The sequence below is a fragment of the Grampus griseus genome (assembly GCF_964374135.1).
Source record: "Grampus griseus genome assembly, chromosome: 15".
In the NCBI taxonomy this organism is placed as follows: domain Eukaryota; kingdom Metazoa; phylum Chordata; class Mammalia; order Artiodactyla; family Delphinidae; genus Grampus; species Grampus griseus.
Genome location: NC_139009.1, coordinates 34,854,803 through 34,975,214, shown reverse-complemented (window position 1 = coordinate 34,975,214; position 120,412 = coordinate 34,854,803). Strand labels below are relative to the sequence as shown.

The 120,412-nt window shown below is 37.8% G+C and overlaps 2 protein-coding genes across 2 annotated transcripts; one reads left to right on the top strand and one right to left on the bottom strand.

Moving 5' to 3' along the window:
• Positions 1 to 3,817: 3,817 nt before the first annotated feature.
• On the bottom strand, positions 3,818 to 114,417 carry PLEKHH2 (pleckstrin homology, MyTH4 and FERM domain containing H2). Its single transcript, XM_082672362.1, has 30 exons — positions 114,321 to 114,417; positions 107,415 to 107,544; positions 82,557 to 82,619; positions 69,943 to 70,092; positions 68,751 to 68,834; positions 68,063 to 68,144; positions 64,578 to 64,763; positions 61,923 to 62,872; positions 59,100 to 59,175; positions 57,679 to 57,773; positions 56,915 to 57,059; positions 54,563 to 54,699; positions 54,354 to 54,464; positions 54,107 to 54,193; positions 52,360 to 52,518; positions 44,280 to 44,360; positions 40,145 to 40,324; positions 35,968 to 36,076; positions 34,906 to 35,018; positions 28,586 to 28,765; positions 26,591 to 26,688; positions 24,794 to 24,971; positions 23,758 to 23,913; positions 21,805 to 21,902; positions 15,454 to 15,595; positions 10,221 to 10,366; positions 9,045 to 9,174; positions 8,181 to 8,267; positions 5,977 to 6,114; positions 3,818 to 4,708 (listed from the first exon to the last, which is right to left on the bottom strand). The coding sequence occupies exons 2-30, from the start codon at positions 107,535 to 107,537 to the stop codon at positions 4,529 to 4,531; spliced, it is 4,464 nt and encodes a 1,487-aa protein (XP_082528488.1). The 5' UTR covers positions 107,538 to 107,544; positions 114,321 to 114,417; the 3' UTR covers positions 3,818 to 4,528.
• Positions 84,790 to 86,272, top strand: C1GALT1C1L (C1GALT1 specific chaperone 1 like; the record flags this gene model as incomplete). Its single annotated transcript, XM_082672149.1, is given in 7 exon segments — positions 84,790 to 84,805; positions 85,284 to 85,389; positions 85,391 to 85,556; positions 85,560 to 85,735; positions 85,737 to 85,849; positions 85,852 to 86,019; positions 86,022 to 86,272. Coding segments are annotated over 7 exon segments (996 nt in total).
• Positions 114,418 to 120,412: the final 5,995 nt, after the last annotated feature.

The following is a 120,412-nucleotide window of genomic DNA, read 5'->3' as shown; positions in this document are numbered from 1 at the left end:
CTTTGGAATAAGACAAACTTAGATCGAAGTCGGGACTCAGTCAAACTAGCTAAGTTGCCACATTGCCACAATGGAAAATAAGTCAATTTCTCTGAGCCTTAGTGTCCGATCCTGTAAAGCAGGGGAAAATTATGAGTTTTAAATGCGATAAATACATGTAAAACATAACTTATGTGTGTCTGAAACATTATAAGTGCTTAATACTTGTTATTATGGTGACGTAAGCTGCTGATCAGCAACTTTGAAGAAAGAAACACAAGGAAATGAAGCAGATGGTTCATAGGAAATAAAAGGCATTCACTTCAGATAAAATGTTTGGGGACAAAATTCTCCCAACATGTAGGTGCATTTTGGAGACATAGGAGACTACAGTTGCACATAGGAAGGGAAGTAATGGACTTCAATGGAGAAAGGATGGTAGCAAGTGAGGCTGATACATCCATCATTGAATCAGCATTGCCTATAAACTCACAAACTGATGTGGGACAAATTGTAATGAATTGCAATGATTTGGGTTCTGGAACTTTAGAATCCCTTTGCATGTTAGTTGGGAAGCCATATTGATATGGACAATAATGGCAGCTAACATTTTGCCAGGTGTTTTCTGTGGACTAGGCACAGTACTAGCATTTTAAAGTATAATGATTTGGGTAACTGGGATATGTGGTTGAAGGAGGGAGCCTGGTAACCAGGAAGGTGAAGGTTATCTGCCTGGGCCCTAATCACCAGCACTAATTCAGGAGTGATTCAGTTGATTCACCTTGATCTGATTAAGCAGGTGAGTTCTCTTTTCTACCCTTATGCCTCCTGAGGCTTCAAACTTGGACGAAGAAAGTGACTTTCCTGGGTAGATGAAAATTGTTCTCAAGGTAAAATATACAAAGATTTGAGCTCGTCTTCTGAATCAGCCCAAGAAGACTCACAGATTTCAATGGTGGTGATGGAGGAGGAGACAGTTTTATGCTGCTTCCTGGATGAAACGAACAACAGTGCAAAAGGATAAAGGTGTGTGCAGAGTATATTTGGGGATCTGTGAATAGTTTGGGGTGGAAGCATATAAAGTGCCTGGTGGGGCTAAGGTGGGAGAGCAAACTGGACAGGTAGATTGAGCTACAGTGAAGGATCTTGCAGTCTGGATTTAACTGTGTTGGCGATGAGAAACCAAATAAGATTTCAAATAGGGGTGTGCCATGACTAGACCTAAGTTTCAATGAGATAATTTTCTGCAGCTATGTGAGGGATGCTTTGGAGTCTAGAAGTCCATACGGAGGCTATTAACAATAGCCCAGAAAGTGAGAGTTTTTATATTTTTTCCTTGTTTTCAAAGTTACATGAGCTTATTGTAGAAAAAAATAGTATACAGAAAAAACTAAGAGGGTATAATAAGCAAATACCAGGAGTAACAACTATTAAACATTTTGATGTATTTTATTCCAATCTTTTTTCTCACAGAATTGAGATTTTACTGTAAAGTTTGTTAACATTCTGATTGTAACATGTATTTTCCCATATCAATTTTTTAAAAACCCATAATAAACATAGCTTTGATGGCTACATAAGGTTCCACTATATAGATTTTTAATAATTTACTTAAGCATTCTCCTAATATGAGTGTTTGAGGTTAAACACCTAACATGAGTTAGGCCAGTCAGAGTCCTTTTCTGGAAATTTTCAAACAAGAATTAGGAGAATCAAGTCATTCCTTCTCTGGAGGAAACTGGCATATTTCCTGCTAAATGAAGTACTCTTGTGGCAATAAAATCCCTTTTTTCCTTTAGGAAAAAGAGAATGGGGGAAATGTGAGAGGAGATGCGGTCCCTGCATGAACCAGTTAGCAGAAAAGCTTCTCCACCTTATTAGTCCTGCTACTCACTTTTGCTTCCTCACGCTCCATATTCCCAAAGCCTTTGCTCCCCTGGAATCAGCCCAGAGACTCTGCAGTGACGTCCAAATTCCATGACAGCTAGGAGGTGGGTGGATGGGTGAAATGTGTTCTCGGCATCTCAGGACTACTTAAAGCCTTTTTCTAGAGAAATATGGTTATCCATGGTGGTTAATTCTTCAGGATTATACTTCAGTACAATTATGGGTTACAAGTGTTGTTACAGGAACCTGACTACCATGTATTTTTTTCCTATGGAAAAAATGTCCAAACAACCACTGATAAACACATTTTTCAAGCAAATACTTTATAAGTTGTGACTAACTTTTCTTGTAAATTGAGAGTTAAATTCATTTCTAAGCTATGGCAGTATTTGACTTTAAGGACACACACAGAAATCTAGAGCATTCAAAATAAAATTTTAGACACAGTCCAATCAACTTACCTATAAGGAGCTTATTATGAAATCATGGGAGAACCCCATGACTTATACATATTGTATATGTGTCAATATGCGTACATACATATGAAACTTACAATTTGCCAAAACAGCTTCCTTTTATAAGGATAAAACAAAGCAACACAGAAGACAAAGCATGAGTGCAAGAGAAGGAGGTAATAACTACCATTTTCACTAGTAGTACACCTCAGCTTTGACAATGAAAACATTAGGTATTTCTTGAAGATTATTCAAAAGATAATGCTTGAAATGGGTTTTGTAAATCATTTATTATGATTGAAAGGGAAGAAAATGATAGGAGACAAATATTACAATTAAACATGTAACATTATTCTCTTGTAACCAATCATAATAACATACTTTGAATTTTTTAAATGGCTATATAAAAGTAATTTCCCAGAAAATAAAATTTTCACATCATCAGTTACAGAAAATTGATTTCTTTCCATCAAAATATTTTATCTCTGCTCTATCAAAAATAAATGCCAAGTCTAGGGTACTACCATTTAAGCTAAGTCTTCACTACTTGTTTAAATTAGATTTTCGGGGGGCTTACCAGATGGTGAACTAACTATTGCCTGAGAATAAAGTCCTCACACATATGTAACAGCTCTGCCAAGCCTGTGGTTCACCGACTAATGATTATTAAATGGTTTTCTGGGAACTCAGAAACTACTGTATCCCAGCCAAAAGGCTCCTGAGAGTCATCTCAAACTGGTAACCCATTTATTCTCAGAAATTAATTTGCTTACCCAGTGAGTGGTTGTGGTTCAAAAGATTTAGGAGAAATAGTAAATGGCAATCTATTTCTATGGTTTTTTTTTTTTTTTACCTTTGTCATTACCAATAAAGCAAAATCTTACTTGATCAGTATGCTTCTTGGCTCTGTCCTTTCGAAGGACGCTAACATGGGATGGAGCATTTTTAAAAGGCTTATAGTGAGAACAGTACATTGCCATAGGGAGAAAGCAGCAAAAAAGAAAACATGAAGGCTCTGCCAACAAATTAATTCAGCAGCTAACTTTTTTTTTTCCAATTGGTTAAAAAAAATACCATACAGAGTGATAAATATACGTCCAAAATATAAAATATTCTACACATAAATAAAATTAAGTATACTCATGATTACTATTTCAATTAAACATTTTTGCAATATAATTTTCATGTCTTATCACAGTTTCATTTTTATCATGAATAATAAGTATTTTGACACAAACCGGAATGTACTGATCACTTACGTAACCTAGTAAAGTAATACGTTTCTAGACTCTTTCACCTAAAAATTTACCTCCTTTGACAGAAGAGTTACTTTCTCTTTCCTTTTAAAAAATATTTTTGGGAATTTATTTTTAAACTATAATTAAAAAGGACTGTATGAGGAAAAGCTTTAAGAATGGTCTTTGTTTTCATAGATATTATTATTTAACAAAGCAAGGTCAAGAGGACCCAGCACTAATGCAATGAAATGTGGGCAATATTCCAGTGAACTTGGGTTATGTTGACAGCCAAAGAATGTCAGAAATCACTGTCTCATTTTAAGTTTTACACTCCAGTGATCTGAAAAAGTGACAGGGTACACTTTCTAAAACCACATAGGAGGTTCTGGTTACCTAGCTCCTGTTTTCTCACACAATGATTCATAGGGCCAGAAGACTTACTGCACTTGCTCTAAAATTTACCCTTCAACACCACCCTGCAGCTGTTTCTTAAACTGTATACTCTACTTCTTTCTAAACACCATATCATTAATTAAAAGCACATTTAATTACAGTACTTAATTTTTTGGCAATGAGCATTGCCAAATAATCAACTGGTTTGCCAAATGAGAGTTTGGAAAAACTCCCTTGAATCTCACTTTCTGAAGATTGTTAGAATATTTTTTTTAAAAAGAGAAAAAAGCCTTGATGTGTCTGATGGCAAAGGAGAAGGTGATGGAAAAAAATGACAAATTCTAACCCAGTTAAGCTAAGAGAAAATCAGCACGTGGGAAAATCTGTGTTTAGGTCTTATTACTAGCATTCATTTGCATATTTATGAATCAAATGAAAGAGAGTAACCCTCATTATTTTTAAAGAATGGACCACTACTGTGTGTGTGCCATGCTGCCAGGATGTAAATGAACTTATTTGGAGCCGAGGCAGCCATTGGTTAGAGAACAGGGAGTGAATGTTCAGGTCCCTGAGCTTTCAGAGTAAAGTGGGGCCTTTGGTTGGTCTGCTTGACAGAAGGGGCTGGCTTCCCATCACCCTGGCTTGAGGACCCTGGGTCCGAGCTGAGAGCAGCGCTGGAGCAGAGAGGTGGTGAACCACCTTCTGCTGATAGAAGTTGTTCATGTAGCTGGCGATCAAAAGAGTGATTTCAAGAATCTAAAACAAGAAAAATGGAATTGTTATTCTCCTGAGAAGTTCTCATCACTTCCAAAAGAGAGTGAAGGGTTGGCCATGGGTGGTCTCCATCTGCAAGTACCCAGGCTACCAGACCTCCCTTTTAACCAGATCAAGCAGTGCAGTACAGTTGATCCTTGAACAACACAGGGGTTAGGGGCCCCAACACTCTAAGCAGTCAAAAATCCATGCATAACTTTACAGTGCCCCTCTGTAGCCATGGTTCCTCTGTATCTGCAGTTCTACATCCATGGATTCAACCAACCATGGATCGTGTAGTAATGTAGTATTTACTACTGAAAAAAAATCCATGTGTAAGTGGACCCATGCAGTTCATACCCATGTTGTTCAAGAGTCAACTGTACTTACATGTTCAGCACCATCAAGGCACTGACCTATTTTCCCATTACTTAAACCAGCAGAAAGTGATACTTTAAAAAAAAAAATCAAATTTAGTGGCAACATTAGAAACTGTGACAGTAGTACAATTCTACCAGTTATCCTAAAGCCACATTTGTGAATACATGAATAAGAAATTCAGTGTATTATGTCAACTCTTTAAACTAAAGCACTGAGTGTACCATGATCTTCTACACTTACAGACTTCACTTAAGTATAGATTTAATTAAGAAACATATATGTCATTTTTTAAAGTTTCAAATTCTAAAACAGTAGTCTCTTTTAGTTGAGAATTTTAAGACAAAGTCTTCGAAAAATTAAATTCTCATTCTTTTTCCTAAAATCAGAGTTACATGTTAGAATGCAGCCCTTTTATTTACTGCTTTTATTTAGAGACATTAAAACTACATAGTTTGCTAAAAAATAGTAAAGAAACAAGTATGCCTTAATTTTAAAACCTCACTCTTCTCAATAATGAGTCTATAAAGTGAATTACTACAAGTACGTAAGGTAATGTACTACAAGTACATAAAGTACCTGACAATAACAACTTATGCCAGGACCACTTATTTTGAACTTTCTGTATACCAGGCACTGGGCTATAAATACTTTACAATTCCTTCATTTTATTCTTAATCCAGGAAAAAAAAAAGGTAGCATCATAGCATCATACCATTTTTTAGATGAAGAAACCAAGGTTTAGAAAGATAAGGTAAGCCAGAATTTGGACCTATGGTTGTTTGATTGTAAGTAGAGTCTGTTTTCCCATGAGGAACTTATTCTTTGTACAATATATGTTTTAGTATGAAAAAAACTAGCATAAAAAAGTTAGCATAAAGCCTTCTACTCACCTTGGGTTTTGCCATGGCAAAAAGTAATTTCTCTGTTGGTTTGTCCTTTGAATGTGCATTGTTAATGACTATCATAAAATCATCTTGATAACCTCCAAAGGTCATTAGACTCTTGTACACATAGCTGATTATTAACCTCTTCAAAGAGAAATAAAAGTAAGTATGTTATACAATCTTTATTTTCAAAGAAAGATGAGAGATGATTAATAACATGTACCTCCATTAAAATGATGATGTGGTCAACCACTGCAGATGGAAAATATGTTTTAAAAATTCCATAAAGTTCCAAAAAGCAAAACTTGAACTTGCTGTGCACCAGCAACTATTTACATAGCATTTACACTGTATTTGTCCTTAAGATTTCTATCTGTCTATCTATCTATCTATCTATCTATCTGGTTGAACCATATGAAACTGATTCTTTTTAAGGTTAAAAAAAGGTCAAATATTGGCAAATCCACATAGTTCACCCTGATATATAAACTTTGATATGTGTAAACATAAACAGTATCACGCATACTACTTTTTTTTTAACATTCTGCTTCTTTTAACTTAACATGTTATGAACATCCTTCCATGACAACAAATGTACTTGTATAACATTTTAAATGATTTTATAGACATTTATTTGGATTTTATAGACACATAGACATTATTTAACTAATCTCCTATTGAAGAATATTTAAGTTTTTTTATTTGTTACTATCTTAAACAATATTCCAATGAATATTTTGGGACATATTTCATAATACACATAGCCTAATTATTTCTTTGGTTATAAACCTCAACAGCTAAAATTACTATCTCAAAAAAGTAAATCTTTCCAAACTCAAAAAGGTTATACACATTTACATTCCCAGCATTACAGTCTTGCTAACACAGGATATCATTATTCTTTTGAAGCTCTGCCAATCTGATTGGTGAAAAGTAGAATCTCACTGTATTAAACTGAATTTATTTGCTTGATGGTGAGATTAACATTTAAAAATACATTTATTGAACATTAGTATTTCTTCTGTGAATTGCCTCAGCCCATTTGTCTATTGGTGTGTTCATCATTTCCTTACTGTTTGAAAAAACATCCACATTCATAAAGGATACCAACCCTTCATCATACATGCAGCAAATATTTTTTCCCAATGTGTTACTAAAACAATTTAAATAATATAAGTCAAAGATGTACAGCCTAAAAGGAAAGGAATCTGCGTATCTAATGATCAGCTTGCAAGATTCTGAGCAGACCATCCCAGCAGTGAACACCTCTAGTGCTGCAGGCTGGCAATGTCTACTTCCTGACCTGTATGTCCATCTCCCGGGACCTAGGAACTGGTTTACTTAGCTAAGGTAACTCAATACTTGTGTACTACTTCTGTTGACTTTAAGTCACTGACTTTATAATCTATCTTCAGATTATCTATTCAAGAACTAAAAGGCATTCAGGAAACATAAATGCCTTCAAAAAAGTTTTTTCAGCAATTATAAGGCGAAACAGTTAACTATAACACTAAAGGATAACCTCGTTTACGAGAAATTCTCAGTGATCCTGACTATAGCCACAAGTAGGAGAGCCCACTACACCTACCAGGTGAATTTAGCAATCCTTGCCTACCAGGTTAAAAAAAAAAAAAGAACAAAAATTTTAAAAGTACTCTGATACATATAAAATATGATAGAAAATAAAGTAAATTTCAGATAAATAAATGAGTAAATAGAAATCACAGTCTGATTTTATATTTAATCATGTAAAAAGCTCTAAGATACTGTCTACGTACAAATGAACTGGTAATTGATATTATGGGATAGTATAGAAATTGTTATAGAAGGCTTCGTGAAACTGAACTTAAAACTTTGGTAACTGAAGCTTCTACCTAAATGTTATCTTCAACAGTTGCATTTTACACAGGAAGCAATCTTCCGAACACAATAAATGAACAGTCATTTTACAAATACAACCATGATTGCAATTTAGTCATGGTATCTTAATATTTTTCTCATATACAATATATAACCTGTCTAATCTTGATTTAAAAGATTAAATTGTAACCATAGTTATATTTGTAAAATGACTATTCATTATATAGTATTAGGCAGAGTGTTTTCTGTGTATGAGAAAAGTCAGATAAAGATATCATTACCTTCTGTTTACAGTACACTGAGCAATGGAAATAGTTGACTCAATGCAGAACTTAAGGATTTAATCTTACCATGGAGTTGTATTCTAAGATGCTTAAACCATCCTCATGTATAGCCAGCCACATGAAAGTACTTCCAAGTGATGATGGGGTTATGGGCTAAAGAGGTGAAAATACACTACATAATAAATGCTAAGCAAAATTACAGAAATAATTTTCAGTGTAAATGCAATGCAGCATTTGCAATAACACAACAACATCTTGTTATTAAAAATCTCACCTGGGGAGCAGGCAGTGTGGTATAATGGAAAGAGGAGTGAATTAGCAGACCTGGGTTTGAGACTCAGATCTGCCATTTATTAACGTGTGCATTTGGACAGGCCTCTTAAGCTAACCCCCAGCAGGTTTCATCTCTCCTTCTTCAGTGTTCCTCCATCACTCTGTTCATGTCACCCTTAACCATATTCTCCACACAGTAGTTGTTTCCAGGCCTATTGCAATACTGGTTGTGAGTTCCTGGAAGTGTGAGTACAACCTATCTGAAACCATGGGCTGATGTATCCCTAGAGCTTAGCTCAATGTTTGGCAAACAGAATTCATAAATACTAAATGAATGAGCAAATGAGTGAGAGAGTAAATGAGTGAATGGATGAATGAATAAAAAGAAGAAAGCAGAGTTCAGCTGTTGTCTTCAGTCTAATGATTAAGCCTACTGAGTGTAAGAAATGATTTACGGTATGGGGAAGTGGAACGGAAGAGAAAAGACAGAGACGCTAATGGCTTTCCTTCCCTTTCCTTAGTGTCCCTTCATGGTTTTCTTTAAATTGTTAGAAATTTCCTTATTTTCTTTTAAAAAGCCAAATGTACTAAACCTGGGGTTACTCAGGTTATCACTTTATATTTTACTGAACTGAATAACCCCCCATTCTTTCTTACTTTTGCAAGAAACAATTTGGCACCAAAGAATGGCCACTTCCTGGCTACTGTCAGATAGATTCGCACACAATCAGCAGCACTGTGTCCCCGGAGGGCCATCCATCTGGTTGACAGTCGCTGGCAAAGCTGCCTAAAAAAAGAAAAGAACAAACACAAAAGAAAAACACATAAATAGTGTATGATCCTCCCAAGATAAAGCTCTCCTTGAGCCGATCCTAAGCACCCCCGGGAGACATACTCACAACCTAGGTGAAGCTGTTGTTTTGTGAGTCCCATCTCACCACTGTCTACCCCTTGTCCTTTTTGTAGCATTCCTTCCACCAAATTCTCGTACGGTTAGTGCTCTCAGTATGTATGACCTAAGTTCCCCGCTCCCCACCCCCTTTAGGTAAAATTTTAAAATCTGATAAGCTAACATCAAACCGCATAAATTAGTTTAAAAGGGAATAACTTTCATTTTTAAAGAAAAGTACAAGAAGTCAAGACTGAAGAATGAATCCCCAACAGTGGAATTTTAGGTGCTACCACTCCTGGTTTGGAGACATGCTAGCTGCAGGGGAAACCTCTTAAACAAAAGTACAAAGGCAGACACTTATTCTACACAGACAACAGACTGATCTCAAATGTTTCTGTTTTGGAAAAATTCATGGTGAATTGGATTTGCCTCTATTTTTGAATCTACAGCTTTTCTTTATATGGTCTCAAAAATCAAAACTTCAAATTAGTTCAGTTTAATTAAAATTTTATATTATAATAAAACATCTTGTGTAAAAAGATAGTTTATTTTTATTCCAATTTGTTTATAATGGAATACCCTAAGAGATAAAAATTTTTTGGTAAACACTTAATATAATTAAACATCTTATTAGCCAATTTTTTCCTTTTCTTTATTAGCACGATTAATTTGGACAAGAATGAATAAGGTCAAATGAAAAGTAGATCTTCTAAATTAAGGTAGATTTTTTTCTCATTAAAAAAAGTTTAAATCTAGATACTACAGTTTCTAGGCACATCTTAAATAAAAAGAACTATAACCTCCTGGTATTCAACAGTACTTAAAAAATCCTGAGAAAATTGTTATGTACAATTTTTTTCATCTTTAAAATTTGAACAGAAAAATGTCACTGAAAAACTAGTGTGCATCTGCCTTTTCAAGAGTTACAAATAGTTCTTTACCTTAACTGTTCTTCAGAAGAGTCATCTCTATACCTTTTAGGATAAAATTTCTCTATGAGTTGTTTTATAGTTTGATTTGCTTTGCACTGACTAGTAACATGCCCTGCTGGAGTAGAAAAAGGTCTTTCAAAATCTCCAATCTCCACCTAAGTGGAAACCCAAAAAAGAGAAAATACAGGATATTAAAAAAGAATTTTAAGATAGAAAATTAGTTTCTTTTTTCTAAACATTCTTTATAACATACAATATATAAATCTATTTGTCATGATTGTGTGATTATGGAATTTATAATCATATATAAATACTATTATTCAAATTTAAATTTCATTTGAAGTCTAATTATGAAAATAATCTATAATTTAAACATTCCAGTTTCATTTCTACATTAATCACTCTAGGTTAATATCTGGTAGTATTTGCTAAAGGTCACTTACTCTACCATTCCTGTTAACAGCACCAGATAATTTTTCATTTTTAAGGTACCATTTTGGTTGATAATAGTAAGGCAAAATAGAACTTAGAAGTGAAAAATTAAAAACTTATAAAGCTATGAAAAATCTTTAAATAGTATTACTTGGACTTTTTCAGGATCTCTACCAAACATCCTGGGAGCAAGTACTATTTTCTCATTACTTTCTTCCTAGATTTTCTCCATAAATGTTACTGTATTCATCCCCTCAATCTATTATTCTGTCATTTCTGGAAATAAAGCCCTTCATTCCCCCTTTTGCCTGAATGAAACAATGTTCAATCCTTACTTCCATTAACAGGCTACACAGATGCCATCCTCTACCAACCCATCGAACCACTCACCCATCCATCTCTCCATCTACTCTCCCACTCATTCATTCACCCAAACCTATACTGAGTCTCTGTTATATGCCAGGCACTGTGCTAATTTATATGAGAAAGAAAAAAGCTGAACATAGTTCCTATCCTCAAAGAGTTTACTGTCTAGTAGGGGAGACTGAAGAATAAATAAATACTTGTGATAATCTGTGTTAAATGCTTTGTATAGGGTACCAAAGAGGGCTCAACAAGTGAGATGGGGTGGGGGACATACTGAACATCCACATCCTTACCTAGAGTACTCCCCAGCAAGCAGATGGAGGGTTCCATCAAGACTGGGATGGTCTTACAGAAAGCCCTGGGTCTCCATCTCAAAAGGGCCCTCTGCCTTCAAGTAAGCTGTTAGCACCACCAGCCTCTGAGATTCTGACCCCTGTGACCTCCCTTATCTAGTTCTTAATCTGACCAGCTACTGTCTAAATTCCTCAGCTGAGCTTTGCCCTTACCGTCTATTCTTATGACTTTCTAGTTTCCTTGACCTGGTCCCTTACTTGATGGTTTCTTGGCTTGGCTTTGCTGTTCAGTTTTTTCACCCTCATCTCCTATCTAGTCAGGTATCATCTTAATTTCCTCACACCAAATAAAAGTTGTCCACCTGCTCTTCAAATACATCGAAATCCTTCCCCCAGAGCAAGCTTTTCATTGTCCCCACCTATCACCAGGCAGTACTCAGCACATCTAGCTGTGAACCCTTAGACCAGGATTTAACCTCTAAGGATATGGCAGTTGGACAAACAATAGTTACCAACATAGAGGCCACTTAAGGCAAGCTTGGCTGTTAGGGAACCCTGTAGTGGGATATTCAAACTCAGGGTGTCCCTCTCTGGCTCCTGGCATACTGTGTGGCACAGAATGAGCACAATTAATGTTTGGAGAATCAACTCCAAATGTTTGGAGAATCAACTCAGATAATCCCCAATATGCCTCACATCAACATGACCCCTTACCAGACACCATGTACAGCAATCAGAACATCAGCTCCAAGAATTTCCTGATTAAGACAGAGAATATCAACAAGGCCCTATAGATATGCAAATCTACAACAGAAATAACTATTTTCTTCTACAGACCTCAGATTTCCTTAGCATATTTCATTTATCTTCACAAAAACTGCTCTGAGGAAGAGACCAGAGGTATTATTTAATTTTCCTTTTGTAGATGGAGAAATTATACTTTTTAGTTAGTAATATGCTCAGAATTTTCTAGGTATATGGTTTTACCTTTCTACCCCTTCCGAAAATTCATCTAAAAAATATTAGAAGTGTGTATCTCCAAAGGATATGATAATTTTTCTTGGAGAAGCTTTCCCCAGAAAATTAAAAAGTAAGAAGATGAACTTATTAAATTTTAACAGAGCATCTGTGCCTTTAGAGAACCAAAGCATCTGTGCCTTTAGAGAACCAAAGCCTAGAATGGCATGTGATAGGAAATCATTCCTAATTCTATCACCAAGAAAAAATGTGACCTAGTTCTCATTTCTTCAGCTTTTTATCACTTGCAAAAAGGGAACACTCAGTGTAGCACTGAACGCTTTAAAGTCTGGATGACCATAAAATTGTTATGAAAGTAAACTAAATTATCAACTAGTCATTCATCCAAGAACATTTATGGAGAATGGACCGTGTATAAGGCACTGTGCTAGATACAAACATGAACAGAGAGAGCCCTTGCTCTCAGGAAGGCCGCAGTCAGTGGTGCAAAGCAGAAACAAATAACTAATAATAAACCACTGGGGTCAGGACAGTAATAGATACATGCAGGGCATTACAGAAACCCCAAGAGGAACATTTAACCCAACCAGGCAGAATTCAAGAAGGTTTTCCTGGAATGAGTGACCCCTAAGATGAAAATTAAAGGATAAGCTGAAGTTCACAGGTAGAGGCATGGGAGTAGAGGTGTTCCAAGCCGAGGAGACAAGTAAAGTTTAAGAGGTGAGAATAAGTGAATCATATACAACTCAGGACCATAAAGTTCAAGGTAGAGAGTATTAAAAGATAAGGCTGGAGAGGCAGGCAGAGTTTAGATCATGACAGTCCCTCCATGTAAGGAGAATGACACAGCTAGATCCACATTTTTGCTGTATCTCCATTCCAGTTACTGTATATTACTGCTGCCTGACAAACCACCACGGCAGTTTCTAGGCCCAGACCTTAGAAAATGGCAGCTTCCACATCTTGTCTCTTCCGGGACAGCTCTTGCCACCCCACCACCATTCTGTGAGGAAGCACAAGCAACCACTTTAAGAGGCCACGAGTAGGTCTTCTGGCTGACATTCCCCAGCAGAAGATCCAAGTAAGAGCTGGCATCAGCCCCAAGACATGTGAGTGAATGAGCCTTCAGATGATTCCAGCCCTCAGCTGTAGAGTCACAACCAGTCTACAAGCTATGCCAGCTGATGCCATATGAAGCAGAGACAAGCTGCCCTTATACATCCCTGCCCAAACTGTCCTTTTGAGCCGAGTCTTGGAATCATTTGCCATGCAGCAATAGGTAATTGGAACAATCTCTCTAGATTCTGCATGGAGGATAGAAGTATGTGTGGGACCAGACCAGAGAAAAACACATTACTTAGAAGCCTGATGCAGGAGAGCAGGCAGGATGTGATGATGGTCTGAACCATAGCAATGGTGGTCAGTATGGAGAGGAGGGAACAGAGTTAAAATGGGCAGGGCACATTTTAACTGGGGGAAAGGGAGAGAGGGAGGGCAGAGTCAATGATGATTCCTGGATTTGAAGCTTGCTTGGCGGACTGAATGGAGGCAGTGAATACGCAAAATATGAAGGAAAAGAAGGGAAGATGATTAGTTCCCGATATGTTGAATTTAAGGAGCCCATGAAAGAAATATGAGCTGGAGAGAAAAGATTTGGGAATCATCAGCACAGGTGGTAGATAAAATTAAGAGAATGAGTAAGATGTCCTGGGATGGTACATAGAGTGAGAAGACTGAAAACCCTGGGGAATCTAAGCCAACGACACATCATTTTCCCTTAAGTAACCTGTGAAAAGACCCAGATGGGGTAGAGACTGTGGGTTGTCTCTTATGACCATTCTCTCCTTCTTTCTGAATAATAAAAACCTTGAATTTAGCTGGGCTCACTGCTGCCCAGCTAAGACCACATTCTCCAGTCTCTCTTGTAGGTTGGCAAGGTTGTGTGACTTAAGTTTTGACAGAGAAACATAAATAGAAGCGTTCTGTGTAACTGCTGGGAAGTTTCTCAAAAGCAGGAGGGCATGCCCTTCTTCAGTCCTTCCTCCATTATGATGCCTGGAACATTGATGTAATGGCTGGAGCTCTGGCAGACCTCCAGGACCGTGAAGATGACAGCAGAATGGAGGGCAGGACAAAGCCTATGCCCCTAATGCCTGTAGAGGTGCCAGCATGCCTATCTCTCGCTGGGGAGGGGCAGATTCCCCCCCCCCCACATACCTCTAGAGTTCTCTTAGCTGGTCTAATAATGAAACTGACACAAGACAGATTAACAGGAGAAAAAAAACCAATTGAACGCACAGAGGTCTCATAGAAATGGGACCCCTGAAATGACCAAAGCAGGCTGTTTATACATCATTTTTAGACAAAGAAACAATTATTTATGAAGATTTAACAAAACAAAGGGGTTTGTGCTTGGGATAGCAGATTAGTGAAGAAGCAACGAAGTTTGTTTATACAGCTTTCTTAGCCTTGAATTCCCTAACTCTGTTGACAAGGATGCTTTTTATCCTCCTGGTAGAGGGAGGATACATTCACATGGGAAGATTTATTTCCTGCTTTTAAGGGAAAAGAGGGAGGTCAGAGTGCTTTTTAAATATATATCATTTTTTTTCACCAGCTGTTTCTCAAGTAACTTTAATTAAAAATAATCAATATGCCACTGAGGCATATTTGGGGGCACACTGCCCTGGGCCCCAACACTCTCCATATGAGAGACAAGTAACACTTCCATTTTAACTGTCATTATTAATTTGCATGCGTGTGTAGTTTACAGCCAACTGAACTTAATTGATACAATAGGTAAATAAAAGAAAGTGCTTTAGCTTTTTAGAAGACTGATCCTATTTGACTACTGAATGATTTTAGCATGGCAACCGCAACCCCACAGTTCAACACTCAAACTCCTTTATTAAACGCAAAGCCTAGTGGGATATTTTCAAGAGATTAAGAAACTAGGTTCCCTTTATGGAATATTGTCTCATTCTACATCACCGCAATTGTCAGCAATGGGAGTCAGGCTGCAATTATAATGCCTGTAATTTTTAAGGTGTTAATCACAGCAAATTGAATTTAAAGAATTACGAAAGGTATATTGTTTTACTACATTTAATTCAGTGGAGAAATTAGTATTTTATCATTACAAAACATCGCTCTATATAACACATGGAAGTTACCTGAGCTAAAAGAGCTGCCATTTCTAACGCCAGGTCTCTGTTCAGAGGAAAAAGTCCATTTACTATTTGATCATTTGTCTGATACATTAACAGCAGCTTTTCTCTATCAGTCTCTCCACGAGCTTGCATTGAGAAATACAGTCTGTAAAAAAAGAGGAAATTTTTCATTAAATGATCTACTTACAAAGGAAAAAAGTAAAGAGAAATCCAGAGGACTGATATGGGGTTGCTCTAACAATAGTTCTCTCAATGATGCAAACTTAGACCATTACTATCGGTTAATGACCTCTATTTCTATTCTTTATAACGTTTATCAGCAAACTGAGGAAAAACTGCTTTGAAGTTGAGGCTGATGGATGCTTCTATGCTACCTTTATGCCCTGAAATACCTTAATACCTTAGATGTTACTGAGGAAGGACCTCAGACACCAGTGGGCTGTATAAACCCAGTTTTCAAAACACCCATGATCTTTCCTAAACACCTTGGACACACCAGGGAATAGAAAATGAAGGTTTCAATTCAAAATCAACATCGAATGGTCAAGTGGGGCAGTTTTCTCTGGGAATCTAAAAGATAATATTTGCACATTTAAATGTTTTGACTTTTTTATGCCACATTCTGATAAACAGCCTTAGGATCTCAAAAATAGTTTACATGTTATCATTATTATTTGTTGAAACATGACATGACTTTTGTTCGCCTAGGTTTTCCTCAATTCAGTGACCCTCTGTGTTTAATCACTGTGCTGTTTCTTTGTATGTGAGGCTTCTGGGGCTCTGATTCCAGGCTGCAGGGCAGGCACAGAGCACTGTAAACACTGTAAATGCCGTGACAGTGGGGTGGGTAAGCAGCCCCGTGACATACCTTAATATTGTCATGACAACACAGTGGCAGGAAAACAGAGATTTAGATCTGGCATTTGTTAAGTGTGTGCTCAATTAGCTATAACCGGATTTCCAGCCTTTTTTCCCCTATCCACTTGATGATAGGGAGAGGACACCCTATCATCAGTTACGGAATCTTTCGTGGTAATTACCTCAAATAGCAAGGAATGAGAGGGCAGCAGGTCAGAATCTTGGGGGAAGCACGGGGGATGTACTTTGAAAAGCTATTCCTCCCCATCGTTCTGATTATTCTTTCCGTTCACGCCAGCTTAAGAATCACTGGCCTGGGACATCATTCAGAGTGGTTTCTTTTTCTTTTTTTTTTTTTTTGTGGTACGCAGGCCTCTCACTGCTGTGGCCTCTCCCGCTGTGGAGCACAGGCTCCGGACGCACAGGCTCAGCGGCCATGGCTCACGGGCCCAGCCGCTCCGCGGCATGTGGGATCTTCCCGGACCAGGGCACGAACCCGCATCCCCTGCATTGGCAGGCGGACTCTCAACCACTGCGTCACCAGGGAAGCCCCAGAGTGGTTTCTTGATAAAATAATTATCTGTGACTGCATGATGGCAAATTGTTAACTGGTAGGAGAATATGGCTGGGCAACAGAAATAGTTTCTAAATTCAAAATGGTGTTAGCAAAGGGATATAAAATAAAGAGAATAAAGTTTAAGATGAAAGCCCTCCCTTTCTGGCATGTGAATGTTTTTGTACTTAGCTTATTTTCTCCACTTGAAGTTAAGAACTATGTCTTATTCATCACTATAATGCACTAGGGTTTTTTTAGCTAAGTGTTAACCATTGGAAGGTTCTTAGTAAAAGTTTGAATTGGTAATACAGCTAGGAGGGAAAAAAGAACCTGTAGTTCAAATGGCTACAGGCAAGAAGAGCTAAAGTGCATTTTCTATCATTTCTGGCATGCCAATAAGACTGCACCTGGGAAGGGAAAATGAAGCACTATAGGCACAAAGGAGAAACACAATTCCAGACACACATATAGGAACACAACCTGTAGGAATCATAGGCTCAAGCCCCTAATGGAACAGTTTGGGCTCCAACAGCTATACAGGGATTTGGAGAGAATGTGAAGAGGAACTAAAGAGTCACAAAAATGATCCGAAAGTCAGAAAACCAAATCCATGGATCTTGAATAGGAAAGGTGCCGGGGTTACATGATCTGAGTCTCTCCCAATATGACCAGCTTCCAGCTGCTCTCCAATCCTAAAGGGGCCTGAAACAGAGAAAGGGGCTTCTGTCACAGCAGGGAGGGCACACGTTGGAAGGCTGGGGCATTCCCAAATGCCCACCTCCTCACTTGACATCCAGGAAGCTGAACACTGTGGGATGGAAATCATGTCACTATGTGGACCAGTATCAGCAAACACACTGCTCCAAGTTCAGCAGAGCTCTCGGCACTGCTGGGTAATCCTTTTGCTCGCCTCCAACCGGCTCCATATTTCAGTCCTCAGAGCATTTATTTCCTACTGTTGCCTTTCTCATCATCATGTAAACTTACTGAGGAAGCAGCCTGCCTTCACTCTCCATTTACCTTCCTTCCTTCCTCTGTCCACCATGGTCTGCTAATAACACTACGAAATCTGCAATTGTGACGCCCCTTCCCTGTTCTCCTCCGGCCTCTATGGCTACCACAAGTCCTGTGCTCAGAAGTCACCACTGTGAGAAGCCTCTCTGTTCACACAACAGACATGCTATATTCACAACAAGAGGGGTATCTACTATGTGTTAGGCTCTGATCCAAGTGCTTTACATTTGCCAACATTTAGTCCCTCAGGCAACCCTAAAGGTAGGTACTGTTTTCATCTCCACTTCACGTAGAGGGGACTTGAGGCACAGAGATGGTGAGTGACTTGTTCAAGGTCACAGAGTGAGTGGGGGAGCCAGGATTCTAACCCGGCAGTTTCTCTCCAGAGCCCATGTTCTTCACTACTCTGCTATACTGTCACTGTTACAGCATTAATCACATTGCTAAGAATTCATGTCTGTCTCTCCCTATAAACTGTAAGATTTCTAGAGGGTAGGAAAATTCTATTCACCTTTGAATCTCTAGGGCTTCAACAAGGCCTGGCACTGGCAGACACTGGATAGATGTTTACGGCATGAATGGATAAATGAATGGTGGTGAGAATTGTTACACATGGAAACTATTTGCCAAAAAACCCCTGAAAAATCCCTTCTGTAGCCTGGGGTAAATGAGTTAACTCTCTAAAGCTTCAGTTTCCTCATCTATAAGATGGAGATTAATGATAACACCTACCTAGAGGTGTTGTTAGGATTAAATGAGATGACGCATATAAACAGCTCAGCATAGGGCCTGGCATGTGGTAAGTGCTCAATAAATATTGGTGGCAGTTATTATTATTACTATTATGATGATGATGAGCCTTCTCTAGAGGTCTTTAGAATCATAAGAGTCTCTTCATACCAGAATTTTTTTTTTTTTTTTGGTGTGAACACAGCTGGAAGAAATGGCATATACTAGGTGACCTATGAAGAGGCTTCTTGGCTTAGGATCCAATGGATATCGGCGCTCTTACAGTCAGCTAAAGGTGGCAGAGATGGGAATGTTAAACTATGTTCCAGAAAACAATAACAAAGAATTATTGAAAATAGTCTTTCGTTTCAAAGAGGGGAGAAGGAAGAGTTGTTCTCTGTAGAGAAAGACCCTTGCCAGTTTTGTTTTGTTAAAAACATGCTTTGATTTTGCAATTTCAAATAGACAGTAAGAAACCAAATTAAATAAGTGGCTTAAATATGAATAGAATTTAAACGTTAGTTACCAAATGGTTTTCTATGAGAACAAGTTCAAAACCTATTAATTAGATCATTAACCCCTAAATCTAAATAATTAAAATTCCATAACTTACTAAATATAAGCAAAAATTCCATGATAAAGAGAGCTGGTGCTTTAGTTTTGCTTATTACAGTGCTGCCTGACAGATGAAGAATCAAGTCCGCAGCTGCATGGTAGGTCACAGCCAGCTCCCCTCCTAACTGTGTCCCTGGAAATTAGGGCTTATTGTCTAAGCCATTTTACACATGTGCAAATCACGACCGCATTTAGAAACAGTACTTTCTCATAGATGTGGCTATCCAGCCATTTCAGATTTCTGTTAAAAATTAAACGTTATGATCGAGTTGCTTTTTCTCTGATGTCAAAGATACTGTCATAAAGCTTTGTTGTTGTTAACAAGGCATTGTGTTATTCATGACTGTCTTTGTCCTCCCTGGTGGTGTTTGCTAGACTTGGCACAGTAATTCTTACGTCTTTCAGACCACTTTTCTCCATTTCATCCATTTAATTTTGGTTCCAACTGTGGCCATCACAGTCAAAATCAGTATGTATTCAGCATTCATAAGCTATGCAGTGTTAGGAATAGTCTTAGACATGGACGTAATTCCACTTAGTGCCAACAAAACCAAATGAAAATTCCTGAACCTCTTCTACATAAAGATATATGGCAGGTCAGGTCCAGGAGCTGGCTTTCTTCCACAAAAGACACAGGCAGCAACACGGACCTCTGGATCAGTGCTTCTCAAAACTTAGCATGAGTAAGAATCACCTGGAGAGTTGTTAAAACAGACTCCTGGGCCTTATCCCCGGACATTCTGACTTAGTAGGCCTGACATGGGGCCAAATAATTTGCATTTCAACGTGTTTCCATGTGATACTGAAGCTGCAGATCCAGGACCCACACTTTGAGAACCACTGCTCCAGCGATCACAAAACTAAAACAATCATCTGGAAGGTCCACGTCTTCCAGCTGCTGTTCTTGCCAGTCACCAAAGGGCCACAGATGAAGACTGCCATCAGTGGAGACAGGTTCCTCTGGGAGTACAGCCTATTAGATTTCTAGTATCTAAATAATCCTGCTTATCTCTACGAATAGGAGATTTTAAAACCTTAGATACCAAAGCTTGACAGTTACCTTCTCGTTACCCAGAACTCCTGCGAATCACCTCAGCTCATGAACCCCTGAACAGAGAAGCTCTCGTGGCTCAAAACCACCATTCAGATCAAAGGAGTCTGTTCAAACAGTGGTGACCCTTCAATGTCTGAGTGTGTAAGAGAAATCCACAATATGAATGCACAATATTTATTTAACTGTTCCCCTATTGATAAACTTAAGTGCCCCCTACAACACTTATTTTTCACTGTTATAAAGCATACTGGAATATTCTTGCCCATTTGTGCGGGTATTTCTGTGGAATAAAGTGTCAGAAAAAGAGATCCTGAACTGGATCAAAGGCTGTTACATTCTTTATGTTACATAGTACCCTTACTTCTCATATCCCAATTTCAGATCTATGAACATATTCCAAAAGTAGCCTTCTGAAAGAAGTCAACACTTCACCAATAATTCTACCAGGCTCTTGGTCTGATATTTTAGATTTCTTACTTTATGGGATATGAGTCAAATAAAACAAGAAAATACTTTTTTTAGTTTTTTTGCTGTTGTTGTACAGTTAATATGACCTGGTCAGTGAACACTCTTTATTAAATACCACCTTCTACTAATACATGGAAGAAAAGAAGATATTAAAAAAGAAAGAAAGAAAACCTGATTTCTGATCATTTGCCAAAGTCTTTTAAAATTGTATCAGTTGAGAAAGTGAGTGCTCCAGCCCTACCAGCTTTTTCCCAGTTCCTGAAACACTGCACAGCCTCCTTATATAGGCTTTGAACATCCTTTTCCATCCATTTCCACTCTCAGCGCCCTTCTGACGTGGGCATAAGCATCATTTCCTTAAAGAAGCCTCCCAAAGTCTCCAGGCTAGGTCAGGATTTTTGCCATGTGCTCTCACAGAGCCATGCTCTTTTCTTTCAGAGAACTTAATATGTTATTATATACTCATTAGAGTCATTGTAAAATTAGCAACCGTCTTCCTCACTAGCCTGTAAATTCCAAAAGATGTGTCTGTTTTTATTATCATTTTATCCAGAGCATCTAGCTAAGTGCCAGGCTTATAGTTGAAGCTCAATAAATACAGAGGAAGAGAGAATATGAAAGAATAAGAATGAATGGATATGAATATATCACTTCTGAAAGACTTGGGTAAACAAATACTTCTTACTACAGATCTACAGTAGGGTATTTGATTATTCAGTCTTATGAAAAAATGTAAAATAGTGTTAAAGGAAATTTTGAAAGTGAAAAATTATATCAACTACCCTAAGAGAGCAGCTATATTTTCCTATAGTTTTTTTCTAATCTTTGTCCAAGTGCATATTTTTATAAAATATAATTATTCATGACATTAACAAACTAGAATTAGAGAAAAAAATTTATATGACAGTTTCTTCTTCCTATAGAAACAGTTACCATTTATAAGAAAACATATAAATGAATATAACTTTTAAGGCTATTCAATAGGAAACTAAATTGTAGGTGCATGATTTGAACATAGACGCATACTCCCACTTTGGCACTTGGCAACGGCATTACACACCTGTTTTTATAAGTGAGACGAACGGTTCTCGTACCTTCCCATTTCCCGGGCTGCTGTTCTTTGGAAGCCTGTTCCCATTTAGAGATAATGTCACAAATCTAGAAGGGAAGTGGAAAATGGAGATTCATAATATTTTTCACATTGGGTATTTTTTGAAGACAAGCATGTCTATAGACTGAAATTTTTCAATTAATGTGATCAAACCAAATGGACTGGTGCTTTCTGTTTTAAGCTTCTGCAGCTCTGAGTTTAGAATTTAATTATAAATCACTCTTTGGTCCTCTTATCCTTTTGGACACACATTAACTTTGGACTATGGCCATGAATTTTTTACTCAAAAAGGAATCTTAATGAAGGACTGCATGAGACTGGAAACAAGAAGATTCCAGGAATTTTTTCATGATTTAGTCACTGAAGAAGCAACTTCCCACCTTCTGAGTTTATAAAGATGGGAATAACTGATGTTATACCAAAGAAATCTGAAATATAATGTTAAGATTTTTGATTGGGAAAGAACAAAAATTCTTCAGGAACCAAATAAATGTTTGTTTGTTTTTTTTAGACTGGTCATTTGAGAATTATAAATAACAGTTTTCAGAATTATGGGGTAAGCAGTTATTCACCAAAGCCCCTGATATTTACTCAGTTCAAGCCAACCAAAAATACTAGCTTATCTTATTGACTAATTATTAACAGTGCTCAAGGAATGTCTGTCTCAAAAATTTACATTTGGAATTGTTGATCTAAACAGGATATACTTGGAGCTGAGAAGAAAAAGACATTCATTTATCTAGATGTCTCAAAATGCAGCTGAAGAAATAAGGCAGGGGTGGGGTGGAGTGAGGTGGAAATCCTATATTCTGACCAGTACTCCTTAAGGAACTAAGTATGAGCTTTAACATAGTCTGCGGAACCCCATGGACACCCAACAGATCGTTCTGCAAGTGGAGCTGGGCTTCTGGCAGTTAGATGAAAGTACTGATATTTCACATGTTCTAAACTCATGGGTGTGTCCCTTGCTTTGCCCCAATTCTTTAATCTCCAAATCATAGAAATACCTTTACTCCGTAACAAGGTACTTATTCCCAAGAGCAATCAAGGGCCACATCAAGTAAGAGGGTCCAGACCTGGTTCTAGCTGTTTGATTTGCCATAAATCATTTTTCACTCTGGGCTTCAGTTTCCTCATTTGCAAAATAAGTGGGTTATTTCTCTAAGGTTCCTTATGGTTCTATATTCTATATTTTTAATTGTTGCCATTGCTAGATGGAAACTTTATTACAGTTATTTTACTATGACCTAGAAAACATTTTTAAAGAATCTTCCAATTCTCTGTCTTTGCTCATGATTTTCCTTATATCTGGAATCTCTTCTTTATTTCCACAGGTCCATATTCTACCAATCCCTCAAAGACCAGTTGAGCTCTTCCCTAATTTCCAATCTGAACTTAATCTCTCCCTTTGTAGAATGTTCACCTCGCTCTTTATATATTTATCACTTTCAGATTGAAGGTTATCAGTGTATAAGGCTACTCTTTCCTAAGCAAATTAGAAGTTCACTGTGTGCAGGGACAATTTCTCGACCTTCTTTATACTACCCACAGGGTCTGGACCAGCTCCTGGGACACAATAAACAGTTCCATGAATATTGCTGAGTGAATGAATAAAATGGAAAGCCATTTTATTAGACCTTCCACACCTCCACTCTTTTTACCCTAATATTTAGGGTATTATTACTATTATTAATCCTCTTCTTCTCTTTAACATGGAGTATGTGTGTGTGCAGATTGTATTAAGAATTCTACGGCTTCAACAAAGTCCTGCAATATTATTTTTATTATGAAAATTAGATTGCTTAAATTTTTGGAAAATTCTTGAGCTAAACTTTTTGCAAATAGCAGAGTAGCTTCTTTGCTGTTTTCTGGGTCTGCCTCCTTAAAAGGAGTTGGTTTTACCTTGATGTTTCCTTGAAGACAATGCTCTAAATCCCTGCCAGAAGGATCATCTGTGAACAATGCAAATCCAGACTGTGCTGGCCTCCTCATCCCTGTATCCTGGTTCAAAGTATTCAAAAATTCTTCCACTGTGGTGGATGCATCAAATCCAACTACCTAAACAGAAATAACAAAGTCGTTCTCTTAATAAAAAGGTACAAACATTTCAAACTTAGATTTCAGGGGGGAAACAGGGCATTCTTGATGCATGATTAATGATAGCATATTTATCTAGGTGTTTTAACTTTTTTTCCAAAGCTCCGCTGGAGAAATTTAATGTCATCTTAGTCATTAGCTTGATGTAAGAATTCAGAAATCTTGGCTTCAGCCAACAGACATGAATTCAAAATAGAAAGATCATTTGACAGCTGCAAACATCTTGCAGAGATATTATGCCTGCCCATTAGAAGCAAACCAAGAACTACAGTACAATATGTAATCTTTAAGCAAAGGAAAAAAAATAAGCACATTTAATTTTTGTTTCTTTAATATGCAGTTAAGTATCTGAATTCCATGATAAAAGGCTTAGAGCTACAAAGACTAATTGTTAGCTTTGGAACATGTTTGCTTGAGTTAATAAGCAAGCAGTTAGATCTGAGTTGGGAGGGCTTGGACAGTTTTCCCAGATAATTCCTGAGATCTGGAGATTTTAAAGAGACTAAACCTGTACACATCCCACACATTAGTAATTATTTTCTCACCTAGCCGGTACCCAGGTGGGGAAAGGCCTCAACCTTTTTGTTTTTCTCCATCAGAATTATAATGGTAGTGAAACTCCTCCCTTATTTGGTTCAATTATGGATTTTTTTAGTGTGAATCCTTTTTAGCAAAACTATTTCACAACTCAGCTGTCCTGACAGAAGGTCTAATACATTTGCATATTTATCACTGCCAGGAGCTGACAGAAATAGGGAAACAGTCTCACTTCCCAGTTCCACAGAGTGCACTTAGAATTCTAGACTAAGCATGTTTTCACTGGGTAGAAAGTCTAATCTACCTGATATATCCCATTCATGAAGTGTACGGGGATACTGAAGGGCAAAGAATGATGATATGGGTTTCGAAGAAGGGTGGAAAGAATTTCCATTCTTGAGGGTCTTGCTTCTCGATCTCCATTCTGTTGCGTTCTTTCTACACATCGTTGGCAGTAAATGGCATATTTTCCAAATTCTGTCCTATAATACAAAACTTAAGATAAAGCCTAAGAACAAATTTAATTAAGACAACCTTTTACATATATGAAACCATTAAGAAAGCTTTCCTTGGTATACAAATATTACAATGTATTATGCTAATGTTGACAGTAATTTTTCTTTTCTTTTTTTTTTTTTTTTTTTTTTGCTGTACGCGGGCCTCTCACTGTTGTGGCCTCTCCCGTTGTGGAGCACAGGCTCCGGACGCACAGGCTCAGCGGCCATGGCTCACGGGCCCAGCCGCTCCGCGGCATGTGGGATCTTCCCCGACCGGGGCACGAACCCGCGTCCCCTGCATCGGCAGGCGGACTCTCAACCACTGCGCCACCAGGGAAGCCCAATTTTTCTTTTTGAGTGATATTAACTGCTGTTACTTTTCTCAAATTCTAGTGTCTTTACTTTTGCTACTGACTAAACCAGACTTCCCCACAAAACAATCTTTATTGTTATTGTATTATTACAGTCACAAAATAAATTTAAAATTACCAGACATTTTATGGTCAATATATAATGATTATATTAACAAATATAAAGAAAATAACTGTATAAAGACTAGTACAGGATAACTTAAGAAGTGCATGATGAGGAGAGTTCTCTTTTGAAGAACATAGAAGTTAATGCCATTCCTGCTAAGCAAGGTAAGAAAATATCTTCAAACAAAAATAAAAATATATTTTCCTTTTTTGCAAAACATGCACTTCTTTAAAAATGTTAAATGTTAAACAAAACCAGTGGAGTAAATAAATCCAGTAAAAGCTGGATAGAGATCTTATTTGCCCTCATTTGTTATATATAATTTTTATTCTGTTTATAAAAGCAGGTTGATAATATCTCTAAATATATTTTTATTCCAGTGCCTTCTAGGTAGACTTTAAAATGTCACCTTTGTCTGGAGAGGTAGGGGGTCCTCAGTGACGGCTATTGGAATCACATGACCTTGATGACAGAGTCTCCAAAATATATTATGAGCTGGAGTATATTTTCCTACTGCTTTCAAGTTGTTTTTTGATTCATCATTTGTTTGTTTGTTTGAATCCCAGAGTCTGTTTAAACAACCTAATATGAACCTCTTGGACAAAATGATCCTGATAACCCTTGGCTGGGTGCCCTGGGTCTCACTGTAAGAAAGCCCCTCTGACAGCTGAATTTTATGAGTCTTTTTCAAAGGAGTAAAAATTCTGAAGTAATTCAAATACATACAATTATAAAAGGTGGGAAGACCATCAGAGAAGTCTTCTACATAAAAGAATTCAATGTGAAGAAAATGGTAATAGGAAAAATAAGGAAACAAAATAGTTGCTTTTATTGAATGAACACCCACTAATGATAACACATTCATACTTGAAATGTACATAGACTTTTCACTTAAAATATTCTTTGTCAGTTTTTCAAGCTTTTACTGTAATCTTCCATAAGAGATTTAACATAACAAAGGAAATATTTTCCCAGCTCCCCATAAATGATAACCAAAGGCTTCCTGTACCAACATTTGTTTCACACATTCTTCCACAAATGTACCTGGCAGGTTACTGAATACCTTTGACTTATTGTAGACACTCAGAGGCCACATAAATGGTTTAGCTGGCTAGAATTCTGCGTACCTGGAATCTGCATTCCTCTTTAGGTGGAGTCTGAGGAGCCACAGGAAAGGATGATGGGGAAGGAAGAGCCCAACACAGAGCGCTAAGAGCTGCCAGCCCTGGGCAAAGAGAAGCATCACAGGTCAGACACCATGTGGTCGTCAGAGATCCAAGTCAGGGCAAGTATGACTGACAGAGGCTGTGAGAGCAAGGGGATGATGACAGTCTTACTTGACCCCACATGTTTTTGCTTTTTCCATATATGCATTATCTGCTTAGAGCGTTTATAATACATAAAAACATAAAAGCTTCCTATTGGGTCAGAACCATAATCCATCTAGTTGTATATATTGTTGTCTACAACTGAGGTACCAGAAGACATGATATGGTAGTCCTTTCTGATATCACACCCAAAGATCAGGGAAATTGTTGCTTTTTGTTCATTTATGTATTAACTCATTCGTTGAAATATAAGTAATGGCACTGAGAAAGGGCAGATTGAAAAATAGTAAAAAAAATTATTTATACAAAAAGCAAAACCTATCTACCCATATATAGATACATACCTAAATAAGGGGCAAGTACAAAAATATTAACAGAGGTATGTCTAGGTAATAGAATTGTATGTGATTTTTATTCTTCTCTTGCTCTGGACTATATTCTATTTTCTATCTTAATTTTTTTAATTAAGCAAGTATAACTTCAATAATTTTTTAAATGTCATATAAAAAAGGAGAAGGGGGAAAGGCCCTGCCCTTGAAGAACCTACAGTCCAGGAGAAGACATTATATATTGAAACAGTAATTTATAATATAATATCGCTAATACATTGTAATAATATTTTTTAAGTATAACCAATGGAGGGAATGACTTACTGTTGCGGAAGTCAGGAAGGAATATATGGGAGAGATGTTGCTTGGGCTGGACGGTGAAGTCACAGGTAGGAAGAAAGCAGAGGGATCCAGGTAACAGGAATAATGCCAGGTGCAAGGTGAAGGATAATGCAAAGGCAGGGTATGTTTGAAGAATGGGGAGAGTTTATTCATTCACTGTACACTGGAGGCAGGAAGTATAAAATGAAGTGGAGAAAGAGGAGGCCACTGGAGCCAGACTATGAAGGGCCCTTGATTCACATAAAGATTAAGCTTCAGAACCCCTCTATGCACAGGTCCCCTCCAAGTCCCTGGGACAGGCCCGACGAGCTGTCCTAGTCATATGACATGGTCATACGTTCTTTTAAAATGTGTAAAAGTAATGTATTTTGTACTCTTTTTCTTGGAGAGTATTCGCTGCATAAGCTTCAAGTCCCACAAAACCTGGATCCACCCCTGAGAGTCTTACAGGCTAGGGTAAGAAATTTCTATTTTATCCTGTAGTTGACAGGGAGTCAGTAAGCAAAGATTAAAAGAGGTATTCACTGAAGAGTAAACACAAGTGACCAAAAACCCCCTGAAAATAAATTCAACTGCACTAATAATTAAGGAAATGCATCCAAAATCAATAGTGAAATACTACTTTTTACCTGGAAAGGAATTAAAAGAAGAATTACACTGAACATTGTTGAAGATATAGGAAAATTCTAGAAGTGGACTCAATGAAATTCACTGGACTTGCACACAAAATTTAGGTTCAAAGATGTCTAATGTAGTGGTATTTATTATAGGAAAAATAACTGGAAAAACCTAAATGTATAGTAATTGATATTAATGCAACTAGTATTAATGTTTTGTAGACTATTGAAGGCTATAGGGGAAATGATTATGTTCTATAGTTTTTAAAAAGTAGTATGTACACTGTAGCTCTAGTAATGTGAAAAACTGTGAGTGCATAAAGATATACACATATACATTTATATATAAATATAGAAACTGAAAAGATATACATAAAAATATTAATAGCTGTTTTTCCATTTCATACTTTTTGTAATTTTCCAAATGTCTGTATTGAATATGTATTTTTCTTACAATCAGGAACACAACATCATTTAAAATTGCATGTATATGTATCAACAGATACCTGCAGTGGTCCTGGTTGATTCTGTGGCTGTCTCCGTCTTGTCTGTTTAATGAGCTGACAGCAAATTTCATTCTGTAGCTCAGGATGTGTCAAACAGATTTGCAAAGCACTCTGGGCTAGAGATATGTGGTAATCAATTGCAGGAGAGTCAACTGCTGCATTTATAAAAAGTTGGCAGGTCTGAATTAAATGAAAAAATAGATATACTCAGGGTGAGAAATGATCAGATTTATTCTGCATGAAATATTGATCCTCTTCTTAGCAATAGCTTTTGTTTAAAAGGATGGAAAAGGATATATTGTGATAACACTAATCAAAAGAAATCCAGAGTGGCTGCATTAATATCAGACAGAGTAGATTTCAGGGCAAGGAATTCTGCCAGAGATAAAGAGGGTCATTTTATAATGATAAAGGGGTCAGTTCATCTAGAGGACATAACAATCCTAAATGTTTTAATAACATAGCTTCAAAATACATGGTGCAACAACCTATAGGACTATAAGGAGAAACAGACAAAGTTCACAATTAAAGTTAGAGATTTCAATATCCCCTGTCAATATTTGAGAGAACAAGTAGGCAGAAAAATCAGTATGGATTTAGAAAATCTGAATAACACTATCAACCAACTTGAACTCATTTGTAGAATACTCCACCTCAGAGCAGAATATGCATTCATTTTAAGGGCATATGGAACAGTAATAGTCCCTGGTCTACCAGACTATAAACTTCATAAAGACAAGGACTCTTTCTTATTTATCTTTGTATTCTCTACACAGCACAGAATTTCTAAACTTATTTGACTACAATCCCTTCCCATCTTTATTTTTTTCTAGTAATACCAATTGGCATCTTTAAAAACTAGTTTACTGAGGAAAATATTTTGGGAAATAGTAGAATAAATAACTTAAAATGAATGCAAATAAATACTTTTTTCCCCCAAAGAGATTAAATTTTGGAGTAGGTTACTAGTAAAAGGTTATAGCATAATCTTTCCTAGACATTTTCCAAAGTAGGATATTAATACTTATCATTCTTCATTTTAACAGTTCATTGTAATAAAACTGTGAAAATTTGTTTTGTTCCTGACTAGAGGAGTAGGTACACTTGCCTGAGAAAGTTTAGGATGGATTGCCTAAAGGCAGGGGAAGCAACTTCAATACTCATAAAGTGTTCTATCTATGAATTCTTAAAAATACTTGCATGCTAATTGAACCCCAAATTATTGTAATAATGTATTAAATAAATTTGTAGTTATAGTGTAATATATATTTGTTTCAATGAATTAAATATATTGGGCTTATTAATGACATTGATATTTGGGAGTAAAATGAAGTTCTGAGAGTGAAATCAGTTTCTTTTGAGCAGGCTATTTTAAAATGTCAGTCTTTTTTTCTTACAACAAATGTCAGAAAACAAAAGAAGTACTGCTTGTGACAGCATATAGTTGGATCGTGTTTTTTTATACAATCTGACAATCTCAACCTTGTAATTGGAGTGTTTAGACCATTTAAATTTAATGTAATTATTAGTATGATCAGGAATAAATCTTCTATCTTGCTATTTGTTTTATATTTGTCTCATATGTTCTTTTTGGTTTTCCTCTTTTTCGGCCTTTTAAAAAATTACTAGAGTATATTTTATGATTCTGTTTTATGTCCTTTATTGGCTTATCAGCTAAACCTCTTTGACTTTTGTTAAGTGGTTGCTTTAGGGTTTTAGCATATATTTTAATCTTATCACAGTCTACCTTTAAGGAATATTATACCACTTCTTGTAGTATAGGAACCTTACAACAGTATACTTACATTTCCCCTCTCTCAGTCTTTGTGCTATTATTGTCATATATTTTATTTCTACATATAATTTTAAACTCCACAATACAATGTTATTATCTTTCCTTTAAACAGTCAATTATCTTTTAGAGAGATTGAAATAATAAGGAAAAATTCTTATATATTTACCCACATATTTGCCATTTCTAGTGCTCTTCATTCCTCTGAATAAATCCAGATTTCCATCTGGCATCATTTTCTGACTGCCTAAAGGACATCACTAAACATTTCTTGTAGTATTGGTCTTCTGGGGAGTAATTCTTTCAGGTTTTATGTATCTGAAAAAGCCTTTATGTCACCTTTGTTTTTGAAAAATATTTTCACTGGATATTGAATTCTAGGTTGATAGATTTTTTTTCCTTGCAGTACTTTAAAGATGTTACTCTACTATCTTATGACTTGTATAGTTTTCAATAAGAAGTCTGCTGTCATTCTTATCTATGTTCTCTATGTGTTAGGTTATTCCTCCCAAACCACCACCCTCTTTATAACTTGTCTAAAGCAACTGATTATGATGTATATTAGAGTAGTTTTTGTCACATTTCTTCCGTTTGAGATTCACTGAGCTTCTTAAATTTGAGAGTTTTATAGTTTTCATTAAATTTGGGAAAAGAAAATTTAAGCCATTATTTCCTTGAATATTTTTCTGTTGCCTTTCTTCCTTTTGTGGAACTCCAATTCCATATATATTAGGCTGATTGAAAATATACCATTGCTCACTGTACTGTATTCAATTTTTTTCAGTTTTTTTTAAACTCTGTGTTTCATTTTGGATAATTTTTCTTGCTATGTCTTTAAGTTCACTAGTCTTGCCTACTGCATTACCTTACCTGTTGTTAATCTCATCCAGGGTATTTTTTTCATTTTAGCCACTACATTTTTCATCTCTGAAAGTTCAATTTGGATCTTTTAAATATCTTCCATTACTCTTCTTAAAATGCTTATGCTGTCCTCTACTTTCTTGAATATATGAAGTATGGCTGCTAGTCTCCAAGATGGCCCCCAATGATCTCCATCTCTTGATATTCAGACAATATCTGAGGCAATCCCCTTCCATATTGTACTAGAGTTAGTCTGTGTGACCAGTAGAATATGGCAGAAATGATGATATGCCATTTCTGAGGTTAGGTTATTAAAAATCAATGTGACTTCTATCTTGAGTACTCTACTTGATGCTTAGTGCATTAGGAGGTCTTTCCATTCTGGATGATAGGAATACAAACTATTTTCAGCTATGTGTAAGCTCCAGGAATTTTTTTTTTTTTTGTCTATTCTTTTCTGGTAATTCTTTCCCTAGCCTCAGGTAGTTTCCTCACACACATATGATTATCAGTTCTCAGCTAAAAACTCAAAAGGAACCCTCTATGAATCTGTGGAGCACTTTCCCACTCTCTTTTGCTCACTCCTCTCAGTTTTGTGAATTCTAACCATCTTGGCCTCCTCAAATTCTAAACTCTGTCTTGGTAACTCAGGAAGACTGCCAAGCACCATCTGGGTGTCCCTCCATGCACTGTGGTCATGAAACTCTCTCCAAGATATTAAGCTGCAACGATTGTAAAGCTTACTTCATTTGTTTTCCTGAGGATCACTGTCCTGCACAGCCTGTTATTCAAGTCTGAAAACCATTGGTAGGGTAAATCCAGTTCCTGTTGCTCCATCACAGCCAAAAAGCAGAAGTTCTTCCTTTTATCTTCTAACTGGTTGTTGTTTGTACGTGTAAAAAGTTTTGATTTCTGCTTATTAATTTTGTACCTCACTATCTGATTGAATTATCTTTTTTTTTTTTGAATTATCTTTTTTGTTTGTAGTAGTTTTTTAAGTTTTTTTCCCCAGGTATACAATTACATAATCTGTAAATATTTGCATTTCCAATTTGTTCCCTTCTAATTTGTTTTCACTGCCTAATTGCAACTGGTTAGTACCACTAATAGAATGCTAAATAATAATAATATTAAAAATAATGGGGATACACTCTATACAGATTATGCTTTAATAAGAAGTTTTTAAAATATTAATGGGAGTGAGTATCATTGTCTTGTTCTTCACTTTAATGAAAATGTTTAAAGCATTTCCCCATAAAGCATGACATTTGTTTTTACTAAGCAGGAATATTTTATCATGTTAAGGAAATATCTATCAGTATTTTATGAATGCCTTTTCACCATCTATAGAGATGACTGTCAACTTAATAATAAATAATATTAATAGACATCCTAATATTTAGCCATCCTTGATTTCCTGGAACAAATCCCTCTTAGTCATGATTAGTATTCTTTTAGTATGATGTTGGATTCTGTTTACTAATACTTTATTAGTTTTTGTATGAAATGCTCTGTTTTCTACAATATTTTCTGGGGTTTGGTAACAAAGGAATACTCACTTCACAAAAAGAATCTGGTGACATGATGACTGAGAATTGCTTCAAAATAATCCAATCTTGGGGAGCAGTGGGGTTGGGGAGAATAAAACAAAATTGGTCATATGTTGACAACTGTGGAGCTGGATGATGAGTATCTTATACTTCATAATATTCTCTCTACTCTTATATATGTTTGAGATTTACCCCCAAAAAAGTAAAAGAAAAAAATTTTGCAAAATTTCCTTCTTTCCTATGCTTTGGGACAGTTTAAACAGCACTGAAATTAACCACACTTACAAAGTTTAGTAAATTTCCCTGTTTAAATTTTCATTCACCTGTGTAACTGGTTTTCACTACTTATATTTTGTTATAAAGTTGATCACTTCATCCAGATATTCAAATATATTTGTATAAAGTCTTTCTTGCTTTGGATATTTGTGTATTCTACAGGTGGATTTTTAAAAACGTTAAAATTATGGTAATTTTAAAACATGAACAAAAGTAGAGAGAACAGTATAATGTACCCATCATCTGGTGTCAACAATTGTCAACAAGCATTTTGCCACACTTGTTTCGTTCAACCCCTGCATCCACTTTTTTTCTGTAGTATTCTAATGTATATAATGTTATTTTACCAATACTTCAGTAGGGCTCTCCAACTGATAAAGATTTTTTTCCCATAACCATCATGTCATCATTATCCCCTTCCCAAATTAACAACAATTCCTTAGTATTATCTAGTAAATATATAATTTTTTGAGATGGGTGAAATGTAGGCAAGAAAAAGCCAAAAGAGAGACAAAAATTGAGACTTTAAGAGACTATGGGAAAATGAAGTACCAAGGTCCCAGTGCAGAGTCAAGACATGAATCCATAGAAGGTACATTATATTCTGAGACTGGAGTAATGGAGGAAAAAATAGATGAAAGAATGTCTGTTGAGAAGGGAGATTCGAGGTGATCAATTCTGATGCCCTCTAATTTTCCCAATGAACTAGAAGGTAACTTTGTTGTGAGGAGCATTACTAAGTAGGGAATTTGAGGGGATGTGACCAAAGACAAGCAAAAGGAGAGACAGTTGACCCTAAGGAATGAAGACCACAGATTTACATTGGCTCCAGTCCATACGGCTGTTTGATGCTCTCTAGCAGTATGTATGCGATTAATAGGGAAGCAGGCAAGACAGCAGCATTGATCTCGGTTGGGGTTCAGCTGAAGATTGCATGGAACTACAGGTCCCAAGGAACTATGAGTATTAATGAAAGTCATCCAGACTAGATAAAGAAGGAAGAAAAGCCAAGAGGCAGTTATTGTGCTCTCTCTTGATCTCAAAGAAAATAAATGGCTCAAAAAAATGTCTTAGTGAGGATGAGAAATGGAAGAAAGAAAATTAGAGAGCTCATGGGCTAAGAGATTATGGTTAATGAAAGACACATTAGAATTTAAGCTTTTAGAAGTGGTGTACTTATGAGGAATGTTGAGGTCAGGGTGTGGACATGGAGAATTGGAAGGTGAAGCAGGGTAGAGAGGAAGCTTACTGACATTGAGAAGGTCAGGAATCTTAAGGCCGTGGCATTGGTGAGTGAAGTGATAGCAAAGTAATTCAGGTAATGGCAAGATTTGAGGCAGAGAGAAAGATGTGAGTTGGGAGCCAAAATCCTTAATGAAATTTGAGGAGTTACCAGAAGGTGACTGATGACAGAGATGATGGGGGTGGAGGATTAAGAGTGATATAGTTGAATAGTAAGCTTCAAGTCACCACGGATTTCTAATAGAGGTTGAGTAATAAGAATGTGAGAGTAGCACTGGAGAAGAAGAAGGATATTGATCCCTCTCCCAACACTGAGGTACAAGTGATGTCAGGAAGTCTCTCCATTTGAGAGGTTGAAGAGGAAATGATTCTTCTGATATTAAGTGTTTCACATGGCCCAAACCATAGATAGTTTACTGCAGTAAATCTCAAATCCTCACTCAGAAAGCATATTAAATTCACCTAATTTTATTTCAGTAGATTTTCTTAATCATCATCACACTTTGAATTTTCTTGAAAAGAGTGAAACTTTATAATCTGAAGTTTTATTTTTTCCTATTAAATTTTTTAACAATATATAACTCCATATAAAATCTTACCTTAAATAATTTAATTGCTTCTGTCTGTAGAGCTTCCGAAGGTAGTGTTGTCAAAGGAGAAATGAGTCCTTCTTTGCTGTGACACAAAGTAGGGTGTCTCCATATCTGAGAGGCTAAACACAGAATGAAATATGAACAGGAAATAGAAAGAATCACTTATTTTGGCCTCACATTAAATCAGTCCTTTAGAAATTACCTCATTCTGGCTTGGCTCACAATTTAAGTCATAAAAGTCATGACAAACCTCTGATAACATTATTTTATTTCAGTTTCCAGGCCATTGGGATTCTCCTATTTCTGTTTTGGATAAATTAAAGCTAGAAGAGTTTGGTAGAAATATTCTAGGCCAAAACAAGTCTACCAGGGCGTTGTCATGTTGCTTAAATGTGCTAAAGATTGGTGACCTAGGTGGGGAGATGACTGTACATGAGAGGGAGCTGGGGGAAGATACAGAGAGGAGAAGCCAGAGCAGCAGGAGACAGAAAGATAAAGAGGAACTTGAAGTCATTCCTAAAATCAACATTTATTAAATTCCTATGCTAGACACTGCAAATAAAATGTGATCTCTATTATTAAGTAAAGCAGAGCTTAGAATCTAGGCTCTCAATGGGGAAACCTTAGCCATAAAAAAAACTTCAGTGCAAAGCAACAAATGCTATAAAAGTTTTAAATGGTAAAGTGCATTGGGATATAATTTTAATATTTATTAGGCACCTTTTATGACCCAGATGCTGAGTTGGGATGGGTTGGCTGGGGGAGCTCCTAAGGTAGGTAGGATTTCATCAAGTTGGTGGGGAATGTGAAGGAAGAAGGGTGTTCCAGGCAGAGGGAGTAATGTGAGCAAAGGCAGAGAGGTGTGACAGGATATGGACATGTCAAGGAATGACTGTGTCCTTAGAGCCGAAGAACCACAATGAGAATCCTGGCCCATGACAAGCAAAGCCTGTGAGAAGATGGGTACATCTCAGGGAAACAGGAACCCGCAAAGTGAAAACTCTATTAGGCTAAGGGAGTTAGGGGCCCATTTCATAAACCATAAAGCCTTGTACGTTATAAACTTACAAGGTTCCCCTTCTATATTTAGCAATTTGCAAACGAGTTGTTCAAATTCAGATCCAACATTTACATTGTTACTTCCAGCTGCAACAGTCAGGTGATAAAGCCAAGTGTCCTTAAAAATCAAAACATATTAATAGAAATGTTAACCAAGAGACAGTTTTTGATGACTTAAGGAAAAACACAACTTGCATAAACAGTAGAAAACTTTGACAATGGAAAAAAAACACTCTTAATTTTTAAATAATAACTAAAAGCCACTTAAAGAGTTCTGAAGCCAGCTTATTTGAATTGTGCTCATAGTACCTTTTCCCCATTGTTCACATTTAGAAAAGCATAAGAAAATTAAGAAAGTAACGTGACATTAAGAGACTAGAATAAATACAACCAATTAATATTCTTTTATGAAATACAACAAATTCTATCAAATTTAAAATCTGACTCCTAGTACATACAAATAGAACATATAAAATACCTAGGAAATCCAGAAAATTTAAAGAAGGAAATAATACCCAGAAGGAACATACCTCAACACAATAAAGGCCTTATAAGAAAAGCCCACAGCTAATATCATACTCAATGGTGAAAAAGTGAAAGCTTGTCCTGTAAGATCTGGAACAAGGCAAGGATGCCCACTCTTGCCACTTCTATTCACCATACCACTGGAAGTCCTAGCCAGAGCAACAGAGTAAGAAAAAGAAATAAAAGGCATCCAAATCGGAAAGGTAGAAGTAAAATTATCTCTGTTTGCAGATGACATTATCTTATTTGTTGAAAACCCTAAAGGTTCCATAAAAACACTGTTAGAACTAATACATTTAATAAAGTTGCAGGATACAAAATCAACATACAAAAATCAGTTGTGGGGACTTCCCTGGTGGTGCAGTGGTTAAGAATCTGCCTGCCAATGCAGGGGACATGGGTTCGAGCCCTGGTCCAGGAAGATCCCATATGCCACGGAGCAACTAAGCCTGTGCGCCACAACTACTGAGCCTGTGCTCGAAAGTCTGTGAGCCACAACTACTGAGCCCACATGCCACAACTACTAAAGCCCATGCACCTAGAGCCTGTGCTCCGCAACAACAGAAGCCACCGCAAGGAGAAGCCTGCATACTGCAAGGAAGAGTAGCCCCCACTCACCACAACTAGAGAAAGCCCACGCACAGCAATGAAGACCCAACACAGCCAAAAAATAAGTAAAATAAATGAACTAATTAATTTTAAAAAATCGGTTGTGTTTGTACACACTAACAATGAATTATCCAAAAAGGAAATTAAGAAAACAATCCCAAAACAATAGCAAAAAAAAAAAAAAAGAATAAAGTACTTAGGAATAAACTTAACCAAGGAGGTGAAAGATTTGTACACCAAAAACAATAAAGCACTAATGAAAGAAACTAAAGCAGACACAAATAAGTGGAAAGACATCCAGTCATAGATTGGAAGAATTAATATTATTAAAATGTCCATACTACCCAAAGCAACCCATAGAGATTCAAAGTAATCCCTATCAAAATCCCAATTTTTTTTTTAACAGGAATAGAAAAAACAATCCTAAAATTCACATGGAACAACAACAGACCCCAAATAACCAAAGTAATTTTGAGCTAGAAGAACAAAGCTGGAGGGATCATACTTCCTAATTCAAAATATATTACAAAGCTACAGTAATCAAAATAGTATGGTACTGGCATAAAAACAGACATTAGGTCCATCAATGGGCCTAATGATTGCTTCATTAGGCCAATGGGACAGAATAGAGAGTCCAGAAATAAAACCATGCATATATGGTCAACTGATTTTTGACAAGGTTGCTAAGAATACAGTGGGCAAAGGATTGTCTCTTCAATTAATGGTGTTGAGAGAACTGGATATCCATAGGCAAAACAATGAAGTTGGAGGGCTTCTCTGGTGGTGCAGTGGTTTAGAATCCGCCTGCCAATGCAGGGAACACAGGTTTGAGTCCTGGTCCCGGAAGATCCCACATGTTGCAGAGCAACTAAGCTTGCATGCCACAACTACTGAGCCTGCACTCTAGAGTCTGTGAGCCACAACTACTGAGCCCGCGTGCTGCAATTACTGAAGCCCATGCACCCTAGAGCCTGTGCTCCACAACAAGAGAAGCCACCGCAATGAGAAGGCCATGCACTGCAACAAAGAGTAGCCCCTGCTTGCCACAACTAGAGAAAGCCCATGCACAGCAACGAAGACCCAACACAGCCAAAAATAAGTAAATAAAATATATATTAAAAAAATGAAATTGGACCCTGATATCACACAGTACACAAAGTCAGTTCAAAATGGAATAAAGACTTAAACATCAGACCTGAAACCATAAAACTCCTAGAAGAAAACATTGAGAAAAAGCTTCTGGACACTGGCCTTGGCAATGATTTCTTGGGTATGACACCAAAAGCACAGGCAACAGAAGCAAAAATAGACATGTGGAATTACATCAAACTAAAAAGCTTCTGCACAGCAAAGGAAACCATCAACAAAATGAAAAGATAACCTACTGAGTGGGAGAAAATATTTCAAATCATATTTCTGATAAGGGTTTAATATTTAAAATACATATAAAACTCATACAACTCAATAGCAAAAAGACAAACAATCCAATTAAAAAATGGGCAAAGGATCTGAAAAACATTTTTCCCAAGAAGACATACAGATGGCTAACAGGTACACAAAAAGGAGCTCACATCACTAATCGTCAGGGAAATGCAACTGAAAACCACAATGAGTTATCACCTTACACCTTTTAGAATGGCAACTATCAAAAACAGAACAAAACCCCAATAAGACAAGAAATAACAAGGTGAGGATGTAGAGAAAAGGGAGCCCTGTACACTGTTGGTGGGAATGTAAATTGGTGCAGCACTATGGAAAACAGTATGGAGTTTCCTCAAAAAATTAAAAATAGAACTACTATATGATCCAGCAATTCTACTTCTGGGTATTTATCTGAAGGAAGTTTTATAATATAAATTTATATAAAATAGTAACTCAAAAAGATATATGCACCCCCATGTTCATCACACCACTATTTACAATAGCAAAGACATGGAAGCAACCTAAATGTCCATCGATGGATGAATGGGTAAAGAAAATATGGTATATACATACAATATTATTCAGCCTTAAAAAGGAGGAAATCCTGCCATTTGTGACAACATAGATGAATCTGGAGGACATTTCTGTGTCTGGTTTCTTAGCAATCAGGTTTGTTGCCTGCTAACAAACCAGACACAGAAAGACAAATACCTTATAATACCACTTATATGATGGATCTAAAATAGTCAAACTCATAGAAGCAGAGAGGGAATGGTGGTTGCCAGAGGCTAGGGGGAAGGGGAAACAGGGTGGTATTAGTCAAAGGGTACAAAGTTTTGGTTATACAAGATGAATAAGTCCTGGGAAAAAAAAAAGATGAATAAGTCCTAGAGATCTATCATACAGCATGGTGCCTATAGTTAACAATGTTGTATTACATACTTTAAAATTTACTAAGAGGGAAGATCTTATGTTATGTAGTTCTTATCACACACACAAAAAAATAATAATTAAAAAAGAGGTTGAGAGGAAACTTTTGGATATGATGGATAGGTTTATGCCATAGACTGCAGTGATGTTTTCATGCGCACATAATTATTTCCAAAGCATCAAGTTGTATACATTGATTATGTATATAAGGAAGAAAGAAAGAAAAGAATCCATTTTTCTGCTCCCCAAATATACTGGACTTTTTTCTTTCTATTAAAATATATATGTACATCATATTTTCACATAGTTGAGATTATATTAAGGACGTGCTTATACTATGTTAGTAAAATTCAGAAATTATAATTATCTATTTTTAATATAAAAAAGATATAAGGCTGCAGGATATTTTATCATATGGACATTATTTAATCAATTTCCTATTGTTGAACACTTAGATGGTTATTAATTTCATGCCGATAAAAAAATACCATGAAATCTAACATCTGTTAAGTAAAAAAGGGTGTCTGTTATATTTTTTGTGTTTGAAATATATCAGAAATAAAATTATTTTAAAAATACTATGTTCAACAAATCTATACGTAAATCTTTGATTGTACTTAACGGTCATTTGAAAATTATTACCAATACTTAATCATATTAGTCTAAATCATTCTAAATCAACCAATTAGACCTTACATACCTTTTCATGCTTGGATCCAATCAGGAGGTAAGTCGGACCTTGGTCTTTGGGGTGGATCACAATAGTGTAATGTGTGGATAAAAGACTTCGCCCACTGGCTTCATAATCTTCATCTGAATCACAGGATCTGTCAACCTCTTCAACTTTAGCCTCCCAGAGTCTGATCTGACCTAAAGGAAACTAAAGTAAATATTAGTAATTGTAAGGAAGGAACTTTCTAAATATTTTCCTGCTAAAATTTTTCATAGTGTTTTTCATTCTTACCTTTATAAAGCATACCTTTTTTTAAATGAATGCCTAAAGCTAATTGGATTATCCACATTGTTACAAAAGTAGTAGCCACAACCAACATGCCAACTGTGATACTGAAGAACAATTTGAATACTAGACATTTAACTTTTGTGGAAAAAGCAAGAAGCCACTTCCATACAGTGGTTTGGATTATTCATTTGGACCAAAATGACACATTACCTAGTCAAGCAATTCAGTCAAAATATTCATTTGACTTTTTTCCCCACAGAATTAATTTAAGTTATTGGATCAAAAGGACAAGGGTAGACATAGTCTCAATACTATTCATAGAAAAAGTAACAAAGTGAAACAGCTGGTGTGAAGAAGTGTGATTAACTATCACTCTAAACCCCAATAAATGAGGAGTGTTTTGAGGCTATATACACATATATGATTTATTACACATGTAATATATCACAAAAAATGCCATGATTTCTTTCATCTTAAGTGTAAGAAAAACATCCTAAAAATGATTTATATTAAATTTTACCTACTCTTTTACTGATGAAAACCATTATTTGCTGTGTAGAATATTTAGCATATTTGTTTTAAAACTTTTCTTTAATTAAGTCCATTTATTCCAGCAACACACACAGTCTGCTTCAGATGTACAACTTCTAAAATATTCGGTCAGGTTTGGAATTGCAGCCTGAGAAAGTTCCTTGTAACTCCAAGGACATTTACCATCTTACATTTCCATGCTCGGGCTCAGTGCTTGGACTCTCTTTTCCCATCTACACTCACTCCCCTGGGTGATGTCATCCAAGCTCATAGCTTTTGCATCAGCATGTATTAGCTACTTCCAAATTTATAACTCCTGACTCACACTAGCTCTACTTAGATGTCTAATAGCATTTCAACGTCACTTGGTAAGTCCTCCCCCACCACCTGCTCTCCTGAGTCTCTCCCATCCCAGTTGTTCGCAACTTGATCCTTCTAGCTGTTCAGGCCAAAAAGATTGGCATTGTCACTGCCCCTTTTCTTGCTCTCATATTCCATACCCTTTTAGTCAACAAATCCTATCAGCAAATCTTTCAAAATATACCCAGAATCTGGTCTCTTCTCACACCTCCACACTAAACCACAATCAGCTCTCACCTGAATTACTGTAAGAGTCTCCTAACCAGTCTCCTCCTAATTCCCTTCAGACAGTAGCTGGAGTGTTCCTGTTAGACACAGGTCAGATCATGTCACTGCTCGGCTCAGAATCCTCAAATGGCTTCTCATCTTACTTGGAGCAAAAGCTAAAGTCCTTACTATGATAAGGCCCCCTGCGATTTGGTCCCCATTACTTCCCTGAACTCATCTCCTATTATCCTCTCCCTAACGGAGTCCAGTCCAGTCACACTGACCTTCTCACTATTCCTCAAACACACCTGGCATGCTCCTGCCAAGGCCTCTGCACTTGCTGTTCCTTTGGCTTGGAATACTCTTGCCTCTTTTACTTCCTTCAAAACCTAATTAAAATGTTGGCTTCTCAGTGAGGTCTTACCTAGATATCTTATCTGCCTAATAGCTGATTAATAGTAAAAAATTAATTCATTTGATTAAATGTGTTGTCTTTTACGAGAAACACTGCTTTTTCCCATTAAATTAATTACAGTTATTTTCTGAGTAGTTACTATGTGCAAAGCACCATTCTGGAGACTGAGTGAATAAAATTTACTTCTGAAGGAAAAATGTGAAATTAACTTATCTATACTTTCAGAAAAAGGCAGTAAAACAAAAGCAAAATAATAGGGCAGAAAATTCACATTAATAAATAAAAAGCAAGCTTTAAAAAATAGGATAAAGAAAACTAATTCTACTATGATAATACATGACAATACTATCCTAATTGTGTGCTTTAGGCATACCTAATCATATGACAATCAAGGTTCCATCCACCCCAATATTTAAAGATGATTATTCCTTTTACCAGAGGATTTACCATGGTTCTATAAACAGTGAATAGACCGGGTGCTTTTAAATATTTTGACTGAATTTTTTAAAAGACACTGATTGAGATAAAGACAAATTGTTTCTGAAACATCTATAGCACAAAATGAAGTAAGCCTAATACCGATTCACAAGCATTCTCAACACTTCTCCAGTAATTATAATGGATTTCTGTTCAGCTATCTACATTCCTCTGACTTGTTCCTTCTGTGATCAATGTTATCCATTTTTAATAAAAAACAAAATTATTATTAGTAGTAATAGTAGGAACATTTAAATTCTACTCTCAGCAAATTTTAAATTATTTTTCTATTTATAAAACACGAATATAGAAACTTGGTAAAAACAGAAAGTTATTAAAAAAAAAGGAAGAAAAAAATCATCCATAATTCTACTCCCACTCAACATTTTGGCATAGTTCTTTCTGACTTTTCTGCTATGTGTATCTTTACATAGATGTGCTGGACTGAGAATTATAAACTCAGAATCCCAAACTTGCTGTGGAAGGTAAGCGTGAAAGAAGAGTCATGATTCTCCTGAGACAGCTGCAGTCAGATGCCTGGGCTGATGTATCACAGAGGCTTCTCAGTAAACTGCTGAGTACCAGCTGCCTCTGTGCTTTGTGTTCAGACCATTGGTGCTGGCTTCTCAGATCTTCAGTGGCAGCTGCTTCCCCGACCTCTACTCCCCCGACTTTTCTAAAGTTATGTATGTCCCTAATTCTGCATTAAAATTGTTAAAAACTGGAATACACAGAGTGGCTTCTGTTTTCCTGACTGATAATTGAGTTAGGGTTATACTGAATATGCAGTTTTGCACTGTGCTTATTCTTGTATTATTTTTATGAGCATATTCCCACATTACTTCAGAGATATCACTCTCAATGGCTGCACTGTGTTAAGTACCAACCCGTGAGCGATACTGACGATAATGGCATGCATTTTAAATATGGCTAGTCAGAACTGAGAGTGCAGACTATGAAAATAGAGCAGAGAAATACTAACTGACCTACATGGTCAGTGGACCAAGAAGTTTAGTCTCATTAACACAGTAATCAGTCACAGGCTGCTGTTCTGTGGAGCTGGCATCATTGTTTTATGCAAATACTCTTGGTCCATGTTAGTTCAATTTTTATAGTTTCAGTAATCCAAAGATGACATGGGGTATGCACAATGATAATTAGGTATACATTTCATGTTTGGAAGATACCCATCTTTTTACTTTGAAAATGCAATAACTCAAGTTTTGGCGGGGAGGAGATTAGTTAAAAATGAACGAATGGGATATAGATATGCAGATGGATGGATAGATAAGTGGTATCTAGGGATTCGAGGGCCTGGGACAGGACTGGATTCTTTTCCCTTCCCAGCTCTTTTTTCCTAGCTTGCTGTTCCCTTCAATCAACCTTATCTAGTCTGTCAGACCTGAAAAATATGAGAAATTGATGGTTGAAAGTGGGATAGAGGAAGACTTTTCTAGGTCTTAGAAGAAGAATTAATTAAAAGTTACTAAGGCTTATAATTAAGAATGAAAACCCCTGTAGGGGGCTTCCCTGGTGGCGCAGTGGTTGAGAGTCCGCCTGCCGATGCAGGGGACACGGGTTCGTGTCCCGGTCCGGGAAGATCCCACATGCCGCGGAGCGGCTGGGCCCGTGAGCCATGGCCACTGAGCTGGTGCTCCGCAACGGGAGAGGCCACAACAGTGAGAGGCCCGTGTACCGCAAAAAAAAAAAAAAAAAAAAAGACCCTGTAGGTCTATGATTACCTTAGTAATAAATTTTATGCAAAATTTCAACCTTATCAAAAATTCTGAAGTTTGAGCTAGCAACAGAACAGTGAAAGGGAAAACTTGAAGCCATAACAAACAAAAAATTCCTCTAATTAGCATATTAAAAATACATACATACCTTATCTTCTTGACTACGAAAATAATATAATGTTTTTCCTATAAGTGTACACCAGACTCTCTTGGAGTAGCCATGTTTTACCTGAAATCATATTTCAAAGAATTACAAATGTAGCTCAGAACTCTGACACCTTAAAGTATAGTTTATACACTTTATTTGAAGTCGTTCGGCTGTCCAGTTTGCTTGAGATATAAGTGATATTCCAACTAGACTATCCAAATGCTATTTAAAACTTACCCATTATAGTAATAGCATGGTATGTTTTGCTTTGGTGTTCACCATTCAACATTTAACGAATGTTTACTATATGTCAAGTACTATGCCTAGGACTAAGGATTCAAAGATGCAGTTTCACAAGTAAGTATATTTCATAGTTTTTATATTACATAGATTTCCAATAACTCTGTGGGGCTCTCTGGGTTAACACTCTAATGTTAGAAACAAGATTGAAACCTAAGAATTCTAGTGATTTCCAAAATGTAAGAGATTCAATCATTCAAAACATTTGATGCCTTTTCCAGAGTAATAATACACTGAACACATTTGATACCTTCTCCAGAAGGATACACACAAAATTGTAAAATAATAATACTAAAAGCTATTATTACATATTGAGTACTTCCTACATGTCAGGAACTATGTCAAGTGATTGGGATGGAACCTGAATCTGATTCCTGACTCTGAATAGTCAGAGGCTAGTCTAGATACTGGGGGGACGGATATGAATGAGACACAGTCTCCTTCCTCAAGGAGCTCACTGCCTCGTGAGGAAGACAGACAACTAACCCAGCAGCGTGCTACATATCTTCATCAAGAACACAAGGAGTTTAAAAGCCTAGTTTTTGGGGGGGGGGGGTTTGGAGGAAGACATTCTACCAAAATTTGTACTGAATACCACAGGTTTTTCATTGTTTGGTAGCTTTATGAATATCCTCACTGTGAGTTCCTCTCTGCCCCAGTTCTGCCCAGGTACAGGCATTGAAGATCTTTGCCAGACAGTCCCAGCTACACCCTCAAGCCTAGAAAAACACCAAGAACCCCATTCCCATCAGTGGGTAAGATTGATAATAGGCTCTGTTGCCCCAGACCTAGAATGTGGTGAGCCTGGTTGAGTTTGCCCTATAATCCCACTACCCTGGCAGCCCTGCCAACTTCTGCCTTGAGGCTTGACCCTCTCCTGCAATAGTTAGAGTGGGCTTCAATTTGGAGTGGCCCACCACCTGGAAACCAAGACACTGGCCGGTAAAACGAAAGCCCAACATTCCATTGTCATGCTTGCCCATGGTGATAAATACGAAGGAGAAAACTACAGCAGGAAAGGAGAAGGAAGTGCCTGGAGAAGGAGGGACGTGTTTTACAATTTAAAATAAGGTGGTCAGGAAGGCATCACCGACACTGATTCAAGCCTTGGAGGAGGCAGATGAGCTATGCAGTCACCTGAGAAAAGAACACTCCGGGCAAGGAAGCAGCAAGCTTCCTTGGTCCTGAGACGGTGTGTGCCCATGTGTCTGAGACTAAGCGAGGAAGGGGAGAGGTCACTGGGGAAGGGGCAGCATATAGGGGTGGAGAGCACACATATTTTGCAGGGCCCTTGTAATGACATAACATTTAAACGGACTGCTCTGACAGTTGTACAATGAGAAGAATATAAATTATTGCCACAACGGATTTTACAGTCAGCAAGTCACGACAGTAGAAAAGGCCTGGATTCTGAGGTCACATGGACCAAGGCTTAAATTCCAGTTCTACCACATACTGGATGGATGATGTCCTCAGGCAACTGACTTGACCTCCCAAGTTCTGTCGTTAACATGGGATTACTGTACACCTCATTCATTGGGCTGTTGTGATGACCAAAGGAGAAAATGTAAATAAAGGATACTAGTAGTTACTCAATAAATGCTTCCTTCCTCACTATGCATAAGGAGAAGTAAAACACATGTTTCGTTTAAACCCACAAATGCAGCCAGCCTTTGGGCTTTCAAAACTATGGTTTAAGCAAACAAATAACTCCACCATCTAACAGTTTGATGGATTTAAATGTTGCTTGAGGAAAAACAAAACAAAATGTCGCATTTGGCAAGACATGTTTCGGTTTAATTAAATTTAGAAACATATATTTACAGATGAATATCCTGGAAGTTTTAAATAGCTTGTGTTATGCAGCTTTTTTTTTCTCCTTTTAAACAAACTCCAGAAAGGAGTCTTAGCAAAACTGAAGAATAATGCATCTGGCTATAGAGAGTATACTTTTGAAATGATTTATCTTTAAAGAGAACAATGTGTGCCTTTGAAGAACTACAAATTAATGAAGACTTCTGCCAACTTACAGTAAAAGCTGTGTTTTAAAACATAGTCTATCTTTTTATGTACATCTGATTATGTTAAGATTTCTTCCAATTCTGACTTATTCTGAAAAAATCATAATGAAACAAATTACACTAGAAGAATCCTCACAAAGATTTAAAGACAATCTCAAACCTCAAGGCTTTGGTGAACTAAGTAGTTGAAAGAATAAATTTTTTTACCTTGCATCCATGACAAAGTTACTTATATCAGTTCTCTCTGAAACTTTGATGACAAATAGTATATCATATTCTGATTGGCCTTTGTCATCACACAAAACATAAGCTCCCATGGTCTTCTCCCCTCTCCTATATTTTCACGCCTGTAGCCTTCTCCACCACAAATCCTGCCACCTGTCTTGCTGACTTCAGCATCTAGGTAAAACTCTTGTGATAATAATAGCTAGCACTTTTGGCATGTTTATGATGTGCCGGGCACTGTTCTAAAGCACTTGACATGCTTAAATAATTTATTTAATCTTCCCAGCACCTGTGAGGTTGGCACTATTATTATTCCCACTTTACAGAAAAGGACACTAAGGCACAGAGCCTCTAAGTAATCTATTCAAGGTCACACAAGTGGCAACTGTCAGAGGCAGGACATGCACCCATGCAGTCTGGCCCCTGAACTCTTGCCCTAGCCTCTTTGCTGTACTGCCTCCCTACAATCTTAACTCACAGTTCCTTGCTCTCTTCATTTCTAAAAACCTTTGCTATCCTTCCATTTTTGCCATTCATCCGCTTGGCCACACCCTGGTCCTTTTTCCTTCATTGGGAACTGCTCCACTTCTGAAATTTACATTCTACTCTCTGATCCCAACCTCCCCCCAGCTCCCACCCTCCTACTCACACCACTCCTATTCTTTGACCTCATTCAAAACTTTTAAGTCCTCCAACCCTTCCATTTTATTCCAGTTTATCAGTTCCCTCCTGGCTTCTCTTCCTTCTCCACCAACCTTGAATTTGATATTTGATCACAAAACAACTCTTGCTCTAAAACCTGTGATTATGTTGCATTCCCATGCTTCTAACAAATCCACACAATAAAATTTTACCTCCATTTGTTTTTAAGTAATCCAGTGGAGCGTGTAGGAAGAGAAAGAAGGTTACGGGAGGTTTTAAGAAATGACATTAGCCATAGTTAATAATTGTTGAAACTCGGTAATGAATATATGAAGGTCCTTTCTATTATTCCTTCTACTTTCACATGTGTTTGAAAGTGCCCATAATAAAAGAATGATTTAAAAATCATCATCTTGATATGCATAAAGCAAGTAAAATGTTCATTGTGGAATTTAGGTGGTGGGAATATGAGTGTTCACTGTAAAATACTCTTCCAACTTTTCTGCGTATTTGAAAATTCACATAATAAAATGTTAAAAAAAAATGACTATCCTCACATCACTACAATGTAAAGTCTCTGCTCTTATTTCTGAGCATCTTAGAGAAGAATAACCAATATGAACTCAAATCACTGAAGTCAGGTGGGCCCTCGGTAAATCAATCCTTCTATCTGTCCTTGGGTATATCTTACTTCCCTTATTCTCAATCCTTTCCTTCACTCTCATGGAACTGTCCACTGGAGTAATCTTCATCAAAGAAAACCGAGGACATCAGACATGATTTCACTCACTGCCCCACAAACTTGTATTTTCATCCTTCCTCACCTTTCTGCAAGTCCAGCCCCTCCACAGTGCCCTCCCGCCATGCCCGATCACCCATTTCTTCTGGACTTTGTTCTTAACCTCCCACTTCTCTCTCCCAGCTTCCTCCCTTCAATTTGGAAACTCAAGGTATGCCTTTCCCATCTGAAAAAGTGCCTCTCCTGACACCATGTTCCCTCCCAGCTTGATTCTTTCTCATGTGCCGGAAAGTATGGACAGTCCTCCACACTCAATACTGCACTTACCCATCACCCGGTTACTGTTCAACATACCACAAGGCACTTTCTGCCCTAGCACTTGACCGCATCTGACACTACAGATAACTCCCTCCCTGTCAACCACTCCACCCCTGGCCTCCAGGACGTACTCTCCAGGGTCTCTTCATACATCACCTTTATGTGCCCTCAAATTTTGGGAACCCGAGTGTCCCATCAACAGTCCCCTGCTCTTCCCACCCTACACAGTTTCCTGGGTGATTTCTCTCACTGTCGTGGATTCAACTATCATATCCATGATGATAATTCCCCATATCGTTCTCTCCAACCTAGCCCTCTCCTCTTTTTTTTTTTTTTTTTTGCTGTACACGGGCCTCTCACCGCTGTGGCCTCTCCCGCTGTGGAGCAACAGGCTCCGGACGCGCAGGCTCAGTGGCCATGGCTCACGGGCACAGCTGCTCCGTGGCACGTGGGATCCTCCCAGACCGGGGCACGAACCCGCATCCCCTGCATCGGCAGGCAGACCCTCAACCACTGCGCCACCAGGGAAGCCCTAGCCCTCTCCTCTGATGGAGACTGGTGTTGCCACTGCCTGCTGGACTTCTTAACTCAGGTGTCTTCACAAGCTCTAAACGTTGACAGTTCCCCAAATAACCTTTTAGTCATCCTAAACTGCTCCTGTTTTCTGAGCTCTCTATTATCTGGCATGGTCTTTCACCCAGCCATCCTTAACTCTCCCACTTCCTAGTCGCTGAATTCAGTCTAACGGAAGATTTTACCTCCTAGCATTATTCAGATTCACCCTCTGGTCTCTTTCCCCATGACCAGTTCAGAGTCCCATCCTCTTGAGGAAAACCACTTCCACTTACTGTTCTTAGAACCTCCAGTTTGCTTCCCACAAATTCATCTTCCTCTCAGCAGAGTAATCTGTTAACAGCATGAATATAGCCATGTTCCTGTTACAAACCCTGAAGGGTTCCACAACACCTTCAGGATGAAGAACAAAGTCCTTAACAAGACAAAAAAGCCCTCCATGATCAGGACCCTCCAACTTTTTCTCCAAAGGACTTGCTCTTCACATAGGTGGCACTGCTTTGAGATACTGTGTCTTTTGTTCGTGCCGTTTTCTAGCCCAGGATACCTTTCCTTGTCCGTTTCCAAAATTAATTCATACTCCTCCTTGGAGACTTGGCACAGGCAAATCTTCTCTGAGAAGTTGTTCCTGATCCCACAGTCTAAATTAGGTTTCTCTGTGACCTTATGATGCATGTCAACAATAGTATTTTATATATATCATTATAAATATGTGGACGTCCTTTTCTTTCCCAATAGATATGAGGCTCTCTGAGGGATGGGGCAGTGGCCTATTCATCTTAATACCCTGCAGCTCATTGCCTGACATGTGGTAACTGCTCAATACATATTTTTAAAATAAATGAATTTTTATATAGGAAATGTTCTTCCAAAGCATTAAAAGTTGCAAGAGTGACTGTCCAGAATCAAATTAGTCAAGTTCTTAATATCTACCTACATATTTCTGTACTTAATAATAACAGTGTGACAACTTGGAAAAGCCTCCTCCCCTCCAAAGTATTCAAATGCTGCTCTGCCATATCTGGGATTGTAGCCTGAACGTGAGCTCAGAACAAGTCACTCAGAATGAGTTTTTCTCTTATAAGGCTTTGCAGGTGAAAATATGGGGGTGGACAAGCCTTCACAAATGGTAGGAAGGAAACCTAATAAGCATCCTGTCTATAAATTCTAATGGTTTAGTCATCTGATAATCACATCAACTTATACTCATTTAAAATGCAATTGTGAAATGGGAAGCAGGGAACAGCACAAATGTAACAGGAGTGGAAACTGACAAGCCATGCCAACAATTAAAAATAAGCAAAAAAACAAAAAACACTAATTGTGAAAGAAGTAACAAACCCTTAGCCATGAGATCATATTAAAGCTTAAGGGTTTCATAAACATAGCCCTTGAAACAGGAGGACACCTAGTTACTATGAATTAGAATAAGAATGTGATTTAAAGTGGCACTGTGTTCGTTGGAAAACATATATCAGCACAATACCAAGGAGTTCTCAAGCCCATCAGTAACTGAAAAAACATTTTCATGGTAATGTAATGTTTTGGAAAAAAACATAGTGCATCTCTTTGTTGAATGTATTGGTAATTTTTTTCTCCAATTTTTTTCTCCAGTCTTTGTAAATATTACTGAAGAGCACCCACCTACATTCCCACATTAATAATAAGTATAAATTACATGGTGGCATAGCTCATCTACAGCTAAATTTTTCACCTCTTACATAAATAAAGCACATGAGTGATGAGTGATGACGTAGAGGTTATTTTTGTGGGTAATATTTTGCATATAAATATCTTATTGTTTTGTTCTAAAAGTGACCAATTGAACTCTTAAAAATTTATAAATAATATTTATCTTAGCGTAAATCAATACTTCCTCATTCTAAAAATGTTAGGAAGCAGAACTAAGCAAAAGTGAAGTAAAAACCACCCAGAGATATCTAATATACCTTAGTATATTTCTTAGTCAGACATTTTTCTACAAACATGTTTACCAAAAATGGCATAACAACCATTTTTATGTATTTATGGTAATATGCTATTTTATCACCTAACAATACATCCATAACCTATTTCTAAAACATTAAGCATTCTTTTACAACATTTAAAATGACTGCATAGTAAAGCATTACCTGATTACATAAATATTTATTTAAAACTATGCTCTACTCTACATCTAAGTTGATCCCAGTTTTTCTTTATTATAAACCATGATGTGCAAGTAACCTTTCTGCAGTAATGGAAATGTTCTGTATCTTGAGAGAGTGACAGTAAATATCTGTCAAAACTCATCAAATTCTGCACTTAAGATCTGCATTTCAATGTATGTTAATTATATCCCATTTGTTTTAAATAGGAAAGGAAAAACCATGCTGTGATGGACATCCTCATACTTAAATCTTATGCAAATTAAGATAATTTCCTAAGCATAAATTTCTTGGACTGAGATTGCTGGATCAAAGGGTACGTATATATGTTCATAAAACATTTAATATTCATTCATTCATTTGTTCACTCAAAAATATTTATTGAGTAAACACTTTAGTCAAGATATTGCCAAATTGCCTTCTAAAGTAATAAACTCACTAGCAAATTTCTTAACTTGTGTCGATACTGCATTTCATACTTTTAAAAGAGGTCCTCCCTTGATCAGATTTTTTAAAAATATCCATTATTTCTTGCTTTTTAAGAAAATTATTATTGATAGTAGAACGTTTCCCCATATGTTTATTGATCATTTGTATTTCTTCTCCCTACTATCTCTACTTTTCTCTCATTGTGTCCTTTGTTCCTTCCCCTCACTGGTATTTATCCTTTACTTACTGATTAGAAAAAGCTTGTTTTTCATGTTCAAATACCTTTCCAAAGCTTCTCATCCGTCTTTTAAAAATTCTGCTTAGAGAAATTCTGATGGTAAGAACATTTACTTTTTTTTTTTTTGGTTGTGCCACACAACTTGTGGGATCTTAGTTCCCCGACCAGGGATTGAACCTGGGCCCTCGGCAGAGGTTCCGAAAAGCAGAGTCCTAACCACTGGAATGCCAGGGAACTCCCAAGAACATTTACATTCTTTATGTAGAGTAGTCAAATTTACCATTTTTCATCTTCATGGTTTTTGTCTTTGGTATCATACCTAAAACACTCTTCCCCATCCCAAGATAACATAAATACTCAATATTTATATTCTCTGATGCCCACTTTTTTATGATCGGGGGCTAATTCCATCGCTGCCTGGGATACCGCTATGTATAAGAGTTCCCACCTTGGTGAGCAATCCCTTCACCGTTGGTTTGCCCTCAGGTTGGAGGAAAAGGGGGTTGGCAGCTTGTACCCGAAGAACGTTCTGTAACACTTTAATCCATTCCTCCAATATATTGGGAGAATCTGCAGTCAGATAGTATGTGTGTTTTTCAGTGGTCAACTAGAATGGGATAAGAAAGAGATAGGAAACTCTGAAGATTTTAGGATATTAGCACTTCCTTGTCCATTCTTCAAACATCACTACCTAACATGGAAACAAACATGCTGAACCTTGAATCCTAGGCTCTAAATAAATGATTCCATAAATCACGTAGCATATTTTAACCACTTTGTGAGAATGACAATTAACTTTTTCTGAAATAATTTTTTTCACTTCTGTTTACTTTAAAACTCTTCATAGTATTAAGCTTTGGGGTCATGATTTTTTATCTTGTTTACTCATTACATTTTCCTTTTCTCCCTTAAATGTGCTACAGGTTCCTGGTTGTTGAAATGAGGAGCAGAATGATTTCAGACTGTAATAAAATAACACACTTTAAGCAAATAAAGGGAAGTTATTTGTTATGGAAATGAAGAAATGAATTATAAATAAAATAAGAAAACCTATACAGCAGAAGAGGAATTCTTAAACATGTAATCAGATATTATGAATTCACAATTTCTCAAGTTCAAATTAGCCATATTTTAAAAATTCCAAATATTTCAGAAGCCTACAAATGATTCTTATCTGCCATGCTCCAAGACAAAGTTTTCCCTGATTCTCCTTTCTGCATTTTTGGGCAGTCCTCAGGTATTATCTACTGGAAACACTGATAATGTACCTTTCTAATAAAATATTGTATTCTACCCTCCAAAGGAGCAAGATAAGAAAATAATGATTATTGAAGGCATTTCAGAAATAAAGCATCTGAATTTTAAATCACACATACCAAACTGTCTCGATAGCTTGTTTTTTGTTTGTTTTTGTTGTTTTTGTTTTTTCGTGGTACGCGGGCCTCTCACTGTTGTGGCCTCTCCCGTTGCGGAGCCCAGGCTCTGGACGCGCAGGCTCAGCAGCCATGGCTCACGGGCGCAGCCGCTCCGCGGCATGTGGGATCTTCCCAGACCGGGGCATGAACCCGTGTCCCCTGCATCGGCAGGCGGACTCTCAACCCCTGCGCCACCAGGGAAGCCCGATAGCTTGTTTTTTTTGTTTGCTTGTTTTAACTTAACAAAGGTTTCTAGCAAGACTGGCATTATGTGTGGGTGAAATGGTCAGCAGCTACCTCTGCCATGTGACTCAGTGGGAGCCAGGACAGCCCCTCTGCTCACCAATATCCTTCCCACTTTGGTGTTACAGCCTCTGAAGTTCATACAACTGCCATTTTCCGGTTCTCTATTTAATTGCAAACATTTCTGAATTTAATAGTACATTAAATTATGAATATCTTGTTGGGAATTCATTTATCAAATAACCCTCCCCTAAAATAGCTTGACAGTTTGAGAACAGAAAATGGCTGGGAGGGTTAGTGTGGGGAAAGAACCGTGTAAAGGATCAAGGGCAAAGAAAGTGTAGAGGAGAGTTACTAACATATACTCAGGTTATATTATAGTTTTAACTAAGAAGTCCTAGGGTTTCACACATTTTTGGGGCATCAAACTGACCCCCAAAGGGAATAAACAAACAATTGAACACCCAATTTCCACTCTATTAGCTTACATAATTGAGAACTGAGTTCTGCATGACACAAAAAAAGAAAAAAAAGTACCTGAACTGTTTGTTTGTTATCTCCTCTTAAAATGCTGCAGGATGCACTAAGTTCAATATGGCCCTGGGGTTTTCTGATTACATCACTCTGTATGAAAGGAAGAAAACCAATGCAAAGTGATTACCTATAATAGTCATAATAAGAAATGCTTTGTCTAATTAATTGCATTACATGGAAGAAAATCAATCAGGAGTCTGATTTATAGTTTGAGGAATTCAGTTCTAAATAACAAGCAATTTCCACTCACCGGAGATTTGTAGTAAAGTAATTCACCACCTTTAAGAACAAACCATCTCCGCTTCCAAGTCTTGACTTTACCACTCATTTTTAATAAGTAGCCAGATTTTTCCAGTGGTTCCTAATTAAAGAGATTTTAAAAAAATATTTAAGTTTCCCTTTGGAGGCTCAAACTAACAGATACATTAATGTTAAAAAAAAAACTGATTCAGTGTTTACATTTTTCCCATTATCACTGGAAGACGAGCAAGTTTTCGGGAGCTTCTGCTCTGGCTGTGAGCACTCTACATCTGTGGAGTAAGCATCTGGGGGAATAGCATAATCACTTTCAGAAGCTACAGAAGAGAGAGACACACCTAGATGAAAAAAGAAATAAATCAAGTCAGTATTTAATAATTGGGTGGTCCAAATGCTGACTGTCAGGTTTCTTAAGAAATACAGCTAATCCCAAATCATGAACCTTCCTAGACTAGATGTAGTCCATGAAGTACCTTTAAAGCAGAAAACAGAACTTAAGCATAAGGACTATCATGCAAATCTCCAAGGAAGTTAAAGGAACATAAATAATATTTCGGTATGATTATAAGCACAGCTATTTTTACATATATAAAATGTATGCAGTAGCCTAACAATATCTTTTATTAAGGATTAAAAATATGTGTATTTACATATTGGCATGTAGGCAAACAAATGTTGAACCTTAATTTATCAAGATTTGTACAATCACACTTTACTGCACTTAATTTTTGTAATCATTTTTTTAACATCTTTATTGGAGTATAATTGCTTTACATGTAATCATTTTTAAAGTAACATCACATTAAAAAAGACACACAAGTCCAATACTACTAGTTTACAGATTTTGAAAATCTTTCATAAAAGAGACGCAATAAGACTTAAAGATATAAAATGACTATTTCATTTGCCAGCAGCTCTAATGTAAAATTCAAGGGAGCATTTTTCACAATAATTCACTTGTCATTTTAGAAAACAACTTGCAAGTTGCAAGCCACATTTGGAGAGTCACTACAATTGGAGATTTTGAAAATATTAAATAAAATCAAGGACTTAAGTCATTATTCATTACAGTATGTGGCAATTTTTTAAGTGTTTATTAACATTTAAGGGAAACATTAGGACAATGTCACTATATTATTCCTCTTATTTATTTGACTAAGACAAGTAATGGCTGTGATAATAGTAATATCTTTATTTTTCAAAGAGTAACAGAAATTTAGATCTACAAAGGACCTCAGAGATCATCCTGGTTCATGCCCTCATTCTCTAAGGAGACTAAGGTCCACAGATTAAAGAATTTGTCCAAAGTCAAACAGCTAGGCAGAGGCAATGTTGGAGTGCAAATCTCAGGCTCCTAGCCCCAGGGTGCTAGGGACAGAGCAGAGAACAAAACGAAGAAATTTCTGCCCTCATGGAACACAGATTCTAGTCGGGGGAGACAGACAAAAAACAGGGAGTAAATGCCATGGAAAAATAAAATGTAGAGTGGACTAAAGGGAATAAAAAGAGCTAGCAGTTAGAGAAGGGCAAAGGACTACATTTGAATGGTGTGCTCTGGGTAGATCTCCTTGAGAAGGCAGTGTCTCAACTGGAGGAGGCAAAGGAACATCTGGGGCAAGAATACCAGGTAGAGCAAACGATCAGTGCAAGGTCCTGAACTAAAGGAATGAATGGCATGTGCCGGGAACAGCTAAAGGGTCTGGATGGCCAGAGCTGAGTAAGAGAGAAGAAAGGAGGAACTGAGGTCCAAGACATCAAAGAATCACATAACATGTTATAGTCTTTATAAGAGGTCCTTGCAGTGTTTTGAGCAAAAGTGTGATATAACCTGATTCTGGCTGTCAAGGGGGCAAGGTCATATAGCAAAGGGACTGATGGAAGCCCAAAATATTAAACCTATGAGAGCTGAACAGCTCCTGTTGAAGCTGAGGGGTTTGGGAGTACCTAGGGGTTCCATGGAACACAGTTTGAAAACCAACATACTGTGCTGCATTAAAGGCTTTTGTAAAATACAGATGCCATTTAATGTGACTGGCTCTCTCTGTAACCTGTATGCCAAAAATTTCTTCAAAATCTACAAAAATCATGGACATGCCCAAAGTAAGTTTTTGTTGGTTTCCATCTTAATATCAGATTAACCACCACATTTTTAGGTATATTCTTCTGCCATTTAGCAGTGCAACAAATTTAGCTGAAATAAGTCCATCCTATAAATTATCCAAAATCACACAGTAACTGTAAAAGAAGAACCTAATTTAAGCCAAGTATCTCACTTTATTCCTATAACGAAGTGATCTCTCTTTTACAGATAAGGTAAAAAACAAAAAACAAAACAAAACAAAAAAAACCACTGTCTTGTCTGGAATCACAAAGAGAATTTAAAAGAGAATTAGGACTAAAATATAAGCACCTTAGTCCTAGGTGAATACTCTTTTCACTATGAGTTGAAGGCAGCTCAGATTTTTTTTTTAAAGTCCTATTATAGAGATAAAATTCCCATTAAATATTCTGAATTTTTGGGAGTTGTCTTGTATGCCTGAGACTCTCCCTTACCTCGTTTCATTGCTCTGGGACTGCCTGGCCCACTCCGACTGTGAGAGTCTGACTCTGAAGTCCGGGAGCTGGATCTGGAACTATCTTCTTCCTCTGACCCAGAGGAGTCATCCAGGAATGGGTTGCTGCTTATCTGGGTCGCCTTCTGAAGAAAAGCAAAACAGCCTCCCTGTGTCCATCCTTAAAGTCACCACTCTCCTTAGGTATAGAATGTTTTACCAGAAGTTATGGAATAAGTTTTTTTAAGGAATACAAGAAAATATTTTGCCATTATCAAAGTCACGTTGTTAAATCCCAAATTCCAATTAGCAAGGCATTTGTCAATTATAAAAGATTCCTAAGAACATAAGCCTGTTAATACCTGATGCTACTTTTTTTTCTGATATTTATTTTAATTAGGTACTTCACACAAAGGAGGGGAACCCTGGCAGTGATACAAAGATCTTTCTATATTAGGAGTTTTCATTACATCATTAATACTATTTCCTTTAAACAATTAACAGCTATGGAGGGGGTGGAGACTCACATGTAGCATAACAAAAACGGAGCATATCAGACCTCTAATACTCCAATAAAAATAAATATCTTCTCTAGATCTTTCCATTTCTTCTCTTTTAATAATATGCTAGTGTGAACTTCTAAAACTCCCTTTAAAGGGACAGTCCGTGTAAAATGTCAAGAATGGAATCTGGAGCTTGACTAAACAGTTTCCTTGATTCATCATGAAGAGCCCCACATCTTTAACAGTAACAATAATGAGTTACCCCTTTTAAAGTTGTGTACACTGGGGTTGTCATATTCTTGTATATCAGTGATGTATAAAGTCCTGATGTGGTATAGGAAAGCACTGCAACAGAATCTGAAACAGAAAACAAAATGATTAAGAAAACAAACCTTCTAACTAGTGCTTATGTCTATTTCTTATGAATGTGAATTAGCAAAACTTCCAATTAAAGAGAAACTGGATGAACATACAATATTCACTACACAGTCTACCTGAAGAATTATGGCATTTATGGCAGTTTTAATTATACACTCTCTTACATGGTTCATTATGTCCTCAGGTGTGCTAGTTCCCCAACTAGACTGTAAGCTCTTTGAGAGCAAGGATCTTAGCTTTATTTCTTTGGCATCTCCATCCAGCTCACAATGGGCAGAAATGAGTACAAACACCTGCTGACTGATTCAGTGAGCAGTACCCTATGAAGATATTCTCTGACTATTCAGAGACCTATTACTGACACGTGTTAAAACATCGTCACTTTTAAACCTTTATCAGGTGAACCTCAGATTGAAAGGTTAGAATATATTTCCTGAGTGGCAAGAACAGAAGATAGCTGAAAAGGAATAGAACAACAATAGTCACCTCTAAGATACAGATCAGAGGTAGGATAGGGAGGGGGCCAGTAGAACGAACCACAGAAAAATTTTTCTTTTTATTCCAGACAGTTCTCTGTTGTTTGGTTTTATTTTTCATAATGAACATGCATTGTTTCTATAATAATATTTTGAAAAAAGAAAGAAAGGAGGAATGTGTTTTAAACTCTGGAAAAAGAAGACATAGAGATCAATAGTTTTACAATTTTAAACAGCTGAAACTCCACAGTTTCTTAGCTTTAGCCTCTTTCGGGTAAAAACATGAGGTATTTGCTACATAAGAGTTGAACATCTATGTGCCCCTATACTGAGTAACATGAATTTCAATTTTAAAATATAAATCAGCAACCTCAGAAAGCATTTTCTGGAAGTTGGCAAAGTTGTATTTTTTCCAATGACTTTAGACAGTTAGGAAGTTCTTGGCTAATGAAATGGCAATACAAAATCACTTATTTTTTAAAACATTTTTTATTGTAGTAAAAAACACATAAGAGAAAATTACCACCTTAACCATTTTTAAGTGCATAGTTCATTAGTGTTAAGTATATTTACATTGTTGTGAATCAGATCTCCAACGCTTTTTTATCTTGAAAATCTGAAACCCTATAGCCATTAAGCAACTGCTCCCCTTCCCCTACTCCCCCTAACCCCTAGTAACCACAACTCTACTTTCTGTTTCTATCAGTTTGACTATGTCAGATATCTCATATAAGTGGACTCATACAGTATTTGTCCTTTGTGACTGCTTATTTCACTTAGCATAAAGTCCTCAAGGTTCACCTGCATTGCAGCATGCAAAATCACTTACTTTTATTAACATTCTCCATATTGAAGGCCTCAGACATTCGAATGCCTGATTTGGCTACAGCATAAATTCTGCTTTCCTAATGTAAAAGAGAGATTTAAGCTGGATATTTAAAGCAAAGAAACAATTACTTTCAATACACATGTTTTTCATTTGTGCTTCATTTAATTGTCACCAGAGTACAGAATTATTATAAAACTGTCACCAGTGCCAACTAAAATATGCCACTGTGAACAGCACTGCAGAATTTTCTTCCATCCATTAGTCACTCCATTATTTATCTTTGTTCCCAAATTTTTGCTTGGTATTTTAAATTCTTTTGAACAGACAGGAAAAAAGTAAGAGAAAGCTTATTCACGATCACTGACTATTCATAAATACCACCATTAATATTCCACCATTTCACAACATGGTCAAAAAAAAAAAAAGGAAAACTCTGAATAGCTGTAACATGAAGCCACAAACCATTTATTATCATTGACTAGACACAAATATTATCTTTAATATTCTACCATTCTAGAATATGGTTAAAGAAAAAGAGAAAGCCAAAACTTGAAGTCAGAAAGCACACACAAAGTAACATTTAGTGCTATCACCTTCATATCTCAATGTACATTTCAATGAAGTAGAAGAAATACCTGAGGTCAAATAATAAGTGAATTTGAGAACTGCAATGGAATTTATAGGATCTTGTTCCAAAAGCAGGTTGTTATTTTGCTTTCTCTTCTCTGAGAGAGATTTCTGAAATGGGTACTGGAAGGCTATTGGCCCTGCCCCCTCTGAGAAAAGGGACTCTAGGTTGTCCCTAATGCATAGATCACCATGTCCTGAACTTTGTAACACACCTAACCTGGACAGTTATCTGGATCGGGGCACAGGGGGCAACTAAGGCAGTCCTCTTTGGGACTGCGCTAGACAGGGGCCTGTGTGAGGCAATGGGCAGGAGATCTCTAACCATCTGAGACACTTAAGATTGAAGAGTGGCTGAATGAATCACTCTCACAGCTTCTTTGAGAGTGTGATGGTGAGATACACAGAGAGAGACAAACAACAGAGTGGACAGAACAAAAAGACATATAAAAATAAGGCAGTAAGTGAGGCACTTACAAGCCATGAGAGAGCGAAGGAGAGTAGTTAGCAGTCATGAGAGAAGCAGACAGTCACTGTAGACAGTAGAGGACAAGCTGAGCCATGGGACCAGGGACAGTGGGTATCACCTGTTTTTCTAAGGAGTTGAGCATCAGAGGTGCTCCTGAATCATTACATGCTGTCCTGCTAGAGTGACTACTGTATTTTAGAATGATATTCCAGTTCAATAAGAATGGTCTATGCCTTAAAGTAAACTCTTAAAAATCCTTAAACTCTCATAAATTGAGGTGACTAGAATGTATCTCTTTAACTTGAAACTTGAAAATACCCAACAAGCAGAAATAAAACCTCAAACTTGGCCAGTTTGCTAGAAGGCTTTTGCAAAGCAGTACTACTTTTTCAGGACTGGATAGTTTCAGAAGGCAAGAAGAGAAAAAGGCAAAAAAGTAGTAAAAATGGTTTGCCAAATAAAATGAAAGTGAATGTCTAACCTAAATCTCTGCCAATCTCAACATAATGAAAGAAGCAAAATTTCAACTCCTAACTGCCTAAAGGGTAACATAGTTGGAATTCCAGAGATTCACATGCCAATAATGTCCATTTTTTATGCTATCCAGAGTTTAGTAATAAACTGCAGGCGGTTTCACGTGGACTTTGCAATGAAATGTTCTTTTAAAAGTAAATAAGAGCAGATACATCTCAAGGTCTGAATTTATACTAGGAAAACATAGTTGCCTTCATTTGCTTAAAGTTGCATTGGTCACTAAATAAAAAATAATAACAGAACATGACTCCAAAAACCAAAAAATCCCACAACCCAGATGATTCTCTGGAGGCCAAAGGTTAAATTATGTCAATATGTGAAGGAAAACTTCAATCTACAAAACAGATAATTTCACTTTGTTTCAAATATAGGAAGAATTTTTTTTTAATCTAGAGATTCCTAAGAAGAATCACACAATTAATGGGTTAATTATTATATTAATGGTCAGTGTTTCAATGGAAGAAATTTCAATCTATTCTAGATATACAGGAAGATGCTTTTGGTTAAAGCAATAGATTTATAAGTTCATGAAGAGTAAAATTAAATTTCTCTTAAAGCCAATCAAGTAAATACTTAAGTTCAGAACTTGATGACCAGTAAGTGCCCTCATCCAGAATTTACCCACAAGTATTATACAGTTAGAGAGAGCCCTTCTTCCCCACCCCAATGTTTCCTTCCATGTGGAGGGAGCTCCAAAAATTGAACATTCCTGATCTCTAGCCAGTGATTCCTAGAAGGAGAAACCGGACATGCAAAGCCCGGCACCTTCCCCTCTCCTTTCTATTGAGAAGTAGCTGTGTGCAGGAAATAACCATTTGTTCTTTCTCTAGACTGTAAGCTTTAGAGGAGCTGGGTCTCACTGGATGAGCCTGTGGTGGCTGGTCAAGCGCTACCTGGGCCTGGGTGAATAAATCTAGCTTTTTCCCAGGTGCAGTACTTGCTCCTTTGCCCACCAATTCTCTAAAATCCATTTTATCAGTAATAAAAGTAACATTTTGATCTTGCTTTGTCTTACCCTTCTCTTATTTCTCGACTGGTTCAGGGGAAAGAGAAGGGGAAATTGAATTCTAAAAACTGGGAATTGTCAGAACAAAGCCAGACTGGAAAAGAAAGAAGAAGAAGTGGAGTAAAACCTGAAAATGAGCGTTGAGCAAAAACGAGTGTGTGTGCGTTGCACACAACACATAATTTACCCAAGAGGGAAACCGGTGCAGGGGAGGAGTTGGAGGTTTCCCACAGGCCGCCTTCTTTGCTGAGTTGCAGGTTTCCTGGTCGTCGGAACACGGGGACTCCAGGGAGCCGTAGGAAAATAATCCATCATCACAGCTAGTGTCCATAGTCTCTAAAATTTCTGTACTGTCGCCATCAACTAGATCAAGGTCTGTTTCCTGAGGTCTCAGTGGCCGGATCATGCTTATAGCATTTCTGTTTGTACCAAACATCCTGTCGGAACTTAACTGTGGCTGGCTTAAGTGTCTTTTGGCTAGAGCTACACTTAAGCTGAAAACATTAGGAACCCTTAATTTGGGAAGTGGCAGGCTTGAGGGGGGCACTAGTTCTGTGCCTTTTCCAGTGAGTGAGTTAGGATGCTTTGGACTCAAAGCTGGGGTCAGAATAGGGCTTGGGGTGTTGGCTTCACTCGATGAAGATGAATAATCCAGTCTCTGAGACTGAAATTTTTTATTCAGTTCGTCTGAGGAACTATCGTGCTCCTTTTTACTTGATTCAGAATTTCCCTTTCCGAGAGGACTCCACTGTGCCTCCTGTTGCCAAGAATACAGCTTCTTGTGTTCTGGTCTCTTTATGCCAAAAGTCTCTTCTTCAAATATAGAACTGCTGTCATCAGAGGCTGTCAGATACGTCTCACTGCCCATTCTGCTACACTGGACCCCCTCCTCTGATGTGTGGCTGGAAAGGGTGGACGTATACCTGGACTTGGATCTTCCTTTGCCCCCGTCGTCCTCATCGGAACTCCAGTCACTCCCAGGAGCCCCAGAATTCTGGGATATGCCACCATCCGTCACAAAGCTTGTCCTTGTTTTCTGATTCTGCTCTGAGACACACGGCACTTGATGCAATGTTCTCTGACCTCGGTTGTTTTCTTGAATTTGGTTATCGACAGACTTTTCTGGTATTTCCATTTCTAGAAAAGCATACATTATATTGGCATGCTGCCTTTAATCATACAATCTTTTTGTATGTTTAGCTTTATATAACTACATTGTACAAACTGGAATTTCCACGAGTCAAATTAATTTACATTATCCTTTTTTAGTCATATGCCTTTTTTAAACCCAAGTTTGAAAACTACAAGCTTTCTATAAAACACTGAGCCCTTACACTTCAATAGAATAATATCAAAATGAAACTGCTTTTTACAAAGAAACATGAAGGAAAAATAAAACTGACAATAGTCTAGGGCGAGATAATACGAGAAGTAAAATGAAAAATAAGGCAACACTGACTATCAAAGAAAGCAGCCACTAAAAAAATGAACATCATCATTTATATTTTAGAGGCAAAGACAATGACACCCTCTTTCTACTAAACTTCAAAATTATCATAAATAAATTAAAACATAATAAATATAAAGCTATAGTTTAAAAAAAAAACTTTGTTCCCAAGCTTCACTACATGAAATATGCAAAACCGTAAGGAAAACATACACAAAGAAAAGCTTTATTCACTCTACTTTTGGTTTAATCATAAATATAAAATATGTCTTTACAATAAAAAATAACAGTCTTTAAAAATATCTTTAGATATGGCTTATTATTGTTTATAACATAATTAATAGAACGAACCATTATAAACAGTGAACTAAAAATTTAGATTGAAGAATACAAAAGAAACTTTGAAAACATGAAAATATAGATAGGAGCTTCATAATTAAGGATACAGAGGCTGAACAAATAAACTCCACAATTTGGTATCAGGCAGTTTGTTAAATTTGCAAATGAGCAAGAACCGCAGTACAGGCAACCTCAGCTGAACCGAGCTGTACTCAACTATTAGAAAGTGGGAAAAAAACTAAAATGACGTCTCAAAAAAGAAAAAAAAATCCATGTAATGGCATGAAAACAAGTACCAAAGGAGCCTTCTGAATGGAAAAACATTATATAGTTTTCAGTTTCAAAACCAAGCATAGAGACAGTTCTTAGGGCTATAATTTTTCTCCTTTGGAGGAAGGAAGCAGGAACTGAAAATAGAGAAGATACAAGTTCAAGTCTTTCAAAAATATTTGGGAAAAGTCATACTAGTGGTGGCAAAGCAGCAACCGCAAAATTAAGCAAAATTTAGAGGGGCTTTAAGACTAAAAGAAGGGTAGAAATTTGCACACAGGTCCAAAGTTTAAACATCTGGCAAATATTTTCCTCTTTGAGGCAATAAAGGGAAAATCAAAGCAGTTACTAAATTGTCACCTGGTGTTCTTTTTCTTTATAAGTTTGCTGTGTCACATTTAATTTCATATTGAATATTAGATAATCTTTTTATATTTTAAATAAATAATGAATAGAAAGTTCATACTTCTAAAACTCAGTTAAAGCAAGTAGGTATGACTGTACATTTTAAAATTTTAACTATTACTGCTACCTATTGCAGGAAAAAGTATCAAGAAGGGAAAACCAGTTTTTCCTATAAATCATTGGCAGAGAGTCTCAAAAAACACACAAGATAACTAGATACACAGAGTTAAATGCTGTTTTGCTCTTTAGAAATAGTCTCATAAAACATCAAGTTGTCAGGAAAAAAATAAGGAAAATTAAGCTATCTTTGCATTAATCTTAGCAAATGATTTTTCCTTTTTTAAAAAAATGTCAAAGTAAATTCCTCTAGTCCATAAATACCTTCTATGTCTTTTCCTTCAGTGAACTCAGGTTCTTTAGATGATATCTTGCTCGTTTCCTCAGATTTTACAACTTGAGGAGGACTCCTTGCTCGGGATAAAAAGCACCCAAAAGTCAGACTGCTCAGACGCTGGCCTTCTGTGAGCTTCGGTGTGGAGACAGTGGACAACTTCTTTCCTTGAACTTCTGCAAGATCATTAATCAAAATGAAGATCTGAATTTTTTATAACAATTTGTTAAACAGAGAACCAAAGCATATAAAAATGTGGACAAATCACTCCTTGAACCAGAAAAAAGCCTGAAGTTCATCTTTATTTATGTATAGGAACAATGACCCCTCAATGTCTAGCATCACACGCCAGTGTTTAAAATCTGTTTATATATTCTGAATGCACAAACTATTTTTTAACTGCAAAGAGAAACATTTCTAATCCCTTTAAAAGTATTTAGTTCTCAAACAAACAAACCAAAATCCAGATATAAACAACTAGGAAGTTATAGCTTCTTGCAATGTCAACTACTGGTAAATACCAATCAAGTACTGGTAAAATTTGATTGTTTGGTATTGCTACCAATAGTGAGAAAAAAGGGATTGAGGTCTTGGTTGCCAAGACAACCCAGGAAAATTTAGATGATCACTGGGGCAAATATCACATGATCACTGGAATAACTTTTACTTATCTTAGTTTTTATTTATTTATTTATTTTTTGTGATACGCGGGCCTCTCACTGTTGTGGCCTCTCCTGTTAGCGGCCATGGCTCACGGGCCTAGCCGCTCCGCGGCATGTGGGATCTTCCCGGACCGGGGCACGAACCTGTGTCCCCTGCATCGGCAAGCGGACTCTCAACCACTGTGCCACCAGGGAAGCCCTTATCTTAGTTTTTAGTGTGCTTCTCATAAGAAAGCAGATGAAGGGACTTGGTCTATGGTGACCACAGCATGGAGAGCCTTAATCACTTCCTTAAGGAACAAAAAGGGGAGGGGGCAGTCTCTAGATTGAGAATTTAGACAGCTAGGTGAGTGATTAATCGAGCACCTAATCGAGCACCTAATCATGGGTTTAATTCATCTTCTAGGAATTGTAACATTGCTGCTTGTAAGATCAAAAGCATGGAGATCCCAGTGATAGTAAGAAAAGTTTCCAAAGAAATTAAATTCTCAACTCTAGGAGAGCACCAAAGGGTTAAGTTAAATAGCAACTGATAATTGAGTATAGAAAAATACCTTTATATAGTGTATTCCTTCAGATGTATCTTTTAATATTTTCATGTTGCCATTGCTCACAGAACTAATTCATGATATTTTAGTAATCACATATATACATATACATTTTTAAAGTACTATATTATATCTACATATGTTGTATCTGTTCTTCTCCAGTAAAGCCGAGGTTCCAAGGATCAATAATCCTTAGTCTCCAAGACTTAAAGGCTGCCAGTGAAGACTAGAATTGTAAGTTAAGAATATCAGGGAAACAGTATTTGGTGAAGGGGCTTAATACATCCAGTCTATTTCAAAGAGGGTGAACACCACAAGGACCTAAAACTTTAATTATAAACATGGAATTCCAGATCAACTATAGGAACACCTATTTTTTTCATCATATAGGTAGAGGAAATGTGTGATGTGTGATATAAGAAATAGATTTTGGTCTTCATCCATGGCTCCTGGCACACAGCTCCTAAAACCCTTGGAATGTCCTAAGAGCGATAAAAGTGTCTTTTGTTTTCATAACAAGCCCTTTTAAACACATCTGAGTATGTATTAATGAGGTGATTTCTGGAAAGCCCCTAGATGGCCTCAGGATGGGGCCTGGTTGCCAGGGGAACCAACCAAATCATAAGAGAGTTGGAAATTTCAGCCTTACCCTCCACCTCCTACCTCTGACTTCAGGTGAGGAAGAAAGGGGCTGGAGGTTGAATTAATCACCAAGGGCCAATTATTTCATCAATCATGCATGCTTACATAGTGAAACCTCCAGAAAAACTCAAAAGGATGGGGTTCAGGATGCTCCAAGTTGGTGAACATGTGGAGGTGCTGGGAAGGCGGTATACTTAGTGAGAGCCTGGAAGCTCTGTGCCCCTTCTCCCGTATCTTGCCCCATACATCTCTTCCATCTGGCTGTTCCTGAGTTACATCCTTTGTAATAAACCAGTAATCTAGGAAGTGAACTGTCTGACTGAGTTCTGTGAGCCTCTCTAGCAAATTATTGAACCCAAGGAAGGGATCTTGGGAACCTTGGATTTACAGTCTGTTGGATAGAAGCAGGGATGCCACCCTGTACTTGTGACTCTGTCCAAAGTGTGTGTTTGTGTGTGTGTTCAGTGCCTGCTCGGAGGTGCTGGTGGGTAGTTTTGTGGGGGTGAGGGATCTGGTGCTATCCAAGTAGATAAGTCAGAATTGAGTTAAATTTATAGGACATCCAGTCGGTGTCTGTTGAGAATTGGAGAATTGCTTGGTGTGGGAAAAACGTCCACACATCTCATGTCAGAAATATTAAGAGAGAGAAAACAGGATTTTTTGCCTTAACAAAAGGACAGCAATAGGTACTAACATGCAGTAGACAAAGTGCTTTCACATATCCTATAATCAACAACCCCCCATGAAACCAGTAAGACACTATTACAGTCACCATTTTACTGATGTAAAAAAAAAAAAATTGGAGATATAAACACAGCTATTAAATTGTAGGGCATTAAAGTTGACTTCAAAGTCCAGGTTCTTTCTACCATGCCAGTATTTTTCCAATGCATTCTAGGAAACCCCACGGCTTTATGGAAATGTTGCAGAGGATGCAAGAAATGAAAGAAGAGTCATGGGTGAGACCAAGTCTGCAGAACTCTGGACCCATCACCCAGTACAGGTTTTTTACCTATTTTATCCCTTGAGATTCTATAGGAAAAAAAAATTGTTTAAAAAGGGTTCTGCTGCTAAATAAAAGTTTAAAAAGCACTATTAGGCCATGGGTCTAATAAGCACAGGCTATCCATACACCCTGCTGACTTAACCTCCTCTTCAGCTAAATGTGCACTTGAGTGGCTATCATACGAATAGCATATTAAGTGAATCTCTATCATTAACTCTACCACCCATCCTTTGGCTTTAAAGTTAAAAAGAAAGGAAATAGCCCTAAGCATTAGAAAATGCAAAGAGTTTATTCACATTATAAAATTCTGCTCAAAATATTCAGGTTGTAAGAATTTCAATCACCATTGAGCACAATGCCACAAAATGAAAATAGAAAATAACAAGACTGATTTTTTAAGAAGTAAACATACCTGAAATTAAACATCCAAATTACCCCCTTTGGTTTATTCACTACTGTCTAGCTGTGCTAATATGGACATGTGGCTATTTAAATTTAAATGAATTCAAATTAGATAAAATTCAGTTCCTTAGTTGTACAAGTCATATTTCAAGCGCTCAATAGTAAAATTCTAGCAAATAAATCCAACTAGGCTATCTTAGCCAAAGTGCACATACCTTGTAATTTTGACTGTATTGTTCTTATCTCTTCGGTTTGGTTTTGGTTGATCAAACGAAGATTCTGATTCTCCAATTCCAGCTAAAAGAACATAATGGTTTTCTTTTATACAGGGATAACATTTCTAAAATGTACTAGTAAATTAAACATTTAGAAAATGTTAATATCTCATTAAACACAAGCAAAATACAAAAGAAATAAGTAAATATCAGATGAATTTATCAGCACAGATTGTCAGCCTAGATAATTATGGCTTTAATATTTGTTTCCAGAGCTAAAAGTTTTAAATGTTTTTCACCCCATGCCTTTTCCACTGTAAAGTTATTTTAAACCAAATTATTTTGGCATTTAATCTGCCATATAAACTAAATAATGTGTACTTCTCAGATACTGAATATATTAATTTTATGAGCTATGCACATATATTCTCTAATTATTTAAAGTTAACTAATTAGAACTAGTCAACTAATTAGAATGAGGCTACTTAACACTGATTACCATGGGTCTATCAATATTTTTAATTTTAAAATTACATTAGTCATTAAAGTGAAAGCTACCTATCTCATGTTTGCCAAAAGCCAGCAGCACCACCAACTGATCAGAATTTTGTTTCATTCAGATATTCTGATGACTTATCTATTCAAAAGAAGTAAAAGGTAAAGAAAAGACAAATATGGCAATAAATACCTCATTCAACTTAACTGTTACCCATTCTTTGATCTTAGCTGCTTTCTCTTCTATTATTTTAGCTTCTTGAATCCTTATTTGTTTCTGAAATAACATTAGCAGTTTGTTTAGTTCAAACAGAAGCTCACTGGTCTGGAAACGTTACAGTCATAGATATAAAAGGCAAGTCCATTTAAAACCTGTTTCCAAGTTAAGACGTCTGCCTTTAAATTACCAAACATAGGAAAAAATAAGAATGGCTGTCCAGCAGAACAATAATAAAAGCATACATAAATATTTCTAGCTTTAACATCTGCTATTCCCTTTCTCTGAAAGATCATATACCAAAATCAATCCACTGAATTTATCAATAAAATAAACCATTTCTGGAAATAGTCTAGGTTTAGAACAGTGGAATAGAGTTCAACCAGGTTGGGGAGAGGAGAATCAGAATCTCCTCTGGAGAATGGCTTATTTTCCCCTCAAGTGCTAGTTTTAGAAGGTCCAGAAAAAATAGAGATTGAGAAACTCTAGCTCACATCCACCAAACTTTAAATCTGGTTATGGTCACAAAACTACTGAGAGTGTGACTATCATATAAATCCTAGTGGGTGGAGGCTGAAAGCCACTGACCTAAAGGAACACTGATGCCAGAGAAATGAAAAAAATGATTAAACATTGAACAGTTCTATAGTGGTCATGTTTAAATGACACTAAATGATCTTTTAAGTAAATAACCCTAGTGCAATTTTTTTCCTAAAAACTAAAAAAAAATAAACTAAATACTATACTTGATCTCAATGAAGTGGTTTAAAAACAGTATACACATTTCTAAGCAGAAGGATTAGAGTCAAATCAAACACATGTTTAAAATTTAACCTTCCATAAACATTTCCAACACCCTAACAATCTAAAGCAAAAATTTATTGGAAACATTTTACAGACATAAATACCTGCTGATAACCAAGTGTTTCCAACTTAAGGAGTATTGTCACATCCAAAAAGTGGTAGATACTGCCTTGGAATCACCCCGGATTTAAAGTGAATGTATTTAACTTGCACCTTTCACCAGTAATGTGATGTAGTCCTAGGGGGTCACCAAGTAAGATTTCTGATCAAAATTTAGAAATTTTGACTCTCTTTTTAATCTTTGCGATTATGTATAAATGAATGCACATATTTAGGACTCTTTGATGATCAAATTCTTCCTAACCTGCTCCTCAAGTTGCAGTTCCAAGTTTTGAATGATGTCATCTTTTTCCTGTATTAGGGTTTCCAGATCTTGACACTTTTTATACAACCTCGTCTCTGATTCACTGGTTTGAATATTAGCTGCTTTTAATTTTTCTTCCATAACTTGTACCTAAATTCAGAGGATAAAATATTAAAACTATGCACGTACTTAATTTATCATAGTATTAAATTCAGAATTTTACTTTAACATTAAATTCCTAAAAGGTATCGTCATAAAAGGAAAACATTGAACAGCAAGTTTTAATGTATTTAACAATTATAAAGTCTGAAGACTATTTTGCTAAGTGATGCTACCCCTGAGGTGTATGAGGGTACATGAAAGATTCTCATAATATTGCTATCATGTAAAGAAATGCACATGTTAACTAGATCAATGATAATATGCAAAGTATTTCATGTGAGCATAGAATTAGAAAGCTTCCAGCTCTCATTTTTTCATACTTTATAAAAAAGTAAGAATATCAAGTACAGACATTGAGTGGTAAGATAAGACTCAGACTGGATGACCTAGTATAATAACACATCTTGGGAAAAAAAACTGAACTTAGCTGAAAAAGGTACACATATACAACAGAAAGCAAAAGTAAAACAAAAGAACCTTAAAGGGACTTCCCTGGTGGTGCAGTGGTTAAGAATCTGCCTTCCAATGCAGGGGATGCTGGTTCAATCCCTGGTCGGGGAACTAAGATCCCACATGCCGTGGGGCAACTGAGGCTGCGCACTGCAACTACTGAGCCCGCACGCTCTGGAGCCCATGGGCCACAAATAGAGAGGCCACGCACTGCAACTACTGAGCCCACGTGCTCTGGAGCCCACACGCCACAACTAGAGAGAAGCCCGCTCTCCACAATGAAGAACCCAAGCGCTGCAGGGAAGATCCCGCGTGCCACAACTAAGACCCGCAGCCAAATAAATAAATAAATATTAAAAACAAACCAAAAAAGAACCTTAAAACCCCAATGATGAAATCATAGAGAGTAAAAAAGTATGACAGTCAAGATATAGGTAGGAGAGTACATTCCATGAGGGTTTATTGATTCAATACTTTAACAAATATTCAATGAACACCTGCCAAGTGCCAGGTCTATACCAGGTCCTGGGAAGACATCAGTGAATAAAGCAGACCCCCAAATCTCTACCTGCATAGAAATTACATTCTAGTGGGTAAGAGAGAGCACAAATATTGTAATGACTAAAAATCACACGGTTTGTTACAGATGGCAATAAGGGTAATGGGAAAAATAAAGCAAGATAAAATAGATCGCTGTACGGCTAGGGGTTGTGGTGCCTCAATTTTAATATCTAAGATATACTGGCTCTGCTTGGATCTTCTGCAAAACACATTTGGGCATATGAAATGTTTGAAGAGATATGTGTGATGTTAATGTTAGTAAGAAAGAAAATAAAGTACTGGGCACTGTATACAATATTAAAACTTTTATTCTATATACTCCAAATAGGTAAGAATGTAATCTTAGTAATGTTTTAGATTATAGGGGGCAAAGAAGAAAAATATGTAAAGGCATTTGAGAAATTAAAGATGATAGTTAAGATGAAAAGTCTTATAAAACATCTCTGAAAAATCAAAATGAACTTACTTAAAGCTCAAAAATACTTGATTAATGAGGGTTCCTAGAAGGAGGGTGTTAAGGTTAGTTTGGTTTTGTTTTTTTAACTATGAATACAAAGTTTCATCTGTGAGTTCACTGTATAAATGTAAATTCAACTCAAATGCCAAAACTGTCCTATTTAAATACCACCCACATGGCTGGAAGCTATGAAAATAAAAGCAGATCCAAAAAAATAGGAGAAGAAATATATTCTACTACCCAAATGATAATTTTAAGTTATTTTAAGATTTAGATTTTTAAACATAATATAGCAGGCTTTCTGCAGGAACTTCAGACCAAGAGGTCAAGGACAAAGGCCTATATCAGAGATGCTGTCATGAAAAAAGCCAGAGCAGGACAGAGAGCTGGACAGTAAATACCAAAGGTCAGTCTTAAAATGGTACAGCCAGTTCCATGCAGGTCTGTAGCTGTGGAAGCAGGGAAAGAAGATCAGAGACCAAGTGCAAAATGGTAGTCCTCCATCAAGGAGGGAGTAATAGATCATAATACTCCAGAAAGACAAAATTAATAAAAATAAATATTACCGGACCGACATCTACAGTCTCCTTTTATTAAATTGGAGCAAGCCACCCTATGTACATTGGGCTACCATATAAAATTGTCCTATTATTGCTTAGAAAAGGCCTATGGTCCTGGAAAACTATTTTTCCAGGACCTTCTTCCTCCCTGAAAAACACATTCAACTTGAAAGTTCATTACGAATGAATGCTAGAGTCAGAGCTCCTTGGCTGCACCTTTGCCTTGTGCAACTGTTTCATTTGACTATTACTTCTAGATAAACAACTTTCCTGGGCAAGAAAAACATTGACAAAGGTGGCAACATCTCTGCAGGAGAGAGATCACAAAGCAGTTACAGGCAACCTTCTTCCAGCTGGCCCTGTTAGGACCAAGTTCCACAGGATTCACCAGCCTTCCTTGGCAATTAGTATGAATAAGAAATCTGCAGAAAAGTTAAGAGGCCTACAGAAAAACTAAGCAGCCTTTAAAAATATCTTACCACAAGTACACAGAACATAGGTCAGATCTTTTACCATTTATTTAACTTGAATTATACAATTTAACGACTCAGAGACTGGCCAGTAACACACACCTATGAATTCAAATTAGTTGTTGAATAAACTCTTGCAGTTACCAATATGTGGATATCCACTACTGAGGAATGTTTTGTACTTTCACGCTACCTTTCTCCTTTACTTCCAGGAGAGCCTCTGGTTGCATCTACCTACCCCCTCAGCACACTCCTCAGCTATTTCCCGAAAGTCTTGTTGATTCTGAGCTTTTGTGCAATGAAGGGTTAATTCAGCAGACTTGGGGTGCTCGAACCCTGTACATTCCAAAGAAAGAACTAGCCTTTGACTGTCTGCTGGGAAATAACCTCTGAGCCCCTGGAATATTCTGCCTGATAAGACTGTCTTTATATAGCTGATATACTGGGCCACACCAGATAGTTTATGCTAACAGTGTGACTTATACTGAATACTTATACTGAATACCTTTTTTGTTTACTTACCTGGGTCATGGGCCACACTGTATCAAGTTTGACCTCTGGAGGGGCTGGAAGTTGAGTAGCTAAGGTGGGTTATGCATGCATTTCGTGCTTATAAGACTGACCCCTCCCCACCCTGCCCACCAATAAAAATCCTGGACACCTAGGCTCGGATGAACAACCTTGGCTTTTCTTTGTTGGAAGATTTTTAATCACAGTTTCAATTTCAGTGCTTGTGATTGGTCTGTTCATATTTTCTATTTCTTCCTGATTCAGTCTTGGCAGGTTGTGCATTTCTAAGAATTTGTCCATTTCTTCCAGGTTGTCCATTTTATTGGCATAGAGTTGCTTGTAGTAATCTCTCATGATCTCTTTTATCTCTGCAGTGTCAGTTGTTACCTCTCCTTTTTCATTTCTAATTCTATTGATTTGAGTCTTCTCCCTTTTTTTCTTGATGAGTCTGGCTAGTGGTTTATCTATTTTGTTTATCTTCTCAAAGAACCAGCTTTTAGTTTTATTGATCTTTGCTATTGTTTCCTTCATTTCTTTTTCATTTATTTCTGATCTGATTTTTATGATTTCTTTCCTTCTGCTAGCTTTGGGGTTTTTTTGTTCTTCTTTCTCTAATTGCTTGAGGTGCAAGGTTAGGTTGTTTATTTGAGATGTTTCCTGCTTCTTAAGGTGGGCTTGTATTGCTATAAACTTCCCCCTTAGAACTGCTTTTGCCGCAACCCACAGGTTTTGGGTCGTTGTGTCTCCATTGTCATTTGTTTCTAGGTATTTTTTGATTTCCTCTTTGATTTCTTCAGTGATCTCTTCATTATTAAGTAGTGTATTGTTTAGCCTCCATGTGTTTGTATTTTTTACAGATCTTTTCCTGTAATTGATATCTAGTCTCATGGCGTTGTGGTCAGAAAAGATACTTGATACAATTTCAATTTTCTTAAATTTCCCAAGGCTTGATTTGTGACCTAAGATATGATCTATCCTGGAGAATGTTCCATGAGCACTTGAGAAAAATGTGTATTCTGTTGTTTTTGGATGGAGTGTCCTATAAATATCAATTAAGTCCATCTTGTTTAATGTATCATTTAAAGCTTGTGTTTCCTTATTTATTTTCATTTTGGATGATCTGTCCATGGGTGAAAGTGGGGTGTTTAAGTCCCCTACTATGAATGTGTTACTGTCGATTTCCCCTTTTATGGCTGTTAGTATTTGCCTTATGTATTGAGGTGCTCCTATGTTGGGTGCATAAATATTTACAATTGTTATATCTTCTTCTTGGATCGATCCCTTGATCATTATGTAGTGTCCTTCTTTGTCTCTTTTAATAGTCCTTATTTTAAAGTCTATTTTGTCTGATATGAGAATTGCTACTCCAGCTTTCTTTTGGCTTCCATTTGCATGGAATATCTTTTTCCATCCCCTTACTTTCAGTCTGTATGTGTCTCTAGGTCTGAAGTGGGTCTCTTGTAGACAGCATATATAAGGGTCTTGTTTTTGTATCCATTCAGCTAATCTGTGTCTTTTGGTGGGAGCATTTAGTCCATTTACATTTAAGGTAATTATCGATATGTATGTTCCTATTCCCATTTTCTAAATTGTTTTGGGTTCGTTATTATAGGTCTTTTCCTTCTCTTGTGTTTCTTGCCTAGAGAAGATCCTTTAGCATTTGTTGTAAAGCTGGTTTGGTGGTGCTGAACTCTCTCAGCTTTTGCTTGTCTGTAAAGGTTTTAATTTCTCCATCAAATCTGAATGAGATCCTTGCTGGGTAGAGTAGTCTTGGCTGCATGTTTTTCTCCTTCATCACTTTCAGTATGTCCTGCCACTCCCTTCTGGCTTGTAGGGTTTCTGCTGAGAGATCAGCTGTTAACCTTATGGGGATTCCCTTATGTGTTATTTGTTGTTTTTCCCTTGCTGCTTTTAATATGCTTTCTTTGTATTTAATTTTTGACAGTTTGATTAATATGTGTCTTGGCGTATTTCTCCTTGTATTTATCTTGTATGGGACTCTCTGTGCTTCCTGGACTTGATTAACTATTTCCTTTCCCATATTAGGGAAGTTTTCAACTATAATCTCTTCAAATATTTTCTCAGTCCCTTTCTTTTTCTCTTCTTCTTCTGGAACCCCTATAATTCGAATGTTGGTGCGTTTAATGTTGTCCCAGAGGTCTCTGAGACTGTCCTCAGTTCTTTTCATTCTTTTTTCTTTATTCTGCTCTGCAGTAGTTATTTCCACTATTTTATCTTCCAGGTCACTTATCCGTTCTTCTGCCTCAGTTATTCTGCTATTGATCCCATCTAGAGTACTTTTAATTTCATTTATTGTGTTGTTCATCGTTGCTTGTTTCATCTTTAGTTCTTCTAGGTCCTTGTTAACTGATTCTTGCATTTTGTCCAATCTATTGTCCATTCTATCTCCAAGATTTCGGATCAACCTTACTATCATTATTCTGAATTCTCTTTCAGGTAGACTGCCTATTTCCTCTTCATTTGTTAGGTCTGGTGCATTTTTATCTTGCTCCTTTATCTGCTGTGTGTTTTTCTGTCTTCTCATTTTGCTTATCTTACTGTGTTTGGGGTCTCCTTTTTGCAGGCTGCAGGTTTGTGGTTCCTCCTGTTTTTGATGTCTGTCTCTAGTGGCTAAGGTTGGTTCAGTGGGTTGTGTAGGCTTCCTGGTGGAGGGGGCTAGTGCCTGTGTTGTGGTGGATGAGGCTGGATCTTGTCTCTCTAGTGGGCAGGTTCACGTCTGGTGGTGTGTTTGGGGGTGTCTGTGGCCTTATTATGATTTTAGGCAGCCTCTCTGCTAATGGGTGGGGTTGTGTTCCTGTTTTGCTAGTTGTTTGGCATAGGTTTTCCAGCACTGTGGCTTGCTGGTCGTTGAGTGAAGCTGGGTGCTGGTGTTAAGATGGAGGTCTCTGGGAGATTTTCGCCGTTTGATATTATGTGGAGCTGGGAGGTCTCTTGTTGATCAGTGTCCTGAAGTTGGCTGTCCTACCTCAGAGGCAGAGCCATGCCTCCTGGCTGGAGCACCAAAAGCTTTTCATCCACAGGCTCAGGATAAAAGGGAGAAAAAGTAGAGGGAATTAGTAGAAGTATGAGGAAAGAAAGAAGGAAAGGAGGGTAGGAAGGAAGGAAGGAAGAAAGAAAGAAAGAAGCAAAGAAGGAAAGAAGGCAAGAAGGAAAGAAAGGAGGGAGGGAGGGAGGGAGGAAGGAAGGAAGGAGGGAAAGAAGGAAAAAAGACAGAAAGAAAGAAGATACAGTAAAAATAAAATACAGTATAATAAAGTTATTGAATTAAAAACTTCTTATTTAGAAAAAAAAAAAAAAGGGACGGAAAGAACCTAGGACAAATGTTGGAAGCAAAGCTATACAGACAAAATCTTACACAGGAGCATACACATACACCCTCACTAAAAGAGGTAAATGGGGAAAAATCCTAAATCTTGCTGTCAGAGACCACCTCCTCAATTTGGGATGATTCGTTGTCTAAAGGAGGGAAGGAAGGACGGAAAGAAAGAAAGAAAGAACGAAGGTAAAGTATAATAAGGTTATTAAAATTAATTATTAAGAAAAAAAATTAAAAAAAAAAACATGGACGGATAGAACCCTAGGACAAATGGTGGAAGCAAGACTATACAGACAAGATCTCACACAGAAGCATACACATACACATTCACAAAAAGAGGAAAGGGGAAAAAATCATAGATCTTGCTCCTAAAGTCCACTTCCTTAATTGGGGATGATTGGTTGTCTATTCAGGTATTCCACAGATGCAGGGTACATCAAGTTGATTGTGGAGCTTTAATCCGCTGCTTCTGAGGCTGCTGGGAGGGATTTCCCTTTCTCTTCTTTGTTCTCACAGCTCCCAGGGCTAAGCTTTGGATTTGGCCCTGCCACTGCGTGTAGATCGCTGGAGGGCGTCTGTTTTTTGCTCAGACAGGATGGGGTTAAAAGAGCCGCTGATTGGGGGCTCTGGCGCACTCAGGCCGGCGGGGACGGAGAGGCACAGAGTGCGGGGCGGGCCTGCGGTGGCAAAGGCCGGCGTGACTTTGCACCAGCCTGAGGCGCGCTGTGCGCTCTCCCGGGGAAGTTGTCCCTGGATCCCGGGAACCCGGCAGTGGCGGGCTGCACAGGCTCCGCGGAAGAGGGGTGTGGAGAGTGACCTGTGCTCGCACACAGGCCCCTTGGTGGCGGCAGCAGCAGCCTTAACGTCTCCCGCCCGCCTCTGGGGTCCGCGCTTTTAGCCGCGGCTTGCGCCCGTCTCTGGAGTCCGCGCCCTCAGCCGCGGCTCGCGCCCGTCTCTGGATTCCGCGCTTTCAGCCGCGGCTCGCGCCCGTCTCTGGATTCCGCGCTTTCAGCCGCGGCTCGCGCCCGTCTCTGGGGTCCGCGCTTTCAGCCGCGGCTCGCGCCCGTCTCTGGGGTTCGCGCTTTTAGCCGCGGCTCGCGCCCGTCTCTGGAGTTCCTTTAAGCAGCGTTCTTAAACCCCTCTCCTCACGCCCCAGGAAACAAAGAGGGAAGGAAAAGTCTCCTGCCTCTTCTGCTGGTGCAGGCTTTTCCCCGGACTCCCTCCCGGCTAGCTGTGGTGCACTAACCCCTTCAGGCTATGTTCAAGCCGCCAACCCCAGTCCTCTCCCTGTGCTCCGGCCTCAGCTCTCAGCCCCGCCCGCCCCGGCGGGTGAGCAGACAAGCCTCTCGGGCTGGTGAGTGCCGGTCGGCACAGATCCTCTGTGCGGGAATCTCCCCGCTTTGCCCTCCGCACCCGTTGCTGTGCACTCCGCAGCTTCGAAGCTCCCCCCTCCGCCTCCCGCAGTCTCCGCCCGCGAAGGGGCTTCCTAGAGTGTGGAAACTTTTCCTCCTTCACAGCTCCCTCCCACTGGTGCAGGTGCCGTCCCTATTCTTTTGTCTCTGTTTTTTCTTTTGCCCTACCCAGGTACGTGGGGAGTTTCTTGCCTTTTGGGAGGTCTGAGGTCTTCTGCCAGCCTTCAGTAGGTGTTCTGTAGGAGTTGTTCCACGTGTAGATGTATTTCTGGTGTATCTGTGGGGAGGAGGGTGATCTCCGCGTCTTACTCTTCCGCCATCTTCCGCCTTCTCCCTCGGATGAACAACCTTGGTTGGCAATACTTCATATGTGTTGTCCCACATCACTGATGGGAGAACCAAGTGCATTCCTGTGCAATTCCACTGTGAGAGGACAAGTGGAAGCTCGTACCTGGTGTCTCCTGGACTCTGCCCTATGTGCATTTTTCCTTTGCTGATGTTAATCTGTATGCTTTCACTGTAATAAACCATAACCATGAGTATAACAGCTTTTCAGGATTTCATGAGTCTTTCTGGTGAATCATCAAACCTGAGGGTAGTCTTGGGGACCCTGACACAACTTCCAATGCTATTTTCCATTTTCTTGTCTATCCTGGAGAAAGCAGAAACTGCCAATATTTTCCGCATTGTAAATATCCATATCAATATTTCCTTCTTCTCATTTCTAACTTCATCCCTCCCTCCCCCACTACAGGTAATCAAGATGTGACTATATTTTTGAGTGGGGGGTGTAAGTTTCTATTCCTGTATAAGTATCGCAGTGACATGACAAAGATACTTAATCATTCCAAAATACAATGATGAAACTGTTAAGAGTATTTTGAATCCCAGACCATTTTCCAGTTAATTAAAATTTATCGCAAATTAATTAATCATTCTAATCATATTTTAAACATAGTTATTTCAGCATAGTGCTCCAAAATTTATGCAGTAAGGCCAGGCCCATTCTCACTGAAGGTGAAAGGGAACATCACTGGATAAAGTAGGTTTCCATGTAATGAAGCAAATCATTACACGGTCTTGGACGTTAGGATGACTGAGTAGTTATCATTTACTAAGAACCAAAAATAACTTGGATACTAAGAACCAACTTTATAAAAGGCAGATGAGCCCACATATTAGAATGGTCAGAAGGAAATTTAAATCCAACTCCTACCAAGCCTGAATCAAATATACACAAGCGACTGAGTCCAGAAAGACAGAATTGAAAAGACAAACTCCTACAGGGGAAATTATCTAGCCCTCTTTGGTTAGCATAAATTAGTGTATTAGATTGTATTATATACCTAACTAATCAGATACTTGAGAAGGAATCCTGTTTATCAGTGTCTCCCAAATGTGCTATTTGCTGCTTTTCTGCCTCACAAGAGTTCTCATAAGTAGTATTGGGTTGATCTGCACATACTGCTTTCAAAATTTGTGAACAATAACAATAAAGATGTACTACAGCATCAAGTAAAAAGACTGCCAAGATTTCTCTGGAAGAATGTTTAATTCTTTTTTCTATCAGCAACTTATTTAGTGATTATGCAAGTGATGCCCACACATTAATAAACAAGGAGAAAAATGTACAAAGCTAAAGTGTAGAGCTGAGCTGTTTCAGCTGACTATTGCTTTTAGTGGTGAAACATTCTTTCTAGGTTAGTATAAATACAGTTTAAGTCTTAGGATATGGCTCAATGACAAAGGATAAATTATGAATTTAAGCAACATGAACAGCAGATAGGCCATAGTCCCATAGAAACTGTTAAAGACAGTGAAGGATTCAGTTACTCTAAGTTAATAATATTTACTTAGTCTTGCAAAGGCAAAAAAAAAAAAGTAATATAGTCAGTACATTAGAATTCATCTGCTGTTTATATTTCCTGTTAACTTTTAGATTCATTATGAAATATTTAAGAAAAAATTCTTCTGAAACATAACAAAAATAGGTACTGTATAAATTTAAAGTGTATGACAAAAAGAAATATCTACAGATTATAAAGAAACTCTGGGAGATCTTCAATTCTCACTCTTTTGGGGGGGTGTTGATTTAAGGCAGTATATCTAAAATAACCAATCATTGTATAATTTTGCTTAAAAATGTGGCACATAGAATTAAATAACTTTACATTTGATATCCTCAAAGGACAATTTCAAATAAGATATTCTTCCTGTTAACTTATTGAGATCAGTGGTTGGGCCCTGATGGCTACAAACTGCCACGGTTTGCTTCCCTTGAGTTGAGAATGGGGATTCCTTTTTTCTTTCAAGATCCAGTGAACCAAAGGGGTAAAAAAAATGAAAATCCCAAATTAAAAAATTCTTCATTTAGTTTAATTTTCAGAGCTAAATAAATTTGCTGCATATATAAATTTAGACTTTTAACTTAAGGCAAAACAAAACCATCTTCAATTTCCTTCTTTTTTTTTTTCCTATAATACGAGCAGTTAAAGGAGAAAAAGGGAAGGGAAGGGAAGGGAAAAGAAAGCTAGGAAAGAATAGACAGAGAAACGTATAGAGACAGCCATGGGTACAGAAATAAAGAGAGATGTCACCAGGAAAGGCCAAAGTCAGAAAGGGAAAGAAAGGGAAGGAGACAGGAAAGAGAGGTCAACAAAATGACAAACGTATGCTGCAAAAGGCTGAAGGCTGAATAGGGACGCACATATATGGCCCACCACAGAAAAAGACATTTGGTATAGAGTGACAGAGAGTGATATAAACACAAGAGTCTTTCTTTTAGAATGTAAGTGACCTTTAATGACTTTACTGTTAATTATTGGCTTTTTATAGATATATGTAGAGTAATTACTATTTGGTCCCATCAACTAAAGAATATAAAATACAAAAAAACCAAGCAGGGCTTCCCTGGTGGCGCAGTGGTTGAGAGTCCTCCTGCTGATGCAGGGGACACGGGTTCGTGCCCCGGTCCGGGAAGATCCCACATGCCGTGGAGCGGCTGGGCCCGTGAGCCATGGCCGCTGAGCCTGCGCGTCCGGAGCCTGTGCTCCGCAACGGGAGAGGACACAACAGTGAGAGGCCCGCGTACCGCCAAAAAAACCAAAAAACAAAAAACAAGCAAATCATACATCCTTACCATTACTACTAGTACTTGTATCAAAATCTACATTTGAGGTTTTAAAAAATTATTGGTAATTTTTCGGTGGGGTGATGGTACTGTAGCTATGATTTTTAAGTCTTTGTTTGTAGATGAGTTGCTGAAATACTGTTGGGTGGAATGATATAATATCTGGGACTTGTTTCAAAATAACCTAGTGTGAGGGTAGGGAAGAAGTGGGTGGAGGTATATACTAGCTGTGCATCAACTAACTGCTGAAGGTGATGACAGGGCTTCATTATACTATGTTCTCTGCTCCTGTAGTGGTTGAAATTTTGCATAATAAAGTTTTAAGATTTTATCTTCAAGTATAATTAATTTAAGAAAATTAAGGATTAGGTTAAATTGGGTTAACTTAGTCAAGCCACTAAAACAATCTACGGAGTAAAATTAAATCTTTTAGGTGAAAACAAGATTTGGTAATACTCAAACTGAAGGAAGAAACATGACAAACTTAGAGCAAGTATAAGAAATTGAAGATACACTCCTTGGAAGAAATAATTTTGTATTTAAGACTTCTGAAATTCTTGACTTGACTGAATCTGACAGAGATCTTTTCATAAAATGTGAAATTATCAATTTAGGCTCCTTAGACAAACTTTAAGGCTGGTGGGCTCATCCAAACCGCTCATTTTACTGTTGTCAAGGCCCAGAAAGGGTTAAGTGATTTATCAAAAGATTATTTTTTTAAAGTAAAAGTATTACCAAAATCAAAAACTAGAAAGTATGAATATACAGAATAAAAAAACCAATCATCCATAATTCCACAAACACAAATTGTTGTTGTTGTTAAATTAAAAAAAACAAAAATAAAAATGTTAAATATAACATCATGTTAAATATAAAAATCTGTAAATATTATTCCTAATATAACTAAGCATTTTTCCATATTTGCATATATTCTTTGTAATAGTTTTTTGTTTTTTTGCTGTACGCGGGCCTCTCACTGTTGTGGCCTCTCCCATTGTGGAGCACAGGCTCTGGAGGCGCAGGCTCAGTGGCCATGGCTCACGGGCCCAGCCACTCCGCAGCATGTGGGATCTTCTCAGACCAGGGCACGAACCTGTGTCCCCTGCATCGGCAGGCGGACTCTCAACCACTGCGCCATCAGGGAAGCCCGTAATAGTTATTTTTAATTGTTGTTTAATATTTCATGGAATAGATACAGTTCTCTAATTCATTCTCCTACAAAATGGCATTCATATTATCTCCAACTCTTTATTACTATAAATAAAGCTGCCATGAACATATTTATACATAAACTGTCATTATGGTTAGGCATAACCATAAAAGTCATATTTGATTTTTTTCATAAGATAAAACTTCCAAATAGAAGCATTTATGTCCTTTTGAAAATTTATTAAGGGGCAAAACAAAGTTAGATTCTCCATTTTCTCTACGGAACCAGTTCATGAACAGGAAAAATGATAAAATGAGGAGGACAGCTGAAGACTATTTTCAGGATTGTTTTGGGCAAAACAATGTTTATACTGGTAGAGGCAGAAAACAATTTTTTAACTAAAACTATACCCTACCTGTTGAAAAGCTTTTTCTGCTTGACGTTCAGCATCAATAACTTGTCTCTCCAGCTGCTGCATCTGAAAAGTGAGAAAAGATATAAAAAATAGAAAAATTCATATTTCCCTTTTGGAATTCTTTAAGAACATTTAAAGTACTTCAGTGAATATGATTTCATACAATTTAGCACATTAAAAGCTCTTTCAGGGCATATTTAAAAATGGATCAAACAAAATACCAAAGGTTTGATATTTTTAATACAATGTAATATATACTACATGAGTATTCATCAATAGAATTTTCTTCATTGGACTATACGTTAGAAATCACTGGTTAACACATATTGAGAACAATAAATTAAATCTAAGAGAATAGTAAAACCTCAAATGTCATATTTGATTTGTTGATCAAAAATAGACATTTCTCCAAAGAAGATATACAGATTGCCAACAAACACATGAAAGGATGCTCAACATCATTAATCATTAGAGAAGCGCACATCAGAACTACAATGAGGTATCACCTCACACCTGTCAGAACGGCCATCATCAAAAAATCTACAAACAATAAATGCTGGAGAGGGTGTGGAAAAAATGGAACCCTCTTGCACTCTTGCTGGGAATATAAATTGATACAGCCACTATGGAGAACAGTACGGAAGTTCCTTAAAAAACTAAAAATAGGGCTTCCCTGGTGGCACAGTGGTTGAAAGTCCGCCTGCCGATGCAGGGAACACGGGTTCGTGCCCCGGTCTGGGAAGATCCCACATGCCATGGAGCGGCTGGGCCCGTGAGCCATGGCCGCTGAGCCTGCGCATCCGGAGCCTGTGCTCCGCAACGGGAGAGGCCACAACAGTGAGAGGCCCGCGTACCGCAAAGAAAAAAACTAACTAAAAACACAACTACCATACGACCCAACAATCCCACTACTGGGCATATACCCTGAGAAAACCATAATTCAAAACGAGTCATGTACCACAATGTTCATTGCAGCTCTATTTACAATAGCCAGGACATGGAAGCAAACTAAGTGCCCATCGACAGACAAATGGATAAAGATGTGGCACATATATACAATGGAATATTACTCAGCCATAAAAAGAAACGAAATTGAGTTATCTGTAGTGAAGTGGATAGACCTAGAGTCTGTCATAACAGAGTAAAGTAAGTCAGAAAGAGAAAAACAAATACCGTACGTTAACACATATATATGGAATCTAAAAAAAGGTCATGAAGAACCTAGGCGCAGGATGGGAATAAAGATGCAGACCTACTAGAGAATGGACTTGAGGACATGGGGAGGGGGAAGGGTAAGCTGGGACAAAGTGAGAGAGTGGCATGGACATATATACACTACCAAATGTAAAACCGATAGCTAGTGGGAAGCAGCCGCATAGCACAGGGAGATCAGCTCGGTGCTTTGTGACCACCTAGAGGGGTGGGATAGGGAGGGTGGGAGGGAGGGAGATGCAAGAGGGAAGAGATATGGGGATATATGTATATGTATAGGTGATTCACTTTGTTATAAAGCAGAAACTAACACACCATTGTAAAGCAATTATACTCCAATAAAGATGCTAAAAAAAAAATTCCCAATGAGCATGGGAGGGATAAATTAGGAATTTGGGAGTAACATATAAACATTCCTATATATAAAATAAACAACAAGGACCTACTGTATAGCACAGGGAACTACACTCGATATTTTGTAATAACCTATATGGGAAAAGAATCTGAAAAAGAATATATATATGGAATCACTTTGCTGTACACCTGAAACTAACACAACATTGTAAATCAACTATACTTCAATAAAAAATAAATAATAAAAAATTTTAAAACGAAGAAAAGGGCTTCCCTGGTGGCACAGTGGTTGAGAGTCCGCCTGCCAATGCAGGGGACATGGGTTCGTGCCATGGTCCGGGAAGATCCCACATGGTGCGGAGCTGCTGGGCCTGAGAGCCATGGCCGCTGAGCCTGCGTGTCCGGAGCCTGTGCTCCACAGCGGGAGAGGTCACAACAGTGAGAGCCCCGCGTACCGCAAAAAAAAAAAAAAAGATACATTGACACAGGCTTAATATAGAAAAAAAAAGTCCCAATGATATCAGAAAGTGTTGTATTCTCATAAGCTCCATAGGTGGTATGTTTATGTCACAACTGAGGAGTTTTAATTCTTACAGATCATGATGGAAAGAGTATAGAAGATACTCTGATTAAACACACACGTCCACAAAAGCATACAGCACAGAGAATGGAAAAATATCTGGGTATTTTTTTAAAGTTCTGTGGAGAAGAGAAAGTTTGGAGATTTTAGAGAGTGGGGAATTAAAAAAAGTTTGGAGAGTTAAATAGTAAAATGAATATTATAAGTAAAATAAACGAAAGTATTAAATAGGACCCAGTGCAGTTAACATCATACACAACCAGGATGTAAAACTAAACTTTTTGCTGAGTATTGAAGTCTGGTCAACACTAGAGCCGTCTGTGGCTCAGTCTGTGGCTCAGACTCTATCAATTTTATTGTTGGCTGATATTCCCAGATGCCCTGAACTTCCAGAATATCTCAAACTCACGGCACCCTGGGTACCACCCCCATAGCCGACACTCCAGACCTGTCCCCTTCTTGAAAACCACAGAGAAGCGGCCTCCTGCAGCTACAACGGCCCAGCAGGGAGCTGCCCTCTCTGGACTGCCTGGGTGACAGGGACCCCAAATGAGGTGTGCTCTGTTCTCAATGCCTGAAAGATGGTTTCTGTTATGAGTGTACTGTATCATTTTTTAAGGGTACACTGGTTGGGAGAATTTGCTGTGTTTTGATAACTATGTTTGGGCCAATTACCATTCGACACAGATAAAACTCAAGACCATGAGCATCATCACCTTCACCCACCTAACACAAAAGATTTCTTAAACATTTCAGAAGTGGAACGCATGGAGCTCAGTAAAAGTATCTGTATTTACTCTACCATCCTTGTAGAACCCAATGATGAGTATTATTGGGCTGTACTGAAAGAGACTTAGGCCAAACACTGTGACAAAACAGAGCGCTACAGTACTAAAAATGATGGTTTGTTTAAGATAAAAAATGACATGTGGACACAGATAAGGAAAAGGTACAAATATGTCTTTGGGAAGCACGGCAACAATGACAACTGGTTCTTTCCTCCACATCCCACTACATTTACTGTCATTGAAAATAAAGTATCTTCTGTTTACTAGGGATGCATCACAACCTTTCTATCTGAGCCACACTATAACATCTGGTGACCTTGAATATGTGACTATGGGAGAAGAAATTGTTTTAAGTATAGAGCTATGAAAAGACTTAACAGACTTCTGAATAAGTCTGAAAAGTGTGCAGATCAAAGTGTGATTTGGAAGTTATCTGAAGATAAGCAACTGGCAGTCTGCCTGAAATATGCAGGAGTTCTTGCAGAAAATGCAGAGGATTCCGAAGGAAGAACTCTATTTATAAATACAAAACTACTGCATGTCTTATTCAAGAGACAATGTCTAGTAACCCTCAGCAAGTAGCAGAAGCCTGCTGTTCAGATATGGCTATTACTTTTAATGGACTGACTCCCAAGAAGATGATAGTAATGATGGATGGTGTGTGCCAGCTCAGGGCATTTGGACATTATTTCAATGACACACTGATTTTCTTGCCTTCAAATGGTTCAGAAAACGACAGAGGGCTGGGAAATAATAGGACTGTGTTGTCCAGGAGTGCTTGAAATGTGGCTAGTCCAAATTGATATGTAGCATAAGTATAAAATACACACTCCATTCAATAATATTATTTGAAAATCTAGTATAAAAAGTATAAAAATCTCAGTAATTGTTCATACTGACTCAACAATGAAATGATAATATTTTGGATATGTTGCATTAAATAAAATACAACATTAAAATTAATGTCAACTGTTTCTTTTACAGTTTATTCATGTTATTAGAAATTTTTAGCATTCTTTTATTTATTTATTTATTTTGGCTGTGCCATGTGGCTTGTGGGATCTTAGTTCCTTGACCAGGGATTGAACCCGGACCCGGCAGTGAAAGTGCCAAGTCCTAAACATTGGACCGCCAGGGAATTCCCTATGGAAGATTTTTTTTTAATCTTTCTTTTATTTAATGGAGATTTCTTTTTAGCTTTATTTTATTTATTTAGGAAATTTGTTAATTACATGTGTCTTACTTTATATTTCTATTGGATAATAAAAATGTAAAACATTCCATTATCACCATATATGTCAATTTAACTTCCTGTCCACATGGCAGCATTTTTTAAAAGGAAGTTTACTGTAGGGATCTAGATCCTGGAAGAGGTTTCAAATATTTGGATATGTAAATAGATACTTCCCAAGTGCATTCTCTGGACATCATGTCACCTTTAATTTTTGTGAAGCTATTTCAAATGTTTAATAAGCAAGTATTGCTGTCTAAAAGCATTTTATTGAGTCATTGTTACAGACTGCAGCATTATGTCAAGCAGTTGGACAAGCATGGTGTCTCCTGTCTAGGATATTCCTTATCCAAAAAACTAACTGGCATGTACATGCCAACACCACATTCTTTCACTACTGACAATATGCTAATAATCATCACCTCTGCAAAGCAACTACATTGTGTTTTCAGGGGAACTTTTGCACTTGTGCAGCCTTAGCCTCAATTTTGAATATTTTTGAGATTGCCAGGAAAAACAGGCAAATTCGCAAACAGATTGCTGCTCTGTAAAATTTTGCTAGTAAAAAAAAAAAGACTGACATACCTATTAGAATGGCCAAAATCCAGAACATTGACAACACCAAATGCTAGCAAGAATGTGGAGCAACAGGAACTCTCATTCATTGCTCATGGGAATGCAAAATGATATAGCCACTTTGGAAGACATTTTTATGGTTTCTTATAAAATTAAACATACTCTTACCATACTATCCAGCAAGTGTGCTCCTTGGTATTTACCCAAAGGAGTTGAAAACTTATGTTCACATAAAAAGTTGCACACAGGGACATCCCTGGTGGTGCAGTGGTTAAGAATCCGCCTGCCAATGCAGGGGGCACGGGTTCGACCCCTGGTCCAGTAATATCCCACATGCCACGGAGCAACTAAGCCCATGTGCCACAACTACGGAGCCTGTGCTCTAGAGCCCACGAGCCACAACTACTGAGCCCACGTGCCACATCTACTGAAGCCCATGCACCTAGAGCCCATGCTCCACAACAAGAGAAGCCACTGCAATGAGAAGCCCGCGCACCCCAATGAAGAGTAGCCCCCACTTGCCTCAACTAGAGAAAGCCCAGGTGCAATGGAGACCCAATACAGCCAAAAATAAATAATTAATTAATTTAAAAAATATCTTTAAAAAAAAACTTGCACACAGATATTTATAGCAGTTTTATTCATAACTGCCAAAACTTGGAAGCCACCAAGATGGGCTTCCTTCAGTAGATGACTGGATAAACTTGTATATCCAGACAATGAAATATTATTTAGGGCTAAAAGCAAATAAGCTATTAAGCTATGAAAAGGCATGGAGGAAACTTAAGTACATATTATTAAGTGAAAAAAACTAATCTGAAAAGGCTACATAAAGTATGATTCCAACTATATAACATTCTGGAAAACTATGGAGACAATAAAGAGATCAGTGGTTGCCACGGATTGGGGTGGGGGAGGGATGAATAAAAAGAGCACAGAAGCTTTTTAGGGCTGTGGAAATGCTCTGTATGATACCATAATGATGGATACATGTCATTATACATTGTCCAAGCCCATGCAATGTACAACAGCAAGAGTGAAACTATGAACTTGGGGAGACAATGATGTGTCTATGTAGGGTCAACAATTTGTAGCATGTACCATTCTGGTGGGGGATGTTAATAATAGGGAAGGCTATACATGTGTGGGGGCAGGGATTATATAAGAAATTTGTATCTTCCGCCCAATTTTTCTGTGAACCCTAAGCTGCTCTAAAAAGACAAAGTTTTAATAATAATAATTTTTAGAAAGATTTAATAGTTTCTCAAGAGGACCACTGTGATCTGAATGTTTGTGTCCCCCCAAAATTCACATGTTGGAATCGGAGTGCCCAATGTAATGGTGATTAAATCCTGAGGGTGGACCACTCATGAATGGGCTTTTATAACAGAGATCGCACAGAGCTCCTAGCCCCTTCTGCCAGGTGAAAATACAGGAAGTCTGCAACTCAGAAGAGGGACCTAACCTGATCTTGCTGGAATCCTGGTATCAGACTTCCAGCCTCCAGAACTGGGCGAAATAGATTTCTATTGTTTGCAAACTACAGAGTCTGTTGTATTTTGTTATAGCAACCCGAACAGACTAAGACAGAAAATTGGTACTGAGAGTGCAGTGCCTCTGTAACAAATATCTAAAAATGCGGAAGCAACTTTGGAACTGGGTAACAGATAGAGACTGGGAGAATTCTAAGGTGCATAGTAGAAAATATCTACATTGCCATGATCGAACCATTAAAAGCTATTCTGGTGAGAGCTCAGAAAGAGAACAGGAAAGCTATAGAGAAAGCCTCAATCTTCTTGGAGAATGTACCTAAGGATTGTGAACAGAATGTTGGTAGAAATGATGCATGGTAAAGGCTCTTCTGTTAAAGTCTCAGACGGACATGAGGAACATGTTATTGGAAACTGGAGGAAAAGTGATCCTTGTTATAAAGTGGTAAAGAGCTTTGCTGAACTGTGTTCATGTCCTAGTGTTTTGTGGAAAGGAGAACTTATGAGTGATGAAATTGGATATATAGCTGAGGAAATTTCTAAGCCAACTGTTTAAGGAGTGGCCTGTTTCTTTTTGAATGCTTATAGTAAAATGTGAAAAGAGAGAATGACTTAGAGGTGGAATTGTTAACCAAAGAGGATGCAGAAATGGAAAATTTTTGGCCTATCCATATTGAAAGAAATGAGAAAGCTTGTTCCAGAGAGAACAGGGTGTGGCCAAGCCACCTTGTGATTAAGAGATTAGTATGGGTTTGAACCACAGACTGAATCAGCCACCCCAGCAGGAAAACAGTCCGTTTGAACTGAAGAAGAAGGAATGAGGAAGGCTGTTGGACTTAGATTTTACAGGACAGGACTATATGGCTGTGAACATGGGCTATTCTTCAAGACAAGGAAAGAAGGACCATAAATGTAATTCAGAGATCATCAGGGCTCCACAGCTAACCAACATCGTTCTTAATGGTGAAAAGCTGAAAGCATTCCCTCTAAGATCAGGAACAAGGCAAGGATGTCCATTGTCACCACTTTTATTCAACATAGCTTTGGAAGTCCTAGTCATGACAATCAGAAAAGAAAAACAAATAAAAGGAATCCAAATTGGAGAAGAAGAAGTAAAACTTTCACTGTTTGCAGATGACACGATACTGCACATAAAAAATCCTAAAGATGCTACCAGAAAACTACTAGAGCTCATCAATGAATTCGGTAAAGTTGCAGGATATAAAATTAATACACAGAAATCTCTTGCATTTGTAAACACTAACAATGAATGATCAGAAAGAGAAATCAAGGAAAATCACATCAAAAAGAATAAAATACGTAGGAATAAACCTACCTAAGGAGACAAAAGACCTCTACTCTGAAAACTATAAGATGCTGATGAAAGAAATCAGAGATGACACAAACAGATGGAAGGATATACCATGTTCTTGGATTAGAAGAATCAATATTGTCAAAATAACCATACTACCCAAAGCAATCTACAGATTCAATGTAATCCCTATCAAATTACCAATGGCATTTTTCACAGAACTAGGACAAAAATTCTAAACTTTATATAGAAACACAAAAAACCCTGAATAGCCAAAGCAACCCTGAGAAAGAAAAACAGAGCTGAAGGAATCACACTCCCTGACTTCAGACTACACTACAAGGCTACAGTAATCAAAACAGTATGTTACTGGCACAAAAACAGACACATAGATCAATGATACAGGACAGAAAGCCCAGAAATGAACTCACACACCTATGGTCAATTAATCTCTGACAAAGGAAGCAAGAGTGTACAATGGAGAAAAAAACAGTCTCTTCAATAAGTGGTGCTGGGAAAACTGGACAGCTACATGTAAAAAATGAAATTAGAACACTCTCTAACACCATACACAAAAGTAAACTCAATGAGCCACAATTACTGACCCTGCACTCTAGAGCCCGCGAGCCTGCGTTCTAGAGCCTGCGAGCCACAACTACTGAGCCCGCATGCTACAACTACTGAAGCCCACATGCCTAGAGCCCATGCTCTACAACAAGAGAAGCCACTGCAATGAGAAGCCCGCACACCGCAACAAAGAGTAGCCCTCTCTCTCCGCAACTAGAGAAAGCCCGAGTGCAGCAATGAAGACCCAACGCAGCCAAAAATAAATAAATTAATTAATTATTTAAAAAGAAAAAGTAAACTCGAAATGGATCAAAGTCCTAAATGTAAGGCCAGACACTATAAAACTCTTAGAGGAAAACACAGGCAGAATACTCTTTGACATTAATCACAGCAATATCTTTTTTGATCCACCTCCTACAGTAATGAAAATTATAACAAAAATAGGGGCTTCTCTGGTGGCTCAGTGGTTAAGAACCCACCTGCCAATGCAGGGGACACAGTTTGTTTTTTTTTTGCCGTATGCAGCCTCTCACTGTTGTGGTCTCTCTTGTTGCGGAGCACAGGCTCTGGATGCGCAGGCTCAGCGGCCATGGCTCATGGGCCTAGCCGCTCCGTGGCATGTGGGATCTTCCTGGATCGGGGCACGAACCCGTGTCCCCTGCATCGGCAGGCGGACTCTCAATCACTGTGCCACCAGGGAAGCCCGGGGGACACAGTTTTGAGCCCTGGTCCAGGAAGATCCCACATGCCGCTGAGCAACTAAGCCTGTGTGCCACAACTACTGAGCCTGTGCTCTAGAGCCTGTGAGTCACAACTACTGAGCCTGTGCTCTAGAGCCCGCGAGCCACGACTACTGAGCCTGCACGCCACAACTACTGAATCCTGCACACCTAGAGCCCGTGCTCCACAACAAGAGAAGCCACCGCAGTGAGAAGTCCGCACACCGCAACGAAGAGTAGCCCCCCTCGCTGCAACTAGAGAAAGCTCGCATGCAGCAACGAAGACCCAACATAGTCAAAAATAAATAAAATAAATTTAAAGAATAAAATAAACAAATGGGACCTAAGTAAACTTAAAAGCTTCTGCACAGCAAAGGAAACCATAAACAAAATGAAAAGACAACCCACAGAATGGGAAAAAAAATTTGCAAAGGGAGCAACTGACAAGGAATTAATCTCCAAAATATACAAATAGCTTGTGCAGCTCTATGTCAAAAAAACGAACAACACAATCAAAAAATGGGCAGAAGATCTAAATAGACATTTCTCCAAAGAAGACATACAGATGGCCAAAAAGCACATTAAAAGATGCTCAACATCACTCATCATCAGAGAAATGCGAATCAAAACTACAATGAGGTATCATCTCACACAGGTCAGAACAGCCACCATCATAAAGTCTACAAACAATAAATGCTGGAGAGGGTGTGGAGAAAAGGGAACCCTCTTGCACTGTTGGTAGGAATGTAAATTGATATAACCACTATGGAGAACAGTATGGAGGTTCCTTAAAAAACTAAAAATAGAACTACCACGTGATCCAGCAATCCCACTATTGGGCATACATCTGGAGAAAACCATAATCCAAAAGGATACACGCACCCCGATGTTCATTGTAGCACTGTTTACAATAGCCAAGAAAGACATGGAAGCAACCTAAGTGTCCATCAACAGAGGAATGGGTAAAGAAGATGTGGTACATACAATGGAATATTACCCAGCCATAAAAAGAATGAAATAATGCCATTTGCAGCAACATGGATGGACCTAGAGATTATCATACTAAGTGAAGCAAGTCAGAGAAAGACAAATATCATATGATATCGCTTATATGTAGAATCTAAAAAAAGGTACAAATGAACTAATTTACAAAGTATAAAGAATCACAGAGGTAGAAAACAAACTTATGGTTACCAGGGAGCAAAGGGGAGAGGGATAAACTGGGAGATTGGGATTGACATATACACACTACTATATATAAAATAGATAACTAATAAGGACCTATTGTATAGCACAGGGAACTCTACTCAATACTCTGTAATGACCTATATGGGAAAAGAATCTTAAAAAGAGTGGATATATGTATATGTATAACTGATTCACTTTGCTGTACAGCAGAAACTAACACAGCATTAGAAATCAACTATACTCCAATAAAAATTAAAAAAAAAAAAGGAGAGAGAGATCATTAGGGCTGCCTCCTCAGTTTCAAAACGTGGTAGATGGATGGGGTTATTGCCTGGGTTTCAACAGGCCAGATGACTGACCTCTGCCTAAATCAAAGTGGTACTGCCCAAAGCTATGGGGGCTCTATCCTGCCCAGCAGAGCCATGGGGGCACGGCTACCTTCACCTAGATTTAGAAAGATGAAGCAACCTGGAGCCATGGGCCCACAACCCAAGCAGAGGGTCACTTGAGGGCAAGGTCGCTGAAGGGAGCCACTACCAGGGCAGTGCCAGTGAAGCCATCAGGCCACCCTTGGGGCCCCAGACTGGTAGAACCACCAGCATGCAATTGCAACCCATGAGAGCTGCTGTGTGGCTACACCCAATAAAACCATGGGAGGCGAACATATCCCAGTGTGTCCAGAGGGTGAGACCACCCCCACACCATGCCTTAGGTGGGTCTGGAAGGTAAGACCTTTGTCCCACAGAGCAGAACATCTAATTAAAGAAGATTGTTCTCAAGCTTTAAGATTTAATGTTGCTTGTCTTCTGAGGTTTTGGATTTGCTTGGAATCTGTTACCCCTTCTTTCTCCCTTTTGGAATGAAATGTCTGTTCTATACCTGTACCATCATTGTATTTTGGAAGCACATAATTTGTTTGATTTCACAGGATCACAGCTGGGGGGAATTTTCTTAGAATGAATCATACCTTGAGTCTCATCCATATCTGATTAAGATGGTATTTAGAATTAGGAGTTTGAGATGCACACTACTATATATAAAACAGATAAAAAAACAAGGACCCACTGGATAGCACAGGGAACTATATTCAATATCTTGTAATAACCTATAGTGGAAAAGAATCTGAAAAAGAATATATATATGTGTGTGTGTGTGTGTGTGTGTGTGTGTGTGTGTGTTGTGTATGTGTGTGTATGTGTATATAGATATATATTATATATATATCTGAATCACTTTGCTGTAACACCTGAAATTAACACAACATTGTAAATCAACTATACTTCAATTTTTAAAAAAATGGTATTTATATGAAATTTTATTCTTTAGACTTTTTTTGTTTGTGTTCCCCCCCAAAAATGGTATTTATATGAAATTTTATTCTTTAGACTTTTTTTGTTTGTGTCCCCATTGTTTCACATGTTGGAATTCTAACACCCAAAATGATGGTGTTAGAAGGTGGGACCTTTGGAAGGTCACTGGGTCATGAGAGCGGGGCCCTCACAAATGAGGTTAGTGCCCTAGATCCCACAGAGCTCTCTGAGTCCTTCTACCGAGTGAGGATATAATGATAAGTCTGCAACCCAGGAAAGTACCCTCACCCAATGTTGCTGGTGCCCTGATCTCAGATTTCCAGCCTCCAGAACTGTGAGAAATAAATTTCTGTTGTTTATGAGCACACAGTTTGTGACACTTTGTTATAGCAGCCTGAATGGACTAAGACAAGGACTATACAAATATCTTGTCAGATTTCTCTTTCTGAAGTGTTTGCTTTTTAGCAATAACAGTGAGGGCAGAAGCCTTGTCTGTCTGCCTCACTGTTACATACCCTAATACAGCTCTTTATACATAATAGGTATTCAATGTATTATAAATTATTGAATGAAATGACATCTGTAAAGCACTATGCCTGTATGAAGGGTAGCAGCATTATTTTTACCACTGTCAAATAACTTTTTTTTCTGTTCCTATGGCATTTACTTTCTACCTTGTACTATTTTCAAAACTATACTGTAAGTTGCTTGAAGACATATTTCATGTGTGAGTACCCTTTATATCCTCTGTAACACCATATCTTTGCACATACCAGTCACTCAGTAAAATTCTAAAAGCTTGCCAGCAAGAAATAACCTTACAAAAAATGATTTTTTCCATTATAAAAAGCATTGCACACACACAGCATTTCATAGGACTTGGTATATAAGGTTACAAATAAACTGAATTTGCTGGATGTGAAAATTATATGGATATGTGAATACAGTGAGTTAATTAAAAGCATATGTTTAAAAAGTATTTTTGCTTTTTTAATTTAAAAGGGGTAGTCCTTGAAATATTAATATAGGGAAAAGTGGAAAGAGCACTGAACTTGGAGGCAGGAAGGCCTAAATCAGAATCCAGATTTCACTACTTCTAAGCTGTGTAATGATGGGTAAGACATTTACCTTCCTGAGTCTGCATTCCTTACCTGTAAAGTGAGATAACACTTATCTCATACTATTTATGTGACGATTAAACAGGAAAGTGTCCAGCATAGTATCTAATACTTAATGGGTGTTCAATGAATATTTATACAGAAAAATTTAAAGCTGTGTATTTCTACCGCATGTATTACTTTTATGAATAACTTTAAGTTAGCAAGGTTTAGTTGAAAATGAACTAACTATAGATTTAAGACACTGGGTTCTAGTTCTAATTCTACTATTTACCAACAATTTGGCATTGGGCTCTAAAATTCTTCTTAATTCCCTATTAAAATAGGGATAATGTAACCTATTCTACCTACCTAACAGGAAGTTATGAGGATAAAAAACAAAAAAAATGTAAAAGTGATGTGAAAGAGCTGTTGGTGTTTCATTAATTAGAAATACATGGTAGCAGTTGTGGTGTTATAATTTGAATGATAAAAATAAAAGCCATGAATGTCCCAAAACAGCGGATTGTCTAAATATTTAAAGAGATACCATATATTCATTAAAAATATACACAGATGGATTAAATAATATATTGAGGCTTTGCTTCAACATAACGTAGGAGAGGAGAAGTAGGTCAGGGTATAGGTGAAACAGGATTGGTCCTGAGTTAATAACCATTAAAGCTGGGTGATGTGTACCTGGGGTCCATTATAATATTCTGCTCACTTTTGTATGTTTGAAAACTTCTTTAATAAAAAGTTTTTAAAAATATGTAAATGACATACTGAAGGACACATGTAAATGAAATGTAGTATGATTGAATAATATATGTAAATATATGCTAGTTAAGAGGTCATTAGTGACTTTCGTGAGTTCAGCTGTAATGTGAGGAAGCAAGGACACAAGTTGGAATGCAAGAGTCTGAGTGAATTAAAGTGACTGATTAGGGTTAGACAGCCACCCAAAATGGCCACCATCAATTCCTTTCCTCCCTGTAAGTACATGTCACTTCTCTCACTGAGAGATGAGGTCTCCTGTCCCTTTTCTTGACTCTGTGATGGCTTTGTGACCTGCCTTAACACACAGAATGCAGTGGAAGTGACATCGTGCCATTTTGGGTCTAGCCTTTAAAACATATTTATACTTATATTTTTTCTTTTTATGAAAACACATTTATATATATTACAAATTAAAAGTCTGCTACTGTTGCAAAGCCATGGCAGACTAAGGAGTTGCTGAGGGCTAAATTATTCTCCAAGGTGAAAGATTTCCTTCAGTTGTATTAATATTTCTACCCAAAATGTGATTCCATCACACCCTATCCCAACGTATCCCCACACCACTTCAGGCTTTCAAAGTAGGCAGTTTCATGATTATGTTGGAAAAACCACTAGTTCTCTTTAGGAAAGATGGGGCAATTGAAGTCTTTCTGGTTGCCTGACATTCTCCCATTTTATGGCTTATACTGGACTTACACATTTAACATCTTCTAGCATCTTCAATGCTAAATAATTACCTAAATTCCAAGAGCTTGACTGAAAGCTTAAATTGAAGGTGCTGTTTTTTAAGTTCTAGAAAATGCTCATTCTCTAAAGAGTGCTCTCTAAAGAAAAATCAGTGCTGGCCATCCTAACAGTTTCAGCAGTTCCTGTTTTGATGCTCAGCTCTCCATTGCTATTTGTTTCCATCCTTTCCTTCACCAACTCCCTACCACAATGCCACCTTATATAGAGTTTTTTTTTTTTTGTAATTATCACCACCTCCCTAATGTTTCCTTGATACATTCTGTTTCAAGTTTTATTGTTACAATATAAAGTATTTTTGCTGGCCTTTTTTTAAAAAAAGGGTTAAGGACAATCACTTAAAAGAACAGAAATTCAGTCCATAGCTTCCAAAGCATCAGAGAGGAAAAAAAGCATGGGAACAGGGAGATAATGAAAACTTCATCAATATGATATATAGAAATAATACATTTATTGTGATTTCAGATACATTTAAAGAAGCCATACGTTAGGTGATAAAATCAGTCTTAATAAATTTAAGAGGGTTGAAATCCCATCAAGCATCTCTTCTGACCACAATAATATGAAAACAGAAATTGATTACATGAAAACTGAAAAAATTCACAAATATGTGGAGATTAAACAACATGCTACTGAAAACCAAATGGGCCAAAGAAAAAAAATTAAAAGAGAAATAAAAAAATACCTGGAGTAAATGAAAATGGACATGTAACATACCAAAATCCATGGGATGCCACAAAAGCAATTCTACGAGGGTTGTTCACAGCAATAAATGTCTACTTCAATAAACAAGAAAAGTCTCAAATAAACAACCTACACCTCAAGGAACTAGAAAAAGAGGAACAAACAAAGTCCAAAGTTAATAAAAGGAAAGAAAACACTGCTAATTATTAGAGAAATGCAAATCAAAACCATAATGAGTTATCACCAGTCAGAATGGCTATCATCAAAAACCCTACAAATAAATGCTGGAGAGGGTGTAGAGAAGAGGGAACCCTCCTACACTGTTCATGGGAATGTAAATTGGTACAACCACTATGGAAAACAGTATGGAGATTCCTTAAAAAACTAAAAATAGAGCTACCATATGATCCAGCAATCCCACTCCTGGACATATATCTGGAAAAGATGAAAACTCTAATCTGAAAAGATACATGTATCCCAATGTTCACTGAAGCACTATTTACAATAGCCAAGATATGGAAGCAACCTAAGTGTTCATCAACAGATGAATGGATAAAGAAGACGTGGGCTGTGTGTGTGTGTGTGTGTGTGTATGTGTGTATGTATACACACACACACACACACACACACACACACATATATATATAGGAACATTACTCAGCTATAAAAAAAGAATGAAATATTGCCATTTGCAGCAATATGGATGGACCTAGAGATTATCATACTAAGTGAAGTCAGAGAAAGACAAATATTATGATAGCACTTATATGTGGAATCTAAAAACTAATACAAATGAATCTATTTACAAAACAGAAACAGACACACAGACAGAGAAAACAAACTTATGGTTACCAAAGGGGAAAGGGAATGGGGGGGAGATAAATCAGGACTATGGGATTAACAGATAGACACTACTATATATAAAATAGATAAGCAACAAGGATTTACTGTATGACACAGCGAACAATATTCAATATTTGTAATAACCTATAATGGAAAAGAATCTGAAAAAGAATATATATATATATATATATATTCTGTATATACATACACAGACACACACATATATATATATAACAGAAGCACTTTGCTGCACACCTGAAACTAACACAATATTGTAAATCAACTATACTTCAAAACAAAACAAAAAAAACCCAAAGTATATAACCCAGAAGGTTTGATTCTTTTTGATATACTCTGAAAACACAAAATAAATTATTTTGTTTAGAAAGTGATTTCCATGGAAACATCCTATTAAGAAGATCTCCTTCCAAAAGACTGAATAAGTCCATCTATTTCACAATTTGATTTTTGTTCTTTTTATGTTGATCAAAGCCATAAATACACATTGTGTCAACCAGTTTCATAAGATTTTTTAATAAAATAATTGTACTCTTTTGGTCAATGTTCTTATTATTTCCTTAAGTGTTCTAAATAACATGCTTCTATTTCTGTTGACTTCTTCAGTTTAGTGATTTCCTACTTACTTCCTGCATGGAGAATGAAGATTTAGCTCTTTGATCTCCTTGCCATCAACACAGGTACACTCCCGTTCTTCCAATACGTTTATATCTTACCCTTGGTTAAATTGCTGTTCTTCATTAGTATTATTGTGACTATGTATGATAGTCAAAGAGGAACCATGTAGTACACTATGGTTACTTTTTCCTTTGCTACATAACTTTTTTCCCTAGTGTCTTGTTCTTTTATTTACTTAGCTTTCTATGAACTTAATAGTTCAACTCCAAATTCACACCACTGTCTAAATCATCTCTCAGGATGCTCATTCACATCTAATTTTCCACCAATTTCATCTTCCTGAAGCAGCTCCTAAAGCCTCTGACCTGTGTCAATACAGACTGGCTCCTCTTTCTGCCTGGGCACTGCTGTCTTCTTGGGAAGGCCCTTCAACTTCCTCCCACATTGAATCTCCTATTTACTATATCTTATGCCTTCCTCTTTTTTGGTTTACTTCTTCCTTCTAATGGAGCATATCCTTCTGGAGATTCCTCAGAAAGGTTACCAGACCCTGCATGTCTTAAAAATCTCTTTATTCTACCTTCAGATAAAATTCATAACTGGCCTCAGTACAGAATTCTGAGTTTGATGTCACTTTCCTTCAGAATTTTGAATGCATTTTTTCATTATCTCCTAACTTGTAGCGTTGCTTTTGAAAAGTCCAAGCCATTCTAATTCCTGATCCTTTGTATGTGACATGTTTTTTCTCTTGGAAGGCTTGCAGAATCTTTTCTTTGGTCTATATATTCTGAACTTTCATGATGATGTGCCTTGGGGTGGAACTATTTTTATCTGTTGCGCAAGGCACTTGGTAGACCCTCTCAATCTGGAATCTTGCATCCTTCAAGCCTGGGAAACCTCCGTTCATCATTTCACTGATATTCTCCCCTCTAGATTTCCTTTATCCAGAGCTTGGACATAGTGGACTGGTCCTCTAAATTTCTCTTTTCTCTCCTGTGTTCCATCTCTTCAACATCTTTCTCTACTTCCCAGGAACTTACCTTAAGTTTATATCCCAAACTCTTTATTAAATTGACTATTTCTTCTATCATGATTTTAATTTTTTGAGGGTTCTTTTTATTTCCTGAATATTCCTTGTTTCATGAATGCAATACCTTTTCTCTCTGGGAATATTAAATGACAGGATTTTATTTGTTTTGTTTCTTTTTTCCCTGCATAGGCGATATTGGTTTTTTCTGATTGGTTGTTCTCTATCTTCCATGTTAGAGGTCTTCATCAGATGTCTGGTCATTCATGAGATGCCCACTGATGTTTAAAGGTAAGGAACTAAAAAGCTGACTAGAAGCTTTTACACATATATGGGGCTTGCTGATCATGAACTTTAGTATTAGGTGATCTGGCTAGACTTTCTGTTGAAGAACCACTGATGTCAGCATTATTACCTCTTTCCACCTGGGCTGATAAGATTGCCCAAAGACTTTCAATCTCCTCCTGTAGAATTGGCTGTCAGCATTTTAGGAACCATGTAGGAGAAGAAGGCTGGGAGGGGGAGGACAAGTTCACCATTAAATATACATATTTCACTTAATTCTCTTGTTTTTGGTGAAGCAGAGGGACAGAAACCACAGCCTAGAATAAGGATTGGAGGGTCCTGAACTTCTCCCCTGGGAGCTGAATGCCCTGCACAACCCTGTAAAGACCTACAAGGGGAAGTGAGTGTGGGGCTGGGAATAGTGGGTATTAATGGAAAACACGTGGCCCTTAGAGTCAACTAACTCCCTGAAACCTTCTCACTTATCCCCGTGTGCCGAATGTGCAGCAGCTAAGCATTTACTTCCTGTTAAAAAACTGAAATGTTCTTCTCTTATAATGCTGAATAAATTACTTGGAGGGCTCTAGTCCAACAACTGTGGCATTTATGGGCTCATGGTGTAATAAGCAGTCTCCCACCCACTCATTCTAAAGCAAACATTGACAGTTGACCAGCACTGACTATTTATACACAATTGTTGGTCAGCTTTCCAGATATCTCATTCTTAAATATAAATGGACCACCAAAGATCATCAGACTTTTGAGAAAAGCTTGCAACCTGAAAACAAACAAACAAACAAACATAAAAGTGGAAAATAATCTCAGAGGAAAGAAAAATAATTCAGGGAAGAGAACTTTTAAAAAATTAGAATGTGTTCAGGAACCAGGAATTTTCAAATACATTATTTCACAGTCACGTCATAAGACAGAAATCATTATTCCCATTATAAAGACTGGGAAATTGGTGTTTCGAATGAGTTTGCCTTGTGTAAGCTAATGCTCCCAGCCAGTGACATGGCTGGGATGTGAGTCTTCACGTTCAGATTCCCTACTGCTCTTTTAGTTGAACCACAGCAGCTTTGGTATTTATAAACTCCACACACAGCGTATAGCTCTACAGAACCATATGAAGATCAGTCCCAAATACGTGAAACCACAAAATCTTTGGCTGGAAAGCATTTGTCTTTATTTTTGTCCCTTGTATGCTATTCTTTTGGCCTAGGAATCTTTTATTGGTAACTTAAAATCATTAACATTCATAATAGGAACAACTTTAAGTTGCATGTTCTCAAGAAACCTATTGCAGAAGGAAACACAGGAACACAGGTATGACCAAGAGAGGCTAAATTTAGAATTTGAGATTCTAACCAAATTCTACCTAAGTAGTCTCTCCCCAGATTTGGGGTTTATTATTTACTTACGTAACATTGGTTGTGGCAGGGATCACGAATACCCCATAACAGAAACTCAATAAATGTGTGTTGAACAAATAAAAGAAAGGAAAAAATAATGAATGAATGGATGAAGGTTTCAACTCTTTCCAAATAATTATTTAAAAGCAAAGATACATTTTGATAAAACAAAATCACTAAATTTTCACAATCTATGTTAAACATCATAAATACCAAACATTTCACACTGCATAAATGTAAATACACATTAAGTATATCCAATAAAGTTTAGAACACTTTAAAATCAGTTTAGGGACTTCCCTGGTGGCACAGTGGTTAAGAATCCGCCTGCCAATGCAGGGGCCACAGGTTCAATCCCTGGTCCAGGAAGATTCCACATGCCGCAGAGCAACTAAGCCCATGTGCCACAACTACTAAGCCTGCACTCTAGAGCCTGCGAGCCACAACTACTGAGCCCACGTGCCTAGAGCCTGTGCTCTGCAACAAGAGAAGTCACCTCAATGAGAAGCCCACACACCGCAACAAAAGAGTAGCCCCCGCTCACCACAACGAGAAAGTCCGTGCACAGCAACAAAAACCCAATGCGGCCAAAAATAAATTAATTTAAAAAAATCAGTTTAAATATAAGCATAGGATGAAAAGCAATACTTTGTTTTTCGAGTGATTGTTTTTATAATCATTCAAACTGGGCAATAACTTTGCAAAATACTAAAAGTGAAAAAAAAGCAATGCGGGAAATACCCATTAAGTTTTTACTTTCACAATGTAGACTGTAATGTAAAGCTTGGGTCAATTCCACAGCCAATCCATACTAAGTCAGTAAAAGAAACCTGAAATGATCCATATCAGGCTTTGGACAAAAATAAGTCTTTTATGAACAGGCCACTAATACAATAATAAAATGAAGAAGCAAATTCTAAGCCTGGTGCTTTGATTTACCAGAGTGAAAGTGCCCTCTGTAGCCAGTGTGAACACAGCAGCAAGTGGCAGAGGGAAATCTGCCACTGGTCCAGATTTTACACACACACACACACACACACACACACACACACACACACAGAAACACATACATACATAACACCACCATACATAACACTCAGTGATCTCATTGTTCCATGCATTGTATACAGATAAACTTATTTAATGAATTGGTTACTACAGGCAGAATACTTTAGAACCTTCAAACTCATTGATGTGGACAGAAATTCCTCATTAAGTATCTCTCTTCTTGACTTTTCCCCATAGAACCCATGAAAGACGTTATAACCATTTAAAAATTTTGTTATTAAAAATAATATCCTCAGTCAATAGCCCAAAAATGAAATTTAAATTAGCCTGAAAAATCTCATTATTAGTATATGTATAATTTTCACTGGGCACTGTGAAATATTAGGTGGGGCAAAAGAGTAACAGGGCATGTGTGGTTTAAATAGGGCAATCACAGTGGTGACTGGACTGTTACATGAAAGCAAATACAATGCTATCCAGATACTCCTTATTCTTTGATGAGAATCCTAGACCACCTCAGGGGAATCATATTCACAAGAGGAATGTCAAGTGGCAGGAACTGCCAGACAGAAATGCTGTATCAGGTAAAGGCAGCATTAGGTTATGTGGTCCATGCTGATGCCCAAAGGGAAAATTCATATATTTCACCTTTTCCTTTTCACTGAAAATCTAACCTGTAGGAAATAACATTCACTTCAACTGAAAAAGAAACTTTCCCTTTCCCTCCCTGACTCCAAAAATGAACTAGTAATACGGTAAAGTAGGAAAATTACTTAAATCTCAGCTTCTCTAAAGCGTTTATGTTTGGCATACTAGAGATATTTCCAACACCATTCCTTAAATTCCTCTAAAGACCTCTCCCACTTACAGCAGGACCTGCCCAAGACTTCAATAAGGCCTTTTTCTTCACAAGCTTCAATATTTGAAGTTACTTGGAAATTGTAATGGAAAAAACAAATAGGTGAAAAAAATAGTTTTAAAAAAATCCCATGTATTCTCCTAATCCATCTCCAAAACTATACAATGTATATATGATTGAAATCCATCTTGAATTATAAAAACACTCTGAGATCCTCTCATACATTTTTCCTAAAAAAATTCAGAAAGATGTCTCCCATCAATCTATAGTTACATTAGTTTAAGTCATCTCCTTGTACACTTAACCAGTGTGTCCAACCAGAAGGATACAGGAAAATAATAATGAGTTACTTCTATGTGCCATGCACTCTTTTAGCTGCATCACAAAAAAAGCATGAAAGATCTAAGGTTTCATGCCAACTCTGCTATTTGCTAGCTGTGTAATATTGGGCCTACTACTCAAATGCTCTCAGTCTTAATGTCAGCATCTGTAGATTGTGGGTAATAATAGTTATGTCATAGAGTTACTGTAGGGTTGAAACTAGCTAATGGTTGTAGTCAAGGCTTAGGAACCATAGTTAAGCACCTAGTGTTAGATGCCTCAAATCAGTGCCAAGAAAACAGAACTAAGAACAAGAACTGTAGCAGAAAGGAAAAGTTGGACAGAATTTCTGGCAAAGAGCTGAGGAATCAAATTAATATTCCCTCAAGAATCTTCAGACTTAGGCCTGCAACCATCTGGAGGGAAGGTATGGAGAACTATTAGGAAGAAGCCTCAGGGCAGACTGGTTCTCACACAAAACTAAAGGTTACAGATGGGACCAGACTATCCTCTAGAACGCAACAGGTGACTCAAGTCGTGTTGGCACGCAGAAGCAATGCAAGAGGGTTTGCTTTGAAAAATACGTAATATTATGTAAACTGTTATTACTACATCCATAAATGCATCCTAACTTATGCAGACGTGTGCTGCCAAGCAGAGATGGAGTTACATGCTGTGTGGCTGAACAGAGAAGACAGAATAGGTGAGTAGGTAAGAATATCAGAGAAAGCAAAGAATGTGGTAACAAAACTGTATTAGAGGTGCCATATAGGGTGACAGCTAAGCATTCAAGCTCTAAAAACAAAATGCCTATTTTCAAATCTTGGCTCCACCACTTACATTTCAGCATGAACTCAGGCAAGGTAAATAAATAACTTTTATGTGCCTTAGTTTCCTCCTGTGTAAATATGAATAATATTAATAGCTACCTCATAGGGCTGTTATAAGGATTAAAAAGTTAATATATGGGCTTCCCTGGTGGCGCAGTGGTTAAGAATCCGCCTGCCAATGCAGGGGACACGGGTTCGAGCCCTGGTCCGGGAAGATCCCACATGCCACGGACCAACTAAGCCCGCACGCCACACCTACTGAGCCTGCACTCTAGAGCCCAAGCCACAAATACTGAGCCCACATGCCACAACTACTGAAGCCCACGTGCCTAGAGCCTGTGCTCCGCAATGAGAGAAGCCACCACAATGAGAAGCCCGCACACTGCAATGAAGAGGCAACTAGAGAAAACCTGCGGACAGCACCGAAGACCCAACACAGCCAAAAATAATTTTTAAAAAAAAGTTGATATACATAAAGCACTTAGAACATTGCCTGGCACACGGTAAGCATCATTTTCCTAATCTGTAAAATGGGAACAATAAAACTTATTAATTCATAGATTGTTATAAGAGCTAAATAAATCATATCTGTAAAGTGCTTAGTACATAATAAATCAATATTTGGTATTTTTATTAAAACATGGGTGGGTACCAAAAATAATTTTTAATCCAGAGAAAAATATTTCATAGTGGAAAATAACAGAAAATATCATGAAAAGTGTTATTCCCATTTTGGTGTTGACTTTATTTACTGGGAAACCATGAGTAAATTTGGCATGCTTATCCTCTTTCCACTGTATGAAACACATCTGAATCATTCCATCTCTGAGATCTGTCAAAGGATTTAAGACAGATACAAATTATGGAAGACAAAAAAGAAGAAAAAGAAGAAGGAGGAGAAGGAGAAGGAGAATAAGAAACCACAAATAAAACAGCAATTCTGAAATAATATTCCTCTGTGAATTCCTCTATAATTCCTCTGTGAATATTCATTCACTGACAAAAAAGAAAATTTAATAACATAAATTAATCACCAAAAAACTATTTACAATTTTACTTACAGAGAAAACGACACTTTTAAAATTTACAAAATGGGCACTCAAAGAAATTTGTTACGATAAGCCTTCTGAAGAACAAAACAAATGTTGGCATTAAATTAAGAATTTAAAGGTCAATTAATTGGAACCCAAATAGGCATAACTTCTTACAATGTCCATAATGAAACCAAGAGAGTAAGTAGTCAACGGAACCAAGAAAATTTTGAGGAGGCTGTGGTCAACAGCGGGCCAACTGTTGAGAGGCTAAGGCACCTGGGATACCTAGGAAGTGTCCAGTGAGGTTTAGAGGCAAGGTTATAATTGGTGATATTGACAAAATCATTGCATACGGGATTGGGATTGTGGAAAATACCAGATAAATCACAGTACAACCCAGGAAATGATTTTTTTCTCTTCTTTTTTTTTTTTTAAATCATGAAACAGCTTTATTGAGAGGTAGGCATCATGTAACCTAAGGATTTGTGCCTATCTATCTATATATTTTTAACATCTTTATTGGAGTATAATTGCTTTACAATGGTGTTTTAGTTTCTGCTTTATAACAGAGTGAATCCCCTATACGTATACATATATCCCCATATCTCCTCCCTCTTGTATCTCCCTCCCACCCTCCCTATCCCACCCCTCTAGGTGGTCACAAAGCACCGAGCTGATCTCCCTGTGCTATGCGGCTGCTTCCCACTAGCTATCTATTTTACATTTGGTAGTGTATATGTGTCCATGCCACTCTCTCACTTCATCCCAACTTACCCTTCCCCCTCCCCACGTCCTCAAGTCCATACTCTACATCTGTGTCTTAATTCCTGTCCTGCCACTAGGTTCATCAGAACCTTTTTTTTTTTTTAGATTCCATATATATGTGTCAGCATATGGTATTTGTTTTTCTCTTTCTGACTTACTTCACTCTGTATGACAGTCTCTAGGTCCATCCACCTCACTACAAATAACAATTTTGTTTCTTTTTATGGCTGAGTAATATTCCATCGTATATATGTGCCACATCTTTTTTATCCATTCGTCTGTCGACGGACACTTAAGTTGCTTCCATGTCCTGGCTATTGTAAATAGTGCTGCAATGAACATTGTGGTACATGACTCTTTTTGAATTATTGTTCATTGCAGCACTATTTACAATAGTGTTCATTGCAGCACTATTTACAATAATGTTCATTGCAGCACTATTTACAATAGCCAGGACATGGAAGCAACTTAAGTGTCCATCAATAGATGAATGGATAAAGAAGATGTGACACATATATACAATGGAATATTACTCAGCCATAAAAAGAAACGAAATTGAGTTATTTGTAGTGAGGTGGATGGACCTAGAGTCTGTCATACAGAGTGAAGTAAGTCAGAAAGAGAAAAACAAATACCATATGCTAACATATATATATGGAATCCTAAAAAAAAAAAAAAAAGGTACTGATGAACCTAGTTGCAGGGCAGCAATAAAGATGCAGACATAGAGAATGGGCTTGAGGACACGGGGTGGGAGGCGGAAGCTGGGGCCAAGTGAGAGTTGCATCAACATATATACACTACCAAATGTAAAATAGATAGCTAGTGGGAAGCAGCAGCATAGCACAGGGAGATCAGCTTGGTGCTCTGTGATGACCTAGAGGGGTGGCATAGGGAGGATGGGAGGGAGGCTCAAGAGGGAGGGGATATGGGTCATATGTATGTACATGGCTGATTCACTTTGGTGTACAACAGAAACTAACAGTATTGTGAAGCAATTATACTTCAATAAAGATCTAAAAAAATAAAATAAAACTGGCAAAAGAATATGTCAAATATAGCTTCAGATTCCTGACAAAACGTTAAATTATATTCATTATTTTTAAAATGCTTTCCCTAGCCTAAAGTACTGAGATTATTTAATATAAATGAAATGGGCCCCAAATAGCTGACGTTTACTAACAAAGGTGAGGGAGAAAAGCTTACCTTCTCTGCTAAGAGCTCTCGTATCTTGCTCGCTTGAACTCTAAATTTCATGAGCTGGGACTCCAGGGCTACACATCGTTCTTTCCAGTCTACTGGTCCTTCTGTCTCAGAAAGCTCTGCCATATTTATTCTAGGAAGGAAAGAAAGCATTCAAATGGCATAATATCAGTTAGCATTCAGGATAATTCATTAAATCATTGAACACACATATTCTAGTCACCATCTAACGATATCTAGACGTAAGTTTTGAATTCTAAGATAAATTCCAGAACTGGTGATAGCTCATGGAAAGAACTTAGGGGAGACAAGAAGCCAGGGTTGGAGGCCCAACTGGGTTACATAAACTTTCTGTTTAACTTAATTAAACTTTCCGTGTCTCAGCTTATCCAATCTAGAAAAAAGGGGGAATGTGGCAATAACAAACCATTCGTCTCATGGGTAGGTTGTAAGGAACAAATTAAATACTGCTGTTCTTAACAATACCTTGGACAATATAACAGCACCACACAAACAGAGTACTGTCATTATTTTAGCTCTGCCCAACAGCTGAGGTAAGATTTTTTACATCTGTCGGTTCATAATTTTACCATGTTCTTAAACTTATAGAATTATTACAGTTTTGATTCAATTGGTAGCATCATAGAATAACCTAAAGAAACTTCATATCAGTGCTACAATTACGGCTTAGACTTATAATTATTACTTACCACCACCCTATATTTGTCCAGGTCCAGGCTGTCTTTCTTTTTTTTTTTTTTTTCATCTTTATTGGAGTACAATTGCTTTACAATGCTGTGTTAGTTTCTGCTTTATAACAAAGTGAATCAGTTATACATATACATATGTCCCCATATCTCTTCCCTAAGGCTGTCTTTCAAACCAAAAATCCTTTGGCATATTTAACTGGGCAAAGTATTATGACCCTAGACGAGTTTAGATAATTTTTATTTGGTGTAAGAAGAGAAAACATATAAACATGAAATTTAGAATCACCTACATTAAGTAAATCTGGATCAGTGTTTTCCAAGATGCTAACCTTCCTTTTGGAGGAGATTAATCCTAAGGAGAAGCACGGTTAAGGGGAAGCCAAGAGGCAGGGGAACTGGTTTTGAAATTCTAAAGTGCAAAAAACTATTGCTTGACTTTGGAAGCACAATTATTTTTAGCTCTGGGATTCATAAAAGTAGTTTTAAATGTCTGTTAATGTTTCATCAGACCATTTTCATAAATGGCTTGATAATGTATTTCTGAATTGCCCTTGCTATGAACTGACAAAATCTGCATTAGAAATGGCTCTTCAGGAGAAGCCAAGTCCTAATCATAGCATATATGTGACAGCAAACTCTCAGAACCCCAGGATAGAACTGCAGTAGAAGCGTATTATTCTGTTCTTCTGTTTTACAAAAACATGTCTCCCTCACAAATTAAGCAAGTTTATTTTCCCAATATTTAGTGTAATATAACCCCTTCTTAAATCTATACCAGTTTTTTAAATCTGCAAAAGATTATTTTCCTAGCATAAATATTGATTTGTGCTTAGATCAGCTTTCACATTAATACTTACATTATCACTCAATAATTTAGAAATAAATATAAGCAAAGTTATTCTACAAAGGCTACAACTTTATTAAGAGTTCCCCAACCATCTCAAAGCCTCCAGATGCTCCTAAATTCTAGCCATAATTTAAGGGAAACTTATTGTAGAGCTAAAAATTGTTCTCTTCATTTCTTCGTTTTCACAGAAGCCCCACCCCACTGTTTTATGAGTTTTTCCTAAGGATATTAGCCTTGTTAATGACCTTTTTTTCATTACCTTACATCAGCATTTTCTATTAATGATTTAGAAGTAAATAAGGTAGTTTGTCAGTCACAAACTTTTTCTCAATTCTACTGCTATTTCATTTCTTTCCTCATTAGCTTTAGAGTGGACAAGGAATAAAATACAGATGAAATATTAAAAATAAAAAGCAGTCCTGAAATGGACATCCTTAAGTCTTGAACCATTCATATCACTGCACAGAAATATAGGGACACTCCTCTATCTTAAGCAACAAGAAGAGTCTATTTCATGTTGGTTAATTTTTGCACTACATTTAAAATAACCTGTTTATGTTCTACTGTAAAATTTCTACAGTTTTAAAAATAACAAACATATTTTTCAACAAATGAAAATCAATGTAATGAACCATATGAACAGAATAAAAAACAAAAACCATATGATCATTTCAACAGACGCAGAAAAAAACATTCAACAAAATCTAACATCCTTTTATGATAAAAACATTCAACAAACTAGCAATAGGAATGAACTTCCTCAGCCTGATAAAGAGCATCCATGAAAGCCCACAGTTTATATCACACTTAATGGTAAATGACTGATCCGCCTAAGATCAGAAACAACATAAGGATGTCTGCTCTCGCCACTTCTATTCAATGTCATACTGGAGGGTCTGGCCAGTGCCAGAAAATAAAATAGAAAGCGCACAGATTGGAAAGGAAAAACTAAAACTATTTCTATTTTAAGATGTCATGGTCTTATTCATAGGAAATTCTAAGGAATCCATTAAAAAAAACTATTAGAACTATTTGAGTTCAGCAAAGTTTCAGGAAACCAGATCAATATACAAAAATCAATTGTTTTACTTTATACTTGCAAGGAAACTCCAGAAATGAAATCAAGAATATATTCCATTTACAATAGCATCAAAAAGAATTAAATATTTAGGAGTAAATTTAACAAAAGAAGTATAAGATTTGTACTCTGAAAACTACAAAACATCATTGATCAAGATGAAAAAAAATAATCACAAAACATCATTGAAAGAAATTAAAGAAGACCTAAATAAATGGAAGACATCGCACATTCATGGATTAAAAGACTTAATACTGTGAGGATGGCAACACTTGCAAATGGTTATACACATTTAATACAATCCCTATCAAAATTCCAACTGCATTTTTTTGCAGAAACGGACAAGCTGATCCAATAATTCATATGGAAATTCAGGGAACCCAGCATAGCCAAACCAATCTTAAAAAGTTTTATGACTCACACACTCAATTTCAAAAATTACTACGAAGGTACAGTAATCAAGACTGTGTGGTACTGGCATAAAGATAGACATATATATAGATCAGTGGAATAAAATTACGAGTACAGAAATAAGGAAATAAGAAATAAGGATGGGGGGCAAAATAGGTGAAGGGGATCCAGTGGTACAAACCTCTTATATAATAAATAAGTCACAGGGATGTAATATACAGTATAAGGAATATGGTCAATGTACTAATTTTGTACGGGGACAGATGGTCACTAGACTTATCGTGGTGATCATTTCATAATGTATGCAAACATTAAATCATTATGTAGTATACCTGAAATTAACATAACATTGTACATCAACTATATTTCACTTAAAAATATCTGTAACAACCCTACTTCCAAATAAGATCATATTTTGAGATACTAGGGGTTAGGACTGCAATACATCCTTTTTGGTGGCGGGCGGGGGAGCTATTCAATCCATTAAAAAAAGTACATAAATAAAACCTCACATTTAGAGAGAACTGATTTTTGACAAGGTGAAATGAATAGTTTTTTTAAAATAAATGGTGCTAGACAACTAGATATCCACACGCAAAAGAATGAATTTGGACCCTGGCTGCATACCATACACAAAAATTAACCCCAAATGGATCAAAGACCTAGACGTAAGAGCCTAAGCTCTAAACTCATAGTAGATTAAATCGGCATAAGTCTTTGTGACCTTGAATAGACAATAGTTTCTTAGATATGACATCTAAAGCATAAGTAATCAAAGAAAAAATAGGTAAATTTAACCTAAAAAGAAAAACTTTTGTGCTTCAAAGGACACAATCAAGAAAGTGAAAAGATAACACACAGAATGGGAAGAAATATTAACCAGTCACATTATCTGATAAGGGACATGTATCCAGATTACATAAAGGACTCTTACAACTCATCAATAAAAAATCCAGTTAAAAAGTAGGCAAAGGAGGGCTTCCTTGGTGGTGCAGTGGTTGGGAGTCCGCCTGCCGATGCAGGGGACGCGGGTTCGTGCCCCGGTCCGGGAAGATCCCACATGCCGCGGAGCGGCTAGGCCCGTGAGCCATGGCCGCTGGGCCTGCGCGACCGGAGCCTGTGCTCCGCAACGGGAGAGGCCACAACAGTGAGAGGCCCGCGTACCGCAAAAAAAAAAAAAGTAGGCAAAGGATCTAAAGAGATATTTCTTTAAAGAAGATATACAAAGGGACAATAAGCACAATAAAAAATGCTCAACATCATTAGCTATAAGGGAAAATGAAAATCAAAACCACAATGACTTCCCACTGCATACTAAATAGGATGGTTATAATAAAAAAGACATGTAAAACAAGCGTTGGTGAGGATGCAGAGAAATCTGAACTCTTATGCACTGCTGTTGAGAATGTAAAAATAGTACAGCTGCTTTGGAAAGTAGTTTAACAGCTCCTCAAAAGTTTTAACATAAAGTTACCATATGACCCAGCAACTCCAATGTTAAGTATATACCCAAGAGAACAGCATACCTAAGTCCACACCAAAACTTGTACACAAATGTTAACAGCATTATTATTCAAACAGCCAAAAAGTGGAAACAAACCAAGTGTCCATCATCAGATGAATGGATAAACAAAATGTGGTATATCCACACAATGGAATCTTTTTCAGCCACAAAAAAAGGAATAAAGCACTAATACATGCTACAACAATGGATGAACCTTGAAAACATTACCCTAAGTGCCTAGTGAAAGAAGCCAGACACAAAAGGCAACATACTGTATGATTCCATTTATATAAAACAGGCAAATCCCAAGAGACAGAAAGTAGCTTAGTGGTTGCCAACAACTGTGAAGAGAGGGCAATGGTGATCAACTACTAATGGGTTTGGGGTTTCTTTCTTAAGTGATGAAAATATTCTAGAATTAGTGCTGTTGGTTGCACAATCTTGTGAATATATCAAAACCCACTACACTGTACACTTTAAAAAGGTAACTTTCATTTGTGAATTATACCTTAATTATAATGAGCATATATTTACAAATGAGTGAAGAAAAAGTAACAGTTTAAGTGGATGTATATTAATAATCTATTGTTTGTGGTTATCCCTGCTGAGAATTCCACCATTAACTCGAACAATTTAGAGTTAATTGTTAATCTCAAATATGACAAGTATCAGACATATATTTTACCAAGAGTACTGTGCTATGAAAATGACACATCAAATAAATTCTGTTAAACACACCTATTCATTTCTATAGTTATACTAATTACATATTTTTACAGTGAAGTAGCAAAACCTTAAGAACATTATTGGCATTTAATGTCTGCATTCCCAGTTACTAGAGTCATAATTTTAAAAATTCAAAACTACAGATTGGTTAGCTAATGGTCTATCCTGAGGTCTAGACACCTGATTTCCTCATTTCATTCTGTAATTTCAGTTAATATAAAGTAACTGCTGTGTTAATGCATCATCTTGAGTAAAGCTTCTAATTTTGAACAATATCCACCATCCTTTTCCATTACCACTGATTATATAGAGCCTAATGATATAGCTTTGGGAGCTATACCACTTGCTAAATAAACAGCATTTCTACATTTTGAATTTGAAAGTAATCTAATTTTACTGCAGCCGACAGGAAAAAGTCTTGGTTTCCCAAATACCCCAATGACTTTGGGAAACATTTACTGACACGATTGTGGAATGAATACTCTTTTCTCTGAATCTTTGACTTCCTGTTTCTCTTCCAAATCCCTAAAGGGAAAGAAAAAGAATAGAAAGAGTTCATCTACTTAGGCTTCCCCTGATGAAGCCCAAGGTAGCCACTCATACTCTTTAATTCTCTCCTCTTAAGGGACAGCTTAACTTGGCCCGGTGAGAGAGAGAGAGAGAGAGAGAGAGAGAGACAGAGACAGAGACAGAGACAGAGACAGAGAGACAGAGAGACAGACAGAGAGAGAGAGAGAGGTGTGTGTTTCTAAAGCAGAGAAGATGTCTTTCTTGACCACACTGAGGCTTGCCTTGCTTAAGCAACCTCCCGACCACCACCCAGCACCACTTGGGCAAAGCCTGCCCTTCAGTAGCACTGCTCAGAATCCGTGCTCCTCACTCCAGAGCTCCTCAGGAACACACACAGCTGTGTGGTCGAGGCTTGCGACTGGCATTTTCACAAAGAAAGCAGTGACCTGCAGGTAGCACAGCACTAGGACTTTTCCAGCGTTATTGTTTCAACCTCTCTTTCCACTGCGTTTCGCACGTCAAAAATTTTGGCTGAAATGTTCCATCTTTTAAAAAGTGGCCGAATAACTTGAGGGACAGCGCAGTTTCATGGTAGGTCACCTAAGGGCACTTTGACATTCTGGCAACTCAAGGTGTAGAAAATGGTTCTTTAAAGTTTTGAGAAGTTTCGCCCCCGAGATCACAGTGGGGCTCCCAAGAAGTGGAGGCCGAGCCGCAGCATCCCTAACTGCGTGGGCCACTCAGCACGGGGACGCGCAGCAGCCTCGTGTGCCCCCCTGACTGCCCGCGCCGCGCCACAAACCCGGGCCCCGACTTTTCAAACAAAATGTCACGGGAGACCAGTGGGCTAGGAGCCGCCGGCCACCGCTCCCAGACGAGACCCCAGTCCTGCTAGCAGCAAGGGGAGCGACGTGGAGTGCGGAGGCTGCGGCGGGAGGCGCGGAGTTGAGTCCGGTGCCAGCCCGCTCCATCCCCGGGTCCCGGCCCTCCGGATCAGCCCGCCGCCCCCATCCTCCGCGCGACGCGCCCACCCGGGACGGCGCGCTCTAGAGGGGGCGGGGATCCCCGGGCACCGGAGTCTCTGGGGTCGCCCTTCGGCTCTCGGCCAGTCTCATCTGCCTACCTCTGCGCTGGCACCCGGGGGCAGCGCCCGTTGTCCTGGGTGCGTCTGGTGCGGGTTTCCTGGGGCTCTCAGCCTGCGCCCGCTTCACACCAAGCCCGGAGCGGGCGGGGGACAGGGTACCGCCTCCTCCCCGGACTGGCGGCCGTTGTAGCCAATCAGAGACCTCAGTCGATCTCCTGACGTCACCTGGGGGTGTGGGTGTTGACTACTCCTAGTCCCTATCCCAGGAGGGAGTTCTGTCCAGGAGTCTCTATCCCTGGCCTTTGGCACACTTAGAGCTCAGAGCCTGTTGTAGCGCTCACCTCCTTTCCATTCCCTCTGCCTCGACTCGGCATCCTCCTGTTTGGTCTCCCAGCCTGAAGTGTCTCCTCTTACCAGTCTATCCTTCAACCTCTCTCCAGGTTAACTGTCCTTAAGTGCGGTTTTGATGTACACCCTGACAAAGACCTTCATTGGCTTCCTTTTGCTTAAGTTACCAAGAACAGATCCCTTAGTGTAGCATTCATAGCTTCCAACCTACTTTTGTCAGGTTTATTATTTACAGCTGCCCTTCACACACCTGAGACTGTTGCTGTGCACTTCCCCACCCCAGGGAAGTCCATTTGGAACATTTACCTACTATTTCCTATGTCCACCTTTAAAAGTTCTAACTATCCTCTAAGACACAGCTCAAATCATCTTCTGCTTGTAACCATGCTTGTCGCCCCACCTAGCAGTAATCCCTTCTCTTGTTTCTGCTCCCTGAGCATTTACGTTTTTTTCTCCTCTTGGCACTTAGCTCATTCTGCCTTGTGTACCATTCCTTATCTCCCCATTAGACTGTGAGCTCTTGGAAACCAGGGATTTGTTTTCTTTCTTTTCGTATCCTCCTCAGCACCTAGCACAGCGCATTGCATGAGTAAGTAAGTGATAATTTTAACATAATTGGATTTTACATCCCAAGATGGGGTCTGGAGAGGCCAATCCCAGGGTTAAAAAAAAAAGAGAGAGAGAGAATTCTGAATGTTATGGGTAATCCTTCCCCAGGTCACAAAACTAGGTCAGACAAATTACTCCCATTGGTTCACAGTTGGCCAATAGAAAGTGCAGGAGGCTTTTTTCAGTACAATCTTTTTTTTTTTTTCCCTTAAGCTTATCTCACCTTATATAGAAAAAGCACAAAGCAGATAAAGATTTACAAAGTTCCACAGAGGGAAGGCAATAAACGAATAAGACTAAAAGGCCAGCAAGTGAGTATCAGGCTTCCATGTTTCTTCCAGATGAGCACTAGTTTTGGACTGGATCCCAGACTACCCCCACACATCAAATTCCTTTTGCCTTCTGTGGGAGCTGATGATGCATAGCATATGAAAATCTGTCTCCAAACAGCTTTGGCAAACAAGCAGGCTGGACTGGGCTTATTTTATAGAGCACACAGGAGTTAAATAAACAAAGTTTAAATAACTTGCAAAATTTAACACAGCAAGTCAGTAGAGACCAAAGAGCTTAGTTCAGGAGAAAGAGAAAGAATGCCAAAATAGAATCACTTCCGTTTGTGAGTCAGAATACTAAATAGACTAAGAGAGCTGAGTGAATAAAGTCACTCATGGAAAGAAGCTTTCTAAACACGGCTGCCACTCTTGTAAGGCTCTGCCAACATTTGCTTACTGTCACCTTTTTCTAGAAACATGACAAACTGAATTTGGCTCTGGAGAACACAGTGGAACGGTATCCTGTTTCTGGTTGTGCTAAGAAAAATACATGAACAGTGGAATATTATTTAGCAATAAAAAGAAAAGTACCTTTAAATGCTACAACATGGATAAACCTTGAAAACATTATGCCAAGTGAAAGAAACCAGTCACAAAAGACCACGTTTTGTGGAATCCCATTTACATGAAATGTGCAGAATAGGCAAATTTATAGAGACAGAAAGTAGATTAGTGGTTATGAGGGGCTGGGGAGGATAGGAGTGATGGCCAAGGAGAGAGGGGTTTCTTTGGGGGAAATGAAAACATTCTAAAATTTGTGGTGATGATTGCACAACTCTGTGAATATACTAGAGACTATCAACGGGTACAGTTTAAATGAGTGAATTGTATGTTATGTGAATTATATCTCAATAGAGCTGCTCTTTAAAAAATACATGCTGAATTTTATGTTTTCATATTAAGTAGGGGCAGTTGGAAAATATCTCTGACCAGCCCTCATGAATGTTCATGGCACTATATACCTTTGTCGCATAGTATTTACCTTAGTTGTATTTACCTTAAGGTAGTATTTATCTTAGTTGACAGTTGAGCTCAGGTGTGAAGCCAGGCAAGAGCAAAGAGATAATGAGAAGAGCATCCCAAGTCATGGGAGCCACAGGTGCCAGGCCCTGCAATGAGGAGGAGCCTGAGACATTGAAAAGACTGAATGAAGGCCAGTGAGGCAGGGGCACAGTGAGGCATACGGAGCAAGGGGACGAGTAGAACAGGACGAGGCTGCAGAAGAAAGAGGGTCAGACCGTGTGGGCCCTTGAAGAAACAGGGCTTCTCAAACTTCAGTGGGGATCTTGTTAAAACGCATGTTCAGACTCAATAAGCCTGGGCTGGGGACCAAGAGTCTGCATTTCTCATAAGTCCCAGGGACGTGCTTTGAGTAGCAAGGCTGTGACGACATTATTCCAAGAGCCCTAAGAATCCACTCAAGTTTTTTAAACAGGGACGTGATAAGATCAGATGTGGCAAGTTACGGAGAGTGAATTAGAAAAGAGCAAGAGTGGATTCAATGTATTTCAGTTAGCCCGGTGAGAAGTGGTGGCAGCTGGGGAGTGGTGGTGAGGGAAAAAAGCAATGGGGGACCAAAGCTGTGCTTTAGGAAGCTCTATCTAGTGTGCTGGAGAGAATACCTAGAAGGAGGAACAATTAGGAGGCTAAGAGAACAGTTCAATGAACATCTGAAGTAGGGTGCTCATGGTGAGATTGAAATGCAGGCCATGGTGGGAATTAGATTCTGGGTAGAACAGATAAAAATAGTAAACAAATATGTGGCACTTACAATGCATAGGGAGCTGTTCCAAGTGCTTTAGCATATATAATCTAAGGAGAGTCCTATGATATAGGTACAATTGTTATTCCCATCTGACAGATGGGGCAATCGAGGTACACAGTTAAAATAACTGTCACAAGGTTGTACAGACATTAAGTAGCAGGACTGGGAATTCTGGCTTCACAGTCATCTCTACTGCACCTCAATTTCTTTCAAGAAATTGAATCTTCAAGTTCTGAAATCTGATTAGAGCATAGGGACGTGAGGCTCTGGGAGGCTCTGAGTAACTGGGAAATGATGGTCCCACTAACCAAAGTAGAGAAGCAAGGAGAAGAAGGAATTAGTTTAGGGGAAGAAGAATGAGATCTGGCTTGGATGAGCTGAGTGCAACCTGAAGTGCCTTTGAAATATCCAGGAGGAGAGAGCCAGCAGGAAATTAGTCAGACTGAGTTGAGGACAAAGGCTTGGGTTTGAGTATACATTTCAAGGTAATCTGCACAGAGGGGAGATTTTTGTAAATTGCAGAATGATTGCTGACCATATAGCCACTTGGCATACTGGGAACAGGAGCAGAGAGGTTGAAGGAAGCAGGGATAAGGGAGCTGGGTAAATACTAGGAAAGAAGAGTCTGGCTCTTTAATCCAAATGCACATAAAATCCAAAAAGAAACAAGGGGAAAGGAGACACTGGCCCCACTAGAATGAGCATATGGCTTCTGGAACAGAGATATTGGAAACCCCAGTTCAGAAAGTACATGTCCCAGCACTTGGGGAAATATAACAAAGACAAGGAGAAGAAGATTGCGAAAAAGAAATAGGGCTTGTAGGATCAAGCTCTTACTGGCTGACTAGAGTACAAAGTGGGGTATAGGCCCAGGCACCCCAAGCTGTTTACCTGCAACTCAGGAGACCAGCAAACTCTGGACACCAAAGTGTCCCTAGAACCAGGGAGACAGACAAACAACCTGGCCCTCCTAGAGGGGTGGACAGGAAGATGACCTGTCTGGTGTGTCCCCAGTGCCCAGGGCATAACAGCCTGTTCAGTCCTCTGGGGCTGAATGAAGGCAGCCTCACCAGGTGAGCTGGGCCCCCTCTATCACAGACTGGTGTGGGCAGCAGGTTGTAGGTGAGGCCAGGCCAAGGCCAAGACTGGTGGAGGTGAGAGTTTAATGGGCACTGGTAAGGCCACAGAGACAACAAGCATGCACAGAGGAAAAAGAAAAGAGCTAGGGCAGAGCTTTGCGGATCACTTATTTTAAGGCAAGTGAAAGGAGAAGCAGACCATTGAAACAGATTGAGGGGGATAGTCAGCAATGACTTGGTCAGGACCCATGAAGTTAAAAAAAAAAAAAGAAAAAGATACCACACATGAGAGTCACACAGGAAAACAGTGACCCAAACCATATAAAAAAACATTAAATGTGAACAGAGGATTTACTGTATTTGGGCTCATTACCTACCAGGTAGAGGCAGCTATTCTGGTCCAGATCCTCACTACAGCTAATAACTAAAACTTTTCCCTCTCTTTTTACAGTGCATAAAGGGACAGCTTAAGCCAGAAGTAAAGGAACAGAAAACACAGCAAAACTGACCACAACATCCCCTGACAATGACAATTAAAGACACATTATAAGGACATTATTATGTGCCTTGGAATAACTGTAAAATCATTGCCTATGGAATATAGTATGGATGTTTCAGAAAACCTGGCAGGGTGACTGAACAGGTATTTGATTGCCACTGAATGAAGTACAAGCCTAATGTGTGTGATGGGTATTGGAAGCTTGCATGGAGCATTTATTTGAAGGATAGCAGATACATAGCAGGAAAATCCTAAGAGTTGAGGTGAGAAGGAGTGGGCAGATGGAGCAAGGGAAATGTAAAAATGAGAGAGGGCTATATGTAGAAACAGAAGAGAGGCAGTGTCTCACTGAATTCAAGAGGTGGGTTTGCTTTGAGCCTAGCTGAAATAATGTGAGATGGCTTGGCAACAGCATTTTGAACCAACAATTGAATCAAAGTAATTACCTGCATTCTTGTTTTCAATAAGTCTTTTCCTTTACTTAACCGAATTCATATGGTGGACCGGGACTTTGATCTTTAGTGCTGTGTTACCCTGTTACTTATGCAAATCAATACAGAAACTTTTTTTAAAAAGTTCCCCATAGTCACTTTTGTCTTATACTGTTTCCTGATTATAAAAGCAACATAAATTAATTTTCTTTGGAATATATAAAAAGATATAAAAAAGAAAACTAAAATTACCCACCATCCATCATCAGTCTTTTTCTTTTTTCTCTCATCATCAAACTTTTCCTGTAATGATAGTCCCTTATAAGATTATGCTGAATTTATACTTTTTAATCTTTTACACTTAAGATTTTGTGAGTATTTTATCTTTTTTAAAATTCTTATTTTATATTGGAGTATAGTTGATTTTAAATGTTGTGTTAGTTTCAGGTATACAGCAAAGTGATTCAGTTGTACATATACATATATCTATTCTTTTGTGAGCATTTTCTTTGTCATTATGTATTATTTGAAAACATTTTTAAGTACTGGTTAATGCTCTACCATAAGATTTTACCCCAATTTATTTAACCATTCTCTTATTATTATACAATTAGCTTAGTTCCAATTTTTCACTAGTATAAAAAACAACATAACTGTTTCAATATTTTCCCTAATATAATAACCTTTTGGAAGACTTTATTTATTTTTTATTTTTTATTTATTTATTTATTTATTTTCTTTTTGGCGGTACGCGGGCCTCTCACTGTCGTGGCCTCTCCCATTGCGGAGCACAGGCTCCGGAGGCGCAGGCTCAGCGGCCATGGCTCACGGGCCCAGCCGCTCCGCGACACGTGGGATCCTCCTGGACCAGGGCACGAACCCGCGTCCCCTGCATCGGCAGGCGGACCCCCAACCACTGCGCCACCAGGGAAGCCCTATTTTTTATTTTTAAATTTTTTTTTTTTTTTTTTTTTTTTTTTTTTTTTTTTTTTTTTTTGCGGTACGCGGGCCTCTCACTGTTGTGGTCTCTCCCGTTGCGGAACACATGTTCCGGACGCGCAGGCTCAG

What these genes read in the sequence shown, in the direction of transcription:
- PLEKHH2 (XM_082672362.1), bottom strand. Translation starts at nt 107,537, where the DNA reads ATGGCAGAGCTTTCTGAGACAGAAGGACCAGTAGACTGGAAAGAACGA. An exon ending in ATAACAAACAAACAGTTCAG is followed by an intron (nt 52,519 to 54,106) that starts GTACTTTTTTTT and finishes ATCCCATTCTAG; the next exon opens with TTGACCACTGAAAAACACAC. An exon ending in AAGCAATTAAATTATTTAAG is followed by an intron (nt 28,766 to 34,905) that starts GTAAGATTTTAT and finishes CATTTAATTCAG; the next exon opens with ACCTGCCAACTTTTTATAAA.